The 144,179-nt window shown below is 28.5% G+C and overlaps 3 protein-coding genes and 1 long non-coding RNA gene across 5 annotated transcripts; 1 reads left to right on the forward strand and 3 right to left on the reverse strand.

Annotated features, from left to right (window-relative positions):
• Window positions 1-21,486: 21,486 nt before the first annotated feature.
• On the reverse strand, window positions 21,487-84,000 carry LOC136084480 (myoblast growth factor receptor egl-15-like). 2 transcript variants are annotated; one of them, XM_065804479.1, is made up of 16 exons: window positions 83,880-84,000; window positions 71,381-71,587; window positions 71,094-71,273; window positions 63,274-63,486; window positions 63,013-63,195; window positions 62,526-62,555; window positions 62,390-62,413; window positions 45,122-45,251; window positions 39,168-39,394; window positions 32,796-32,980; window positions 30,817-30,903; window positions 30,613-30,732; window positions 23,586-23,800; window positions 23,045-23,085; window positions 22,853-22,949; window positions 21,487-21,914 (listed from the first exon to the last, which is right to left on the reverse strand). In XM_065804479.1, exons 1-16 carry the CDS (start codon window positions 83,929-83,931, stop codon window positions 21,536-21,538), a joined length of 2,370 nt encoding a protein of 789 aa, XP_065660551.1. In that variant the 5' UTR covers window positions 83,932-84,000; the 3' UTR covers window positions 21,487-21,535. The 2 variants fall into 2 exon arrangements, with proteins under 2 accessions (XP_065660551.1, XP_065660552.1); XM_065804480.1 differs by lacking the exon at window positions 83,880-84,000 and adding an exon at window positions 75,080-75,315.
• A 21,267-nt stretch (window positions 84,001-105,267) lies between these two features.
• LOC136084483 (uncharacterized) lies at window positions 105,268-109,614 on the forward strand. Its single transcript, XR_010640574.1, has 3 exons — window positions 105,268-108,926; window positions 108,997-109,065; window positions 109,433-109,614. It is a non-coding gene; the product is annotated as an uncharacterized LOC136084483 (long non-coding RNA).
• A 20,208-nt stretch (window positions 109,615-129,822) lies between these two features.
• On the reverse strand, window positions 129,823-130,710 carry LOC136085169 (uncharacterized). Its single transcript, XM_065806457.1, has one exon. The coding sequence runs from the start codon at window positions 130,708-130,710 to the stop codon at window positions 129,823-129,825; it is 888 nt and encodes a 295-aa protein (XP_065662529.1).
• Window positions 130,711-131,304: 594 nt separating this feature from the next.
• Window positions 131,305-133,827, reverse strand: LOC136085170 (zinc finger MYM-type protein 5-like). Its single transcript, XM_065806458.1, has 5 exons — window positions 133,795-133,827; window positions 132,656-132,814; window positions 132,504-132,572; window positions 131,876-132,395; window positions 131,305-131,588 (listed from the first exon to the last, which is right to left on the reverse strand). Exons 1-5 carry the CDS (start codon window positions 133,825-133,827, stop codon window positions 131,305-131,307), a joined length of 1,065 nt encoding a protein of 354 aa, XP_065662530.1.
• Window positions 133,828-144,179: the final 10,352 nt, after the last annotated feature.

Consider the following 144,179-nt stretch of genomic DNA (forward strand, 5'->3'; position numbering starts at 1 on the left):
TTTTTTATATAAAGGTTTTGAGGTTTTCAAGTTATTTCTTTCTTACTGCAGTAGTAAAGTTATTCTTGAAGGCCTACACTCTTCTTTATTTTAAGTAACTTTAAGGGTACCACAAGGTTCTACCTTTGCTTCTTTATTGTTTCTTATCTACAATAACAATCTTCATGAAATCTAAAGTGGCTCTATTTGCTGACAACTAGACTTCATACTCTTGTCTTGACAAAAAATCTTCACTTTTTGATTGCTTAGAATAAGCAGCCGATTTTAAATCTGATCTCTCTTCTGTAACAGCCTTATGCTTCCAATGACTTATGGATGTAAATTCTGGACTTAAAACCAACAATTTTGGTGAGACAACAAAACTCATTTATTTACTGCAAAAAAATATTCCAATATTGTTGACATTCCTATATCGACGATTAACAACCCTCTTACTCTCAGACAAAGTCTCAGACAAAAGCACATTGTAAATATAACTAGACCTGCTTTATCTGCCAACCTTGCGCCACTCTCCCTTGTTGTAAAATTGTATTTCTTTCCTTTTTCAACATATACAATCATGGTCAACATATACAATCATGGTCAATGCTCAAACAAGCTATCATCTCAATAACGATAAACCAAATCTCATTTTTGCTAGGCTTTTTATTTAAAAAGTTGCATCCTTTTACTGTATCTGTTCCTTCATTCTATAAAAACTTGTATTATCCCAGTCTTTTTCCTTCAACATCAAAAAATTCTTACAACTCTTACCCATCTTAATGTTTTTCTTTTTTATACAACTTATAACTTTTTAAGTTTCTTAGTATTTTAACTTAAGTAATAGAAAAAGGCGGGTCCTGGCTCATTTTTTTTTTCAACCATATCCTTAACCATAATCTCATATCATATTTAGCTATAAACATATCTATTTTCTCATAAGTCATTTAAACCAGTCGTAGTATGAAATGCTGTTTCTAGCTCATAAAAAAAAGGCATTTTCAAAAAAGTGTCTGAACTAAAATATAAAGATAAAATAATGGTAGTGTAACAACCATAATATATTAATATATTATGGTTACAAACTATAAACTCTGAGCTAAAAATTTTTTTGTAGTTTTGTAATTTTAAATGAATTTTTCAAGCTATAATTTCATAACTGAAATCTGAGCTCATTGATTTTACAAATGAAATTTAAGCATAATAATAAATTACTCCTATTAAATCAAAACTTCCAGATTTCCCAACTTGGTCATCACCTGAGTTTATTGTTACTACTAGTCTTCTACCATTAGTAACGCTAGGCATGGAGTCATTTTTACCAAAATTTCTGTAAAAAGAGATAGTAGTTGTAGAATCAATTTTTGGTTTTGATTGATACAATAGTCCAGATGATCTATTAGCAAATGAGGTAATAGGAGAGCTATTCTGCGAATAAAGATAAAGATCGACTAAACCAGATGAGCTGTATATACATCTGCTATTATTGTCATATCCAGGAAATATTGCATAGTTACTATAGTTATAGGGTGTCGAAGGTTGAATAACTGAGTTATCGTTTACAGGAGAATTGATTGCGTCATACACGCGTACTCTTGATTCCTACCAACTTCCAGATTTACCGATAACATGCATTCTAATATATTTTAAATAAACAACATTTCTATTATCTGCAGTGTTCAATAATATATATTCATTACCATAAGTTGTGTTCAAATATCTAAATGTTAATGAGTATAGTTTGAGATCTGAAATAAATGGGGGTACTAATAAAATAATATTTGCTTGTTGTGTTGAACTTATTGTAATAAAAGGTTGCAACCAATATGTAAGTGGATTTCCAGTTTTATTGTATAATTCAATTTTTAGATTAGTTCTAAATGGTAAATCAAGTGAAAAGTATCCTTCTAATTCAATATTAAAATGTATATTACAAATTTGTAAAGAGTTAGTATAAAATGGTCCATTAATTGGAGCGAATAATAAATCACAAGCTAAACCTATAGTATTTATTCCAATACTTCCTATGCAAAGTGTATTATCTGCATATATCCTAATAAATACGTTACTTGATACACTTCCATTAGGATTTGTTTCTTTAAATGCTAACCATAGTTTTCTGAGAATACCAGGACCACTATTTTGAATAAAAATCGCTGTTCTATCAGTACCTGTATTTGGTTCAAAAGTCTGGGGTTTTACTCCCATACATGTTAAACTTGAATTTGGTACTATTTCTAAACTGCTAGGGTTAGGTACTATTGTGTCAACATAATACTTTGTAGCAGCATCATTTGGATTTGTAGGTTCTGCTACATTCATTAATTTGTTTGTATTCATGTCAATATCACTAGTTGCATTATTTTGCCCATATCTTCTAATAAACAAACTATTAGCTTGAGATGCTGTTAATCCATTTGAAACGACTCGACTTTTAGTTGAATTAATTGTTGAATTTATCAACAGGCATTTTATATATTGATAAAAAAAAATTACCACAGATTATTAATAATATTCTGAAAATCATATCCTTCATCTAGTTTTTTTAAAACATAGAGGCACAAATGTCCACATAATGAAGTATTTCCAAACTGAACTCTATCACTATTATAATAAACAGAGTCTTTTCAATAATTAACAACTTCGACAGATAGGGGTTGTGCATAAGAGTCAAAACTTAATTTTTTTTCACCGTCTTTGTACCAGCAAATCCAATGAAAACCCTGTGTACTTGAATCTCCTGTATTTAATACTCCACATTCTTTTTATTTGTGTATTTTTAGGTAATTGATCTCTTACAAATACAACTTTTAAACTTTTTATTTTTAGTTTTTTTGCTGCTTCTAACAATTAAAAATTTGTTAAAGGTTCATTAGGTAAAATTATCCCTTCAACATTGATAAGTTTATAATTATTATTTCTCATTTTTACTTAAAAACTATTTTGTTTTCTCAAAAAAATAATTTTACTTTTTTGGCTCCCCTTCCCCCGACCTCTTGGGCTCCCCTACCCCCTACCCTATGGGCTCTTTGACCTAATTGTCCTATTGTCTTATTTATCCTAAAAATTATTTACTTTTAGTTTGTAGTGTCCATATGCTAATGTGTGAATTCCGTCTTCTAAAATGACTCTTTTATCATCGTCTGCACTTAATGCTATTTTATTGACCTCTTCTGTGTAAATTTCATGTAAATGTGATCTTATTACATTCATTTTCCTAATATGATCTCTTTTATTTAAAAAACAATCTTTGTAATCTTCATGTGTTACATACTTTTTAACAACATTTTCCTTTATTCCTTTACATTTTTTATTTTCTTTACCGTGTACTTTGTAGGAATACAATTTAGATCTTAATCCTACAAATTCTTCAATTTGCGCTCCTGCAGTCTCATCTTTAAACATTCCAATTACTTTTTTATTTCTTTCAACTTTGAATCCTACAAGTTCTATTGCTGGATGCTTTGGATCAAATTCACTTGTATCAAATTTGCTTTCAACATCTTCAGAAATATCAGCATAAAAATCTTCTATTTTTATTTCGTATGCTAAAAAATCAGTATCTGTAAATAATAGTTTTGCTCGATCAGAATATTTATTCTTTACATAATCGTAATGAAATTCGTACTTTAGAGTTTTACTTAAATCTAAACTACACATGCCTAAGTAAATTGATTTGTTATACATTAATTTGGTTCTCTTCATGTGAATCGCTATTAAATTTTCATCAAATATTGTTCGACTCTCGAAGTTTGGTCTTGAAGCTAATTTAACAGCTTCATTTCTATTCGTCACTAATCTAACATCAACTCTATTCTCAATGTTCTCTATTGTTTATCCAAATACTGAGTTGTTCATCAGTTTGAAAAAGTCTTTTTCAAAATCATTCATTGCCTTGGTTCTTAGATTAGTATTTAGCTCAATATATTCGCTTAACCAAGAGCTTTGTTCAAAACTTAAACCTATATGAATGTTTGTGATCTTTAGACCTAATCTTTCATACAATTTAAGTTTTTCATAATGGGTATCATAATTTTTCTTATTTTTCGAGTTAGGGACTAGTTTTTCAACTTTATCAATAATTAATCTTTCAGGAGCAAGTGGGTAGTGATTATGATCATCATGCAGATGTTCAGGGTAATCTAAATCAACTTCTAGTATACATGGAATTGATTTCCAGTTTTTCAACTCATCTTCATCCATCCATTTAAACCCATGTGTTGGAAGTGGCTTACTCATTGCTCATCCATATAGATTATTAGCGTCTAGAGTTTGGATGAATGTTAATTCTTTGTTTTTGTCATATGCGTCATCCATGTACTTATTATTAGATGTTCCTAATCTATTCAATATCATACTGACTCCACCTCTAATTCCTTTCTTTATCATTAGTATCATATCGTAATTGCTCAACAGTTCTAATTTTACTTTTGTTTTCTTTAATGCTGCATCCCAAGCTAATCCTGGTGATGTGTAATACCAAGCCGGATCTAATTTATAATTTTTCATGCAAACAAGTTTTCAAAAAAATCTGCTAGTAAAAGCACATCTTTTGTTGTACAAGTCATGATAATCTCAAAATGTTTTGCAATTAAACTCCTTCCATACATTCTGTGCATGTGAGTAATCATCATCAATTATATCTTCATCGTTCAATTTAGAAAAGAACGATTCTTTTGTGGGTAATTGAGTTTCATTAAATTTATCAACAGAGTCTACCCAATCATAGGGATATACGCCTTTTTTTAGTAATAAATCTAATTGTTTCCCTGAATACAATTTTCTGATATTTTTACATTGCTCTTTTGATAAATTTGATAAAGAATCTAAACTAGAATGCATAAATCTATAACTGTCAAAGAAACGAATCTGACCCTTTATTTCAACACTCTTCGATCTTTAACAAACTCTCCAACTTTAATCTCTCTAAAAAAGCTAATATACTTTTCTTCGTTGTTTGGGATACAGCTCAATTTACCTCCTGATAATTTCTTGATAAATAAGTGAGTATCATAACCAGATAAATTATGAAATAGTACTGGGAAGAAATCTGGAATTTTATATTTTAAATTACAACTATTATGAGTAGCACCTCTATATTTTCCAGTAATGTGACAGTAATCACGTACTTTATCATTATCCAATTCTTTTCCGCAAATGTGACATTCAGTTGCTGCATCGAAATCCTTCTTATTTTCATGTGTATATACAATACTCTTTTTAAGTTTAATCCTGTTACAAATTTTTATGATATCTTCTTGTAATCTGTCAACAAATATTTGTGCAACATCATCCGTTTCATTACTTGTAGTAAATGAAACTGGATTGCTTTGGTAAAAACTTTCATCGAAACATATAATGTAGTAGCAGAACGAACTTGGTATATGCTTTTGATACTGTTTAGTATAGAATTCATTAAGATTAGGTTCACAAGTACTGATAGGTTTGATGAAACTATCAAAGTCAGCATATACTACAAATGGTACTCTTATCGATCTATTGTCATCTTTTTAACAGAAACAAATCTCCAAATTGACCCTATCTGTTGAAATGATGATAAATTTTCTAAAATTCTCAACTTTGCTGTTTCATAAAACTCATCTAAATCTGTTGATTCTAATACAACAGTACTCTCATTTGGAAATGGAACAGTTGTGGTTATAGTTTCTCCTGTTTTGATTTTCTATTTTCTTTAATTTTAATTGCACTTTTTTAGTAGCATTCATGAAAGATATAGCATCATATCCTTTTATTCCTTTAACTGAAAACTGATTTGTTACATTCTTAACAGCTGATTGTGATAATTTAAATTCTATCGGATTTTTAATTCCAAATTTTTGATACAAATTTAAAACTGTAGATTTTAATTCATCAACTTTTTTATTCACAACCTTTTTAATTGGTTCTGGAACATATGATACAATCCAATCTGAAAGAGAATTAATTTTTTTATTTATTTCTTTTCTAATTTGTGTAATAGGCTGAAAAGGTGACGGAGCTAAAGTTGTTGATGATATATCTGGAACAGGCTCATCAAGTAGATACTCTGTATTCATCTGTTCGACTGATGTAGATTGCGTTTGTGTGCGCTCAACAAATGTGTGAGCTAACGCTCTTATGAGATCATCTTTTCTCATTCTAGAATAACATTTAATATGTCGCTCTTTAGCGATTTGTTTTAATTCTTTTACCGTTTTATTTTCCATTTTTATGTGTGTAAGATTTTTTTTATAGAAAAAATTACTTTATATCATTTTTCAAAATATTTTTTCTTGTCAATATTTCATATGTAAAGTTTCATATGAAATTTAAATGCATTCCTATCCTCCATAAGAAGTAATAAGTAATATTTCGATATCTCCTACGCTTTTGTAATTGTCAATTGTCAATGGGGTTAAAATTTCTAAAGATGTTATATCTGGAATAGGTTCATCTAGTAGATCCTTCGGATGCGTGTAAATTCTTTGAATTTTTTATATGACAAGATTTTATTTTTTTAATTTTTCAGAATTTTTATATATGTAAGATAATAATTCAATCGCCTTTGGATTTTTAGATAACCATTCCCATTTTACTTTATCTAAATTGTTTTTTTAATATTTCAATTGCATTAGGATGTGCAGATAACATAAACCAGTTTACTTTATCTAAATTATCCTTTAATATTTCAATCGCATTTGGATTTTGAAATAACTTATACCAATCTACTTTAACTAAATTGTTTTTTAATATTTCAATTGCATTTGGATTTCTGGAAATCGAAACTCAATCTATTTTATCTAGATTATTTTTTAATATTTCAATTGCATTTGGATTTTCAGATAATCGCCACCAATTAACTTTATCTAAATTATCTTTTAATATTTCAATCGCATTTGGATTTCTAGATAACTGATACCAATTTATTTTATCTAAATTGTTTTTTAATATTTCAGTTGCATTTAGATTTTCAGATAAATTATTAGATCCCATTTTTTATATATCAAGATTTTTTTTCTTAGTTTTTCAGGATTTGATATTTCAATCGTATAACCATTATCAATCTTACCATCACGCATTTCAAGATATCTATATCCATGACCAGTTCCACGCATAGCACTATATAAGAATTTATATACTGTTTCTTCTCCTGTTTCCATGTTTGTTAATTTAATAGTGACTGGTTTTTTCTTAATTGTTTTTAATCTTTCATATTTTGGATCTATTTCTTTTTTCTCTTCTTTTACTAGATGTATTCTAGGTCTTCCAACTGATCTTTTCTCATCAACATCTTTTACTGTATGTATTCTAGGTCTTCCAACTGATCTTTTAATAGTTACTTCTTTCACTTGAGAAATAATAGATTCTTTATCTACTAACCCATTTTCCATTGCAATCATTAGCAATGTAGCGATATTGTCAGATGTTTTTGAAATGTTATTTTCTTCTAATAAACTTTTTAAACTTTTCTTTGTATAATACATTTTTATTATATAAAGAAAAAAAATTTAAATAATTTTCAAAAAATTTAATTTTCAAAAAATTTGATTTAACATCAAATTTATTACCATCTGATTCAAGCTTCATCATCTTATCAGATATTACAAGAGCATATGCTTGAGTATTTGCTGGTACAGTTGTATTAAAATATGCTTTAATTTGTAGTTGTACTGTAGCTGATTTTAATTTTTCTGATTGTTTGCTAACATCAAAAACAAAGATTGGGTATAAATCTTTATAGTCAGAAGGAGTTATATTGCTGTTTGCAATAATTTTATTCATTCTATAAAATCTTTCTTTAAACATTGATGCATCTCTATAAATTCTTGAAAATTGCTGATTTGGAAATGAGAAATAATAATTAAGGGCGGGATATTGGCAAGTACTATGATTATAAATAATGTAAATATTTTTCAAGTCACAATGATCAAATAATGCCGAATTGACAGTTTGGTCTCCGTTAGCTCTATTTGTTTGAAATGCGACAGTAACATATCTTGGAATTTCAGTACAACTTAATTGCCAACCAAATGAAGTAGCTTGTTGAACAGTTGTAGTATCACACTGACGCATTCTAAAACTTAATGGAGCTTTCACTTTTCTTTTAATGTCATAATCAATTTTTTTCTCTTCTTCAAGTGATGGTGTCACACTTGGAATAAACAATGATATTTTAGTAAAATTAACTTTTCCTGCAGCTGTAGCAGCAAGTCTAAAAATTGCATTACTATCACTTTGTCTTGTAAGAATTATTGTATGTTTAAGTCCATAAATAACTTTGTCGTAATCATCACAGAATCCAAAAATGTGTCTTAAAGGTACGCAAAATGAAAATGTTCCGTTTGTAGTTGGTATTTGAATTATGTATTGTTGCCTTGCTGCAAACCCTGTGTTATCAGCAAGTACTGCTGTTGATGCAGTATCTTTATACCACAATTGATTTAATCCTTGCGCTGATTGAAAGTCATTTGAATAATTAAGCAATCCTAGCATTGTAGTTGCTTGACCTGGAAAATAAATAGTTTTTATATCTTGGTTTGCTAATTGTTATGATATTTTAGCAAATAATTGCATGAAAACAAATTTTGTTCTGGAACGATAATTTTTAAGTCTCCACTATTTAGGTTTGTTCCAACAATGGGTTCATATTCACAATCTTCACATCTTTCAATTCCATTATCTATTACTGGAATTTCTGTAAAATTAAATACTTCAGAAGTCGTCATTTTATTTTTTTATATACAATATAAAAAAAAATTTTTTAATTGACAATTCTTAAAAAATGATATAAAAAATTTTACGAAAGATAAATTTACGCAATTCGAAGTCCGCGTCCCATTTTAACTAGATCTTCTATTCTTACAACATTTTTATTTGATACTTTGCATGAGCGACCTTTGCACGGTACTTTTTTTACTTCATCTTCATTATTTTTTAGATCATTAGACCCAGATGCTATCAAATTTGAAAGTATTTCTTTACTTTTTTCACTAATAACAGGTTGTGAAGCTTTTTTTGAAGATGCTTTATCAATTAATTGTTTTCCTTTTTTAACTGCAGCATTTGTAGCAGCTTCTATCGCCAATCTTGAAAGTTCTTTTCCTGCTGATTTAGCAGCATTTATTTCAGTTTTTCCTAAATCAGTAGCAGCCATCTTTTTCAACATAGCTGATGACACTCTTGTAACATTTGATGGTGCTGCTCGTTTAAATAAATTTTTTATGTCAAATATACCACTTCCTCCAACAACATATATTTTTTTATATCTCTTATTATTATTAATTAGCATTTTTTTATGTACTATAATTTTTTTTATATACAATGGGATATAGTTATAAAAGATTTTGTACTGCTTTATACTGTTCAATATCTATTTCATTTTGCCGTAATAATTCATCACAAATTGCAACACCTTCATTTCTTGCTCCACTGTTACCTGCTTTCCATGCAGCTATACACAAATAAAGACGATCAACTAATGCATCAGGGTCACTAGGAAGAATTATAGTTTGTACTCTACCTCCAATTCATTTTCCTCTTGATTCACGCTTCCTATTTTCTTTTATGTCCTTCCAAATAGGTGATATTATTTCTCTGTATTTTACACTACGAGAAGACTTTGATTTGTATGGGTTTTCAGAAGTAATTGCATCTGTTTGTATTAATATATCTTGATATTTTTTAAGATCATCTTCATTGTATACTCCTTTATTAGGATTAAACTTTGCTATCAAGTCCCAAAGACCAGGAGTACCTATGTATTTTATTCCATTTATATCTATATCATCGTTATTAATTAATATTGGAGCTTTTCCTATAAAAAATTTACCCTCTTTAGAATGTATTTCAAATGTAGTGTCTGTAGACTTTTTACTATAAGTATACATCCTAAGAAAGTCTGTTGCAATTTTTCCCAACTTTAAAAATTCATCAGAAGGCATCAGATCCTTCGGATCCATAAGAAGTATTTCTTTAGATCCATAAGTAAGTATTTCAGGATATGCATTTGAAAAGGTAAGAGCAAATTGATTAGCTTGATCTTGCAATTTAGATATATCCTCCTTTATTTGACTATCAATTAATGGCTTGTACAATTTTGACAAGTCTATCTGCAAATTAGAATCTCCAATTTTTTCACTAAGATCATTCTGCTGTATTCTTTTTTTACTCTCTGATAATTCTTTTACAATTTTATCTCTCTTTTCAGTGTCTGTAATTTTTAAAAATGACATTTTGTTTTTATATAAAAAAGATTAAAAACATAGCATAAAAGTTTATGTTGTGTTTTATGATTTACGTTTTACGTTTTACGTTACGTTTTAGGTTTTACGTTTTAGCAAACTATTTAAATAATCAATATTAAACGTTCCACAATTCTTTTTAATCTCAAAGTCTTTATAAATGATATCATTTGTTTCTAATAGTCATAATATAAGTGCCATTGATAAAATACTTTTTATGAATTTTTTTTTCTTTGAAATCACACTCTCATTGAAGTACATATTTATCTATAATTCTTAATTTATCCTGTTTTTTAACATTATTCCATTGTTTAAGTGATTCTTTAATGTCTCTTTCTACACAATAAAAATCACTATCTTCATTCCAGATAAGTTTATAAACTTTATTTCTCTCATCATCACTATAAGTTGATTGACTTCCTGAATCAACAATAAAACCTCCTTTTCCAAATCCAAGAAGTTTCAAATATTTTTTTTATTTAAATCTCTTTCACGTTTACTACATTCTAAATAGAACGGATATAAATGTTGCATATCTTATTATTTGTCAATAAAATGTTAAGTGACTATTTTTTTATTAAACCTACTTTGAATTACTTTAATAGCTTCTTCTCTCCCTTGGTCGATTAGTGACAATTTTGTTGGTTCATCAATTTCATTTTTAACTTTAGTTCTAATTTGCTCCATCATTGTCTGAATATTTTCAAGTTCACCAAGTATTAACTCAAATTCCTTGTCATCTATATGCCCATTTACTAAAGCTTTGGAAATATAAATGCTTATTGTATTAGTTTTGAATCAGCAAGCACTTTAATCTTTTCATGCTTTTCTGCTTTTAAATTCATTTTTTTATTAACTTGTCCGCCTATTATTGATAATACACCTGCTCCTAATGCTGCACCTTCACATGAAATAACTACTTGTGCTGCAATTATTGTTGATAAAAAACCAATTCCAATAGTTCCAAGTGCCATAGTGCTTGCTAGTAATGAATTATCAATTGCAGAAATTATTTTTACAGCTCTATGATATTTTTTACTTAGCGTTATTCTCTTTTCTCTCTCACGCTCTATTTCTTTTTGAATCTCGCCAATTTTTTGTAATCGATATGATTTTTCTTCAGGTGCATTAGGAAGAACAGGGTAAATATTGTTATTCTCAGTAGGTATAGCTGAATAAATGTTATTGTACATTTTATTATTGTATTCCATTTTTAATAAAAAAATAAAAAAACTAACACAATAGATTAACAGAACAAAAACAATCTCCTTTTTTAATTATTACATCATCAACTGTACTATTATTAATAATTACTACAATGTCATCAACAAACTCTGCTATTACAGAATTTTGAAAACTTAACATTTTTAATTTAAGTTCACTTTTTAATGAAACTAACGCAACACCTTTTCTTATAGATATACCAAACTTTAAAGAAACACTTTTTTGTGACTTAAAACCTATTTTAATATCTTGTTGTGCAAATACATCATATCTTCCATTTATTAATATTGCAGGATGCTGTAAATTTTTATGTGGTTTAAAAACTATAGGAAATGGTTCCGGTTGTTTATATTTGTTTATAAATTTATGCACTGGCATGCTATTTGACATTTTATTATATATAAATTTTATTATATATAATTTGAAAATCAAAGAATCATATTTAAAAATGGAATATTAGCAAATGGAGAATTTGGTCCTAATAATAAACCTGATCCTGTTGATGTATAACCATTTTCCTTACGTAAGTACAATCCATCACCTACAGAACTTCCTTTACTCCATGGTCTCAAATATAAACCAGATCCTGCACATGTTAATTTAACTCCTTGTCCCTTCTTTTTTATGTACACAATACCATTTCCAGCAATTTTATCAACCATAGCTGATTCAGCTGCTGAACCTACTCCTGAAAGCAGTCCTTTTGCAAATGGTGGTATAATTCTTGATGCTAAAGAACCAAGAAACGGTAAAAGTGCACCAATAAATCCACCTTCTATTTTAGAATTGTGAACTAGTTGTGTTTTACTTAAAATAATTGATACAACAGTACCTTTTTCATATGCTTTTCTAATTCTATTCAATTGTGTTGTTGTTACAGCTAATACATGCTCACCATTTAGATCTGAATGTGATAACTTAATACTAGCTCCATAACCATCTTCAATTGCATTTTTAATTTTTTTATTTGGTTTTGTGAAAGATTTACTTTAATATTAGTATATTTACTCATTTTGTTAAAGTTAGATTATTATTTTTCTCTTATATGAAATCGAATAGCTAATTTTTCTCCTCGTAAATTTATCAGATTTCCATCTTGATCAACCAGTTTAGTCTCTATCTTTGAAATTGTTTTCAGTGTTATTGGTAAGTAAATTAAGTTGAATAGCTCTTGAATAACTTTATATCCAGGACCAACACTTGGAAAAAATGAATATATAACGTTTTCTGTCGTTCCATTTACATATGATGATGCTATTATATCATTTGTTATACTTATGCTATTAATACTTAAAATGTTTACTATATTATCTGATTCATGAGATCCTGTTGAATATACTTGACTGTTAAAACCAAGAATAGATCTAATTGAATTTATAGATCTAAAATCAACTTTATAACCAGCTTCAATATTTAAAGTTGTTTTCAATGTGTTATTATCTGCTGAAAATATAATACTAGTTTCAACTCCATTAATAATTTTACTATTTTCAGTAATTTTTTCCACAATATACTTATTTATATCATCAATCTCATAACTACTTCTAGAATGTTTATATCTATCTAAGTTGCTCCATTATCTGAACTATATCTAAAATTGTTATTTGAAGAATCAACATTTGGAAAACTGTAGAATGTATCAAGACCAACTAATGCCATTTCGTAATCTTTATCTCCACTTAGTTGTATAATAGGAGCAAACTTCTCTTTTATATGACTACTTTTATCATTCAATATTATATTCATTTTTTATATACAAAAAAGTTTAAACTTTAGATGGAAAATAAAAATTATCTAATCCATTTCTATATTTTCCATTATCTATTTTAGAAGATAAATCTATGACTAAAAATCCATGAGGTTCTGACCAAGCATGATTACAAAATCTTTTAAACTCATCTTTGTTCATATCACTACAAACATGATCTCTATAAATATGACTTAAATTCTTTGCATCTTGAGGAAATAAGCAAATAAAATTGGCATTTTCTTTAATAGTTTGTCTAGGTAACATAAAGTAATTTTGTGCAAGATAGAAACAATCTACATTACTATGTCTTCCTTTTATATAATATTTTTTTCACTTATTTTGTTTTGTTAATTGCAAATCATCAAATATCATCAAATTATTCTTGTTAATATCAAGATCCTCAGGATTTGGTACATCTTCATCTGTTTCAATAAACTTACACTCCATATCTGCTTTATCTTTCAAATTTTTGAAACTTCTTCAATTACAAAATCTGGATTTGCATTAAATTTTTCTATTTGGTCTTGTAGCTTAAATAGTTAATTAATAATTTTTTTTGTCAATTTTTTTTCAAAAGAGCTTTTTAATATTTAATATTCTGGTTGAAAATGAGACTTTCCAAAAACTTGTAAATTATTATAATCTAACCAACCAGGTCTTAAAATTAGATTTAATAATAAAGTAGTTTTTCCACAACCCGACTTTCCAACAATAATTCCTCTTATACTTTTTAGTAACAACTTGTTATTACTTTGCTTATTTTTTTTACTTTTCATGAATAATCTATAATATCCATTTTTATATATAAGATTTTTTTTTATATATAAAAATGTACTGTGTCAAATGTAGAAACAAAACAAATACACTAAACTTGCAAAATGTTGTGAGTAAAAACAATAGAAATATGCAACGTGGAACTTTGCATATTTGTGGTTATTTGTGGAACAACAAAAACTCAATTTGTATCATCAAAAAAAGGAGGAAATTTAGTGAGTTCAATTAATTCAATAACTAAAAAAATAAAATTACCATGGGCAAAGTTCCCTGGTGAAATGCATTTACCTGGAATGAACTTTGCTGGTCCTGGTACTAATTTAGATGAACGATTAACTTCAACTGACGCATATAAAAAATGGAGTAAACCTATAGGTAGAGTTGATAATGCAGCTTACTACACGATCTTGCTTATAAATACTTCAATTATACTGCAAAAAGAAATTTAGTTGACAAAATTATGATCGAAGAAATGGATTCTATAAAAAATCCAACAATACGTGAAAGAATTGAACGAGGTATTATAAAACCTATTATAGCATCTAAAGAAAAATTTGGGTTAGGTCTTTCAGACCCATATGAATTAGGTGCTAAAAAAAAAAAAAAAAAAATACAAACGATCAAAGAAAAAAACTTAATTCTTATGGATCCGAAGGATCTGAAATGGACTGACAAACTTGCAAACGAACTTCATAGACCAGTTATAAAACATTTCAGAAAAAGAAAAGTGATTGTAAATGGAATCGATGAAATATGGGCTGCTGATTTAGTTGACATGCAATCTTTCTCCAAATTCAATGACGGTATAAAATACTTATTAATGATGATAGATATTTTTTCAAAGTATGGATGGATTGTTCCATTGAAAAGTAAAACTGGAGTTGATGTTGCTAATGCTTTAAATAAAATCTTCCACGAAAGAAAATGTCAAAAAATATGGGTAGATAAAGGCTTAAAATTTTATAATAAGCATGTTAAAGCTCTAGGTGTTGAGTTATACTCAACTGAAAATGAAGAAAAAAGTTGCGTAGTTGAACGATGGAATAGAAAAATGAAAGATAAAATGTTTAAGTACTTTTTAGCGCTAAAAAGAATGAAAATATTGTTTGGTTCAATCTAAATAGAATTGTACGATCAAAGTCTGTAAGACCAAAGTGTTCAATTGGTGATAGAGTTAGGATAACTAAAAAGAAAGGAACGTTTGAAAAAGGATACACACCGAGATGGACTGAAGAAGTTTTTACAGTGTCACAAGTTCAGTTCACAGATTCACCAACGTATAAAATAACTGACGATAATAGTGAAGAAATACAAGGTACTTTTTATGAACAAGAAATGCAAAAAACAGATCAAAACTTATTTAGGATTAAAAAAGTTATTCGTAAACTTAAAAAAAGATTCATTAGTAAAGTGGTATGGGTATCCTGATTCGTTTAAATCATTTGTTGATAATAAAGAATTGATAAGTCTGATGTAATAGGAAATGCTTTTTGAATTAAAAGGAGTAATTTACTATTATGCGTAGCTAAGTTCGAAGAACTACTTCTTATGGGTCTGAAAGACCTAATGCAAAGTAGATTACATTTACGCTTGAGCTAAATTTCATTTATGAAACTGATGTAACCATAATATATTAATATATTATGGTTGTTATACTCCCATTACCTTATATATTATTTTATTTTTGAATATAGTTGAAATGATACCATACTTTCTAGCTCACACACTTATTTTGAAAATGCACTTTTTTTATGAGCCAGAACGCCCTTTTTATACTACCTATATTATATATAAATAGCTAATATTAAATTAACTAACAAGTAAATCAAATTACAAAGATTAAATCTTACATTAGCAATAAATAAAATTTTAAAACCCATTTTTCAAGACTTGAGATAGATGTAATCTAAATGTTTGTATGGACAGACACTAAATAATAATAGAGCAATTAAAAATTTCATTTGGAAAAAATGTCCTTAAGATGTTTATGTAAGTCGAAATATTTTTAAAATTGCAGTATCATCTGTCTTTGAGTTTAATGATGGAGCAAGTGTGATATATGAAGTTTTACAAAAAATGAAGATAAAAACCAGTCGATTTATGGACAAACAGACCATAAAAAAAAATTGACTCGAATAGGTTGTATGACATAAAAGACTTCAACATTTTCAGGATTTGTTAGGATTTAGTAATCCTAACACATCCTGAAAATTTGAAGTCAATAACATTTGTATAATCACGTTTTCTTAAAATGGCTGTTTAAATGTCTAATTACTTAATTACTTTTTTTTCGAAATTTTTAATTTAATTAAAAAAGTTTAATTGATATCAAATAAAATTTAATTGCAATTGATGTATAATAGCAACATTTTAAGATGGTCAACCCCGATTTTAATGAATTTCTTTAATTATTAAATTTCATTTTTCAAATTAGTCTACTTAAATTTAAAAAAAAATGAATAAACCTGGAGATATCCTTTTTTAACATTATCAGATTTGCTATAGAACTATCATGGAGATAATATGGAGATAAATCTAATATGGAGATAATCGAAAAACAATAATAAAATTACAAATAAAATGTTTCAGATTCATAAAAAAGAATTGCTTTTATTTCTGCTTATTTATCCAAGAATCATTTTTAATTCCTCTCAGCTTCTGGCTTTACTTTGCTTTTGTTGTTAGATATAAAAGGATACTTTGCTTTTGATATATGCAACACATCGTTTAACTTAGTAGCTTTATTAAAACCTTCCATTATCTACGCTTCAAGCTTTTAAAACATTAATTACTCCTTGAAAACCATTATTATCTTATTTCATTTGAATTTTCATGCTATATTTTTCTATACAATGTTTTTATCCGAAGATATTGTTAGCTTAGCATAGGAACAGCCACAATTAGTCATTAAGACTAATCCAAAGTAACGTCCGTTATTGACCAACATTTTTGCGTACAGAAGCACTACTCAAGTGCTGAGTTGGCGATGGCAGGATTTGAACCCGTATTGTACAACAGCCCAGGTTTTAACTTTCCGTTTGACGCTCTAACCAACTGAGCTATCCAGCCACAATGAATTATTGAATGGATTAATAGTAGAATTCAATGATAATTTTAAAAACCTTTTACCAATATATATATATATATATATATATATATATATATATATATATTCATATATATATATATATATATATTCATATATATATATATATTTTTATTTATATATATATATATATTTTTATTTATATATATATATATTTTTATTTATATATATATATATATTTCTTTTTATCTATATATATATATATATATATATATATATATATATATATATATATATATATATATATATATACATATAGATATATATATATATATATATATATATATATATATATATATATATATATATATATATATATATATATATATATATATATATATATATATCCTTAAGACATTTTTTCTAAATAACATCATTGAAGTTTTCATTACTGTTCTGTATTTTATTGCAAAGACACTTTTTAGTAAATCTTGATTAGATAAATCTCAGAAAATTGGTTTTAAAATTTTGTGAAAGGCTAATTAAAGGCCTAATATTGTTTTGTATTTAAATAAGTTTTTTAGTTTATCAAACTGTTACAGGCAGTATATGACTTATGAAAAAACTTGGTGGCATATTCATAAATGATGCAAAAGTACACAAAGATTGATGACATTTTCCAAATTCTCTAAAAGCCACAGTAGCATTTGACTTTACAGCAGCAACATATTTTCCAGGAAAAGTTAAAATTGGTTTAAAGGCTTGCAAGTGATTTATCAAAGTTTGCAGAGAACTTGCGAATATCAAATGAAAACTGCAAGTGAGAACCCATTTTTATTTTATAAATTGTCTTTTAGTAATAACTTTCCATTTAATGAACAATATTCACTACATTAACAATCATTAAAAATTGTCTTTAAAACAATAAAGTTTATAATTATATTATAATTATCTTCTGTAATTTATCCTTCAAGTTTTTTTTCTACATTATGAAACTCAGCATTATCTTGCTTTTTATTTTTGACTTCCACTTTCTTTTTAGTTGAAAACAGAGGTTTGATTAAAAATGTCTATACTTTAATTGGTAACATGTTGGTTTCCTCTAAAAAATTTTTTTTAAATATATTTGGTAAATCTTGAAACTTTTTCTAAACACTATTTTACTTTTATATTAATTTATCATTGAATAACTTCTATATATAACTTGAAAAGTTTACACTGCTGTTCTTACTTTACACATCACTCTACAGTCTTATATATATCAAACTTTTGCGACAAAGATTTTAAAATATAGTAAAAGGTTACCAAAAAGCATTATTTTTATACTATGATTAAATGTATATTGGTTTTTGATGTGATCATTATTAAATTATCTTGAAAAAAAAGGTTGCTATGGGCGTTGTTAGGTTAACAAAGTCTCTAAAATGTTAGGTAAAATGTAAGCACTAATTATGTTCTTCAATGATTGAAATAAAAAAAAATTACTTTTTATAAAATATAAAAAAAAAAAAAAATTAAAATACGTTTTGAATTGGGGTTGACCACCTTAAGCAACTTTATTTTAAGGGGATCTGCTACTTTTTGAATTAGTTCTAATGCGACAATTATTTGCATTCAGGATGTTTAGGTATAAAATTGCTGGATGTACCAGCGCTGTCATATAAATTTACTGAGAAGATGCGACCGTCGAATTTGGTGGCCCCATCTTCTGGACTATCTTCGAGTAGTTCATACGTTGCAAATGCAACTTATGAATTACTGGAAGAGTGGAATTGTGAAGTTTGTGTGGCAGGCATGATTATCGACACAACAGCATCAAACATTGGGGCTGTGTTTCGATGCAAAATAACTGCAGGCTGTGTTTCGATGCAAAATGTATTGAACAGACTTTTTCTATGGCCGATGACTTGCTACTTTTAACGTGGCTAAAAGTTTCGGAAAATTATCGGCTTGCCATTTATAGCGGCTGCCACAACTCTGCTGAATGTAAACTAAATCTTTGTATTGACTTTGTGGGAATTGCTAAAAAAGTAAATACATTCCAGAACATTATGCAAGTTGTGGAAAAAAACAAATATGTTACCAAACCAAAAAAAAAAAGGCACCTTTTTTTTTTTTTTTTAATTTTTTTATTATTTCAGTTTACAAAGTCAGTCGTTATACAATAAAATAAACTGTTAAAATACTTTTACAAATATAGCAGATTACAAATATAGCAGACTAACAATATAAACTAGGTTTCCCAAAGAAGATCACAAGGATCTTGTCATCGGGACCTTATAAAATATAATAAAATAAATAGTTTTTTACATCTTTTTTAATATTTTTTTATTTACAATAATTGTGAAGTGCAAGGTATTATGAAGAATACATATATATAAATCTTTTACACGAGTTAAACTGTAAATAATATAAACTTGCAAAATATTGTAAACAATATAAAATACAAAACATGAGAAAGAAATAAGAAAAAAAAAGTTCACAAGTTAAAATAAAAACAAATTAAATTTTTTCAAGTGATTAGTAATATTGTAAAATGTTATCTTGAGAAAAAATAAAATTTTTTGCTTTGTTTTTAAAAAAGATGAAGAGAATTAGATAGATCAAAATCAAAATTTGGCAAAACAAGTTTATTCCACAGGTGTGGCGCACGATAGGCAAGACAGAATTGATTAAAATTTGTGTGACAAAAAAGTTTTTCTAAAAAATTTATGTTTCTAAGTTCGTATTTGTTGGTTGGTTTTAAATTGAAGAGATCTTCAAAGACTGGAGGAGATAGATTGTTTTTCCACATATAAACAAAACATAAAATTTTTATAAGGTTGAGTTCATATATATAATTCTCATTTCAATAAAGTAAGGTTTACATGAGAAAAACGATCAGCAAAGTTAATTATGCAAATTGCCCGTTTCTGACAGCGATAAACACGTTGTAGTTTACTTTTTTCAGTACTTCCCCAGGCAATATTTGCATAGTTTAAGTAACAATGAATAAATGAGAAATAGAGTTCTCTTAAATTTATCTTATTGAGATAATTTCGAGCTTTGTATAAAACTCCAATGTTTTTAGAGACTTTAGAGCATATATAATTAATGTGTTGATTCCAAGTAATGTTCTCATCGAGATAAACACCCAGAAATTTGGTGACGGGATCTCTTTTAATTTCAATATTGTCAATAAAGATTTGAGGCAAGTTTGAGGGTAAGGAATTTTTTTATTAAGCGAATGAAAAAGTGTCCATTTAGTTTTTTCGGTGTCTAGTGTTAGTTTATTAGATTTGAGTGGGATAATTTTTCAGTTCTTTATTTGCTGTAGCAAAAAGTTCGTAAATATTACTCTTTGTGACAAATAAATTAGTATCATCTGCGAACATGATGCTCATCAGATTAATTGCTTTATTTAGATCGTTTATATAGATTAAAAAAAGGAGTAGTCCAAGGATTGAACCTTGTAAAACCCCGCATGTTATATTTAGACAATTGTTTTGATAGCTGTCATTACCTATAACAAATTGTTTTCTATTCGATAAGTAACTTTTGAACCACCTTAACACTTGTTTATTTATTCCATAGTATTTCAGCTTTTCAAGTGATGGTTGACCGTATCGAAGGCTTTCGATTAGTCAATAAAAATATCTAAAGTATATTTTGATTGTTCAAAAGACTTTGAGATTTCATTTACAAATGGCATGCTCCGTTGAGTTATCCTTTTTAAAACCAAACTGATTAGCGTATAGAAAGTTGTTTTTGTCAAGATGTTTGTATACTCTGTTACACATAATTCTTTCTAAAACTTTCGAAAATATAGAAAGCACAGAGATGGGGCGATAGTTTGTTATTTTAGATTGATCGCCCTCTTTATAAATAGGAGTCACTTCAGCAATCAGATGGTATATTAAATTCTGACCGGATTGTTTAATTTTGATTTATAGAGTTAATTTTATATATTGTAAACACATTTGATTTTCTTATACTGGACAAATTTTAAATGTTAATATCAGCTTTTTTGTTCAAATTTGAATTTTTTTTATTTTCAAAATTTAATATTAAAAATTTCGACCTAATGTGTTCATTACAAAATATATATTCGAATTTCAATTTATCATAATTAGTGTTTACAATGGGTTACAACATATTTCAAATCAGTCCAAAAATATGCTGACTCAGACTGATTCCTTGGTGAACTTCAGACCAAATGAGTTTTATTCAAGTAATTCTTACCAGGGAAAATTGTCTAACTGAAAAAAAAATTCTTAGTGTGTAAAAAAAAAAAAAAAAAAAAAATTTAATTTAATTGGAAACAAAAAATTATTAAATAATTTTAGTTTATCTATTTTATATATCTAGTGCTTTTTTTTTTATAATTCACTTGGCCAAAGCCAAGAAAGCCACTAAAGTCGAAGAGGCTACTTTATTGTGATTACAACCCTCTCTCAACTCCGAAGCACCAACCTAGGCAAACAAGGTCGCTGCGGGGAGAAACAAGATGAATATTTCATAACTATTACTTGAACAATCATTATGTAACATTAAATTTCATCATTAAATTTCCGTTATTTCTTCATGAAATGCATAATTAAATAATCCTGCAGACGGGGAAGTTTTTATTTCAGATTTAGAAAATTCTGGACTTGCAAAGTTTTCATTCGAAAAATAAATTTGTTTTTCGTTAGTTATTTCAACATCTTTATTTGATTCAGAATGTAGGGACACTTGTAAGGTTTTTTCTTGAAGTGCCATACCTGTTTCAGATGAAAGACTTTTAAACGAAGCGACGTTATAAAACATATTCTTTTCATCAATTTCAAAGTTGAAATAGGATTCATTTTGAGAAATTATTTCATCAAAACGCTCACGAATCTCAGTAAATGTTGGTCTCTTTAACGGATCTTCGTTCCAACAGTGTAACATGATGTCATATCTAAAATTGTTTATAAAATGTATAAAAAAGTATTTCTAGAACGTAAGCACATGTGCAATTACAATTAAAAACCTAAAAATTATTTACAATATTTTTATTTGTGTCTATTTTAACGATAATTTAAGCAAGTAGGGCAAATGAGGTAAGGCACATTAGCCAAGTTACAAAAAACATTGTTGTTTGTCTGAGACGACAGTAAGGTTTTGTCCTTCGCCTTAGGCTGCTAACTGAATAGCAATTAATATTGACTCAATATTGTTTAAATAGTTTATATACTGTGAATAATATTGCGTCAATATTGTTTGCTACTTAGGTAATCACTCCGATTAAAACTCATAAAACAAGCAGTGCCATTCATTCAAAGCAGGGTCTTTAGCCCCTTCCTTTTTTTGCAATACGCAGAAGTTGCAGTGGAGAAATTTTATTTGACCTGATTGGCCGTTTCACACTATATATATAATCATGGAAACTTTTAAAACTTGTTCGAAGTTTTTTAGAGAAACTTCATTAAAACTCATTGCGATATAGCCGAACCAATATAAGGCCATGAAATATGCCCTAAAACTTTTAAAACCAGGTGTATTGCTATGGAATTTAAAACAATGGGTTCATATTTTAGCTTTGTTTTTATACTGAAAGAGATCAGTAATAAATCAGTGATTGTGAAGTTTTTGTCTAAAAACTTTTAAAAGATATGTAGAACAGCGGTAATATAAATCAATCTAGTTTGTTACTTGTTCAAATTGGATATCCAAGGTTTTGAAAAAGTCTCATTTCATTTTAAAAAATTAAGCCTCTTTAGAAATGCAAAAAAAGAAATAATTAAATTGAGGTCAAAAGATAACAAAACATTGAGGTTTCCATATTTTGTTATCTTTTGACGCACTTTTAACTAGATAATTAAAATACTTTGTTTTAAAGGCTTAAAAATAATTTACAAGAGTTCTGAACAGTTTTCTGGTCGATCCATTCTGTACCCAGACTTTAAAAGAGCAAGAAGTTCACAGTTATTGATTGATGGATATGGTGTACCTCCTAGATAGAAAATAAAAAATCAGTAATACAAAAACGAAAAAAAAAAAAAGAAAAAGAAATTAAAAATACAAAATTTATTTATTGTTTACACATACCTAACGTAACAATTTCATATAAAACAACGCCATACGCCCATCTGAAACATTTTCAAAATCTTTTATTAGTTAATAGTTATATAAGTTAATACAAGTTTTTTAAATTTTACAATATAAAAAAAAGATCACTATTACCAGGGATGCGGAGTCCCAAAAAGGACTCCGGATTTGAAAGTCACAAAAAGATTACTTTATCCTAGTTTTTGGTATCCAGGAGCTCTAAAATATAAATATGTTTATGGACTACTAATAGGAAAAAAATTAAGACTTTTAAGTTAGAGGAACAATCATTTTTCGAGCCCGGAGTCCTTAGGTATAATGGCGGCAAGGACTCCGGGACTCCAGGACTCCGGGGTTAAAAACAATAAGTTTCAAGTCATTAAATCTCATGAATGTTTTTATTATAGCAGATAATAAGTCAACAAACATGTTTAGAGCTTCTGGACACTACAGACTTGGAAAAAGTAGAGATATAAAGCAGGAGTCCTTTTGGGACTCCGCATCCCTGACTATTACAAAGAAATAAAAAGTCAAATATTACACATCACTGTATGATGTAAATGTTTGGTCAAATATGGCTTCAACAGACATCCACTTAACCGGTAAACGACGATTTTTGCTACCTAAGTAATTTAATTCATCGTTGACTTTACGTGTTAGGCCAAAATCAGAAATTTTGATGTTTTTCTCAGCACCAACCAATATATTTCTTGCGGCAAGGTCTCGATGTACAAGTTTTATACATGAAAGATATTCCTTAAATATAAAATAATGAAAGACTAACTACATAATTAAATAAACTAAACAAATGCAAGAGTAACTGTATAAACAAAAGAAACACTACTTAAATACGGCCCATTATACTGACAGAGCAAGTAATATCAAACCATTAAAGTTTTCGTGAGTTTGGTTTTAGTGGTTCTTGGTGACAAGACCTTGTGGTCTTCTCTGGTTTCTGCGATTTTTATTCTTTATTTTTTTAACTTTTTAAACTATAATATTATCTTTATTTGCAATTTTTCTTTTGTATATTTGCATACAGATTTTAATATATAATAGAAAAAAAATGTAACCATAGGGGTTTTTAAAACAAAACTTTTTTTCTTATTGATGACGCATTAAAGAAAAAGGTGGCAACTTAATCATTACTTATTACTTGAAATTCATCACTTATTAATAAGTTAATAAGTGGCAAATTAATCTAATAAGTGATGAACTTCAATTATATCAAAAATATATTTAATATGCTTATTTCTTAGAACCTAATATTAAGATTAATTTAATTTGATTTTCAAATGTTGTGCCACTGGATGCAGAGGTAACTAGAATATTATAAAATCTTTTTTTTTATTTGGAAGGTGAAACTTTTTACACCTTCCAAATGAATATCAAGTCACCGCCTACTCAGTGCTTGAGAAGTACTTCGGTACACAAAAATGTTGAACTTTTGAACTACTTTGGATTAATCTTTATATTAATATATACTGTTTGAGGTTGTTCCAATGCCAACAATATCTTCGGATATAAGAGCATTGTTTAGCAAAATACAGCTGAAATATATGAATATGAAAATGAAAATATATGAATATGAAAATATATAAAATAAGATGAAACTTTTTTAAAAGCTAACAATATTTTATCCTTTGAAGTTCTGCGTGAAAAAATCTAAAACGATAAATTTTTCTTTTGTGAAATGTCTACGAAATATCTATCAAACATCTACGAAAACTGTTTACAGCTTCATTCCGATGTTGAAAAACTAGAATGTTTATTTTAAAAACATGGATGTTCTAAAGTTTATTTCAAAAAGTAAAAAAAGATTTTTCTTTTGACAGCTATCACTGTGAGTAGGGTGGTTAGGGTGTATTGAAAAACAACAAAGTTTAAAACTTGCTTTGTCTGAGCTCTAAATGTGTTCTGCATAATAACACTGAATTTAAAACTTTCGAAACAAAAAATATGTTTAGTGGTGACAAAGACCTTTTAACACCACTAACTCTACCTTAAAGGGTCCCTAGTAATAATAATACATATAAAAAACTCCAAAAGTAGGTCAACCTCAAGAAAAGAAAATATATAAAAATTTTAAAAATCATAATTGTTTTGTTAAACATATTAAGAATAAAAAAATCATCAAAAATTTGTAAAAAAGCACATTTAATTTTTGTTTTGAAATTCATAACTTTTATGAAATAAATTTTAAAATAATAATTTTTACACAAAACAATTTTATTTAATGATAATTCACCTCCCCAAGGCCAAGAAAGACATTACAGTCGAGGAGGCTACTTTAGTTGTGGTGACAACTCTTTCTCAACTCTATAACTCTGAAAAACAAACCTTGTTGAACAAGACAGCTGCACTGAGAAACAAGTTAGGCGTGCTACTACCAGGGACGTGGGAATCGAATTATTGCTTTTGAAATATTTATACAGTTTTGCTGTTTTGAGTACCAGGTTGACCTACTATTGAAGAACTTTACATATAAATGAGGGTCTAATACATATGTAAAAAGAGGCTTGGGACCTAAAAAAATGTTTAAATTCAGTGTTATTTCATTACATAGAACATATTTAGAGCTCAGACAAAGGAATTTTATAAAAACATTTTTTTTCGATACACTCGTACTGTTGTGGGGTTAACTGGATTATAAGACCTTTTTCTTACAATGAATATATATATATATATATATATATATATTTATTATTTATATTTACTATATAGATAAACGCTTGCTGGCTACAAGATCTGATAAAGATAGCAAGGATCCCTGACAAGCGATGTTAGCTATTTTTTATCAGGTTCTTTGAAACATCGTTAGTGAATATAATGTGGCCCTGAAAATAGAGTTTCACTTACATTTGCTCTCTACTTAATTTTAAGCCCACTACGTAATTTAACTTAAACCCACTACTTAATTTTGAATCAGGTCAGGTAATACTGCTACTGGAAACATGTACCCAGTACAACCTGCTCCATGTCCTGCTGCCTTGTAGGATACACTTTTTTAGGCATAGGTTTATTAAAGCCAACTCTGAATTAAAACACCCAATGCCTTGAGGCTCTTGGTTGAGTGAAGGCTAGAGATGGTGTCTCAATAAAACTACTCATCTTGGGCAGATGTCAAATGCATCCGGCTACTGTCTTGTAGAAGACATCCTAGGCAAAGACTTAAGGGGTAAACAGACTCTATCTGTTAACCAGCCCTGCACCCCTTCTTCCTCTATTAGGCTGGCGCAGATGTATTTATAATATATTGTTTCCAGTTTAGAATGCTGGATCTTCTTGACTCAATGCATGGGTTTTGCTTGTGTCTCTGTTTTATGACTAGGCAACTCACTCTATTATCTCCTAATGAAGGTACAGTCTAAAACTCACTTTTATGATTCTGAGGCCGACTGGAAGTCAGGTTTCCCGAACTCTGTGGTAGCTCTCAGAGAGTTAACTCCATTAACAGCTATAAAATATCAGAGCACTAACAGTGCCAAGCTGCGCATGAATGGTATTCCTCTTCGTACTTTTGGTGTGAATTGTTGAGGCCACATTTGTAGCCTTTGTTACAGCTTAAGGTTTAATAATAGTAATGAACCAAGTGCTTGGGCTATTAAATAGTGTACAGAGTACTATCTATGCTTTGAGTCAATTTCTTAAACAAATTTAAAAATTATATAACACAAAAATTATCGTCATCACCAAGTTCTCTAAATCTATCATTCACTAATATTTGTGGTCTTCGAAGTAACTTTTCTTCTGTTAAGGCTTATCTCTTGCAAAGTTCACCAGACAAACTAGGTCTTTGTGAGACTAATTTGAGTTCAGCTGTCTTGTTTTGTGGTTTTAGTGTTGATGGTTATATTCCTTTAATTCGTAAAGCTCCAATAGTCACATGCTTGGCCTAGGGATTTACATTTCTAATAATTCCCCCATTTGTCAGGAATCTAAGTTTGAATCCACCAACTTTCTTTAATGTGCTTTCGTGTAGCACCACTTCACTCTATCACCTTTCTTTTTGTTCTATATCACTCTCCTTTATCTCAAAATTGGACTCTTTTCGATGTTATTTTCAATCAAATTGACCAAGCCCTTTCTCTTTATCCATCAGCCAATATGAGCATTGTTGGTGACTTTAATGCTCATCACACTAAATGGCTTGCTTCTAATGTCAGCGACTCTCCAGGCATTAAGACCCACATTTTTTGCCTTTCTCAACCTCTATCTCAAATAGTCAACTTTCCCACTCATTTTCCAGACAACCAGAATCATTTACTTTCTCTACTCGACTTTTGTTTTGTTTCTAATCCTAGTCAGTGCTCAGTTTCTCCACTCTCACCCTTAGGTGCTTCTGATCACGGTTTGATCTCTCTAAAATTATTTTATCATTCTTCTTCATCATCAGAATCCCCCTATCATTGTACCTTTTACAACTACCTTAACGCAGACTGGGACCCTTTCTGTGATTTTCTTTGTGACAGCCCTTGTGTAGAAATAATTTGTCTTCCTACTGATAAATGTGCCTCTTACAAACTTCTTGGATTCAGGCTGGCATGGAACCTTTGATTCCCTCTTGACAATTCCAAGTCAAGCATCAGTCTTCTCCATGGTTTACCTCACATTGTGCTGATGCAATTTCCAATCGAAACCATTACTTCCATATCTTATAGCAAAATAATTCTCCAGAAAACAGACGTCTGTTTACTATTGCTAGAAACCATTAAAAAAAGGTTTTGTCTAACGCCAAAGCCTGCTACTCTCAGGTCATGAAACCTTGTAATTCTGGAATATCTTTAACAGTATCAATAATAAGGGCAAATCTTTTATTCCACCTCTCTTGCACGGTTCAGATTTTGTCACCTAACCAAAAGACAAAGCTGAATTGTTTGCTAAGAACTTTTCATAAATACCATCTCTTGATTCCAGTAGTTGCGCTCTACCTGATATTGCCAACAAACAGGTTAATCAACTGCTTGACATTACTTCAGCTTCTGTATCTAAAGTGATTTCCTGCTAAGACTCTTCTACAGCTTGTGGTCTGGACAACATACCTGTTGTAGTCTTGCAGAAGTGTTCTCCGGAGCTGTCATCTATACTTTCAAAACTATTTAACAAGTGTTTATTAGAGTCTTGTTTTCCAACATGCTGGAAAGCGGCATCTGGTATTTCTATTTTCAAAAACTCTGGTGAGCAATCTGACTCATCTAACTATTGTCCCATTAGCCTTCTTCCTATCGTAAGCAAGGTTTTTGATTCTTTAATTAACAAATACTTAATCTCTTATCATAAATCTAATAACTTACTTTTTGATCATCAATACGGATTTCAATCTTCTCATTCTACAGCCGATTTGCTAACAGTAATAATCAATAGGTTTTATTGTACATTAGATAGAGGTGGAGAGGTTAAGGCTATCGCTCCTGACATTTTTAAAGCTTTTACTAAAGTTTGGTATTCTGGTCTTCTCCATAAACTTTTGTCTTACGGTGTATCAGGAAACTTCTTTAAGATTGTTGAATCCTTTCTTTCTAATTGTAGTATTAAAGTGTTCTTTCCAATTGTAGTATTAAAGTGTCCTCGATGGGCAGAACTATTCTTCATATTCTGTAACATCAGGGGTTCGTCAAGGTTCTATTCTTGGCCCTATACTCTTTTTAATTTACATTAATGATCTTCCAGATATTCTCACATCTAACGTGGTGTTGTTTGCTGATGATACTAACATTTGTTCTTATCATGATCAGAAGCCAACACTCTCTGATCACTTGGAGGGGGCATTTGAGCTTGAAAAGGATCTCACTTCTTCTATAGCAAGGGGCTCACAGTGACTGGTGAACTTTAATTCAGATAAACCCAATTCTTAAGTCAATCTTTACCACAATAATTCAGATCTTCCTATATTTATGAATGGTGATGTACTCGATGAGTCATCTACTTTTCATCTTCCATGATTAACTCTTACTTCTGATCTTTCTTTGAAACCGTATATCAAATCCATTTCAAAACTAGCATCTGCTAAGGTTGCATCTCATTATCGTGCTTGCCACTTTCTTACTTCCGATTCTATTCCGTCTTTGTATAGAATACTGTTGCCATACCTGGGGCAGATCTTCTAATGATGCCCTTTCTCTTTTAGATATGGTGCAAAAACGCATTGTAAACATAGTTGGGCCTGAATTTGCAGCCAACCTCCAACTATGACCACATTGTTGTAACGTTGCTTCTCTTTCTTTTTTCTACCAATACTCTTATTCATCTTGTTTTTTCCCTCAAACATCAATGTGTGTGATAATACATATATATATATATATATATATATATATATATATATATATATATATATATATATATATATATATATATAGACATCTACTATAGCATATTTATGTGAGCACTTGCTCACTTTTTTTGCTCATCTGAATCGATACGGGTTTTTTAGAAAAAGAAGAAAACAAAGAATAATAAATGAAAAGATTGCTTCCCCATCCTAAACCCTCAGCCGATGTAGCAGCACTCCACTGTGAGTCAGGCTATTTGTCAGTCAACGTATGTACTGAAGCCCTGCCAGCAGGCTATTTCAGTATGATATCACACTGCTCACCTAAATCAGCAGTATAAGATATATATATATATATATATATATATATATATATATATATATATATATATATATATATATATATAACATATATATATATATATTTATATATATATATATATATATATATATATAACATATATATATATATATGCATATATATATGTATATAATATATATATATATATAATATATATAATATATATATATAAAATATATATATATATATATATATATATATATATATATATATATATATATATATATATATATATATATATATATATATATATACACACACATACTTGGGTACTTTGTTTTTGTTTTGTTTGATCATATTTTAATTTCATTTCCGTAAATTTTGTTGTTGATTTTATTACACATTTATATTTATTATTTTGTATCAACGTCAACGTCTATAGCTTGATCGGTTAGAGCGTCGGTCTGATAAACTGAAAGCATGTGGTTCATTTCAGGTATGAGCATCATATTACTTGAAATTTCATATTTAAACTCTATTTCTTTTAGACCTTGCAGCATGCTATTTCAGCATGACAGAAGACATGTACACACACTTATACATATGATAGGAAATCTAAACATGCATTTACACATATATATGTGTGTTGTGTGTGTGTATGTATGTATATATGTATATATATATATATATATATATATATATATATATATATATATATATATATATATATATATATATATATATATATATATATATATACATATTTGAAGTTTTTGTTAAACTTTTTCTAATAATTTATATATATCATTTTATTTATTACTTAATTGTAAGTTTTAAAATCTTTAATTTTATATAAATTAATATTTAATGAACTCATTTCTAGTTAAAAAAAAAAAAAAAAAAAAAAAAAGAAAATGCTTCCTAGAAAAAAATTCGTCTTCAGTTTTTTAAAAACCATAATTTCTTGGCCTGTCAGTATAATAGGACATTTACACATACCATTCCCGAAGCCACTTGCCATGCAAAACAAAGCAAATCCTCTGGAGTTATATTTCCAATTTCATCCACGGCAATCTCATTTGGCATAACTTCTGAAGAATAATTTTCACTTATAATTGTCTATAAAATATTTTAATACTAAATCTATAAAAAAATCAGCTTTAAATGTCAAAAAAGAACAAAATTTTATAAAAAAAAACAAACCTCTAAAGTGTTTTGATAACTTTGTGTGTAGATAAAGCTTGCAGCTCCATCAACTTTGCACTCTGCATCAACTTTTGATGCAAAAAGCTAAAAAAATATTATAGTTATTACATCATTTTGTTTTTATTGCAAAAAATGAAGCAAATTATGATGCCTGTCATTAAACAGTTTTTCCTATTTAAAAATACATTAGATTGAATGATTTTGTGTTTAGTTTTACTATCATTGTTTTTTATTTTTAACAAGGCACATAAAAGATATTTTTTTAGAAATTTGTTTAAAATTTGTAAAAAACTAATTTCATTCCAAATGTTTAAAAATGTTTAAAAGTTAAATTTTTGATGAAAGAAAGAAGTAAAAAGTATTCAAGAACGTGACACTGACACACATTTGTTCTGACTAAAATTTCATTTTTAGTCAGAGCAACCTAAATTTGGGTATCCTGGTCGTGACAAAAATTGCATGATAAGAACTCAGATTTCTTCAATGTACATTTACAACATGTTTTTAATAATATAAATGAATATAAAAATAAAAAATAAATATAAAAAATATAAAAATATAATTAACTATAAAAATAAAAGTAAACTTAAGAAACTCTAATAGTTATAAAAAAACATTGAAATACGATATTAAAATATAACACAAAGAAACTCTAATAGTTTTTTTAACGCTAAAATACAACATTAAGTAACTTTCAAAGTTTATAACCAGATATTCTAAAATATTACAAAAAGAATTCAAAACCAAAATGGTGGCAAACCCAAGATCTATACTGAAACTATGAAAAATCCAATATCAATATTAAAAGTTTGAAAAAAATATTAAATAAACTGCAATTAAATAAAATTTATTAAAAATAAATTGGGGCTTCAGTACATACATTGACTATCTTATACCCTGCTGCTACAAAGGAGTGCTGCTTCATCGAATGATGGTTTGGGGTGGGGCAGCAATCTTTTCTTTTTCTTTTGCTTTTTTCTCCGTCAAAACAAAACTACCGCAATTATTTGATGTAATTACTTTCTTATTTATAAAAATACATATTTTATGAATAAATTTAAAAAATGCAAAACTACTAAAACTAAATAAATTTAAATAAAAATTTCTTTTTCCTATTTGCATAAAAAAATGTCTTCAGAAAAAAAAGTGAAAAGACTCAAATACACCATTGAAAAACAAATACATTATTGAAAAATAAATGTCAAAAAAAAACAAAAAAAAAAACAAAATAAAAAAACAACAAAAAAAACCAGAAAATTTGTTAACTTGCTCTATGAAAATTCCTTCTAGCCACTGAAAATAAAAAGTTTTGTTTTGCAGGTGATATGAAAATTCTAGATACTACACAAACAACAAAAAAACATGCCTTGAAAATGTTTTTTTTGGAAAAGAAAAATTTACCCGATATTTTTAATACGAAAAACTGCAACTATGGTGAGCCATTGTTTCCTACATTTTAAATATCATAACCATTAAATGTGCTTGAAGCACAACTAATTGAGAACTTTTAAGGACTAAGAAAGGCTTCAACAGCTAAGTCTTGATTTATTGCATTGAACTAAAACTAAAAGAAATTGATTTGAAATTTTACGATTGAGGTTTCAAAACAAATCTAGGATCTTGTGCAGACAATGGAGCTTTTAAATAAAAGAAATAACTGATTTCTATTTTTAAAAAAAACAAACGCTTTATTTAAAAAAAAAAAAGAATAGTTTTTATTTATTTGTAAATACGGCTTTAAAGTTATTTTGCCCAATAACCTATTTTTATTTTTCCCAATAACCTATTGGATGATTTTCTAATAGCTCTTAAATTACAGCACTTTTCAAAAATTTTATTGATTGAATTATTGCCAACCAAAAATTGCTCAAACAACAACAGTGCTAAAAATTATTATTTTTCTAGAAAAATAAACATTAAATTAAAAATAACATTTTCATAGAATTTTTGAATTTCATAGAATTAAAAGAACTTACTTTTGTACGCCTTTTTCTCAAAAAACTAAGTAAATCTCCATTCTCCATGTATTCAACAATTAAACACAAAGGTTTTTTAATTGTTGAACAACCAATCATATTCAAAATATTTTTATGATATCCAATTCCTTTCATTAGATTTATTTCTTCACAAAAATCATTATATTCTGATGGATCTGCAGAATCTGTATTAATAAAACAATACTATCTAATAATCATATAATATATGACAAGCATAAAAATAATGCCAAAAAAATTAAATGTTTTTGTTTGTTGAAACTGTTTTACATTCATTTTTAATTTGCTGGCTGTTCTAAGCAATCAAAAGGTCACTTTTTGTCAACACCGGAGCACATAAATGTGTTGACAGCAAAAAGAGCCATTGTAATATAGTCCGGAAGATCATAATATAGATGAGAAACAATACAGAACTAAGGTTGGAACCTTGTAGCACCAAAGAAGCTACTGAAAACGAAGAATTTTGGTAATGAAAGATTCAAAGACCTAAATATATTTAGGATAATATTGGGTAAATAGTCAGAGAGGTCAGAGTAATCCCCAGAGTTAAAAAAAACAACTAAAAGCAGTAAATTTTTGGCAGATGCCATTTTTCAACAAGACCACAAATTGGACCACAATTATTAGTTTAAAGGAAAAATAACTACAGCAACAGAAGTCATTTGGATGTCAACATGTCAACATTGGATGAAACAATTGATTAAACTGCTTCCTTGGGATAATAGCAGGAGAGTTATTATAGCACATAAAAGAAGTTATAGAGATGAAGTTATAGAGAGTTATAGCACATAAAAGAATGGTCAGAGGACTACAATAATGAAAGACTTGGTCTAGGAAAAGTTAAGTATATAGATTGTAGATATGTAGATTACAGTTGTTAATGATACATATATGTAGATTACAGTTGTTAATGATACATATATGTAGATTACAGTTGTTAATGATACATATATGTAGATTACAGTTGTTAATGATACATATATGTAGATTACAGTTGTTAATGATACATATATGTAGATTACAGTTGTTAATGATACATATATGTATAAGTAACTACTATGATGATATATTAATAAATGTTAAAATACTTAACACACAATGCTAGACCTTAGCTTTACAACAATTGTTTACAACAAAAATAGTTTTTTTACTAACTTATTTTTTCAGTTATGGTGATTAAAACTACGGTTAAAAATATGTGCCTCCTTTAACCATCCTATTGGACTATCTAAGGGGTTCCATCAATCATTAAAAGAAAGATACGATTAGTTGCACCTACCCTGATCTGGTCTTTATACTGGATATGGGCACAAATAAATTGGTAGTAACTATTTAGAGCCCTGCAATTTGATAAATTTTTTAAATTTCTTACACTATAACATTTCATTGCTATAGCCTAATAATAAATTCTAATCATTTAAAGATAAAAATGGTCAAAATTATTTATAACAAAATTGTTATAAATTTTAACGAAAAAAAAAATTATAATAAAATTATGTATAACAAATTAAAGACAAAAGTGTAAATAAAAGAGAAAATACTGTTCTTTAAGTTGTAAACAACTTTATGAAACAGAACAAAGCTGGTAATATTTATAATTGAAAATGCAATTAGTAATATTTATAATTAAAAATGCATTACCAAATAAAGTAACATAGAAAAGATTTATGATTCAAAACAAGGCTAGGGCAACTGAGTATACTTCACAAGTATTTACTATAGTTGTTGAGAAGGACAATAAAATAATTATAAAAAGTTTTAAAATAAACTATAGCTTGACATGTAAATAAGAAAGGGAATTAGCATTTCATTATACTAGAAACTTGGCAAATGTACAGTTTAATGAATAGAAAATGAAAAAACTTTAGTAATTTAAGTGTATTAGATTAATAAAACATAATTAAATATAATTATTAAGACGTACTTCTAAAGCTGTTCTGCAAGTGACGGTTTTGTCTTTATTTTGAAATTTTTTTTTTATACAATAAAATATCACATTGAATGATATTTCTTTTACGTATTTCTTTTATATATATATATATATATATATATATATATATATATATATATATATATATATATATATATATATATATATATATATATATATATGTATGTATATATATATATATATATATATATATATATATATATATATATATATATATATATATATATATATATATATATATATATATAAGTATGTAAAATAAAAAAAATTTTATTTTTATTTTTTTTATTGACTTTTAAATTGTCAAGAGCAATATACTTGGCTTTACCGTTTTTATCTAATATTCAGTAGAATTTTTTTTTATATAACGGTTAACAAATTAGCAGAAGAACAAGAGAATCAAAATTGTTGAAACAAAATTTATTAAGAACAAAGTGAGCTGTTAGAACTTTATTAATTAAAGATTCAAAGACTTTGCTAATACTAGTAAAAAGACTTATTACCGCTTTTTTTTAGGAGAAATGACCATATAAACACTAGATAATAAATATATAATAGATACTTATAGACTATACTATACTATAGATACTTATATTGAAGCTACTCATCTCAGTGTCAGTACTCATCTCAATCTCAGAGACCTAAACAAAAAATTCTGACATGACTTAACTGGTACTTAAAACCAAGGAAGTATGACCATTAGAACATTTTAAAAAAAAATGAGAACAAGGATGTTACAAAAGTGGTATTATCTTAACAATAATTTTATTGGAAACAACGTATGCACTTAGAAACAACATTTGGCTTTAACAATAAACCACAAGATTTTTAACAAGGATTTTATTCAAGTAATGTAAACTATATAATATAAATAATTAACTTTAAAAAAACAATAAGACCAGTTATTATCATTATAAGTCAGAACAGTAGAACGAGAAGATTGAAATCTATTTTGATGATCAGAAAGTAAGTTGTTGGATTCAAGATGAGAAATTAAGTGTTTGTTAATTAAAGATTCAAAAACATTGCTTATGATAAGAAAAAGACTAGTGGGAAGGTAGATGAAGTGGGAAGGTAGATGAAGTGGTAAGGTAGTTAGACGAGTCAGAACGCTCTAGGAATAACAGATGCCTCAGTAGACTCCAGTAGACTCAACATCAAGACTCTGATAAGCAGGTGTTTAATAGTTTTGATAGTATAGAAAACAACTCCACACTGCTCCTAGATAGAGAATTTAGGTTGAAGGTGAAGGTATTTGGGATTTTTTTTGGCAGAAATATCAGAAAGACATACTCAAATAACCGTAACCAAAAATTAAAATTAAACCCACTCCTAAATTGAAATTTCATGTTTATTTGTTTGCTTTTTTATTGGTACCAAAAGTTTGTTGTCTTTGGTACTACAGATTGCCTAATAAATTTCAAAATATAACGAGAATACATTTGTTTTTTAGAATTATATCTGTTATATATACTTACATATATGTATACATATATATTTAAAACTCAAAATGTGTGCAAAGTACTTCATGTATTTTAGGAGAAAAAAATTAAATTTGAAAAAAGTAAATGAATTAGAAAAGAAATCATCAGGAGTACAAAGGTATAGTCTGTTTTGGATATTGCAACAAGAACAAACAATGTATATCCCTACAAAATCCAGTTTAAATTGCTTTAAAAAATCTAGTAAAGAAGCATACAGATAAAGGCTTTGATATTAAAGTGAACTCCTTTCCTACTGGAATGTGTCTGAAGCGCAAGACTGTGATATATAAGGAAGAGGTATTTATCTTTTATTATCATTTTAAATCTGTCACTTTTTGTAAAAATAGTTTTAGCTTCTTAAATGCAAGATATAAAAATTTTTTTACAGAAAGGGAAAAATGTTAAAAATGCAGAAATCTTCCGGCCAAGTGGAAGAGTTACTATTTCAATGCTTGGCAGAATACAAGTGGTGTCTGAACTATGTAAATGTCCAATCTACAGTCTTGCAAGGGATACTAGAAATAACATAGAGATGAACTTAAGGTAGTACATTGACCCAATCTTACCCCAGCAAAAAAAAAAAGAAGTCCAAATTCAAGTTCTTATGCTAATGCCTCAATGTGTTTTTAATATATAGGAAGAGGTATTAGACACCCCTGCAATAGAAATCAACTGCTAAAAATTTAGAAAAAATTATTATGTCAAAAGATTTTAAATTGTATGAACAGGTAGCATCAAAAGTTCTCAAAACAATTAGTGGGGATGAAAAACAGGGTAAGGTCAAGATGGGGATGAAAAACAGGGTTAAACTATCAACATGTAGAATATCATTACATGCACACCTTGGAGAGAGTATCTCTCCAAAAAAGATTAGTCTAGACACAGTATTTAATATCAAAAAAATACATGATTTACCTGAATGTGTTATTAAAAGTATGTTGACTGAAATAAGAAAAGATGTTGGTTGATCAGGATTTGAAACCAATGAGGAGATTGGTTTGAATTGAAAGTGCAATTCAATAAATCAGTTTTATTACATTCAGCAGTTGACATTTCAGCAAGGTGCTAACCATACAGAGGTTTAAAAAGATGTAGTATATGTGGAAGATATACCTATGCTTGTTGATGAAGTATGCAAACAAAGAGATATTGTTCTCCAAGAATCTATTGTGAGGATTGTTATCAACAGCAGCCAATGGTCAATTAAAGTTGTTAAAAGCCTTTTTCAAGAGTCAATTAAAGTTGTTATTTTTTCAATCAGAAAAACTTGAGGATCAATTAAGAAACCAAAAAGACTCGAGTGTAAACAAAGTTATTTTGTTGTCCAACATATTGAAGAAAGCAGCTACAATTTAGCCCAAATTGTCCACCTTCTCAAACTGCATGAATGGAAGTACTTCCTTGCATCAGATCTTAAACTTATTAATATCATGCTAGGATTATCTGATCATGGTGAGAAATATATATGTGCTTATTGTATTGGTGCAAAGGAAAAGTTAGGAAAATTTAGAACTTTTGGTAGTTTATCCCATCAGTATCAGCAATTTGATGATACAGGAAAACCACACAAGTTGATGCAGAACTTTTTAAATGTCATCAACCCATGTCGTTTTGATGAGAGCCCGGACAGCCTGGTATTGGATGTTATGCCCCCACCAAAGCTGTATCTCTATGAGCATATTATCACACAAGTGTCAAGAGTACTATTTTCAAATAAGACCTAAACTAAGTTCTTAGAAAAAAAAAACTGTTCTCAGCATAGCTACAATGGTGGAGGACTAGACGGACCTAATATAATAATATTAATAAATAAACTATTATTAACATACTTAAAGATCTTAATAAGATGCATCATTTTATTTGTAGTGACTTAGAGTTGTTTTGGAATGACATTAGACATGTCTTATGGTTACAAGATTTGAGCTTTCATTGACTCCATGGACTACATGAACAATTATGTTGAAGAAAGTTTTAACATCAGCATGTCACTTGGATGGAAATACCATACCATTAAATATCACTTGAATGATTATTCGGACCGCCATCACATTTCTCCTGGTCTGACATTAGAACAAACTTTAGAAGGTGTTCACAAGAACATTAATAAGACTATCAAGAGGTTTAGTGTCTCGGAAAGTAATCCTTCTCATGAAATAAAACTGAGAATAATAGCTGAAACATACAGCTCAATGAGAGTATAAAGGTTATGAATTGGATAACAGTTGGTTAAGATGAAGAACTTCTATATATATAAACTACTATAATTTCCTCATAAATGTCCTTTTAATCTATTGTTCCTTTTTTTTTAAATTTATGTTGGAGATCCAAGAAATTTTGATGAGACATTTTTTGGAAATGTTGTTATAGGCAGGCGCAGTTTTTAGGATTGACCAGTTTAATTTAAAATTAAACTGTTATGCTAAAAACGTTATGCCAAAAACAAAAAAATATTTGGCAACTAAAAGAAAAAATAATAAATTTAAATTAAACTGGCCACCTACTGATGGTGTTTCACCATCAGTAGGTTTCAACACAGTGTTTCACCACAGTATTTAAATTAGTAAAAACACTTATCATATTTGAATATTTAAAAGTATTTTAATATTTATCAGTATTTAAATTAGTAAAATATTTATCAGTATTTAGATTAGTAAATTAGTAAAATATTTATCAGTTAAATTAGTAAAATATTTATCAGTATTTAAATTAGTAAAAACACCATCAGTAGGTTTTCAACACAGTGTTTCACCATCAGTATTTAAGTTAGTAAAAACACTTATCAAAAATTAGATAAGTGTTTTTACTAATTTAATTTATTATTGCTCTGCTGTTTTAGAACATTGAGCACTCTGTTTGTAGAATACACTAACATAATTTATATAATATATTTATATTTATAATCCAATATTCTTTTAATACCTTTTAAAAGTTTTACTGCAACATTAACAACATTAACCTCTTTAATATCAGGCAAAACATCACCATACTTATGGTATGTCTTAAATCTTTTAGAAAGAACCTTATGATTTATTTTTGCAATAAATACTGTGCCAAATGCACCTTCACCAACTTTTTTATCAAAAACAAAGTTTTCAGGAAAAATCTCCCAATCATCAACTGATAGTTTTTCACAATCCATGTCGGAACTAAAAAAAATAACTTAAAATAATTTATAGCAGTAATTATAAATTAATACTAATAATGACAATAATAATAACAATAATAATAACAATAACAATAATAATAATAAATTTACATATACTATTTATATTAAATATAAATATACTGTTCATATACACTGATTAAATGAGTGGTGTATGTTTATCTAGATTGATTGTGGATTTTCAATCAAATAAAATAACAAAGTTTATATTCATCAATATATTTTACATTCAAGTTTTTAGTGGAATTTCGTAATAGATTTTTGACTACTTTCCAGACAAACTGGAGCTCCGAAATTTTCAGCACTTGTGGGGTCCTAAAGTACGTGTGTTAAAATTGTTTCCAGGGCAGATGACCAGAAAGTCCATAAGGCTGTAGCACTGGGGGTCATGCCCCACTTTTAATAAAATAAAGATAACTTTGTAAATATTGTCTACAAAATTATTTTTTTGGTTTATATTTGTTCCATTCAGTTTTTGATCATTCTGTATTTAATGATATTTCTTAAAATGTTTTATGAAAGTACATATGTTAATAAGATTTTTGATTTACAACGAATTAAAAGCAGTCATCCATCTAAAATAATGCTTTCAACAGAATTTTACATTGTATAGTTTAAAATTTTTTGAATTAAAAAGAAAACAGACAGAACAACACCGGGGTAATTCCATGTCAAATCAGCAAAAAAAAACAGAAAATGTCACCCCATATTTTAGATATCGCTAATTTTATTATGTTGTAGGGTTCATGTTAATAAGGAAAATCTGAAATTTGGAAGCTCCAACTTCTTACGGTTCTTGAGATATTTAGGATTCAATTTTCATATTTATGCTTATTTGGTATCTGCACATGATTATAAATAACCTGCTGCTCAACCAGCTTATTTGGTATCTGCACATGGTCGAAACCAAAAAAATAAGTGAAGCGTACATTTTAAATTGGTTTTGGTCCAGTGGTAACTTTGCACCTCATCCTGAGCAATAAATTGAAAGTTCTCTGCAAAGTCACCTAATATTATACACTCATTGTAATTTAACAACTTTTTACAGTCTAAGGTACTTTTAATTAAGGTACTTTTAGCTATAAATTGATGAGATGTTAGTTTATTTATTTTATTGCGCTTAAGGTCAATAACATATTGATTTTTTGGTTGATCAGTGTAGTTCTATCTGTACTTTGCCATTGGTTAATTGTTATTTCTTTATCACTGTTGTCAAATTTTACTATTAAGAATTCTTTTAAAGCAGTAATACCAGGATGTAGTAGACATCGATGAAACACTCTGGATTATCCTGATTGCAAACAATCATTCCCATTAAATCTCTATAGTCTTTATCAATTTTAAGAGCATCAGTTAACAACTTAACTTAAGATGATAGATACAGACACAGACGCTGTGAGTGCCAGACGAGTTTGTGGTTACACACCATCATGGGCAAAGGCTGCAAAAATTTGAAAATCCAACATTTAAATTAGAGTGTTCAGATTGAAATACTGCATGAAGTTCTTTTAAATTAATCAATATTAGTCTTTTTTGCATGTGTTACCTGTACCCTATACTGACAAAATCTTTTTTTTCCAGCCATCATTCATGTGTACTTGTCTCATATAAGGTAAATAGATATATTAAAAAATTCTGCAGATTTTGGGAGTGACCACGAATCTGTAGTTAATGTTAGTATCTGTATTTTTTGCAGAGTATGATGTCACATTTTTAAGTTTATCTTTGAATTTATTTAAAAGTGAGTTTAGTCAATTTTATAGTTATCAACTGAAGAAGTTAGTGGTGTACAAGATGGTGTCAATCTAATCACAGGATCAATATTATAAACTTCATTTATTTTGTTGTTGTTGTTGCTTCAGTCATTTGATCAATTTTTCTTTTAGCAGCTGGAAATAGTTGGTGTTTTGACATTGATTTAAGCTTATTAGGTGACACACCTATAGATTCAAGACTTAAAGACTAATGAATAACATTACAGGAAACTAATATTTTCAACATGAAATCAGAAGCAATAATATAATAATGAAGAAGTAAAAGGTTTTATTTATAAAAAAAAAAATCTCTTTAATAAATATAGCTTTTTACAAAAAATGTATTTTATAAATGCATTTGAATTACAGCCTAGTAAAGTTTTTATACTTAAAAAAAATGTTGGTCTTTTATAAAAAAGTTAGCTTCAATAAATAAAAATATTATTTCTAATTATTGCTCCATAAGACCTCCAAAAAACTTAAAAGAAAAGCAAAATGTTCAATTTTAGAAAAATGTTCAATTTTAGAAAAATGTTTAATTTGGAAAATATATATATTTTTTTGGATAAACAGGGGGAGGGGAAAGCCTGATAGCCTTCCCCCTGCCCAAACTTTGAGCCTACCCAAGGCATAAAATAAATATAAATAAAGTATAAATTTATTATTGCCCTCAAAAAGACTTAAACAATATCTTTTTACAACATAAAATTAGAATATAGCTAATTTTATCATAAATAAGTTAACAATAAATTTTAAGCTGACTCAGCATATATATAAGCTTTTATTAAAAGGCTGCATTTAGAAAAGTTGAAAAATGCAGAAATATATTTTTTATTAATACTGATGTTTGATACCTATATTGTAAGTAATAACAATGCCTCAAAAAAATTATTAAGATGACATCACCATTTTTACAGTTGAAACCTCAAAATATATGCCTTTTATATCTAATTTACATGTAATTAAGGCGGTCAAAAAAATTTTCAATTTGAAATATATATCCACCATGTGGAGGATGTACAAAATTTCATATGTACAAAATTTCTATGTACAAAATTTCAGGATGATACCTCATTTGGTTCATAAAATAATGCTATTTAACAACCAAAAAAGTATTTTGCAAAAAATGCCGAGTCAGTATAAATACAAAAATTGAATCCTGAATATCTCAAGAACCATTAAGAGTTGGAGGTTCCGAAGTTCAAATTTTCATGAACCAAATATTTAAAAAAAAATAAAGAACAAATATTTTCATGAACCAAATAACATACTAAATAAATTAGCAAAATCTAAAACATGGGGTGACATGACCCTGCTTGTATGACATGGAATTACCCATTGATCTGTTAGACAACAACAATTAAAGAATAAAAATTGATGTTACCAGAGGCAATAAACATGTTAACAGTTCATTCCTATATTGCAAAATGTCAAGCAAGATACTTAAAGCAACAAAAAGAAATGTTGGCAAAAGACTGCTGTATCGTCTCAGGTGATTTTGCAGAAAACTGCACGTTTATGATTCAAGAAGAAATCCAAAGTTACCATTGATGCCAAAGTCAATGCATATTACACCCTGTTGCCCTCTATTTATTAAATGAAAATGATCAGCTTAAAGAAAAATTGCTTTGCTTCATGTCAGAAGATAATGAGCATGACATTGGTTTTGTGTATGAAGTTCCGACACAAATAGTTCATTATTTAAAAGAAATTCATCATAATATTTCAAAGATTCTATTTTTCAGATGGCTGTGCTGCACAGTATCAAAATCACAAAAACCTTCACAATGTCTGTCTCCATAAATCTGATTTTGACATTGATGCAAAGTGGATATTTTTTGGTACATGCCATGGTAAGTCACCAATGATGGTATTGGTGGCACTATAAAACGATTAACTGCAAATGCAAGTCTACAAAGGCCCATAAATGATCAGATATTGAATTGTAATAAAATGTTTGACTACTGTACAAATAATATTAAAAGGATTATTTTTTTCAAGATTAAAAAAAAAGAAAGACTGACAGAAATGTGCACCACTTTGAAAAAATGATTTCAGCTAAGTAGAACAATTCCTAGAACCAGGAGTTATCTTCAGTTTAATCCAGAATTTATAGATATTATTAGCTTTAAACTAACAAGTGAAGATTTTAATATAACAGGCACGCTTTCTTTTTCTGATATTCAAAGTATTTAAGTTGATCAGCAAATTGACATTAATAAATCAAAATTTGGTGAATTTGTTGTGTGTAAATATGATACATTTTATTGGACTGGTATGATAAATGAAATTGACAATATTGAGCAAGATGCAATGGTAGCATTTATGGTCCTTTTAACAAACCTTTCTGTCCATCTAGAGCAGATGAGTGTTTGGTTCCAATTACCAACATAATTTGTATCATTGATTTACCTGTAACAACAACTAGACATAGGTATACTTTGACCGTTGACAGATCTTAGCAAATCTTAACACAATCTTGAGACTTTATATTTTTGTGTTTTATTTTGTAAATAATTAAATAAAACCGAACAAGTACAAACCAAAAAAATTTTTAAAGACAATTTTTTCAAGTTGTCTTTACTTTATTGAAAATGAAAAATAAAATAAAAATTTTCTTTAGAAAAGAAGTGGGACATGGCTCCAGTGTGTCAGGCCATGGACCCTCTGGTTATCTGCCCTGGAAACAATTTTAAGATGCATTCATGAGGACTACATAAAAGCTGAAAGTTTCAGAGCTCCGGTTTGTCTGAAAGGTAGTGAAAAATCTAGCACAAGATTCCTTTATAAAAATGGGCACTTGACCCAGTCCCCTCTAATGTCTTGGGGCCCTGAAAACAATTTTAACATGCACAAATTACCATGTATAGTGAAATGATCTGGGTCGACTGACATGGAATTACCCAATAATAACAACAACAAACAACAGTAACAACAAAACCAAAACAAACTATTTATTATCCTTTAATCCAGTTGCAATAACTTGAAATTATAGCAACCATTATAAATAAATAATAATAATAATAATAGTGATAACTATTATTATAGTAATAATAATAACAATATAATAATAAAAAATAATAAAACAAGAATAATAACAGTTACTATTGTCTTAACAATAACAAATTATAATTAATTCTAAAATAATGATGATATTTATTATAAACATGATAACATTTTATAACAATACGTTCATGAATCATAAGGATTTAAGATATAGGAGTCACATAATTCAATGAAAAGAATTAGAAAAATGAAACATATGGAGCATATGTAAAAAAGTAAACATTTAAAAATAATAATTTATAGGTATTGAGAAATATTAACACACAAAGAACTTATTTTTATTTATGAATAATTTTAATAATAATAACAGCAAAAATAAGAAAATATATCTAATAATAAAAGATAATAATGTAAAAGAACTTAAAAAAAATTAAAAACTTTTTTAGAACAGATGTTTTAAATAAAGCAAAAATAAAAATGTTTGAAATTTTAGTTTTTAAACTCATACAAAAAACATGATTGATTACAGATAAACTGATAAACAATGGTTACCATAGTACTGAGTTTTAAGATGCTACACTAGACCACAATTAATATTCCAACATTCAATTCATTGTTAATTAAATTAGATTTGAAATTCAAATTTCGTTTTGACTGTTTCTTTAAAAGTTTTTATGTTTTTTTTTTGTTTTTTTTTTTTTTTTTTTCTCAGACAATTTCATTTTTTTTAACTTTTTTTTTTTCAATATTTTTTTTTTTTCTTAACTTGATATTCAAATTTTAGGTTATAATGATTCAGTCTAAAATACTTTTATTTATAAAAAAAACTCTTAAATTTTATAAATATCTTATTATTGCAGTCAGTCTTCTTGATTGTATTGACCCCTCTGCCTTTAGAAGATATCTAAAAGAAAAGAAAAAAAAATGACGTCTATATAATCATCACTTACTCAAAGGAATGCATTTGCTTTGATTTTTTACATTTTACTTTTTTCTTGTAAACTCTTAACGCAATAATAACAAAGAGTATGGAGAGAAGAACAAATAAAGTTACTAATACTGGAACAACCACTTTATTTCCTAAAATAACATAAAGATTTCATTAAAAATATATAGCTTTATGGTATAAAGACTATAAGAAACATATATGGAAAATATTGTAAACATATATATATATATATATATATATATATATATATATATATATATATATATATATATATATATATATATATATATATATATATATATATATATGTATAAGTATACATATCTATATATATCTATCTATATCTATATATATATCTATATCTATATCTATCTATCTATCTATCTATCTATCTATCTATATATATATATATATATATATATATATATATATATATATATATATATATATATATATATATATATATATATATTTACATAAACACACATATGTAACTAAAAATTGCTTGAGAAAATTTACTTTTTTTTGTTTCCTTAATAGCATTTATTTTAATGGCGCTAAATTGTTTGTTTGTTTGGATATCAATTGCACAAGGGGTTGTCCATAAATTACGCCTAGCTATAGGCGGATGGAGGAGGAGGCAGAGTGCGATTAATGGTTTTGTGACAACTCATACTGAACTTGTTACTAAAGAGTTACAATGTTGTGGCAAGGATAGTGGAGAGAAGGGGAGGGGGGCTGAGGGGTCAAAAATGGGCAAAACTATTATTAATTCAATAGAGTTTTTAAAGTTTTATTGTTTCTGTGCAATATTTTTCCAAATATCAATCTCATAATGTCTACGTAAAAAAAATATACTTTTAGAACTCAAAATTTGCGACAGTAATTTTCATTAAATTGGTAATGGATATCCTGTTAACAATGTTTTAAATTGAAAGTTATAAATTTATTGATTTATTTTAAAAGTGATATAAAAATACCAAAAAAGTTAGTTACATAAGAAAATATTTGATTACAAAAAATCTGCTGGACATCAAGCTGCATTAAAGATGGTAAAAGAAGTGTTTATCTACGCAACAAGAATATTTTTTATGCAACAAGAACAGCAAAAGCTCCTAATAAGAAGTGTTGAGTTTTATACTGTTGGATTGTTGTTAGGCCTGTGTGGCCAAGTGATTAGCTCCTAGAATTTCTGAAGCAAAGCTCCATGGTTCGAATTCTACCACTAAAACCTTTGAGCAGCCGTAACGCAGTGGTTAGCACACTTGCCTCAGAAGTTAGTAATCTGTGGTTCAATGCCACTTCTTTTACAACTTTTATAACATCGTTAAGTAAGGAGATTGGAACTTCTCTTCCACGATTCTCTGTGATAAGACCATAAGGAATTCTTAGAGCACCTAAAATAAAAAAAAAGCTAAAAAGGAGACTCTTTCAAACAATATTTAAGAGTCTTTAACATGCAAGAAAACTGTAACAACAAACGTTTTTGAACTGCATATAAAGTTGCAAAGAGAAACCAGTCTTTTAATAACTTTGAAATAGAAAAATTGATCTTCAAGAATTAAACAGAGATGAAACGGGTTGTTTTCTTCATTCTACAAATGTATGCATTAACATGGTCAATCATATAGGTAACAAAAAGAGGAAAAAAATTATAGCACAACTCATAAAACCAAAGAGTAAAATTTTTTTAATGGTTGATGGCTACTTCAAGTTAAAAATTAACATTGGTAGTACTGTGTAAAAGGACGTGTAATGAATTTACCAATAATTTATTTTTGGATTTAATGGAATTTAAAAGTGTTACGGCTAAACGATTACTTGATGCTTTACTCGAGTGTCTTTATTCTTTTGGGATGGTAGAAGAGTTATTTAACTTAAAAAAGTAGTGTTTTTAAGTTAATCACTGAAAAGTTTCCTTCTGCTATAGTTTAACATTGTGCTAATTATAGATTTGAATTATCAGTAGGCAATTACTATTAGAGAGATTTTAAGTATAAAAGTTTTGAATCCTTTTTCGATAAACTTTGCGTTTCATGCGTGTATCATGCTTCCTCCAAAAATAGCAGACAGTTACATTCATGCGCATAATTACTTAATATTAAGCTGTTAAAAATTGGTTGAACTTTAAATACCTGATGAGTGTCATCTAGTTTCTGTTCAGTTTTTGCGGTATGAAAAAATTATGAAGCGCTGATGGATCATTTTGAAGAATCAATGGTTGATCCTACAAGGTACAAAAAGGAAAAATCCACTTATTAAGGTTTATAAAAGAAAATTACATCTACTGAGTTTTTAATGGATCTAGGATTGATGTTTGATGCTCTCCAAGAATTTTCAGAATTTAGTTTTGACCTCCAAGACAACAACATTGAACCGTACAAAGCAAATCAATAAGTTAAAACGCTTGTACAAGTATTCAAACTAAGTAGAGAAAATGGTGGTCTCTATTATAAATTTGCATCAGTGTCTGCACAGAATTTCCATTTTCATGGAGTTTTACAAAAAAATAAAAATTCAAAAAATGATCCAACTATCGATCTGAACGCCTTTTACATAAAACTAAATGAGTCAATTGAGAAAAGGTTGCTTGCTGACAAAGATGCTGAATAAGCTCAATGGACTCGCATCTTTAACCAAAAACAATGGCCAGAAAAAATTAACACTCTAATGAAATTTGGAGAAACTGAAATAAGAAATCTGTCAATAAGGCTACAATTAAATAAAAGAAAATATTTTTTTCAAGTGATTCATGAATTCCATTAATAACTTGTAAAGAAAACATATCTAAAAAATTTAGTTCATTTGGTACACCTTTTTCATACCATCCCCATTTCCTAAAATGAATGTGAATGTGGATTTTCAGAGATAAATCTGATCTTCACACCAACCAGGACTTCATTAATGACCAAAGAAATTTCAACACCTTTATTCATCAAATTAGTAGGACCACTGCTAACAAGCTTTGATATTTCAAAATACATTGGTTTGTGGTTGTTTAGTAGAAGGATTTCAGTTGTAGACATAAGAAGCCAGGATGATTTATCCAATAAAAATGAGAAAAAACTCTTGGATTTGTTATGGAAGTTTATAATTTTGTATAGTTTGTATCTTATATACAGTGCCGTGCCCCTCACCCCACTTAACTTTCTTTCCCACCCGAAAGAAAAAAAAAATCGTTTTCCAAAGTAAGAAGCTATTTTTTTGCATGTCCGATAAGTTCTTGCCGTTTTTCTAAATTTGATATAACTTTATTTTTTAACATAAAATAACAACAATTTAATCAGTAATGTTTTCTCCGTTGTTTGTTACGACTTGCTCCCAACGTTCAACAAGTTTTTTGATTCCTCTTTGATAGAAATCGCCCGGCCTCGATTCGAAAAATTCTTCTAACCACGCCCATAACTCGACGTCATTATTGAACGAAACGCCTCGCAAAGCGTTTGAAAGAGATCAGAAGAGGTGGAAATCCGATGGCACTAAGTCTGGAGAGTATGGAGGATGTAGCAGCACTTCCCAACCAAGCGTTTGAATCGCCTCCTTTGTCATAATGGCAATGTGGGGACGGGCATTGTCGTGTTGTAGAAGAACGCCATATTGTCTATCAGGTCGTTTTTGCTGGATGGCGTTGTTTAATCGTTGCATCTGTAGAACATAAAGTTCTGCATTGACTGTTTGGTTGCGATCAAGCAATTCCCAGTAAATAACGCTTTCCCAGTCCCACCATACACACAACATTGTCTTCCGTGGATGAAGAGCTTGCTTCGCTCACGGGGTCGCTTGTTGTTTCGGGCTTAACCATTCTTTGCGCTACTTCATGTTGATGTAGAGACACCATTTTTCGTCACCAGTGACAATGTGATAAAGAAATCTTTGCTTATGTCCATGAGTTGAGAGATGACGAGCAAGCAAACTGGCAGCAATGGTGGCTTGTTGATTTTTATTGTTTTCACTCAATAAGTGCGGCACTCAAGCTCCGAGTTTTTGAATATATATATTTTACAGATTTACAAAACTATAAAAACTTCTTTATATTGAACTTCCTATAAAAAAATTTTAAAAATGAAAGTAATTAAGACTTTTTTAAAAAAACTATAATTAACAATAATAAATCATAACTCGATTCTTATTGGTAAGGAAACTTTAAAAGTAATGTGAAAATTACTTTTCTGTTTATATGTTGATTGTGTCATGTCCCTGTTTATGTAGGTGAGCTTCATAAATAAGAAGTAAATTATCATTTGACAGTTTTAACATTGTGTTATGCTAATGTGATATATTTATGTATAAATATACATTTTGTATTATGCTATATATAATTCATGTATTTTGTTATTTTGTTATAGACTAGTATAATTATAGCTCTTTTGAACCAACATAAACCATTTTGTTATTCTTTACAATCAAAAGAGCTATCAGATATATATTGTAACCTAAAAAATCTATAGTTTCAGTTGAAAATACACACTTTTCTTCATTAAAGGTAATTTCAGCACCAATGGCAGCTTATCTGAACTTAACTAGATTCTCATCATGATCTTTCTGATTATTACCACATATTGTAATGTTATCAATGAATTAGTATATATGTTTTAACAAAGTCATCTATTTTGCATTGAAAACATGCAGATCCATTGGTAACTCCAAAAGGCATTCTATTATATTGCCCCAACTTATTATCACCTTCAAAAGCAGTATATGGTCAATCTTTTTTAGATAAAGGTATTTGGCAGTATGCTGAGCCAAGGTCGAGAGTACTATAAGTTTTGTATTTGGAAACTATGCTTACAATCATTTCAATTTTAGGTAGAGGATGCGTCCGATTGAGTATACTTATTAATAGTTTCAGAATAATCAACAACCATATGACATTTAGTGTTTTTATTTACTACAAAGACCTAGACATGCCAAGGTGAATTACTAGGCTCTATTATTCCTGCTTGGACCAGCCAGTGGATTTCAGATTTAATAAATTCGCTATCTCTTTGAGAATAATTTCTAGATCTAGTGGCATTATGTTAACAATCTTTCGTGAGATTAGCAAACAATTAAGGAGGTTCAGTTTTCATTCTTGTTAAAGCTGCGAATGTTATGGGTGGTCTTTTCCCACCATACTTAATGGTAATACTCTCATGCAGTTCTTGAAAATCTGTGCCAGGAATAATATCTATACATAAGCTATCTAGCACATGCAACTTGACTTTGTCACAGATTTTGTTTTGAAGAGTTATTAAAACATAACAATATCCATCTGAAATTGCTAATAAAGAAGCTGATGCCATTCCGATTACACTCTGTTCATAAATAATATCTAAATTGAGTAGAACCACTAGTTTATTGTTAATGAAACTTTTGTTTGTACTCCCACTATCAATTAAAGCTTTTGCTTTATACTTATCATTAATAATGATGTTATGACTGACTCTGAAGAGAGAGTTTGCTGAAGCTGATAAGGTGGTACAGAAGTAATCATCATCAAATATAGGAATAGCAGCAGAAACATTAGATGATCTGCAAAGTTTTTCAAAACGACCCATCTTTTTAAATTTGTAACAAATGGCTTCACAAGTAGGACATTTAGTACGTGGATGTCTTACATTTCCACAAAACCAGCACAACTGTTTTGATTTTACTGTAGCAGCTAAGTGATTATCAGTCATGGATTATTTTTGTACAGAGGATTGAATTTCCTGAATAGAGGCAGAGATAGCTAAAGTCGATTGCGAGTATAAGTTTGAATTTTGTTGGGCCACGCCTAAAGATCTAGCTTGGTCAAAGGCTGATGAAAGGTTTTGTTTTCTAATGTTTTGTTTTCTAGTAAACATTGGCATATAATGTTGGAGAGTAAGCCATTAATAAATAAATCACAAATCATTTCAGATTTTTATTGCTCAGCACTTACAGCAGTAAACTTACAGTCCTTAGATAAGTTTTCAGTCAAGTTACAGTCCTTAGATAAGTTCATTTAGGAATTGATCTATTGATTCACTCGGCTTTTGCTTCCGTGTTGACAAAATGTGTATGGCAAACACTTCATTCTTTGGTTTTATGTAGATAGACTCAAGAATACTTGTTGCTTGTTCAAAATCATCACACTCTGATATGAATCCATAGACATTAGGTTCAATATGGTTTATTAGGAGATTAAGCTTGATGGAGTTATCATCAACTGTACTTACAAAATGTTCTTAACCAATGGTTGTATGTATTTGCTGCATCTGTTGAGTTCGGATCTATACAAATCTATCAGGTTTCATGAATGGTCCCATCTTTCTTTTATTTCATAATAATATTTTAGCTCTTTTGATTGTAAAGAATGACCAAATTAATTTTGTGGGCTCAAAAAAGCTATAACTAGTCTATAACAAAATAACAAATATAACATAAAGTATATATAGTATAATACAAAACATATATTTATACATAAATATATCACATTAACATAACACATTTAAAATAATTTAAAAAAAGGTTTATTTTTATGGCATTTCAAAACATGCTGTTCAAATTTATCTGAACCAATACCTGTTCTGCATGTGTAGATGTGTAGATTAGCTCTTAATCTTAGGCTATCAGTTTTACCAATGTATATTGTTTTTCCATCACATCCATTACATGATAGAAAATAAATAATATTTTTGGAATTACATGACACTGAAGTTTTAAAGTTTCATACTTTACCAGATGATGTGGTAAAATAGTTAACAAACTGAAGATACATAGCAACTGAAGCACATAACTTACAACGTTTTGATATGCATTTTAAAATCTTGCATTCATTGTTAATAAAAACTGGTTTCCTATTAAAACTTGATGTACTTATGTGACTTAAAATATTTTTTGGTTTATGTTATGATAGTACAATAGAAGTGTTTTCAAAAACTGAAATGTGTTTGATGCAATTGCCCAGTAAAAATCATTAATAATGGAATTTTTAAAGCTCAACTACAGGGACCAGCACCTCAAAAAAAAGAAAACAACAAAATTATACCTTTTATAATTACAAATTTTGCAAATATTAATTTTGAAAATTTGTTAACTACTCTACATGGTATTATGAAACAGTCTGTTTTAGACAAAAAATTAAAATCAGTTTTTGAAAACACTTCTACTGTACTATCACAACGTCAACAAAAAATATTTTTGGACACAAAAGTACATCAAGTTTTATTAGGAAACCAGTTTTTATTTTTACCACAATAATTTTTTACCAAAAATCCATATAAAAACATTTTAATTATATATATATATATATATATATATATATATATATATATATATATATATATACAGCGGTGGCCAAAAATTAAAGACCACTCATTTTTTTTCAAAATTTATTTTTAACCTTAGTATAATTTTATTTTGGAAAAAGGTATCAAAAAAAGAAAAACATTTTTAGAAAGAATTTTTATTGCATTTTATATTTATTATAAAAGAATTTATAATTTTTTTACAAAATAATGTTAAAAAATTAAAAAATTGACTAGTAAAAAATATAAATGGGAAAAAAAATTGGACAAAATTTTAAGACCAGTTTCAAAAATATTTCAAAAAGCAATAAAAAAATAATTTAGAAACGTGTTGTTCCTCCGTTTGTTTTCAAGCACTCTTGTACTCGTTCTGGCATTGAATTCATTAAAGTTTTGATTACTTCATCAGGCAAATTTTTCAAATGATGAGAGATTTCAAATCTTCCAAATTGTAAAGTTGTTCTTTACCAAGCTTGTGATCAAGCCACGACCATAAATTCTCTATTGGATTCAAGTCTGGACTATTGGCAGGCCATGGAATTTTATTAGAATTGAACCAATCACTAACAACATGTGCTTTATGACACGGTGCATTGTCTTGCTGGAAAATAAATCCATCTTGCAACTGCCATAAATCAATGCTAGGAATAAGCGAGTTTTACAAAATTTCGATGTACCTTTCTTTGTTGAGTCTACCATCGAATAAATGAAAAACGCCAACTCCACAGGCACTCATACAGGCCCAAATGCCTATTGAACCACTGCCTTGTTTTGTTCATTTCAAAATGCATGATTCATCGAACCGTTCACTTGGAAGTCTGCGCAACATTACGTGACCTTTTCTGTTGTCTACCTCAACGTTCATTTCATCACTAAAGACCACACGGCTCCACTGATCTGTTGACCAATTTTTATGTAGTTTGCACCACTCTTTCCTGGCAAATTTTTGTTTTTTATTTAAGCGTGGTTTTTTTGCAGCAACACGCCATAAATAATTTAAATTGTGGAGGACCCTTCGCACAGTTCTAGGGCTTGCTTTCAGACCATTTGACAGTGTCCATTTCGTACACAAGTCTGTAGATGATGCTTGTCTGTTTTCTTTCATTAATCTCACTAACGAGCGAACATCACGGTCATTTGAAATTTTATTGCGTCCAGTCCTATGACGATCATTAATTGACCGGGTCTCTTTGTACCGTTGAATTATGTTAATAATGCAAGAGTGAGACCTTCCGAGCTTTTCTGCTATTTGTCTGATGCTATAGCCTTCTTCTTTTAATACAAGAGCCGCGTATCTGTTTTTTTCTTCGATCTTTGCATGCATTTTTGCAATATTTCTATATCCTTATTGCAATTCAAAAAATAAATGTTTATTTGATATCGAAACTCAGGTTTCGACATTTTATTTTATAGCCAACATAATAAGCAATTAAGACAGTTAAAAAAAATAATGGATTATTATTTTTAAAAAGTGCAAATTAAAGATTTGAAAGTGTTCGTTAAATATTTGTCCAATTTATTTAAAGAAGATTTATAAATACTCATCAGTTTTTTAATAAGTTAAACGCTATTTAATTAGAATTAGATTAAAAAAATTATACCACTTTAATCCGTATGTTTTAATTAACAAGATATTAAGAAAAAAAATTTAATATGCCTATTAGAATCTTCTTAATTTTAATTTAAAGATTAAGAAACCAATTATAAAATGAGTGGTCTTTAATTTTTGGCCACCGCTGTATATATATATATATATATATATATATATATATATATATATATATATATATATATATATATATATATATATATATATATATATATATATATATATATATATATATATATATATATATTACACTGTGTTTCATCAACAAAGATTCATCAGAAATCTGATGAATCTTTGTTGATAAAACAGGGTGTAAAAAGAAAAAAATTTTTGTTAAGTGATTTTCTACTAATATATAATTGCTCTGTTCTTTTAAGAACATTGAGCACTCTATTGTGTAGAATACATTTTAAAGTTTTTTAAATTTTTATTTTCTCATTGTTTTTTAGTTTTTAGATCAACACCGTGATTTAGCTAATATAGATGAACTAAATTATTAACTTGGCATTAAACAAAAAGTTTAAACATTACTCTTACAAGTTTTATAGCTAAATTACATTTTTTTTAATTAAATTTTAAACAGGCGCACCTTTAATTAACTAGTGGTAAACGTCACAGCGTGACGTCACAGTGTGACCAGACACATTTGGGTTATAAACCAGGTAAATGGGCTGTTTTTAATAAATTTAAAACTTAGTAGAGAGGTATTAGACAAATATATAATTACATCTTCATAAAAATAGTTCTTACATAGTAATCTTCAGAACACGCCTATACTATATCAGTGTCTAATCGCGTCCATATTATATTGCTGTCATATAAACAACGTTTTGAAGTTTTTTAGTGATTTTATCTGTAGACATAAGTTGTTTGACTAAATACTTGGCACTTGAATAGGATGGCATTTGTTTTTTCCCATTATTGTTGTTAATTAGGTTCGCTGCAAATATTCCTGGTTTTTCTGGTGCTTATGTAAATAACTCATCAATTTTAAATTTTTTAATTGTATTTATAATATCTTCCAAAGAAACAAAATAGACATTGAAATTAGTCTCATTTTTAACAGCTTCATGAAAAGTTATGGCATCACTAATTATATGTTTTCTCTGGATTATTTTTTGCGTTGCTATTCTTTTAACGGTCCCACCAATAGCATGTACCAATCCTTTCCCATGTGAAGCAGCAAAAAAGTTCCAGAATAATTTTAAATCATGCTGCTCTTCCAACCAAGGTAATGCTGATGCAATAAAACAATATTTAAATTGATTACTTGGCTTGTCTGTCTAAATCTGTAGTATTTTAACACTTGATTCAATATGGTTAGATAATAAATTATGAACAAATACAAGAATAAATTTTTTTGAATGGCTTAAATCATCTGAAGCTATGACAGATAACGAGAATGAATTTTGGTACTAAAATACAGCAGTAAACACAGTAACTTGCTTCTTGTACCAATGTGCTGACTGCACTTCATCTTGCCACAAAGTTGAAAAACTTTCAGCAAAATTCACTTGAAGGACGGCTGTGTCTGGTTTACTTTGAGGTTGGATCTTATGATCACGATGTCTTTGATTGTTTCTGTTTAATAAAATAATGCCAAAGAAATGAAGGTAAAGATTTTGAAAAGGTGCTGTAAAGATCATCAACTCTTCCCTTTTTTTAAATCTTTTTAATATATTCTTTTCCATTACCATCTGCAACTTTTTCCCATTGGTACCATGTAATGTATTTATTCTTGTCAATTTCATTCAAAACATATAGATTATGAAACTTTGCAGCATTTTTGCATGTAGTACACATATTATTATAACAAATGTCTTTTTCACTATCATATACAATGCTAAGAGGAAATTCATGTGAATACAATAGAAAATTTGAATCAAACTTGTGCAGGGCTTCAAGGATAAGAATTATATTTTGATGTCATTGACAACAACAAACGTTTCTTGACATTGAACTAGACAAAAGCACATGTGGTGGGCGTAAACTAGCAAATTTTGATTTTTCAACTGATTCTTCAGGATAATCACCTTTAAAAACAGCATAAGCTTTAATAACATTCACATACAAATGATGTTTTTGCAGTTTTTTCTTGTTCTTTAATCTCACCACAATGGTGTCTCTTTTACCGGGTGCTTGACGGGATATATCATCACGCTTGTAAAACTCAAGAACCAATTTTACAGTTAAAGCATCTAATGCATTTTCACTATTTTTTTTTTCTGGACTAGGGGTTTCATTCATTTTTGTAAAAAATTTTTGTACAACTTTTGCTGTCTTTCTGGGTGATTTTGGTAGTGCTGTCTCGGCTCTATTAACAGCTTTTCCAAGAGTGCTTGCAGATTTGTAAGAGAGTAATGTAACAGCTACAGATTTTGATGCTGCTATTATTTGTCTGCCCTTTCTCTTTCAATGCCTTTCTTTTTCTCATTGAGCCTCCAATTTAGCAAGTTGTCTTTCTTTTCTCTTTCTTGAATCTTTTTCTTTAAATACTTTTTCGCCAAATTTTTCTAACTGCCTTTCACGATATTTCCTTTGACGTTCAGCATGAGTAAGAGACATATTAAACCCTTGAACGATTAAAAAAAAGCAACACAATAGTTATGGAGATGGGCGTATTACATCCAAGGCTCAATGGAGTTACAACTATCCTTTACAGAGAGGCCCTATGTATCCCAAAACAGAGCCTCAAGGATAACTGAGCAAATGTTGCCTATCCAAAACATACCTATATTTCTTAGTTTTTGTAGAAAACGCAAAGAAAGTTAACTGCACAATAATCTGCCCGATTAAAGTTGATAAAAACTAAATTGTGGTTTCAGTTAGGCAGTTTTGAATATTGTTTTAAATTTTGTTAAAAAATTGTCACACCGTGACGTCACGGTGTGACATAAAAAGATTCTGAAAATAACTTGAGCTAAATATTTTTTTAAACATGTTAGTATTTATTTAGATGTACTAGATAGAGTTCTCATTGCACTGGAGTTATGAAATCCTAAATTTTATTGGTTGTCTTAGAAATAAAACTACTGGTACCCTAATTGTCACAGCGTGACAATAGTGGTAATAACATTTGATTAAAATAAATGGTTTTCTAAATTCTTTTGGCAATAAGTATGTTTTTATCATAATTAGCAATGATTAGTGCAGCTAAAAACCTGATTGCAATGAGCAAGACAGTTTTTGAACTTTTTATAGGTTCAATTGAACTTCGGCGATTAAAAACGATTTAAATTATCGCAAAAACGCCTATTTTTACCTTCTGTTTCAACCCATATAATTTTTTATGATAGCGGCATACTATAACAAACTATATATTTTCTGAAAGAGGAAAAATAGAGCTTTCTACTGATATATAGTATTATGTATATTGGCTTTGTTTAAATTTTTCATTTTTTGTGAGACGGTTGTGGAACTGCTCTCTCTCTATATATATATATACACACACATATATATATATATGTATATACATATGTATAAATGTACATATATATATACATATATGTATATATTATATAAAAATATATATATATATATATATATACATATATATACATCATAACATATATATATATATATATATATATATATATATACATTATATATATATATTTTTTTTGTTATTCATCTCCTCAAGGTCGATAAAGCCACTACAGATGAGGAGGCTACTTAATAGTGGTTATAACCCTCTCTCAACTCTATAACTCCGGAACACGAACCTTGACAAACAAGGCTGCTGCACGAAGAAACAAGTTGAGCGTGGTACTACCAGGGACGTGGTGGAGATCGAACTCGAACCTCCCGCTTATGAAGCAAGCGCTTTACCACTACACCACTACCGCATATATATACTAATTTAAAACATCAGATAATACGAATTCTTTCAATACTAAATAATTTATTTGAAATTTTCGCCGGATTATAGGCACCGGCATCATCAGCATATAATATAATATATATATTCAAATATATATAATATATATTCAAATAAAGTATTTAGTATTAAGAGAATTCGATGTTTGATGTTTCAAATTAGTTTATATATATATACTCTCGTACAAGATGTCAACATTTAAATCATATATATATATATATATATATATATATATATATATATATATATATATATATATATATATATATATATATATATAAATATATATATATATATATATATATATATAAATATATATATATATATATATATATATATATATAAATATAAATATAAATATAAATATATATATATATATATATATATATATATATATGTTTATGTATATATAAGTATATATATATATATTTACATATATATATATTTAAATATATATATATATTTGGGATTTTCAAAAAAAGTGACTTTTTAAGCTTAAAAAACCATACCCCCAAATTTAGAGCAAATATATAAAAAATGAGCCTCGCAAAGTTTGACTACTTTCTGTTCACTTTTGACTTTCTCAAGCTAATAATTTTGGAGAAAATTGACTGAAAAGTGGTTGTTTTCGGGCGTTTTGAGGAAGGGGCCAATTTTTTTTAATTTTTTTTTCTGCTTTATATATATAGGCCTATATTTTTGTTTAAAAATATATGGTTTTTTCCTTACTTCTTAAAAATCTATGTTTGGTGATATTGAAAATCATGAAAACTGGTATTTTTTAAAATATATTTTCTGTTATGCCTAATGTTATATACATATATTTTCGTGTAAATTCTGATAGTTTAAAACTTTGAATTTTTCTAATAAATACAGATTAGTACATACAATAAACATTAAAAATGAGTGAAGCACAACTTAGGTCAATAAAAAAAGAACTTTTTATTATAAAAGAGGCAAAACCAGCTATATCAGGTATAAACATTTTTATTAATATTGGAATTATAATGAGTCATTAGTTGCTAAAAAATTTATTTTATTTATAAAATATAAACTTTTCTATTTAGATATACAACTTCCAACAGGCTTGGATATACTTCAACATTTAATATATAACCAACAATGTGGATCTGTATCAATATCAAGTATTATTGCTTGTCCCCCTAAAAAATATTTTTCTAGATGTTCGGAGAGTTGTTGTGAATGTATTTTGTCTAAAATCAAGAGACCCTGGATTAAAGCTGGATTTGATGTGTTAACTGATTTAAGTTTAGTTAAAAAACTTTTTAAATTGCATAAGTCCTATTCCAACTTGAAAAAAAATGCAAAAAGGGGAAATAGTGGTGATTTGGCTAAACAAAACGAGTTTGAGATTGAAATAAAAAAACTTTTTTGGGCTGGTAATTCTAATCTCAAAGACACAAACAGTAAAGATAAAAAAAGATCACTAAAAGACAAGATTGAAGATCTAAAATTTTTTGAAGATCAGGAAAATGAAAGAAAGTTTGTTATTGGTTCAGAGGATATTAAATATAGAAAAAAGGTATTCAATACTTTTAATTAATTACTTTAGCTCTTTCTCAAGCTCTGTTAATTCTTTTTTCCACTAATTTTAAAATTAAAAACTAAAACTAAATTTTTTCTGTTAATTAGGCAAAAGAAAGCATCAGGAAGAAAAATCGTTTACAGCCTAAGATTTTGAGAGATGATGTACCCAACGTTGAACTTATAGACACAATTCTAAGCGATGATTCTTCAATTGAATCTGATTTTGAGCCAGGTGATTGGTATCATATAGAAGTCTCTGAAAACCCAGACACAGTAATTGCAAAAATTCCAAAAGATGTTTTTGCTGGTGATGTTTCACTTACTGCTACAGCCTGTGATATATCACCAAATGTTTTACAGAAGGTAACAAATGCAATTCTATATCAATCAGGTGTTGATCTTAAAGAAGTTAAAAGCAGTCAGTCTACCGCATATAGAAAAATAATAAAAAGAAAATGAAAACATGGCAAAAATTTCAAAAAAAGATGTTAAAGCAGCCATAGACGCATCTCCATATCCATGTATAATTCATTTTGATGGGAAGACCTTGTTTGAGCTAAACAAGGGAAAAATGTTAAAAAGGGATAGAATGGCTGTTTTAGTTAACATTAATGGACAGACTTACCTACTTGGAGTACCTCCACTAGCGCCGTCCACTGGTGAAGATCAGTTCTTAGGTGTAATGAACTTAATTAAGGAGTATCAACTTACGTCAAAAACTAGAGGAATATGCTTTGATACAACATCATCCAACACTGGGACAAATAAAGGATCAGTTTCCAGAATATCTCAAGAACTGGATAAGTATCTCCTCCAAATAGCATTTAGGCATCATGTGACTGAATTAAGAATGCTTCACTTTTGGAAATTAATGACCAATGAAGAAACTAGTGGACCTGATAATCTTCTTTTCAAAAAGCTTAAAAATATTTTTTAAGAACCTAATTTTAACTTTAATTCAGTTCTACTGTTACGGTTTGATTGAAATAAGGTTAAAAGCAGTTTTTTAGAAAAGGCAGCTATGAAGTCATTAACATTTTGCAAAGCATACGTTAGTAAACCAGGTATTATAAGAGATGATAGAAGTGAGCTTGCAGAATTAGTTGTCACGTACTTATCCCCTATAACATATAAAGTAAGAAAAACTGGTGCTGCTATTCATCATGCAAGATTTTTAGGAAAAGCAATTTATTATCTAAAGCTTCGGTTTTTATCCAATCAACTTACGTTTGTTCAGGAAAATGATAAACTGAAAATTTAAATTAAGCTTATTACAGAATTTATTGTTTGCTTTTATGCAAAATGGTATCTATCTGAGGATGTCATCAAAGCTCCTTTTCTTGACATTACAGCCATACATTAAATGCATCTGTACAAGAAGGTATGTACAAACCCAATAGCTGTCGATGCTGTATTAGAGTCTCAGTATAAACACTGTTGGTATTTGGATTCAACAATGATACCTTTAGCTTTGCTAGATGATGAGTTAGCATCAGAGGAGAAGGCAAAAATTGCATCAGCAATTCTGTCATTTGATATGCCTAGCTCTGACTATTATAAGCCTGAGAATAAAGTAAAGCAAGATATCAAGGAAATTTATAAAATGAATACAAAAATTGGGAAAAAACCACCACCCTTGTCTGCCTTGGTTGATGTCTTTTCTTACGTGATTTTTAACATGATTGGGTTTGATAAGCAACGAGTTCAAGACTGGCTCTCACTTCCACCAAACTATTGGCATACTCAGTCATGCTTCAAAAGTTTTCAAAAATATGCTGAAACTTTGATTTTTGTAAATGACCATTCAGAACGGTCAATAGGTATGATGGGGCAGTATATTCATAGATATTCTGATGAAACTGAAAAGCACAACAGATTGCTAACTGTGGACAAAGTTCAATCTGTATTCAGATCACAAAAACAAAAATCCGGTACAATTTCAAAGATTAAGTTTAATGATGGACTTGGTGTGATGCGTAAAAAAGATAAAGAGTTAAACTTGATTATTATTAGATTTGTAAATTTGTTATAAAACTTGAATATAAATTTATAATTTTATTTATTCTTGCTCATTTTGATTTTTCAATATAGATAAATAGTGTTTTTTTCAATATAGATAAACAACATTGCTGAGGTCACAACCATCAACTGTTCATTCTTTCTGGCAAAATGAAGTTGGTTTCTCCCTCTGGTATGTCTTGGGAATAGTTAGAGAGACCTTGTGTGTATATGTTAATACACACAAGGCTTACAAATAAATAAATATATATATATATATATATATATATATATATATATATATATATATATACATATATATATATATATATATATATATATATATATATATATATATATATATTTATATATATATATATATATATATATATATATATATATATATATATATATATATATATATATATATATATATATATATATATATATATAAATCTAACTTTAACTACAAAAATTCTGATTTTCATGATTTTCAATACCACCAAACATAGATTTTTGAGAAGTAGGAAAAAAACCATATATTTTTAAACAAAAATATAGGCCTATATACATATAGCAGAAAAAAAAAAATTTGAAAAAAAAAAAATTACCCCTCCCTCCCCTAAATTTTTAACTTGAGGGGGGAAAAAAGTGATTGGACAGCGCTCAAACTTTGCGAGGCTCATTTTTTATACATTTGCCCCAAATTTAGGAGGTATGGTTTTTTAGATTTGAAAATTCACTTTTTTTGAATACCCCTAATATATATATATATATGTATATATATATATATATATATATATATATATATATATATATATATATATATATATATATATATATATATATATATTATGTGTGTGGATTTTAGCACCCAAAAATACATAAGATTAACGTGAAATGGTTTAAATTATTTTCACAAATATTTTGTGTTATTAAACATAATATAATGCGCTAACAATAGTTTTAAAATTATTGTAAACTTACTATTATCAGAAGCTTGGGGCGAGACTAAAATAAATAAATATACATACAAATATAAACATATACATACAAATTTAACATACTTAATAGTTATCATGAAAATTGTTGCAACCTTTAAAAAATCATTAAATAAACTTACTTTGATTAGAGGCAAGTTTAAGTAGAGAAACTAAAAATAATATTCAAATATAACATTTTAATTAAGTATAAACAATACTAATAATTTTAGAAATAATGTAGATATGTAATAATTTTAGAAATCATTCAGTTTTACAAAAAAGACATTCTAAGGTGATGTTTTAATATCTGAAAAATCAGCCATGTTATTTCTCTTTGGAAACAACTATTCTACCGGCTATGTGTGTCTAGACATTAAACATTGTAAATTTAATCTTAATTAGTTTTAAAAAATAAAATTAAAAATTTAAGATACTTAAGTTATTAGTTATCGTACTTAGTAAAAATTAAACTATATCGTTATTAATAAATTGTTAAATGCAAACATCATCTTATCTTTTTAAAAAATCTCTTGCATGTGATGCTGGTGAAGTTGATTGCATGGTGATGGACAAAATGTAAAATGTTTTTAGCAAATGGAATGCAAAAAATATATACCTACAATTTACCTTTTTTAACTTTACAAATAAATCCATAATTAAGTGCGCAAGTTCTATCATTCCAACCATTTCGAGATATTACTACGCAATCCTGTGTTCCGTTACTATTATCTGGTTGACCATCTGACCAACTTGAAAACTCAGAAGATGTATTATCCGACCAAACAAATGTTCTCTGAAGAGCATAAAGACCTTTATAAATAATAAAGTATAATCAAATTTGCAGAATTTTTACAACCAAAATATATTAAAAACATAAAACTATCTTACCAATCCAAAAATGCTTTTCCTTGAAGCTGTCATTCTTAATAAAATTTAAAATAAATGAATTTTCTGCTTCATCTGATATACTTAACAGATTCCCTCCATATTTTTGACATGATGAAAGAGAATCATTCCAGTTTTGTTCAACAAATGTTGCATCCGTACTGCTGAAAATGTAGCAATAATCTCTGAAACCATTACTACAGTTAACATGACTCCCTAAATATGTAAAAAATACAGCAATTTTTAATATATAATTAGACCAGAAACTTTTAAACAAGAAATTAACAAACTATGATATAAGGACAAAACATTATGATTTTTGCCTTGGAAAAAAAACTGAGCGGAAGAAAAAAGTTTGTCTAAAACACACTTGGAAGGTTAGGCAAGCTGTTCACGTTAATTGTTTATTGTACTGGGAATCTTCATTTGTATAGAGTTTTTTGAGATTTTCAAAAATCATAGAAAAACAGAAATGTAAAAAATAAAAAACTAAAATAATTTTTGTAACAGAGTTTTTTGATTTTTTTTTTCGTTCATTTTGCTCAATTTGCATTTTTAATTGTTTATGTGACACAATGGTCGCAAAAATTGACCAACGGAGCCATCCAGTTACGTAGACCTGGGAGATGTGAAAATAGAAATAGATTGTAGATGGTGCCATTGAATAAAAAATAAAAATCATAAGAAAATATAAAATGTGTGGCAAGACTTTTGTGAAGTAGAAAAACGAAGAATGGACTTTAAGGGGGCATGAGAAAAAACAGCTGATGCTCTAGTCACTCTGAATGTAGAACATATGCAACAAAGAACAAATATTTGATATTCTCGAAGAATGTTGGAGCTGTATTAAAAACTAGGATAGGGATTGGGATTTTTGGCTTATGTAGTGTAGTCCTATTATATTGCAATATAATAGGACTACACTACATAAGCCAAAAATCCCAATCCCTATCCTAGTTTTTAATACAGCTCCAACATTCTTCGAGATCTCGTTCGGGTGGTGAGGGATGCGTGTGGTGTGAATATAAACAAATATGTAAATACATATAAACATAATGTACACTTACGCTAGAAGAGACAAGCGTGTACACATGCATGTATGCGCATGTATTAAAATAAACAACTTTAATGTATAGAAATAACACAAAGCAAATAGAAAATAGTAACTAATAATTATGAGTAACTAATGAGTCACACCCCCTGCCTTGGGGCTCTTGGTTGAGTAAAGGCTAGAGATGGTGTCTCTAAAATACTCATCTTGGGCAGATGTTAAATGCATCCGGCTACTGTCTTGTAGAAGGCCTCCAAGGCAAAGACTTAAAGGGTAAACAGATTCTATCTGTTGACCAGCCTCACACCCCTTCTTCATCTATTAGGCTGGCCCAGATGTATTTTTAATACATTGTTTCCAGTTTAGGATGTTGAATGCTGGATCTTCTTGACTCAATGCATGGGTTTTGCTTGTGTCTCTGTTTTTAGGACAAGGCAACTCATTCTATTATCTCGTAATGAGGGTACAGCTCTAAAACTCAGTTTTATGTTTCTGAGGCCGGCTAGTAGTCAGGTTTCCCGAACACTGTGGTAGCTCTCAAAGAGGCTGATTCCATCAACAGCTGAAAAATATCAAAGTATTAACAGTGCTATGTTGCGCATGAATGGTGTCCCTGTTTGTACTTTTGGTGTGCATTGCAGAGGCCACATTTGGAGCCCTTTGTTACGGCTTAGGGTTTATTAGTAGTAATGAGGCAATTGCATGGACAATTAAACAGTGCTCTAAGTACTATGTTTTGAGTTAAGTTCTCTAATTTTAAAATGAATAAAGTACCAAAAACTATAAAACACAAAAACCCATCATCATCACCAAGTTCTCTAAACCTATCATTCACTAATATTCATGGTCTTCGAAGTAACTTATCTTCTGTTGAGTCTTATCTCTTGCAGAGTTCACCAGACCTACTTGCTCTTTGTGAGACTAATTTGAGTTCAGCTGTCTCATCTTGCGATCTTAGTGTTGATGGTTATCTTCCTTTAATTCGTAATGACTCCAATAGTCACATACTTGGCCTGGGCATTTACATTCGTAAGAATTCACCCATTTGTCGTCAAACTAGGTTTGAATTCACAGACTATTCTTTCATGTGCTTTCGTTTAGCACCACTTCACTCTATTGCCTTTCTATTTGTTTTATATCGCTCTCCTTCATCTCAAGACTGCACTCTTTTTGATGTTATTTCTGATCACATTGACCAAGCCCTCTCTCTTTATCCATCAGCCAATATAGTCTGTGATTTTAATGCTCACCACTCTGAATGGCTTGGCTCTAGTGTCAGTGATTCTGCAGGCATTAAAGCCCACAACTTTTGCCTTTCACAATCCCTAACTCAAATAGTCAACTTTCCAACTCGCTTTCCTGACAACCTGAATCATTTACCTTCTCTACTCAACTTATGTCTTGTTTCTGATCCTAGTCAGTGCTCAGTTTCTCAACATTCACCCTTAGGTGCTTCTGATCACAGTTTGATCTCTCTAAAACGAATATCTCATTCTTTTTCATCACCTAAATCCCCCTATTATCGTACCTCTTACAACTACAGTAAAGCTGACTGGGGTTCTTTCCGTGATTTTCTTCATGATGGCCCTTGGGTAGAAATCTTTTGTCTTCCTGTCGACAAATGCGCATCTTACATAACTTCATGGATTCAGGCTGGCATGGAATCTTTTGTTCCCTCTCAACAATTCCAGGTCAAGCCTCACTCTTCTCCATGGTTTTCCTCACACTGTGCTGCTGCGATTGCCAATCGAAACCGTTACTTCCATATCTATCAGCAAAATAATTCTCCAGAAAACAGACGTCTGTTTATTACTGCAAGAAACCATTGTAAAAAGATTTTGTCTAATGCCAAAGCCCGCTATTCTCAGGTCATGAAATCTCGTATCTCATCTCAAAAATTAGGCTCTCGTGACTTCTCGAGAATCTTTAATAGTATTAATAATAAGGGCAAATCTTTAATTCTAACTCTCTTGTATGGTTCAGACTTTTTCAACTCACCTAAAGACAAAGCTAAATTGTTTGCAAAAACTTTTCATCAATATCATCTCTTGATTTCACTAGTTGCGTTCTACCTGATATTGCCAACAAACAGGCTGATCCATTGCTTGACATTTGTACCACTCCAGCTTCTGTATCTAAAGTGATTTTCTGCCTAGACTCTTCTTGTGGCTTGGACAACATACCTGTTATTGTCTTGCAGAAGTGTTCTCCGGAGCTGTTGTCTATACTCTCAAAATTATTCAACAAGTGCTTATCAGAGTCTTGTTTTCCAGCCTGCTGGAAAGCTGCATCTGTTATCCCTATTTTCAAAAATTCTGGAGAGCGATCTGATTTGTCTAACTTCTGTCCCATCAGTCTTCTTTCTATCATAAGCAAATTTTTTGAATCTTTAATTAACAAACACTTAATTTCTCATCTTGAATCTTATAACTTACTTTCTGACCATCAATATGGATTTCGATCTTCTTGTTCTACAGCTGATTTGCTAACAGTAATAACAGATAGGTTTTATCGTGCATTAGACAAAGGTAGAGAGGTTCTTCTTATTCTGTAACGTCAGGGGTTCCTCAAGGTTCTATCCTTGGCCCTAAACTCTTTTAAATTTACATTAACAATCTTCCAGATATTGTCACATCTAAGGTGGCATTGTTTGCTGATGATACTACCATTTATTCTTGTCGTGATAAGAAACCAACACTCTCTGATTGCTTGGAGAGGGTATTTGAGCTTGAAAAGGATCTCACTTTTGCTACAGCAATTTTTTCAGCCAATCTTTATCGCAATAGTTGAGATTTTTTTTTTTTTTTATTCACCTCCTAAAGGCCAAGAAGGCCACTACAGATGAGTAGGCTACTTAATAGTGGTTATAACCCTCTCTCAATTCTATAACTCTTAAACACGAACCTTGACGAACAAGGCCGCTGCGCGAAGAAACAAATTGAGTGCGGTAATACCAGGGACGTGGTGGGGATTGAACTCGGAACCTCTCGCCTAAGAAGTGAGCGCTTTACCACTACACCACTACCGCATATCTTCCTTTACCACTACACCACTACTGCAGATCTTCCTATATTTATGAACGGTAATGTACTCGATTAGTCATCTACTCTTCATCTTCTAGGATTAACTCTTACTTCCAATCTTTCTTGGAAACCATATATCAAATCAGTTGCAAAATTAGCATCTGCTAAGGTTGCATCTCTTTATCGAGCTCGACACTTTCTTACTTCGGATTCTATTCTCTATCTCTATAAATCTCAAATCTAGCCTTGTATAGAATACTGTTGCCATATCTGGGGCGGATCTTCTAATGATGCCCTTTCTCTTTTAGACAAGGTGCAAAAAGGCATTGTAAACATAGTTGGACCTGCTCTTGCAGCCAACCTCCAACCATTATCACATCGTCGTAATGTTGCTTCTCTTTCTCTTTTCTAAAAATACTATAATGGGCACTGCTCTAAAGAGCTAGCATCTCTTGTGCCATAAACTAAAATTCATTCTCGTGTTAATCGTCATTCAATTAAGTCTCGTCCTTTTTCTGTGATTGTTCCTAAGTGCTCCAAAAATGCTTATTCCTCTAGTTTTTTTCCTCGAACACCAACTCTTTGGAATTCGGTTCCTTCATCATGCTTTCCTGATTCATATAATTTGCAATCCTTTAAGTCATCTATCAATCTTTATCTTGCTCTACAATCTTCATCTTTTCTCTTTCAGTAACTTCCAACTTTAATTAGTGGCTGCTTGCAGCCTTGTTGGAAGCAATGATGTATAAAAAAAAAAAAAAAAAAAAACTTTAAAATGTTTTATAAATATAATAAGTAAATACCACTCATAAACATTGAAACTAAGTTAAGATGGTTTGTGGTTAGTACAAAAGTAGTTAGTAGAAAGCGGTATCAAACATCATTTTTAATGAAAATCATATTATTGCATTTTGAAACTTTTTTAAACACAGCCTTTTAAGAAAAGCTTATATAAGTGCTGAGTCAGCATAAAATTAAAACTTATTTATGACAAAACTAGCTATACCTTAATTTTATGTTGTAAAAAGTTATATTTTATTAGGGCAATAATAAATTTATACATTATTTCTGATTTTTTTTGTACCTGAGGAAGAGTTCAAGGTCAGGGAGGGGGGGGGGCAACTAGGGATTTTACCAACTCCCACATCCTTTTTTTTTTTGGTAAACACATAAAGACAAGTGACTAATATAACTTTTTTGTTCAATTTCTAACTCAATTTTTGAAATATTGTAAACACAATATTTTCTCTCTATGGACATTGTATTCTTACTAAAACATGGTTTAAAAAATATAATTTCTGATTATAGCATAATTTTGATAAAGCCATTTGCTTTATCAAAATAATGCTATAAGAAAGGTTACCAAGGTTACCAAGAAACTAAACAGAGTTTTTAATACTTACGATTAGATTATGTCATGTGATTACATCATCAAATTTAATTTTTCTTAATCTTATAAAAAATGGACAATCATAAACTATGAGCTTAATTCATATTTTAAATATCAAAATTAAAAAAAAAAAACATCAACATTAGATCCCAATTGACATTACTTAAGTTTTTGCACTAAAGATGCTCATCAAGGTTCTGTTTTGGGACCTACTCTATCTACTATGTATATTAATAAAATAAATGATGTTTGCTAAATGTACAGTCATGGACAAAAGTTTGCAACCACTGCGATTTTCACATATTTTTTAATGTATTCTACTCTGAATTGCTTTTGGGCTACTTTAGTGCTACAATTTTGTACCAATTTGTGTTAATTGTCAATTAGAGTCTAAAATTGTTATTTACATGTTTATTTTCAAAAATATTTTGGAACATTTTATATTACGGAGACCTTATTTGAAGCAGTACTAGTTAAAATGGTATGCGGTAAAGAACTGACATCTGAAAAGCGAGCTCAGGTCGTTATTTTGTACAAAGAGAACATTTCTATAAGACAGATAGCCAAAAAGCTCGGTATTTCACATTCCACTGTTGTAGTAACTGTAAAGAGAAATCAAGAGTTGAAAAGTTTTAAACCCCGTTCACGCGCCCGAAGGTAACAAGCAACCTATGGATAATGCTATAATAAAGGCAGCAAAAAAATCACCAAGAGCATCCTCAAGTGCCATTAGAGGCAAACTGTCTGAATCACCATCCAAGAAACCAAACAGTCGGACAATACACAGATGATTATTTGATGCAGGCTTGAAATCTTACCGACCAGCACGGGAGCCGAAGCTTTCACCAAAGAATATTTGCGATCGCATAGCGTTTTGTCAGAAGTACAGGCAGTGGACACCAGCCCAGTGGAAACAAGTGATGTTTTCAGATGAGACAACATTCACGCAATTCAACTCATTTTATAGACATGTCAGACGCCCACCAAATCAGAGGCATAATCCAAAGTACGTTATACCAACAGTCAAACAGGCTCCAAAAGTTATGGTTTGGGGAGCAGTCTCTGGTAGTGGTCGTGCTGGCATTTGGATTATGCCTAAAAATACAACAATCAATGGTGCTGTTTACTTGAGTATACTGATGGATAAGCTGCTACCATTTGTACCAATACATGGCATCACTTATTTGCAGCATGATGGCGCACTTTGTCATGGTACCAAGGCTGTTAAGGACTGGCTGCGTTCTAAAAACATCCCGCTACTGGAACCTTGGCCAGGCAACAGTCCAGATCTCAATATATTTGGGAATGTTTGGACTGTAATGAAGCAGAAGATTGCTGCACATAGCCCAAGTTCTGAAGATGACCTCATCAACTAGATTAAACGCGTGTGGGTGCAGGAGAATACGCCGGACTATTGCAAGAAACTGTGTGAATCGATGCCAGGACGTATTGAAAATATTCTCAAAAATAAAGGATTTCATTGTAAATACTAAAATATGAATAGACATGCTGTTTAACCTGTATAGTGTGAATAAACATTCAAAATATATGTACTGATTTATAATTTACTACTTGTTTTTTTAAACTTTGCGTGTTTTTTGTAAAAAATTGCAGTGGTCGCAAACTTTTGTCCATGACTGTATGTCAATGACAAAAAGATATAAAGCCATAGTTGAAAGTAAAATAGGTTGTGAATGACTCCAGAGAAACATCGATTAGAACACAACATGGAAAAAAATATGACAATTGCAATTTGAAAGCAAATGAAAAGTAATGAACCTTCTAGGGAAATCTAATTTACCAAAATTGGATTACTATATGAATGACCTCAACATGCAACCAACAGAGAAGTAAGCTTGGGGTAACATTAACTAAACAAGATTTAGGTATAATATTATCTAATCTTAAATTTCATGATTAAGTCAAAAAATTATTACATGAAGCTGCTTCTGTAGTACTCAAAAATACACTTTAAAAAATACACCTAGAAAATTTATACATTTATACCTGGAAAATGATATGGAATAAAATTTATTAAATTTATAAGCACCCACATTTAAGATACACAGCTCAAAATAGGTATTCAAATGATAGAACAATTATTTTTAAAACCTTAAAGACACTACATTCCTAAAGTTACTATAGCATATGTAAAATATATGTATTTCTCATTATTTAGCATTTACAATTATTGCTTGCAATAGTTTATTATTACACATGCAAATCTTTGTAATAGATTGAGTTCTGATTATTCTGTATATTATTACACAGAATAATCTGTGTAATAATATACAGCCACCACATGGAAGAGGTTAAAAACATTTTTCTTAAATTTAAATAAGTTAAAATTGTCACTTACTTTTAGCTTTACAAATAAACCCAAAACTATTATTGCAATAATTGTCAATCCAACCATCAGTTGATATTTTCACACAGTTCTCTATTCCTCCATTATTATCTGGTTCAGTATTACTCCAATTAAAAAATAACAAAGACGTATTATCTGACCACACATATTTTCTTGGAAGGGCTTTAAGACCTTCAATAAAGTTCTAACTAATATTAAACTTCAAAAAATGGAATAAACGTATTTAAGTATTTTTAATTACAGTAATACTTATAAAAATAATTTTTAAAGCATATTACCAATCCAAAAATGATTCACATTGCCATTTTCAAGGAAATTTAAAATAAATGCATTTTCGTTTTCATCTTCTATACTTAATAAGTTTCCTTCATATTTTTGACATGAAAAAAGAGCATCCTTCCAATTTTTCTTAGGTGAACTGCTGAAAAAGTAGCAATCATTTTTATAATCAAACCAACCAATAGGACAGTCCCAAGTAGAACTTACTAAAAAATGAAAATAAAATAATTCATTATTTTATTTAGGGTTAAAATTTAATGTTAAAATTTAGGGTTAAATGGATTTTACTTATTAGATAATTTTTTTATTAGATAAAAAGGAAAATGAAATAAAAAAATAACTTTAAATGAGATTTATAAGAATTTTTGTGGTGCGTTATTCAATTTGCATACTTTTATGTAAAAAATTAGACAATGACTACCTTATTTTTACTTCAAATAGAGGCTATACTATACACTATAGAAATTGTGTCAAATTAAAACAAGATATTTTTGTGTTATATTAAAATATATAAGAATTTTATAAGACTTCTGTTAACATATTATACATTCCTTAATTTTCATATAGTCAGCCATCTTTCCAATATAACTTTTCAAATTTAAATAATAAATTTATAAACCTATTTGTTTTGCATTTATATGTATGAAATAAGCAACACAATTGCCAAATCAAATATTGGTTGACATATTGCTGGTTGGGCATACTGGTTTGTCACCTGTTAACATCTTACTGTATGAAAATGATATAGTATTGCCATCTTGGCCTATACAAAAGTGCTTATTGGATCTGTGTTCAATTGTTGTTACTGAATTACACATGAAATTCAATGTAAAAAAAATCATATAGTATGATATTTGTGCCATAAAACTGCTTGAGATAAGTTATAAACTCTTTTCCTAGTTTTGTATTGAATGCTAGTAACTTAAAAAACGGAAATTAAATGGAAAAATTGAAAAACTAAGGACATTTCTTATCAACTGCTGTAGATGACAGTGATGATATTCTAAATCAAATGGGTTTGTTCTATGCCAGAGCAAATGTCTTACTATCTATATTTGGAAAATGAAACATATATGTCAAATTATGTTTGTTTAAAACGTACTTAACTCAGTTTTATGGCATGGCTCTGTGTCAAAGGAATAACGCTTTTCTTGATATAACATACCCTTCAAAACAGCATCACTACAAACAAATGCATTTTTTTTACTTTTTTTGACAACGTTCTATGGAGACCCTCTGTTTTTTTTGTGTGAGCTTCTATGAAGGAAAATATATACACCACATATATGTTATGCACCACATTTATGTGATGCATCTATAACATCCAGTTTATAGGGATGTTAAGATTTACTCTCAGCAACTAAATTGCTTCAACATATGTATAGCATATCAGCATTCAAGAATTCAACATTTTACCAGTGTGACTACAGTTCGCATCACTACTGCAAGAAAACATTTGATTAATCAAACAAATTTATTACCATTATTGCCTTACATGCTCCAGTATATCAATAATTTGCTTTCTAAAAGGACCCTTGCAAGAATGTCTTACAAAACTGCAATCTGATCTTTCAAAAAATTTCAAATTAAAAATAATTTTTCAACTACAACTACCATTTTAGTTGCTTTTATTTTTTTATTTTTTTTATTTAAAACTCATTTTACAAATATTAAAAAAATATTTTTCAGTTTAAACTTAAATTGCTCAACTAGGATATTATGCTTTGTATTATAGTTCAAACTGGTCAATAGTCTAGGTCAAATAGTTCAAAATGGTTTCATTTTTATCATTTTAGTTTAATTTTTAATAAACTTCAATTTGTTCACAAGTAAATAATATAAATAATTATTTTATTGATAATAAACAATAAGTTAACAAAAAAAAAGTACAAACCAAAAACAAATATATAAATATACTAAGTTAACAAAATACATAAATATACTAAGTTAACAAAATAAATTTCTAAATAAAAAAATATATAAATATATTAAGTTAACAAAATAAATTTCTAAATATAATCTTGCTTGCTTTAGTCCTTAAAGAAACAGCTTTAGGCTCTTCATAACTCAAAATTGACAAAAATAAAAAATCTTCAAAAGATTGCATTGGGGAAAATGCATGCATGGCAATTAATGATTTAAAGCAGAATTTTCTTTTTTTTTTGCTTCTTTTTTTTTCAAAGAACCATAATTCTTTATTTTTGTACATATTTTTTTCATCAAGAGTAACTTTAAATTTAAAAACTATTGTATAAAACATTTTGAATAGTTTTTAATTCTACTAACTTTTTATCAAGTAATGTGTTGTTCAATATTTAGGTAAATTTTCAGAAGAATGGGCCTAAATATTATTCCTAATTTAATTTCTTTACAAAAAAATCATATCTCATTTGTAAAATTGTAAATAACTCATATATAAACAAATTCTTCCTAAACTTAGTTAAAAATTCCGATTCAAAAAAATGGCTTGAAACTTGAACTTTTAATTACAGAGCTATATATGCATTATCTAATATATTTGTATTATCTAATATATATGTATTATCTAATATATATGTATTATCTAATATATATGTATTATCTAATATATATATATATATATATATATATATATATATATATATATATATATATATATATATATATATATATATATATATACATACATATATATATATATATATATATTTATTTAAATATATATATATATATATATATATATATATATATATATATATATATATATATATATATATATATATATATATATATGTTATCTAATATATATGTATTATCTAATATATATGTATTATCTAATATATATATGTATTATCTAATATATATGTATTATCTAATATATATATGTATTATCTAATATATATGTATTATCTAATATATATGTATTATCTAATATAAATGTATTATCTAATATATATGTATTATCTCATATATATGTATTATCTAATATAGGCAAACATTCGAGATAAATATGCATGTAAGAGTTTACATGTAAGTCTTACAGTAAAACTGTTTTTACAGTAAGACTGTACAATTTTTTAGATACTTTTAATTATTTTATAAAGTACAATATAGATTTAGGCATGAGCATTTAACTAATTATAATCTTGTTGAATTTACAGAGATTATTGGAAAAAGACTAAAATAAAATAAACTCACTTGTAGTTCCTTTATTCACTTACAAAAATCTGAGACAGATATAATGGTTTATTGACACAGTAAAAAATGATATCTTTCTCATTAAAGTAGCATAATATAAAGTTATTGAAGTCTCAAATCATCTGCTATTCATTTAGAGACACACCACTATTCACATATTTTGACTCATACACCATTCACTCACTAAAACACCACTCATACATATGCTTTATACTCTATTCACCACTCACTCACCAACACACCACTCATCTATATGCCTTAATTCATCTACCACTCACTCACCAACAGACCACTGTAAAACTGATAACGGATGTAAAACTGCTGGCAAAAAAAGGTACAACATTGTATACCTACTTTTTAAGTAACACTAGATAAACAGTTATTAACAAATTTTGATGAAATTAAAATTAAATAAGTAATTATTAAGAGCTACTCATAAAACTTGATCATTATTATATTCAATACTATACTTAATATATTACTACTATTAATACTGTTTTTCTTATATCCAATAAACTTACAATAATCGATAATTTTTTTCCTATATTCAAACATAGCAGACACTATCAATTTATAGACCTCGTGTGCTTATGAAAATATATTTGTTGTCCTAATAAACTTAGATCAATTTAATAATTACTTTTTTTGTAGTTGTTAATTATCATTTTTAATGAGTTTAATTTTTTTATGTCATTATTGGTATTCATTTTATTACGTTTTTAAGTTGAGCTTTAGTTGTTTTTGCTTGTTGTTTTGTGTTGATTTATGTTTTGTTTTTGTTTTTTTGACTATGGCCCTGGGATGCCAGAATTTTTTATGTTAAATGGCTAAAAATTTGGCTCAGTGACGGTTTAAAATGTGTGTGTAATGTCATTCCCTAATAAGCCTAATGAGTGCGCGCGGTCCCATCCCCTAATAAGTTAGCCTGCTTTATCCAATGATATATTAAAAATAACTAGATGTCTAACTGCCGTAAATCGGCATAAGAAAAAGTGAAGCAAAAATCGGCCATTATGGGGGGCAAAATCTTTACGCTATTTATCAAAACAAAACAAATACGAAGCTTAAGATTGTTTAATTTAATGTAATCAATAAAAAATCGATACACAGATATCTGAAAAATTTGATGTTATTTTGATTTAAAATTTAATAATTAAGTAAAATATGCTCTTTTTTTTTGTTAAACATTTCAAAATCATACTTATTTCATGTTTTTTTGATTTTAAAATTTAACTCAAATCTTAGATTTAGTTGGATTTTAATCTATAATCTATTAACATTTTATGCACCTGTTAGTCATTAATTACCCTCTGCAGTAATGCTAGGAGGTATTATAACATAACTGCAAGGTAAACAGAGTCAAAAATTGTAATGAAACATTTTATAAAACTGTTTTGACTATTAACTAAGCTCTGTGTGACACAACTTAGAGGTTCCTACTAGAAATGTTAGAATTTTATTTATGGTTAAAACTTCTTGTTATCATAAAAATCATTATTACTTTTTTCTATAATTGATTTACCTTCGATAATTAAATAAATTTAGTTCAATGTTATGTTATAACCTAGTAAGGTTTTCAATACAAAAAAAGCTCCATAGGTATTCAGGTATATAAAGAATATCTTTCCTTTGAAATAAGAGTCTTTCAATATAAATAACAAATCAAGAAAAGTAATAGTTAATAAAATTTAATTTAATATTTTTATTTATAACACACACACACACACACACACACACACACACACACACACACACACACACACACACACACACACACACACACACACACACACACACACACACACACACATATATATATATATATATATATATATATATATATATATATATATATATATATAAACTGAATTTTTAAGTAATTTATTATCCTTTTATATTGTTTATTTTATATTTATGTTATAAGCCTTTGAATGTAATTAATTTATTAGATTGTTGACGTAGACCAATTATTGATTTTTTAAAAACTTTTTCTGTATATAATTGGCCATATCTTTGCAGTCTGATTTTAAAAAAGTCATTTGCTAACATTTTTATCAGTTGTGTGGAATGCATGTCTTCAGTGACAGCTTCATGCTCAGCATCGTGTTCATTTAGGTCTTTAAACAAATGTTTTTCACTAATAATTTTATTAACTTCATAAATCATTTTCAGTTTAAGGTTTCGTTCCACATTCATTTTTGGTATTTTAAAATTGTCACCGCAGACATAAATTTTGAAAACACTCTCGCATACTATTATAGTTTGTATAACATCATTTCTTGGAGCAATCAGCCCACCCCTATTTTTATGTTAATCAATGAAAAAACTGATGTTCCATAAGAATGTTCCACAAAATTGTTTTGGGAAATAAGTGAGTTTGCACACACAGAACATGTTATCTTTGATAATAATCTTCTTACAATAAATCCAGATATATATCCTAGTATTGCTTCCTTATAGATAGAGGTATTATCAAGATAATTTTGAATTGTAACAATATCAATATCAAAGTTTAAAAAATCTGTTTCAGGATTTGAATAAATTGCATATTTTTTACTCCACTTTAATGCAAAAATAGAGCCATTTGCAATATCCTTAAATGTTAAACAATTTGCATGCTTTGAGCCTACAATAGAATTGCGCAAAAGAATTCTTTTTAAAGATGACTTAAGTTGGAGGGCATCTGGATTATTATTAAATCCATTCATTCCACAAATACAAGAGAACAGTAACTCAAGATAATCTTGTGAAAATTTGTATGTTAGGCAAAATTTAAAAGGATAAACGTTTAAAGTCAAAAGCTCATAGGCTAAGTGTTGAAGACTTTTTGCAGCCACAATTAACCCTAATACAAAGGTTTTTCTCCTATGTTTTAATAATTGAGTACGATTAGCATCTGTCAACTTTGATAAGTAGTTTATTATTTGATCAAAAGTTGCATTCCAATAAGGATAATCATTCAAAAAAAGAGCTTTCTTATACGATTTTGAAAAAGGATTTTTAGAGTTCAGCATATCAAATAATTTGTCGATGACCCTTATAAAATTTATAGTTCCTTCAGCATGCTTGAAATTTGGATGTTTGGAAAACGTCAGAAATTCAATTGCATCTGCAACTGAACTACTAAGTGTTTGTGCAGCAAACTTAACATTCATTTTGTGACGCTGGAAATAAATATGTTTTATTGAGATTTTATTTGCAAATTTTAATCCTTCTTCTTCCTGTATTTCATATAAAGTTTTTATATAACTCCATTTAATGTATTTTCCATCACAATCCTTAAGTACCTCTAAATCACATATTGCATTTCTAGCTAATTTTAGCATATGACTTGGGTCATGGATTACATACAAGTAGTGATTATAGCCTTCAAAAGTAAATCTTCCATTAATTTTTTCTTGTCATCAGAGGAAACTGTTAATGCTTTTTTAATAAGACATGAAAGGTTTTCAGCTGTTATTTTACTACACAGTATATAGCCAATAGGTGTTTTCCAATGACCTCGTAATCCTACCAGCATAAATACCAATGCTTCTGTAGCTGGTGTATCTGGTTCAATTGCAACAATATCTTTTCCATAATCTGTAAATCCAATGAATCGACCTGTCTTTTTATTGTATAGAATTGATGTTTTGATTGCCATTGCATCTATAATTAATGCACAATCTTTATAATTAATGTCAGTATCTGCTTTTATACTAATATAACTTAAAACATCTTCAAAAAAACCAGGTTCACAATCTACAGAGGAAGTCCAGTTGGCTAGAGAGCTTGAAGTAGGTAAATGGAGTATAGGCCGTAGAAAATTGTATGCTTTAGGTGAGTAAAAATGCAGAGTTATTGCAAATTTTTTAATTTCATCAGTATACCTATGCCCTTTTGGAAGTGAGGTATTGTTTTTAAACTGATTTTTTATAATATCAAAAGTCAATCCACTAAAGTTTTCACTAAGTATATTAGCAGCATCGTCAGAAACAATTTTTTTTTGCTTAGATTTTTTAGCATAACCTTTAATGAATTTATTTTTTTTCTTTTCGTCGCAACTTTTGTTTAAGAATTTTAATTTTTGCCTTTAATTTTGCTTTAGTTGGACTTGCATTTGTCAATAATGTACTTTTAGAAATAATAGTATCATCATTAATAATTTTGTTACTACTTTCGATAATATTAAAGTTATTAAAATCAGGTATACTGTAATTTGAAGGTAAAAAGTGATCACTACATATGCGGCTGTGCTCAGTAGGAATAAATGTTTTTGACGTTTTATAGCAACAATCCACCTTTTACAGAGTTCCCTATTATTAATTGGAAATTTATGAAATGCTCTGTTGTCGTTTTTCATTGCTCTATTTGTGCAACCAGCTGCAGCACAAGAATTAACCATGATTTATAAATTTTGAATATTAAATATTGAATATTATTTGATCCAAACAACCTTGATTTACTATTTTTTAAATTTGCCCCCCATAATGGCCAATTTTTGCTTCAAAAAATACGCGGAAGTTAGACATCTAGTTATTTTTAATATATCATTGGCTTTATCAGGAATATAGCCGGTGACGCGAAATAGATTAACTCCCCAAAATGTTTACTCCCGGTTAAAACATTTTAACTTTCCGGTTAATCTATTTCGAAATAAACTAACCCCGGGAGTTAAATTATTTTAAAATATAGCGAAATGGTTAACTGGGGGCTTAAGTATTTCAAACTCCCACTGAAATAAATTAACTCCCTTTAATACGCGCTTTAAATAATTTAACTTATAATTATATCTACAAAATTGTGTAAGTATTCTATTCTAAAATTTTTTTTAAATATATCCAGTATTATATATATTTAAATATATAATATATAAATATTTAGTGAGCGTTGAATAAAATTATTTAATAAAAGTTTATTTTTGACAAGCCTTTATCCTATATATAAAAAGGAGATCAAAACAATAGCACGAACTTCAGTTCGTGCAATACTTTTACTATTGTTTTGATCTACTATTACTATACTATTGTTTTGATACTAATACTTCAGAACCATTCTCTTTTGCTAATAATAATGTCTAAGGTTATAGAGTTTATATCTATCTATCTATATATATATATATATATATATATATATATATATATATATATATATATATATATATATATATATATATATATATATATATATATATATATATATATATATATATATATATATATATATATATATATATATATATATATATATATATATATTTTTTTATTTGTTCCTTTTATTACATTATAAATAAGCATTTCGTTACAATATTTCAGAAGATCAAAAAATGCTGGATCCGCCCCTGTATATATATATATATATATATATATATATATATATATATATATATATATATATATATATATATATATATATATATATATATATATATATATATATATATATGTATATATATATATATATATATATATATATATATATATATATATATATATATATATATATATATATATATATATATATATATATATATATATATATATACAGGGGCGGATCCAGCATTTTTTGATCTTTGAGATAGCTAACTTCCAGACATGACCATATAAAGTTTAAACCCCCCTCAATTTGATTTTTGATGACTCAAAAAATTTGGGGCTTTTTTGTTCCCAGCCTCCAATCATCGCAATTTTTTGCAAAGCATCCTTATTTGACATATGTATAAACATATAAATGTTTGGAGTTTGCTCCATGTCTGGAAGTTAGCTATCTCAAAGATCAAAAAATGCTGGATCCGCCCCTGATATATGTATATAATAATCGTTACTAAATAATAAAAGAACGCGGAAACTCGTAGAAGACCATACGGTCTTGTCGTCGAGTACCGCTAAGAAATGATCGTGTTAAAATTTATAAAATATTTACAAGATAAGAAATAAGTTAACGAAGTAAGAAACTTAAAATATTCCGTTACAAATACAAGATACATTATTATATATTACAATTGTTAATGATGCATATATAATTTTTATATATCAATAGTTAAATAGGGGGTAAAAAGGAAGATCACTAAAAAAAAATATATATATATCAAAAGTATATTGTTACATCTTCAATTGTAAAAATGAGTTCTTTAAGCTTTCGTTTAAAAGAAAAGTAGTTACTTTGATGAATGAAATCCTTAGTAAAATTTTTTTAAACTATTTTATTCCATAAGAATGGTCCGCGATAATCAATACAAAATTTAAAAAGATTTGTTTGAAAAATGGGCTGCTTAATAAAATTATCATTCCGCAAAATGTATTTATTTTTATCTTTCGATGAATACAAATTATGGAAAGAAATAGGGGATAAATTGGTTTTACATTTAAACATAAAACAAAGAATATTAAAAATGTTAAGCTCATATATATTAAAAACTTTCATTTCAAATAATAGAGGCTTGGCATGAGTATAACGGTCTTTAAAATATATGAGACGTGCTACATGCTTCTGCTGACAATAAAGAGGTTTAAGTTTAATTTTCTTTGCACTACCCCAAGCAATGTTTACATAGTTTATGTGACAATGAATAAATGAGTGATAATGAGAATAAATGATATATATTCCTCAGGACTCTTCCTGATCCAGCAATGGTGAAACTTAAAGTAGAAGATAAAAGTTAGATAAGTGTTTTTTACTAATTTATTATTGCTCTGTTCTTTAAGAATATTGAGCACTCTATTTGTAAAATACACTAACATAATTTACATATATATATATATATATATATATATATATATATATATATATATATATATATATATATATATATATATATATATATATATATATATATATATATATATATATATATATATATATTATATATATATATATATATATATATATATATATATATATATATATATATATATATATATATATCAGTGGTGTACACTAGGATTATGGTCGGTCGTCCGGCGGGCGACTGAGAGTAATAATTTAGTTAGTCTTGGTCGCCCGCCATTATTTTTAGTCGTCCGTTATCATTAAAAAAAAAAGGTTATATTTATGTTTTAAATATGTCTCAAATGAGTTTTTTAAGTGTGTGTTTTCACTATGAATACAATTATATTTTCATATTTGATGAATATAAAGTTATATCAAAGATTATTTATCTTTTTTCGATTTTAGCGGTTACGATACGATATTTATTATAAGAAAACTATTGTTGACGTTACGATATTTATTATAAGAAAACTATTGTTGCATTTTTAAAGTAGCATTTAAAATGATGGGTATTATTATTTGCGCCACCTTTTACGTAATCTTTAAACGAATGAGAAATGTGAAAAAACTATTGGCACATTTATATAGTTGCGTTTAAAATGTTTTGGTATTTTTATTTGCGTCCGTTTTATGTTAATAACCTTTGATTGAATGAAAAATGCGACTTGAAAGACTTTTTTAATAAAAAAATTTTAAAAACATTAAAACTAGCGTTTTAAACAGCTTGGTATATTTATTGCCTCTCACTCTTTTTTAAAGAGAGAAAAAAAAGTTTTTTTGTTATCAAACTATTAATGAACAATAATTGAAAGTAAACAGCTTTCAAACAAAGTTTTTTTGAAGTTATTCTTTAAAATAAAAATGTATCATTATATTTAAATTATTTTTAATAATATAACAATGGAATTTTTGCTAGTATGTTTTAAGTATTATAGAGCTTATAATAAAACTTTATTGTATATTAAAATTTTATTATGTTATTTAAAGAAGGTGCTTTCAACAAGCGTTTTAACAAAATTAAATAAATAAAAGTTTATTATTTAATTAAAAGTGTTTGATAAATAAACTTTTAACATAAGAAATTTTTATAACTTAATTTTGTAAAAATGTTTGCTTAACTTTTAATTTTTTTTTAATTTTATTTTTTATTAATTAACTTTTTTTTAATTAAATTAAAAATTAATTAAATTTTTATTAATTAACTTTTAATTTTTAATTTTAATGTTTGTTTAATTAACAGCAGTTATGACTTCAAAACTTTCATTCATTCTTTATAAAAAACGAAAACTGGCGTTCTAATTTAAACTGAATGACGTAAGTTAATGGAAAAGAAGGAAAATAAACTTCCACAATAAGACTTTAAAAATATTGCTTTATTGTTACGTTAGATTAAAAAGTAACTATCAAAAGCTGTTTCGTTGATAAAAATTAATATTTCGTTGATAAAAAGTAATAGTCTTTCGAAAACAAAAGAACAAATTTACCTTTAGTGGCAAAAATGTTACTAAATGTAGAAATGCAAACTGCGGCAAAAAAATAAATTTGAATAATGAGTAACATAAATTTAAGTTATAAGTTAAAAATGAACCAGTTTTAATAGTCGCCCGGCCGGGCGATTCATTTGCATCCAAACATTAGTTCCAGTAGCCCTTCAAATGATTTGAGTGGCATTTGCCATCGGGCGACCGCAAGTGTACACCACTGTGTATATATATATATATATATATATATATATATATATATATATATATATATATATATATATATATATATATATATATATATATATATATATATATATATATATATAAAATATTATTATTAGATTATTATTGTTACACATGTTAGAATTAATTTAAACATTTGTTTGGCTGATAAAAAAAAGTTCAGCTGATTTTATAATTCGCTCTGCAGTTTGTACCATACAAATGATCTGCTCTACCGATTGCACCTACCCCATTAAACGCCTTTCGGTCGGTAGACTTTTAGGTTGCGGACCTTTATTTTTTTAAAGACGGTGATTCGGCATTTTTTAGGAAAGCACCCTCCCCCTTTTTTATTTCATTCCTAAAACTGCCCCCGTTTTTTCCCCGATAACGGCCAATTGAAAGCTATATTTTAATGTTTTGTTTCAAATTTCTATGAATTTGTATAAGATTTAAAAGACTTCTAAACAAAATGAAATCTACTAAAGTTAGTAAAAATAACATTAGAAATTGAGATAATAAGAAGGATTAGGAGGTTATCTTATTATTATATTATTAAAGGATTATCAAATTTTTAAAATGAAATGTAAAAATAAATTTAAAAATTTTTTTGGCCCGGCAGGAAATATCGGGCGGAAAGGGCCCGGCAGGAAATATCCGGAAAGTGGTCTAGATAATATGAGCACTTTCGCTGATTTTTTAAAGCCTTCGATTTTCACTTTTTATTTACTTTATATATAAAAAAAAAAAATTAAACAGAATTGCAGACCAGAAAAATCTTTTAATATAATATAAAAAGTATTTTAAAATACTCATAATTAAAACAAAAATTAGAAAAAATATATATAATTTAAAAAAATGTTCATACTGTTTAAAATTGAATACATGGAGATGAATGCAATAAAAACTGAAATCTTCATCCTGAAAAGAATATCATAAATGTTACATTTAGAATGTTAAGTAATTTTTTTTTTTTTTTTTTTTTACAACGATCATTTTTATATTATTTCAAAAAAGTAGCATTTACACGTCTCCATTTTGTATAATATATACAATGTACACATATATACAATGTACACCAATAATTAGCGGTATTGAGAAAATTTAGACTACCTCTCACATTATTATCAATATATATATATATATATATATATATATATATACATATATATATATATATATATATATATATATATATATATATATATATATATATATATATATATATATATATCAATATATAACTTTATTAACATTATATAACTTCATCAATATTTTTTCCCTTAACTGATTGATTGTTTATCTCTAGAATTTCATCTCCTTCTTGTAACAGTTCTAAAATTAATATACTACAAATAAATCACTTTAGCTATATTTATATATTACCAGTTACATTAAATATATATACATACATATATATATATATATATATATATATATATATATATATATATATATATATATATATATATATATATATATATATATATATATATATATATATATGTATATATATATAAACAATATAAAAGCATAAAATTGACTTGACAAATAACAAAAAAGACAAAAAGAATAAAAACATTTATCCTTAAGAAACAAATTAGGTTTTTTCTAAAGATTTTTTCTTTTTAGCTTTGCATTTAAATAATTAAAACTCATTTTATATTTAAAATAAAGTTAAAAATAAGAAAGAGTAAAAGATTCAGAAGCATGTATTATTAACATTGAATCAGTATAAAATAGCCAATACTGACATTTCAAAAGTTTTGAAAAATTTGTATACTGCAAATAGTTTGTATTCTGCAAGTACATACGACTGTGGGAGATAAGGAGAGGGGTAACAAGAGTATTTGTCAAAAATATTACTAATAATTATAAATACCAAAAATGTTAAAAAACTGCATTTCTAACTAACGCTGAAAACGCTTTCTTTAAAGAAAGTTGTCAGTTTGTTTTAGGAAAATTAAAATGACTTTAATAAACAATCTAATCAGCATAATTATTCAGTTCATATTTATTTTTTTTAGTAAAAAGTGAATGGAATTTTAACTAATACACTTTTGTTACAAAAGTGTATAGATACACTAAACTAAAGTTATAAATTATTTATTGCACTTGCAATTCGTTCTAACGTTATTATATATTGGAAACATTGATTTATACAGAAGTTTTGTATAAATAAATATGTTTTCAATATATACTAGTGTTACGTTATTCACTATTCACTTTAAGTTTTACAGCACTTCCTATGTCTTCTTTTCGTATATGTTTTCTTTTAAATCCATTTTTTCTTGTAGACATTTTACTAACTTTTTATTTTTTTGTTTTTTCGAAAATTAATGAAAAACATTAAAAACTATCGAATATCTTTTCAATTAATTTTTTATAAAACGGAAGAAAATCATAGGTTTTAAAGCAATACTAATGCTTTTATTAGTATTTAATTATTTTTAATTACCAAGCTATTTATTAATAAGCTTATTACAAAAAACATTACAAGTTATCAAAGAAATACACACATCTTAATATACTAAAGAAGTTCTTATTAAACAAAAAAAAATCATTATAAACTATAACGGCATTTTACATTAAAGAAACACTTTCATAACAAACTTACTCATAATAAAATTTACAAAATCATGCAATGTGTACCTTGGCGGTACCACCAAGATACACAACATTAGCTACCTCCAAGGTACACCGCTACCATAGTTTTTACAAAACCGCTACCATATATTTTTAGGTTAGGAGTTAAGCAGTTTCAAATATGCATAAATGTAGCTAATGACATGCTTTACAAATTCTGTTAATCAGTTTTACTATAAAGTTTATATCTACAGTTGCAGAAAAAAAAGAATACACCCTAAAAAGTTACCTTATGGTAAAAAAGTAATTTTTTAGGTAAAACATCTTAATATTAGCCTTTAGGGACCAATAAATGCAAATAAAATTGCAATTTAAGTTTTAATCTTAAGATGGCAGCACAACTGACGTGCCTCCAAGTTATACACCCTTCCAAGGTACACCACTCTCCCATATAATATTTTTTTATATGGGGGATATGATACTCTACTAGAGTATCATATCCCCCCTAGAGTTTCTAGGCAAAAAATTGATTTTATATGTTATCTTTTACCACATAATTTTAAGCCAGATACAATTGTTATGGGGAATATGATATTTTAAGTAATAAATTAATTTTATCTTACTAAGTTTTTTATTGGATACAATTGATATATATGGGCCTCATGTTTATGCATATTAATATATTATATCTCTCATGTGGTGCAAATAATATATGCAATAATTGAAAGGTCTTGCTCAATAAAATAATGAGTGCAACTCATTTGGCATAGTTGCTTTCGATGTTGAGTATACTCTTCAAAACGTTTAAATCTTTATTATGTAGGAATAAATTTAAACATGTAGAAGAATCTTATCTGAAATAAAATATAGTAAAGTTACAATACAATACAATAACAATATATTTACCAGTAAATATTATACAAAGGTGTTATATAACATTATACCGACTGGAAGGTTCACCCTAATATAACCTGGCTAAAACGAGGAGAGTGACCTTGTAAACAATACAAATTTATATAAAACAAGGAAAATAAAATAAACAAGCTTCAAAAAAACAATACAAATAGAATGAAAAAGAATAAATAAAAACAAACCCAAAGAAAAGGAAAAAATATAATAGAACATATATATATATATATATATATATATATATATATATATATACATATATATATATATATATATATATATATATATATATATATATATATACGCAATTATATATATATATATATATATATATATATATATACGGATATATATAAATATATCACTATAACACTAATGGAAAACTATTGTCTCTAAGTGAATTTAAGAAAAATAATTTAAGTTTATCTTTTAGACTTTTTTATTTAGATTACAGAAAACAAGTGTATTTAATTTACTTTGTACGAAATTCCAGTCACTAATTGCAGAGTTTTTAAAGGAATGTCTATCATAAAATTTTGTATTAAAAGCTTGAACACACAATCCACCTCTTTGAGACATCTAAGTAGTTTGAATATGAGCATGTATTAATGGAGTAATCATTCTTGTAAATATAGAGGGCATCTTATCATTAATGCAACTGTAAATAAAAAGTTTTCAATTATTATGTAGTTAGAAAAATTTATTAATTGAAGTTCCTTGAATTAATTTATTGTGTGAGAGTTATTTGGTAAAAAACTTATTACTTGTATAGCTTTTTTCTGAATAACAGAGACACAATATTGATTGAAGAGCTTTGTCCCCAAGATAAACAACTATAGGTGAGGTGTGAACTGTATACGCAAAATATATAGATTTTTTTTTTTTTTGTCAACAAGTTGTCTAAGTTTAGACAGAATTACATTGGATCTATTTAATTTTGTAGTCAAATGATTAATATGATCATTCCTTTCTCTTTATTTTAAAATTAGAATAATTTTCTATTGGTTATCGAGAAATAAAAGTACGAGAGTCGTTTATAAATGTTAGTGGAAACAAATAAATGAGTAAAATAGCTGTTATATACCTGTTTTGTATTTAATACCTGTTTTGTATTTAATATAGATTTTGGTTACCCAGATAATGGTTACGTATATAGTCAACCCTAACCATAACCCTGACCCAGACAAAAATCATATCCTATATATGGGTTAGGACCCATATATAGGATATGATTGAAATAATTGAGTTTTGGTTTAATGGGCTATTAAAATCAAAATTGTTTAAAATGTTTAAGTTTTGAGTTGATTTTAAATCAGTCACGGTTGATTTGACTTCTAGCTTATCGATTAAAACGGCAATAATTTTCCTGAACTCCGATAACTCCTTTTTTAGAAATAAATTTTCATCTTTTAAAATTGAAAGACTAATTTCACTGCTTTTTAAGTTTTTTAATTCGTAATTCAAAATTTTAATTTCAGGTTCTAAGGTTTTAACTTTTTTGTGATTAATTATACAAAGATCAGGTTCTAATTTTGTTTCAGGAACTATAAGTACTTTATACGACTCCTTACCATTTTTTATTGAGCAACTTAAAAGGTTTTTTGATACAAGTAAATTAAGAAACTCACTTACATGTAATTTTTCAAGCCGATTTTCAAAATGTTTCAATACTTCTTCGTAAATACTTTCCGTATCTGCTCTTTTTTTTCATTTATGGATGTTGTTTATGGCATTCATAAAGATTTTTGAGTGTTCCATTCTCAAGTTTATTTGTGGTTCGGCGAAATCTAGTAAAAAGCTTTCAAAATCATTTAGGTAACTAATAGTCTCTGTTTGATTTGCATTATTGTTGTTCTTAGTTTTACTTTCTTGTAATAATAGATCCTCCATAAATTTAGCTGCCATCTTTTTTTTTACCATAATAATCTAAGACATACATTGATTTTATGGAACAAAAATCATGTGAATACAAGAACCTGGGAAGGAGTAACCTGCCAAAATCACTTTTTGTGTTCAACGCGTTTTGATAGATTACCAATAACAACCATGGCCTTAGGTCTGCTATGAACAGTATTAGTTATTTAGTTTCCTTAAACATGCATCTTCCAATATCTGAAATAATCCATGTGATCGGATGATAAAAAGCCTAAAGAAGTCCAAGATGTAGCCTTATTTTGCCATTTTTTTGACTGAAAAATACCCTAGCAACGGTATAGATATGCTTAGCAACGGCTACTTTACAGCCTTAATAATTAGTACTGCAATTAAAAATTTTAATACAATAATTTTTTATAACGGAACTGTGCAAGAGTACTTGATAAAAACTAGTTTTTTAACTTTATCAATGAAATAACTATTAAACTTCAAGATCAACGTTTTCTCCGTTTAAAATTGATGGGAAATACAGTTTTTTAAGAATTACAATAAAAATATAACAAGTTTATTAATGGCCAATCTTTCCACGTTGTTAATATCGTCTTTTGAAAGTGAATAATCTCTTCTTTGATTAGTTGGTGTTGGTGCATCAATCTTACAAACAACATCAAGAGACGAATATTGGAGAATATTTTCTTTGGTTGGCCACTTAAAGCAGTTCTCTCCAGATGCAGCAGAATATTCCATACAAGAAACATAAATATCATCATCATTGACCTAATAGTTGAGGTAAAGATAAAGTAACGTCTAATAATTGCTGCTTCCTAAATATTCCTTGAAATTAGTTAATATGGTTAATAAACCAAAATATTGTAGTATCTCAAAACACAATGATACAATATTATAGTGTTATAACTTCTTAAATTTTGAATTATTGAAGGATACCATTGCATAAAGTATGGAACAACAATTGAATCATCGAATTGAATATTAGCTTCTAATTCTTTTGCAATTAATTGAATATCGTTGTTTAAATCACCTTCTTCGTTTTCAGGTGCAAATTTCACATCAACAGTTTCATTCCTGATATATAAAAATCACTCCTGATATATAAAAATTTCATCATAAAAAATTTTATTTTTTTGTTTTCACTATATCTTAAACAACTATATTTAAATCTCTAACTACAAAACTTTTTTTGTTTTCTTTGTTAGCTTTATAAAAATTTTGTACTTAAAAAGTACACAATTTTTATAAAGCTAACAAAATAAAATTTAAAAGTAAAATTTTCAGACGCACCTCAGGTGGTCCATAACAACTTAATACAATATTTTTGCTTTTTAATTTGTCTTATTTTTAAAAAATGTCTAAAAAATCTTGTGTGACGAACTGTAATGGTAATTACAATAAGGTAAATAACAAAAAGTTTTCCGGTTTCCTCATGAAAAAGAAGAATATACTCGTTGGGTGAATGTTATACCACGAGACAATATACCTGACAGTCCAGATTCAGTTGTTTGCGAAAGGCACATTCCATCTGGATATCCAACAGTTAACAAATTTGACCATAAAAGGCCTTGTGATCCTCCATCAGTTTTTACATGTATAAAGTCTAGTTTAATACTTACTCTTTCACCTCCATTAAGAACAACTTTTAAAGCATCTGTCCGTAACATTATGCCCGACGAACTTGATATATTTTTAGCTGCTGATAAAAATATATCCTTTAGCTTATTACATCAGATGTTACAACATAAAGAAATTGATTTTGGTACAGTTAGTGTAACTTGGTATTTCGCTGGTGAACAATTGCTGATTTTGAAGAAAACTCTTTAATTGTCAAATTTATGCTTAAAATCAAGAATGATCTTACTTTTGAGGGATACTTTTGAAACATAAAGTTGAATCTCTATCTAAAATTTTTATATTCGATTCTTGCTCAAAATTACAAGAAGCTATTAATTTTTTAAATAACTTAACAAAATCCAATAAAATAGTAAATCTTTTGTAACACACCCGTGATATGAGTTCTATTACAGTTGGAAAAAAAAAATACACCACAGAAACTATTGTACAAGCATTTGAATACTTTGCAATATCAAGATTATTATATGGAAGATTAAGGGAAGTTTATGAACTTCCAAGTATTACTCTCCTAACAAAGCTAACTTCAAAACTGGATTCTGGAATGGACGGTACAGAGTTTTTAAACTCAAAAAAAGTGTTTGCTATTGATTGACGAAGTATACATCAATTTGTTTTAGAGGGAATAAACATTGCTAGAGTAATACTGGTTGCCATAACATGCAATAATAATTGTGTAAATCAAGCACTATTTAAAATGCTTGAATGTGTTAATCTATGGTTGACCAGAGACAATATATTTATGTTATATAACTTTGTGCATCTACTTAAATCTGTTTGTAATAACTGGATTACAGAAAAAAGCCATAAGTTAGGTTATGAATATAATGGGGAAACTAAATATGCATGTTGGTCTAATATTTTAAGTTTGTTCAGACTTGAAGAAAATAATAGTTTGTAAAATTGTCTGAACTTACAAGTGTGTCTGTTGCACCGAAACCTATTGAAAGACAAAATGTGTACTTGTCTATAATTCTTTTGTGATGAAACTGTAACTACTTAAAAATCTAAAATTAACATAAAAGAAGCAAATGACACCATATCTTTTATTGAAATATTTGTTAAGTTCAGGAAAATTATCAATACAAAAGGACAATATGCTAATATTCGAGGAGTTATATCAACTTCAGAAGATGCTAGACTATCACTTTTACTCAGCCTTGCAACAATAGCAGAACAAATGAGTAGCAATCAAGGCAGCAGACAATATCAGTTCATCAGAGGTATAGATGGCTCCTACATTTCGTGGTTTAGTATCCCTTACAAAGATTTTGTTGCAGAAATCTTTTAATTATGTAATACTGGGAAAATTTACAACTGACCCACTAGAAAAAATGTTTGGAAAACTCCGACACGGATCTGAAGCCAAATATTTTATCAATGTGCAACAAGTCATCGAAAAAATAAGAATTTAATGAGCAAAACTAAATCTCAATATCGGTATAGACATTGATTTTTTATCTGCAGAAAGTGGACATAACTGCCACTGCCAGAAATGTGGATATTTTCTTAGCAGTAATGCTATTGATATATTTAACAATTTTCCTGAGCTTTTTTTTTTTTCTTTCTGTTAATTTACCTCCTTAAAACCCAGAAGGCCACTACAGATAAGGAGACTACTAAATTGTGGTTATAACCCTCTCTCAACTCTATAACTCCGAAACATGAACCATGATAATAAGTTGAATTAGAAAAGAGTGTGCAAATAGATACAAAAACAAGATTAGTATGTATAGCTAGATATATTGTGCGAAATGAAGTTGAAGAGCAAGAAGAAGCTAAATTTTGTTATGAAGAATCTGGCGATTATAATGCTAAAATTAATGGTGGAGGTTTAAAAATACCAAATGACAATGTTTGTCAGTGAACCATTTTTTCTTATATTTTGTTTCATGAAATTATTCATAATGTCTGTCGAAAGACACTGTCTGCAATATTTAAATGTTAATACCAGCGTCTTTTAACTTTAATATGGAAAATAAACATGCTATTTCACTTTCAAACAATTTTTTTAAAAAATATGCTAATTTATATGCACCAATGTCATCTAAAGAGTCACAACAAAAGATCTTAAAGCTTTCAAAGTAAACTTATTGTGTGTGTGTTTTTTACTTATGAAAACTCTACAACTCTAAGTTACTTATATTTTCTGTTTGTTTAGTGATTTTGGTAAAAAATTTAGTATTTTAATCTATATCTGAAATATTTTTAAAACTCTGTTACAAATTTTGTTGTTACTAAATATGTTCAATTTATATATAAATTGAACATATTTAGTAAAATATATTTTAATATATGTTACTAAATATGTTCAATTTATAAGTGTTACTAAATATCTATTAAATATATTTTTTTGTATCCTCTGATTGTATGATTTTGTGAAAGTTTTTGCATCTTAGCTGAGGAAATTTTTGTTTTTATAGACAAAGTTTTATAGCCGAGGAATGTTTTTTTATTTTTGTAGGAAGCTTGATATGAATAAATAGGTTTTAATTGTTAAGTAAAATAAATAGATTAGGTATAGTTCACTCACACTAAATCGAAACGCTTTTTTACAAGAAAATGTTCATGCTACACTTTTTCTTAGTAGTTGTTTTTTGTTGGCTCCCACCCCAGGTTTCGATTTACGAGATTACAAGGCCTGTTAGTATAGACGGCCTTGATTCGTAGTCATCCATTTTATGTTTTTCGAATTCGATAAAAAAAAAGTTTTTTATCCTAATCCTCAATGTACACGTAATAAATTTGTTATATATTACTTTAGCATACTTATCTGTAGCTCTAAGTTCTTTTGCTTGAGAAATAAGGAGTTTTCTTTTTTTTTAAATATATTTGTAAAAATAATAGATCAATACATGTGTATATCATGCAACTCTTAAACAGACTTTACAAAAGCTTTCGTAAAAATTGGTTTACGCACTTTCTCTCTTGCACTATCTCTCTCTAATTCTTTCTCTGTTTATCTCTTTATATAAAGAGATAAACAGAGAGAAGGAGAGAGACAGAGATAGTGTGCGAGAGAGAATGCGTAAATGAGTTTATATGTATATATATATTTATATAGTTTTATTAAGTACAATCAAGAACTTTGTCTCACAATACATCGAAATGGCTGAAGTGGTTAGCTTGCAGAGTTTCTGATTCAAAGTGCCATGGTCAAACCTCACCATTTGCACCTTTTTTTTTTTTTTTTTAAAAAATAAAAATTATTTTAGTTATTTTAAAATACAAAATAAAACACTTTTAAAGGCACATGAAGTATAATTTTGACAAAAAAAAATCATATTGTAGTTTTTAAACGTTTTTAGCGGATATCCGACCTTATAGCGGATTATCCGACCTTATATTAAAAATACTTAAAAATAATTTTTGGACATCCGACTTCTTAATTCAGAAATGAGGCTCATTAAATAATAAATAAAATAAAAACAAAAATAAGAAATTATTTATTATTTTCCATTTAAGTAGAGGGGATGAACAAAAAATTTAAATATTTAAAAATAAAAAAGATAATATTATTGCTTGGAGAAATTCGACATCACTAATTATCATTATTCAATGCTTGCATCATTGTTATTGTTTGTAGTAGAAATACTTTTGTGAAATAAATGCATCGTACTAGAAACCCATTGTAAGGCTTGGAAGAACATTATTGAACATTACCAATAATTTTCTCGTATTACGGCGCAAATCAACGGATTTGAACTCCCCATTAAAATCGGTCTTGAAAAACACAATGCCGGGATGGAATTTTCTGAGTTGCAACCAAACACAAGATGATATGGTAAAACTTTCCCCATTAGTTATCTTTTTTATACTGACAAGGCAACCTTTTTCCTCAAGTAAGTAGAAAAAATTTTTGAAGTCTTTTATCTTCAAGTCAAACGCTACAAATGGCTTTATTGGGTTACAGTTTCCCACAAATTGAACCCAATCATATGGAGGCATTATGCTAAAACTCTTCAATTGTTTCTTTATTCTCTCTATAATAGAGTGTGAAGCATCTACTTACATGTGTGCATGCCCACGTATAAGAAATTTATGGTTATTTATTTCTATATTCTCAAAATGGCCTATAATAGCCCAAGAGTAAAATGTAAGCATTGATGAATTGCGGTTTTGCCCCGGACAGTTATCCGACCAGAGTATTAGTTTCTTGACATTTTCCAAAGAAGTACTTAAAGCCCACTTCAGTAAACAAGAGTTTAATTCATTTCCTTCTCGGCCTGCTTTTGTCTCATCCCACATACAGCAACATGTTTTGTTGGATGTATCATCGAAAATAGTGTAGTTGAAGGTCCAGAGTTTCCTCAAATAAAAACTTTGAGAATTATTAAGTAAGGGAGTTGGTAGACATTTTTGAATATCAACCATTAAAACCTTCTGAAAATTGCTATCTTTAGCCAATATTTTGTCAGATTTCTTGAGCTCACATTGCAGTTGAGCTTCTTTTTAGTGATTGTCCTTGTTTGTTTGTGTTTCTTCTTTTTCTGCCTTTGTTTTGGCATTAACCAAGGCTAAACGATAAAAATCACACACATCGCATATGTCGTTGCTTGGGTCTCTGAAGGAGTAGTTAAAATCTTCGTTAAAAGTTCTATAATAAATGTAATGAGATGCGACTTGACTTTCACAAATATTTTTCCCCCTACACTGCACTTTGTACAAATTGAACATGGTATTTAAATTTAAAAAACTTCTCAAGTAGACCTTTTTGTACGTTCTCTACTGTATTGACTTTCTTTGACGGGGAACATTTTAATGTGATTTTTAATACCAATTAAAATTAGCTTTGTAGTTTTATTTAGAGGCACCTTTTTTCATTGTTGATTGGTTAATACAGGTCCTCCTTTAGCCTTCATTTTTTTTATCTAATGCCACAGATACAAATTTATCTCTAATGGATAGAGTGCAGTGACATTTAAGTTCTAAATATAATTTCTATTTCCATTTTTACTTAGTTCTTGTAGCATTGATTTAGTTTCTAATTTTAATTTTACTTGTTTTAAATCAGTTCTTATGAAATTAATTTCAGTTCAGTTTTTCTGATTTCAATCTTTTTAATTCTTATTTCAGTTACTAATTCAGTTCATATTTTACTTCTATCAAATTTTACAGCAATAAGTTGTCCTAACTGCACATTAAAAAAAAAAAAATTAAAGTGTAGTCTTGAAGTATATGAACTTGGAAACTTGCACTAGTTGTATTCATTTAAAAAAAAAAAATTTTAAGCACCTTCCGGGGCCTTAAAAAAAAAACTTACCCCACCCCAGGGTAAGTTGGCGCAAGCTATAAAAAAAATTATTAACGTATTTAGTGAGTAAAAGTTCATAAAAATTATTTAATATTTTTATGAGCTGGTAGCAATTAGTAATTTAAATATGAAGCCAAAACAATACCCCACCTTTGTTCCTGGTAACAAAATCCTCTAAAAAATATTAATAAAAATAAATTCAAAAATACTTTTTTTTGTAAAAAATAAGTTTTTTCAATATTGTTACAAATTAAAATTAAGTTATTTTTTCATAGAACCCAAGATTAAATGGTCAATTAGGAAAGTTCCCTGAGATTTCTGAGACTTTATGATAAAAGACTCTGCAGATAAACGCAATTCGTCAAGTTACCCCTGCTGCCAACTAGACCCGATCTACCCTATCATTATTTCAAGAAATAATGTATTACATAAGTTTCAAGAAAAATATTTAAACAATTTTTTTATTTAGTATTAAACAATCTAAATAAGCACACAAATAGTCATAAAATAGTCATTTAATGATTCAATTGAGTAATAATAAGATTTTTTTTCGAAATTGAAAGAAAATATCTGGTTGAATTATAATTACAAGTTTTTGTTCAGTTTCATAAAAATTCTTATCTCGAATGATTTTTTATTCGATTGCGGCGACCAACAGTTAGAATTCAACAAAGTGAAAAAATCGTTTCTACAAACGCCTGTGATGCTGGGACGGACAGTAAACGCCTGTGATGCTGTGGCGGAAATCTTCAGCCAAAATTGTAATCTTGCTATACTTGCTTTTGTTTTGTTTCCAAAAGAACAGACTGTTACTTGGCAGTGCTTCATCACCGCTTATGTCTACCAATTACCTTGATAGCTGACTTGCAACAGTGAGATTGTCTTAGTTATAAATTTTTCCTCCTTTTGAAAAGATTTTATTTGACATGAACTTAAAGCGTTTTATGGCAGCAGATTCACATTCAGATCCATTTGACTCAGCAGCAGCTTGTAATTCTGGCTCTACTCCACAAACACTTATTATATACATTTTTGCTGCATGGAACAAGGCGCCCATTTCCGATGTAAGGATAAAGATAGCAACTGTTGGATCTAACAAACATGTAGCAGACGGAAGAGGGTTAAACGTATCCGAGTCCGGCTGCAGAACTGATTGAAACCGTTGACGTAGATCTCCAAGAAGATTCGCTGTCAAAGACTTGTTGGTACGATATTCTTGTAGATGGCATTCCAAATTGAGTATAGACGGTAGAACCTGTGAAAGAGACTGGGCATCGGCCTGAAGTATATCTGTTTGTACTGCAAAGGGTTCCAAAAGTGAAATAATGTTTTGAAGTCGATTCCTAAATTTAAGTAAACCATCTGAAATTAAAGTTTACTAATAACAGTTGCCATAACTAATAATTGTCATTGATGTACGTCTCTTTTTTCCATGCTGTTGTGATGTGATTTAAAAGGCAGGATATAGTCTTTCCGTGTTATTAGTAAACCTAATTTAAAGACTATATACCCTGTCTTGTTTTTTAATAGTAATGACTAATGAACTTTTTACAACTTATTAACACTTTCGTTTTTTTTAGTTTAAATAAGGTCAGACGCAATTTTGTTGATTTAATAAATTTCCGAAAATAATTCATGTATACTAATAATATAAATAATAAAACAATATGTACCAATTTCTGTAAGAACTTCATTCACCGATGTCTTTATTTTCAACAGCCGGTCAATAATCTGATATGGACCGTTCCATCTTAAGGTGCAGTCAGCAATCACAGACTTCCCACACTTGTCAATAAGTTTTTCAATTGCCACACTTGATTTCCTAATTTTTAATACAACTTGTCTCGTTTCTAAGATGGTTGCACTATAATGTTCATAAACTGGTTTTATGAGAAGCTGGAGTATGTGAACCATAGAGAGCAGTCGAAGATATGGAATATGATCTGGCACGGATAAATCAGTTTATTCTGACTGAGACTGGATCTCTTCCTCATCAGATTCGTGTTCAAAGTTGTCAGGTTCAAACTCATAAGATTCAGATTCGTCATATTTCTTAGCTGCATACACTTCCTGTAACAGCGAGATGGCTTTAACCATATTAGAATCGTTGCTGAAAAAATCAATATAACTTGGTTTTCTCTAATACCCCACTGGTCAAGACATTTCTTTAAACATTCGGCAAGCATCTCATCCGTGTGGGGATGTTAGAGTTCCATCAAATTTAGGAAAGCATGTGGTGTTTTATCAATGGTGGTGTCATAGAAACAAGCAGATATTCCAAGGAACGATGCTGTGAAATCCTTCTTCGTCCAACCATCAAGACAAATTGTTACTTTGCGTGTACGATTCATCAAGTCTTTCAGTTGTGCAGATTGTAGAAGAAAACGTTCGTTTATCCGTTTGTTTAGTGTTGCAAACCCTGCAATATAAGATCTAAATCAGTTGAAATTTAATGCACATTAGTTAGTGTTGTTTGTTACTATATATTACATTAATGATACTATAAATACAGGTAAACATTTAAAAATTGTTTAGCATTGAATGAATTTAAAACAATAATTTAAAAATTTAGTTTTGTTAATTATTACCTCGCGATTTAAATTTTGGGTCAAGCGTTTTTATCATCTTTCGAAACGACGGCTGATCAAGCAATACCATTGGATAGCTGGTATGAACAATCACTTCAATCACGTGATATTCATTTAATTCCGTTGGCCATGCGGTGATTCGGTTTTCAAAGCACTTTCTTATTGTCTGGGTTTTTGTCTTTCCGCTATTTTGGGAAGATGTAGAATTGGCTTCATCAATTTTACGTTTCAAAAATATTTTTTCTGCATTTCATTTTTTCTTTTCATCCGTGTAAAATTTGTGTGTGTCTTTATGTATTCTCTGAATATGCGCTACCAAGTTACTGGAATTTTCTCCGGCAAGAGTTGCACCATACGCGCTTTCTTTATTTATGTCCTGTACTAGACACGTGGATTTGTCAGTTTTTTCATCGTAAACGAAGAATTTCCATACGGGACTGTCACGTTTCCTACCAGCCAACAACCTTGATAAACTCATTATTCTGTTAGTGATTGATTTGCAACTCTTAAGAATCATTAGATGTTTATTTTATTTTATAACAAAAGATTGAACGCATTGAATTTATACTTAACGTAATGACAAGCACGTGACCAGTTTTGTGGTCCAATGATACATTCTACAACTATTCCAAATATCATCGCTATGGTCAAACATGTGCATCAACTTTAAAGCAAGTATGTAAAATTTGTAAATTAATTGTCAAAAATAAAAAATTATCGTATCAAAATTTTTATATAAATTCAATAATTTTCGTTCGGTAATAACTCCTAATTCTATTCCTATTTTCGTTTTTTGATACTTATATTCAATTCTATTACAGCTTTTGTTCTTCACGTTAACGAAATCAATTATTTTTACTTCTAGTTTTACTTCACGTTAATGAAAATATCACTGATAGAGTGTTAATGAAAAATACTTTGCATACAGTTATTACGGTGTCGCGCACTTCAAATGAATAGCATTTTGTATTTTGACGGCGTTGGTTCTGAGCATTACTCTTAGGCCTGGGTTGTGTAATAAGTTTTTCTTTCACAAGTGAAGCAATTATTGTGCCTTCTGAGTTCAAGCATGGTAAGGGACTCAGAAGCTAGCAAATATGACTGCTCTGTCGACATCATTAATTTTTTCACTACACTTAAGACGGCAACGACGCAGCTCATTCATATCCCTAGATTCTTTTATTCTCCCACCCTTTGTTACATACTGCTCTCCAGATGTCCGTTTCTTTTTTCGAATTACATTTTTCCATTGTTCTGGTTACCTGACACACTTTTCACCCTTTACCTGGAGTTTTTCATTTAGATCCGAAACACATTACCGATCACACAGCGCACCGATACATCTTTTAGACGATCCAAAACCTCTTCTCGGAGATCTGCACACTCTTTATCACAACTTTCAAATCCTATCTTGTCTTCATGAATGTTCAGCAATAAATTCAAAAAGTTATTTCTTCGGCCTTCCTACATGTCTGAATCGCTAGAGCTGTAATTGTTTTCATCGGGTTCATAATTTTTATCATCATCAGTATCATCTTCAGATGACAAAGGATTGAATAAAGCAAATCCATATATTTTCTGAGTACCACTTGTACTCGGTTGAAACATTGTAATATTTTCCATTCGGTTACCTAAATGGTAAAAAAAACAAGGTTAAAATTCAATTTTATAATAAACTAATTATAAAAGTTGTGATTTTTTTTTACTGGTATATATCCCAACGTCCTTTTATATTCAGCTCTGTAGAAAAAGCGGGCAGCATATTAGTTAATTCATTATTATTTACACCATCTGAAATATAAAGATAAAATCTTTCAACGTTAGGGATATACCAAATGTTAAAAGCGAAAAAATTAGATGTTTACACAAAAACATGTAGCACCCCTATCCACAGGAAATATATCTTCACATTTATCTTTATTCAGTTCTGTAGAATAATTTTTTTTACCTCTGTTAGTCATTTTAAAGACTGGATGTTCGAAATTATTAAATATTATTGTCACTTCTATAAAAAATCACTTAATTAGAGTAAAATAAACATCAATAATACTACACAGAGTTGTTTGCTCTTTGGTGCACTTTGACAGATGATGCAGTGTGAACTTAATAACAAGGTAGTAGAATAACGTCCGATGTCCACAGAGAACTTAGAACCTAAAAGTTTTTTTGCGGAGGATAGGGAGAAAACCCCAAGCCTACTATTCTCCCTCCCCTCCTATCCCTCCTCTTAGCAACAACCACTGTTATAATAAAAAAAATGAAGTAAAAAAGAAAATATATATTTATGAAACAAGGACATAATATTATACAATAAATTTTATATTCAGTTATCAAAAAACTCGTCGTTTGTATCTACCGAACACTTATCCCCAGTGAAAAATAAAACCGCGTCCCACATGGGTTCCGCGTGGGTTCCGTGTGGGATTGATGGGATTTACGTGGGACGGATTTTCCCATGTGGTATCCATATGGAAATTTGTCACCTTAAACCCATGTGGGTAATCCCACATGGGTTACATGTGGGAACCATATGGTATTTACACACATGGGAAATCCCACGTGGGTTTCATGTGGGAAAGCAAGTATGTAAAAACCACGAATAATGTTTATCTTTCATTAAAGAAATAAGATTAAGATTTGTGCAAATAGACGTATTATTAGGATAATATAATAGTTATTTGAATATAGATCTTGAGTATATTATCTGCAAACAATTAACTGATGAATGTTCAAATGTTGTCAAAAACCAAGCATGCATGCATGGGACACTACAGTGTCCCACAAAGAAATGCAGGTTTGAAAGTCAAAGAATTCCCAATTTTCTTTGTTAAAAAAGAAAAAAATAGGGTGGTGGTGGTGGGGGAGATAAGTTTCTGTAACTTTTTTTATGCTCCAAAACTTTTAACTTTAGATATAATAAGGTCCTTATGGCTTAAGGAACTTACAAACTACATTGAGAAACAAAAACAGGATATTAACAGAAACTTTTTAATCTTTAATCTGGAGTACCACAGTGTTATTGGGAATAAAGCCTCTGGGTCCAGTTTTCAAAGTAATATAATCTAAAGTAATGTTTAAATAAAATAGTATACTTTAAAATGCATATAGTTATACATATAACTCCTGATTTAGTTATACATATAACTCCTGATATAGTTATACACATAACTCCTGATAGTTAACTATATGTATAACTAGTTATACATATAATTTGTTATAGAAACTTATTTTTTAAGGTTATGCTTAAACAAATTAATACCAATTAATTCAAATTTAAGATTTAGTTAAAGTTCAAGTTAAAGTTCTTATTTATTCATTGTTTTTGTTAATTTTATATTTATTTGTTCAAATTTGTTAATTAGTACTATTTCTTACTACAGTAAGAATGTTTATCATTGTTGAATGTGATTTTATTTGTTAATTTTATTTTCAACATATTTTGACAACACCCTTTACATTTTAAATGATGACAGCTTTACTTTTCTATTGATGTTAAGGTGGTAGTATAGTAATTAAAATTGAAAAATTCATTTTTTCAAAAATACATTTTTTAGCTAATATAACTATTGTAGAGTCGAAATCTTATCTTGCTTTATAATAAAAAAATCAGTTTATACCTCTGAAATTGCTTTTAAATTGTTCAATATCAATTTTTATCCGTAGCAACGCTTTATTTACCAGGTTGCTACGGGTTTTTGCAATCAAAGTTATATATAAACAATAAAAACAGTTTCATGCTAAACTTTTATAATGAAAATTGTTAATCAGCAGTTACTTCTTGTTTATTGACTCGATTTATACGCGAATGAGCACGCTTTATTGCTATTTTATGCTCTTTATAAGTTCACCAATAGTCTATAGTGTAGTATACATCAGTCAATTTTTTAAATATCTTATTTTAATAAAAGTGTAATGGGTCGAACGAAAAGAAAACAATCTTCTAAAAGAGTATACCAAAATAAGAAAAGAAAGTTTTATGGAAACAGACATACAAATGTCTGCAAAAATAATGAAACCGTAGCCATACCTTCAGTTGAAAACATACCATGTTCCTCATCCTACAAGAAGTTGTTCAACAAAGAAGTTGTAAATGAACCTCAACAGATAAATGAAGACTTTAACTTTATTATGAACTTTGGTTTACTTAAAAAATCAATAATGGTCCTTAAATGCCCAGAATGTAACAAGTTAGTAAAATTGCAGTTTGATTCTTCAAAAAGATATGGCCTAAGTATTGGACTAAAAATTTGTTGCAGTGATTGTGAATGGGAAACGATTTTTTTTTCATCTGCTAAAATGGATAAAAAAATTAATTGTGTTGGACGAAAACGCTTTGACATAAACACTCGTACAGTAATTGCATTTCGTGAAATGGGTAAGGGATTTTCAGCAACAGAAACATTTTGTGGAATTATGAACATGAACCCTCCAATGAATAAAAACTGCTATAATGACACATTGCACATAATGTTGGATGTCTATCAAAGTTTGGTTGACAAAAGCATGTCAAATGCAGCAAATGAGTTACTATCAATCAATGAAACATCTAAAGATATTATTTGTGGGTTTGATGGATCATGGCAGAAACGTGGATACACCTCAAACAATGGATTAGTAACAGCTGTTGCTGTAGAAAATGGTAAGTGTGTTGATTACGAAATAGAAACAAAAACTTGTAAGTTGTGTTCTATATGGGAGTTAAAAAAGTACACGCATCATGAAGAATATAATGATTTTCACTCCTTACATTATAAAAAGTGCAAAATCAGTCATACCGGTTCAGCCTCCTCTATGGAATCAAGTGGTACAATAAAAATATTTTTGCGTTCTGAAAAAAAAAAAAATTTGAGATATACAACGTTTCTAGGAGATGGAGATAGCAGTTCATATGTTAATGTCGTTTCTGCAAAACCTTATGGAGATTTTGAAATAAAAAAAGCAGAGTGCATTGGGCATATTCAAAAACGTGTTGGTACTAGATTAAGAAACTTAAAAAAACAAAATAAAGAAACTTTATGTGATGGCAAAAAGTTAGGAGGAGCAGGTCGCTTAACAGAACATGTTATAAATACATTGCAAAATTATTATGGTAAGGCAATAAGGCAAAACGTTGGAAATTTATATGGAATGAAAAAGAGTGTTGCAGCTGTACTTTTTCACTGTTCTGAAAGTTGTGATGGCGAAACGCGTCATCAGTTTTGTTTGCGTACCAAAGATTCTTGGTGCAAATTCCAGTCTGACAAACTGACTGGCAAAATTTCATATAAAGAAAATATTTGTATTCCCGCTGCTGTCTGCAACACCATCAAACCAATATTTATAGACCTTGGTTCCGATAAACTTCTTGAAAAATGTTTGCATGGAAAAACGCAGAATCCCAATGAGTCTTTAAACCAGTTGATATGGAAGCGATGCCCAAAAGATATATTTATTGAAAGAACTGCTCTAAGTATAGGAGTAGCCTCAGCTGTACTAAATTTTAATGAAGGGCAGCAGTTCTTAAATAAATTGTTTAATGAGCTTGGAATGGAATTCGGTGTAAATGCGCAAAATTACTGTTTACGTAAAGACAATAAACGAATCATTAAAGCAGAAAAACAATGTAGTACTAAAGTAAAATCAAGAAGAAAAAAGTTAAGAGCAATAAAAAAAGGTTTTTGTGACCAAAATGAAGAACTGGAAGGTGTAACTTATAAAAGTGGTGAATTTTGAACTATTTTATTCTTCTTTTTTTTTTTAATTGTGTTTTTCTCAAAATCATGTATTTGGGGTTTGCGACGTGGATTTTTTAAAAAACCAATTATCAGATTTACTTGAAATTTGGCACACATACTCACTACATTAGTATCTACAACATACACTAGGATAATTTTTATTGCTTCTCTCGTTCAGTAATTTTTAATCATTTTTTTTCATAAATTACCCCCAAAATGCAAATATTTTTTGATTTTTTTGACCATATCAAAATCTTCTAGTCTATGTTGCAATGCCACATGTAATATATCACCAGCCAAATTTTCAATAAAAAATATATAAGGGTTCTTGAAAAATCTCTGTCACAGTTTACCCCATTTATGGGCCTTCAGCGATAATTATGCTGAAGAAGATTTGTCATAATTTTTTTTTTTTTTTTTTTTTGCTTATTGATGTTATATTACACATTGTAGAATTTTTTTTTATTTGAAAAAGGTGATTTTTTTTTTTTTTCCTAATTACTATACTACCACCTTAAATTTATTACGTTTCAATAACTCAGATTGTATCATAACTGAATTATTGTAAGCTTTGTAGGGGTTTGTTGTATATCAAATGGTGTTTTAAATAAAGTAAAAATAATATATATATATATATATATATATATATATATATATATATATATATATATATATATATATATATATATATATATATATATACACACAACATTAAAAAAATAAAATTGATACAAAATTTAACTTTAAAAATAATAAAAGTAACATTGTGATGATAATAGCATTAGGAAACTAGTATTTATGTATTAATATTATACTATAAATAAATAGTTTTTTAATTCATTTTATAAAATAGAGACTGACAACTGATAATTAAATACAAATATACAAATAAAATACAAGAAATAAATACAAATTATAAAAATCATGTAAACTTCATTTATTATTTCTAAATACTATATTAATGTTAATCTACAAAGTTAAAATCAATTAAGAGCATTGTTATTAGTTCTTTTGCGATTCGCACTTCCACTTCTGTCTCTCAAATTTATAAAATAGGTGGTCAAAGCTTGCTCAATAGGTAGGTTCTCAGCATAACAATGCTTTTTTCTTACACTTTCTAAAGAGAAATATGGCAAATTGATTACTTATTTTACCTAAATCTTAGGATCATCTATGCATAATGATGTCAGATGATGACAGATAAGCAAGCTAATTTCTGAATTAAAATTGTTTTTCCTATGATCCTCTACAGTTTAAAGCAACAAAAGCAAGAAGTTTTTAGACCATATTGATGGTGTAAATACCTCTAAAACCTGCTCATAGCTAGCATAAATTGTTTTACTTTTTTTTTTAATTCAATTTTTTAATTGACATTATTTTGGTCTCAATATTCCCTCCCATTGTTAATTATTGTTAAACTCACACTGCCCCTCTGTCTACTGGCATCATTATCCCATAGCCTAAATACTATATATATATATATATATATATATATATATATATATATATATATATATATATATATATATATATATATATATATATATATATATATATATATATATATATATATATATATATATATATATATATATATAGATATATATATAATTTTTACTTTATTTACAACACCATTTGATATACAACAAATTCTTACAAAGCTTACAATAATTCAGTAAAATCCAATCTGAGTTATTGAAACGTAATAAATTTAACATCAATAGAAAAGTAAAACTGTCATCATTTAAAATGTAAAGGGTGTTGTCAAAATATGTTGAAAGTAAAATTAAGTTACTAATAAAATCACGTTCAACAATGATAAATATTCTTACTGTAGTAAGAATTAGTACTAGTTAACAAATTTGAACAAATAAATATAAAATAGTGAAAAAACAATGAACAAATAAGAACTTGAACTTGAACTAAATCTTGAATTTGAATTAATTGGTACTAATTTGTTCAAGCATAACCTTAAAAAATAAGTTTATATAATAAATTTTATGTATAACTAGTTATACATATAGTTAACTATCAGGAGTTATATGTATAACTGCATGCATTTTAAAGCATTTTATTTAATTTATATATTACTTTAGATCATATTACTTTGAATACTGGACCCAGCGACTTTATTCCCAATTACACTGTGGCACTCCAGATTAAAAATTGAAAAGTTTCTGTTAATATCCTGTTTTTGTTCCTTGATGTAGTTTGTAAGTCCCTTAAGTCATAAGGACCTTATTATATCTAAAGTTAAAAGTTTTGGAGCATAAAAAAAGTTACAGAAACTTATCTCCCCCCTATTTTAATTTTTTTTTTTTTTTAAAGAAAATTTGACTTTCAAACCAGCATTTCTTTGTGGGACACTGCAGTGTCCCATGCATGCATGCTTGGTTTTTGACAACATTTGAACTTGCATCAGTCAATTGTTTGCAGATAATATACTCAAGAACTATATTCAAATATCATATGAACATGTTAGTGAATGTTCATATGATATTTGAACATCACAAATTTAATAATATTGTTGTGATATGTTATATAAATAATACCATAATAAATTATGATATGAAAATAAGATAGGATATAAAGGCAATGATCAAAGAATAAATTTACTTATAGAAATTTAGATTTTTGTTTATTAGTTTCAGAATATTATATTATGTGTGACCGCGGATGTCAAGGCCTGTTATTATTCTATAATAACAGGCCTTGACATCGTGCAACAAATTTGTTAATCTGAAGGCCAATTCCTAATACTGTGTTTACATTTTCATCTTTTAACATTAGACAAAAGTTTGTGTTCGCGCTTTTTTAATAAATCTTTAAAATTTGATTGGTTTATAAATTAGATAGCGCAACTTCAAGTCGATAACGTTGTAAGTTTCAAGGCGTTAACATTGTAAGGTAATAATATTGTCAAACTAACTATTAGTTTTTTTAAATGCCTTAAAAATGCCTTTGAAATGCTGTGTATCTCTTTGCAAGTCGAACTATCTCAACTACAACAAAAATATCAATTTATACAACTACAACTACAATATCAATTACAACTACAACGAAGTTTATATGATTGTTTGTGTATTGACTACAAGTTGCCAAGTATAAGGACTTTAACACGATTGACTTCAAAAATAAGCTCAATGGAGGACCTAAGTTTCATAAATAGTATTTTTATGAATTTAAATCCATTAAAAAGAATTTCCATACTACTAATTGATGAGGTCTATGTCAAAGCTTTATTACTTTACCCAAGAGGTGCTTTGTTTGGTCAAGCAGTAAACTACCCTGAAAAGTTAGCTAAAACAATTTTATCATTTATGATTAAATGTCTTTTTGGAGGTCCAGAATTTATATGTAGAGCTCAACCTGTTGCAAATCTTTCCTCTGAATTTCAGTTTGCTCAATGTCAACAAATTGTCTATACAATAAATAATATTGAAAATAGTAAGACACTGGTAATAATTACTGATGGTAACCGTGTAAATCAAAGATTTTTTGGAATGTTTAAAACAGTTGATAGTAAACCATGGTTAACAACATCAGGTATATATTTATTGTATGATTATGTGCATCTACTAAAATCTATATGAAACAATTGGTTGACAAAAAAGACTGGGGAACTTCAACTTTTGAACAATAAAGAACTGGCTTTGGCTAAGTGGAGTGATTTAGAAACTATATATAAAACCGAGTGCAATAGTCTTTTTAAACTCTCTTAACTTACAGCTAAATCAGTTTATCCAAAACCAATAGAGAGACAATCTGTAAAGTTTTGTTTGTCTGTTTTTTGCAAAGAAACAGTAGCTGCATTAAGAACGCATCAAGAGATCGAAAATAAAGCATTTGAAGGTACTGCTGTATTTATTGAAAAATAATTTTTTTTCGAATGTTGTTAATGTCAAAGCACCTGGTGCTGGCATTCGGTTTAGAAATGAATTATGCGAAGAAATCCACTCAGTTGGTGATCAACAGTTACAACTGCTACGAGATATTGCTGAACTGTCAAATTTTATGAAACCTACAGGTAAGCGTGTAAAACAGCTTACGCTAGATACTAGCAATGCAATAGCGTATTTATGTTATGGCTTTATTGATCTTGTAGAAACTTTGTTGAGTAATGGAGCAAAGTATGTCTTATTAGGTTGGTTTTCAACAAATCCACTTAAAAAAGCTTTTTCTAAGCTTTGACAGGGATCTGGAGGTACTTACTTTATAAACGCTAAATCTGTAATTGAAAAAATTAATATTCAACTTACTAAGTTGATATTACAACTTGACATTCCTGTTGATGGTATCGATGGTCATACTTGTGACATATGTTTTAGAGATATTTCTACTGATGAAAAAGAACTTCTGGATAATATACATGATCTTGAAAGCTCAGTTAATAAATCTACATTAGTGGCTATAGTTTACATAGCTGGCTATGTGCAAAAAAGCGAAATAAAAATTTATGATGATTCTACCAATTATTATTATAAATATGGAAGTTATCTGTATAGCCTAAACAGAGGCGGGCTTGAAATTCCTTCTGATGCTCTTTTCTAATGGTCAATATTTTGCTTTTTTTTTTCAAGGTGCTACTGACCCTTTATACAGAACATTTTGTGTTACTCAGTTTTAGTTCATTGCTGCTAAATATTAATTTAAAATCACAAAAAAACAATGCAGAGTATATTCTAATATTCTGCTAAAGAATTACTCACTAATTACCACTCCCAAAATACTAAAGCTATCATAATTTATGTGAAAATTAGTTTTGTAATTAATTATGCTATTTACTTGTTATGTTTTTTATTTTCTCATTAGCCTATATGTCTTTCAATATGTTTGGATTTGTAAATATTTACCCTGTTGAGATATATTGATAAAACTTTTTTTTTGCTTGAATCAACTTTTGTTGGTGTTTTTTATTGTTGGTGATTTTTATTGTTACCATTTTTAGCAAAAAAAAAATTAAAAATACAGTTATCTTTTTAATATATAGATATATACTTTGTTATGGTTCTGCTTGTTATTGATACTATTTAATATTACATAAATATTCTTAATGAAATTTGAAATACGAAAAATATGATTATCTTTTAACAACTTTTTGGTTTTCTTTTTATATTTCCGTCTTTACTTAAGATTATTATTAGAAAACATAGACTGCCATTACACCCTATCTAATATAAAAATATATCAATATAAGTAAAAGTGAAAGTTTAATCGGCCTTCAGTTTTTACGGCATTTCGCGATGTCAAGGCCTGTTATTATAGAAGGCCGTGTGTGTGACGAAAAAGTAAAGATACTTTTGCATCCAGTGGCTATTGCACCCAACGTCTACATCATTGAAAAAGTAGGTTTTTACATTTTTGTTTTTGTTTTTTTGTTTAACTACTTATCCTAATTGATCACTTTTTTTTCAGGATTCTCCTCATGGGTTCAAGCTCATTACGCATAATATGTGTTCAATTACCCATAATACGTTTGTCATTGTAAGTAATAAATTAGGAAATAATTATTTGTGAAATATTGTAGTCATTAATGACTTCAACCTGGCTAATAATTAAAATTGCTCGACTAATAAGGTTCCTTATTAAAATTGCTCTCTTTCTCTCTCTCTCTCTCTCTCTCTCTCTCTCTCTCTCTCTCTCTCTCTCTCTCTCTCTGTCTCTCTCTGTCTCTCTCTGTCTCTCTCTCTCTCTCTCTCTCTCTCTCTCCCTCTCTCTCTCTCTCTCTCTCTCTCTCTCTCTATATATATATATATATATATATATATATATATATATATATATATATATATATATATATATATATATATATATGTATTTATATATATTTGTATTTATATTTTTTTTTTAGAAAATGTTTGAAGAAAGTTAGAAGATACTAAAAACCTTGGTATTATGCAAGCCGAAGCGATTTAATTAATTCAATCACAAAAAACGGCGTGTAAATCGCAAAAGAAAAAATAATTTTTTTAATATTCATCTTGGATGTATTGATTAATGGCATTTATTTTAAAATAAATTCATTTTGCAACACGTTTTTTAATTTTATAAAATTTCGTCATAATAGTTTATGGTAAATCCCACATAGGTTATAGGTGAAAAACATCACATGTAAAAGATCAAAAATGCTACACATTTTGAATACCAAATGGGATAAAGTAGCAATTACCAGATTAAGTTAAGCCTCTCTGAAAGCTTCGATAATTAATTTTAAATTACTATTTAAGTAATTTTTAAATTAAAAGAATTTTAAAAATTATCATAGAAGCATTCGGACTTTCATTTGTCTAGTATTGACTACTTTTATACCATTTGGATTAAAATATGTGGCATTTAAGATCTATAACATGTAGTATTTTCCACCTATATCCCATGTAGGATTTACCACATAAAACCCATGTGGGATTTACCATATGAAACCCACATGGGACAAAATAATAATCCCCATATGGGTTACATATGGTAAAAACCTACGCGTATCCCATATGGGATTTACCATATGGAATCCATGTGGGATTTACCATATGAAACCCACATGGGACAAAATAATAATCCCCACATGGGTTACATATGGAAAAAATCCACGCGTATCCCATGTGCGCTTTTTCACTGGGTCACTTGGATCTTCAGATGACTCATTATTTGATTCATCGGACAAGTTACAATTTCTTATTGGAACTGGATCAATCAAATTCAAAACCTCTACTGGAAATTTTTTGCTTCTTTTTCTAGGCAGTTCTCTACGTGAATTGATAGCAGGGTCAGAGGTTATTGATGGCATATTCAGCAAATCCATATTTGTAGAAATATATGACTTTTTCCTATGAAGATGTTCTTGAAATCTCCTACAATCTTTATTTCGCGCTTCTTGAGGTTCTTCTGAGAGCTGGCCAATTGGAAGAATAGACGACTTTATAACTTCCGTGCTATGCATTAAAATTTTATGCACTGTAACAGGCATGTAATACCACGAATATAAATGTAAATATAAAGTCCTTGTTTCAGAACAAAGTTTTTCAAATTGACACAATCAATGTCATGGCCAGAAGATAGCGTTCTTAATAAAACACTAAATTTTATACACTATAAATCTTTGTTTATAGGTATTGCGGCCAGAACTTCCGCCACATCCCCATTTGCTTATTAATGTAACCGACAAATTAGAGGATGCATTTTTGGGAAATTGACTTAGTGTTTCAATTAAACGTTCAGTTGTTTTATTCAATGTGGCTTACACCTCGTGTTTCTGAGATGGTAACACAACCTTTTCGATTTACATAAACTATAGTAAGACAGAAACACTTCATGCCCTGCTTTCATCGACCACTTTCTTGTTTATAAGAGTGACTAGTACACTTGGAATCTACATATTAAGCAAGTGCCTCATCGCTACTCAACTGCCTGCTACCACAAAAAACATCAGCAGATTTTCTTCGCTCTAAGGTTTCTGTACTTTTTCTAATAGAAGTAGCTACGTTTCTTTGGCCCGACAAACAATGTGCTATTTCAGCAGCTGTTGTTAATTCATTGGCACTTCGCGATTGCAATAAGTCTTCAACTCTACGTCTTTTGGTTTTTAAAGATGAGTCTTCAAAGTTTTTCTTTGACCGACCTTGAGGCCGACTTCCTTAAGATGTTGTGGAAGCACAGGACCGATGAAAACTTATTTTAAATTCTAAATTATTGCCCTCTAACCAACTTTTATTTTAATTTTAAAAAATGATCCATATTTCTATTCGCTGCATTCCACTTTTGCGCATATTTAGCGTTTATGCTTGCCATTTTTAACTGCATTTTTTTTTAGAATCACTAGTAACATCTTCTTTAGTATAGTTTTTCAAAATAAAGTCACACAAAAGAGAATTTTATTCTTTCTTTTTATGCTTTTTTCATTCTTAAAATAACTCCAATTTTGTAATAGAATACACTCGGTCTGAAAAAAATTAATTTAAAAATGAAACGGGCAGACGCAGGCTGCCAAATTTTTATATTTAGACGTCTTATTGTTGTGGTTGTAGTATATAAAAAAAATCAGCCTGGATATATTTGGATAAAATTAGTTGCACGCTTTGAAAGTTAAAAAACGAAAAAGAAATTGCTATTTTAACATAGTTTTTTTAAATTTACAAAATATCATTCATTCCAATTATTTTAAATAAGTTTTCGATAAAATACAAAGTACATAACCTCTAATGTAAAATTCATCACAGCAGAGTTCATTGTTATTCACAATAAATTAGTTATACATTATTGCTATACAGCAAAATTGCAGCTATTTTTTTTACAAAATTATGTTTATCTTTAAGTGACACTTAAGCGCTAATGATTTAACACTTAAAAACGCGTGCACTAATTAATACTTTGAAATTTTCTCTAAGGAGTATTTAGTAATATCATGGGAATATCTACTAATTGATTCCTTGAATTGACTTCTGTCCAGCTAGATTGTATGAGTCGATTCACTGTGTAGCAGATCTATTTTATGTCAATCGGAAGGTTTCATCCCATTGATTCATTCATCGTCCAAAATTTTGTTGACACATATTGTCCCTCAACTAAATTGATACCATTTTGTTAAGGGGCACATTGGTGGTACTGTATTTCAAGTGCCTCACGAAATTTCCTATCAAAATTTTTAGCATCAACTTTTAGAGTTCTGCAACTGTCCCAGTTAATTTGTTGTGTACTCATGTGTGTGGCTAATGCAGATCGTTCTTTTTTACTTCCTATTGTACTGTTTTTGTGGATTGCATGCATGTTTTAGTTTGCATTTTTGTTTCACCTATATACTTTTTGCTGCAATGACATTTAATAAGGTAGACTCCTTGGTGGCTGTTCATTTGTAGTTTGGATTTATTTCTTGATGTTGATATTGCCTCTAGGTTCAGGTTTGATTTGAAGACCGTTTTATATCTTGCCTTCCTAAACACCTTACGTAATTTCGGAGACAATATTAGTACCCAAGTATTTAGTACAAGGTAATGAAATCTTCGGATACGTACTGCTGATGTTTTCAATGTTTTTAGTAGCCACTAGTTATTTTTTGTTCATTCGTTTTATTTCTTTTATAATTTTTATGAGATTGGACTGTTTGTCGCCATTTTCGACAAATACTTAAATAAGAAATTTTAGTTCATTTTCTATATTTTTCTGACTGCAAACGTAAATTGCTCCATCTACGAAACCTTTGAATATTCGTCTACACAGCATTTGTTGTCTAAGCACCGAAATCTTCAAGACATTACAGTCAGTCCTGAATTGTAACCTCACTAAGAGAGAACTTGAGTATCAATTTTGAATAGACTGCAACGCTCGTAATGACAAACTTTGTATTATTGACCCTAATGCACTTTTTCACTAGGGTATCCAAAATAAAGCAATCTTCAAGATCCATATATATATCAAGATCCATATGTATTAGCTTACCAACATTTTGCACCACTAATATATGTTCTTTATTTTTTATTTCAAATCACCTCCCCGAAGCTATAAAGGCCACTAGAGATGAGGAGGCTACTTTAGTTGTGGTTACAACCCCTATCTCAACTCTATAACTCCGAAACACGAATCTTGACGAACAAGCCAATTACGTTGAGAAACAAATTGAGCGCGGTATTGCTAGGGACGGTCGCATTAAAAAAAAACTCTTGGTAACAAAATCAAGATTCTTAATCAATTTCTCACAGTTGCCAACATTGATATAGTCAGTCTAAACAAAACATGGCTAAGGTCTAATGGTAAGCAAATTAATTTTTACTATATCAGTAGTAACAGTGACCAATAACCATTTTTTTAAATGTTAAGGTGCTCCGAAAAGACCCATCGGTCTTATCACAAAGCACCGCAAACCTCTTAGTACTTGGCCGAAGCTTTAAGGATTGCGCCATGGCTGTTAAAAATAACAGTCTAATTGAATTAAATGACATTTTTGGAATTTAAGATTAAAATAGGATGCTTTGTGTAACCTTAATTTAAATTAATGAAGCAAAGTAAAAATTTAAAAAAATTACATGTGTATTTTTTACCTCTTATTATTTGAAAATTATCATTTCGAAAGTAAAATTTCAAATTGTTTTCAAAAATGAAACACCCTATGTAGCACCGTACAATATGAAACTTTACCATTTATCCTATGGTTTGAAGAAGAATGTTTCTATATCATTGAGGTTTTGTTAAAAAAAACATGGCAACATCAAAGAGACATTACTAAGTTTAATATAAAATAAAAGCAAATTTTGAAACAAAAAAATTTTTTTAATAAATTGAAAATTTAATACATCAAAAAAAGTATTAACAATTTTTATCTTACATTTTTTACATATCTATAAATATACATATACGTATATAAATTTATATTAGCAAACAACTAAATAATAATTAAACCAAATATGAATTAATAAAATCATTTTTCACTTTTTTTTAATAAAAGAAAGAAACTTTTTTATAAAATTTAGATATCACTTTAAAAATTTATTTTAATATTTAATATAGAGTTATCATAGATATATAATAAAAAAGTGATTGATTGGGTTCAAGCAAGATGTTATATCTTCAAGCTACAGTGAGAATTTTGTGCTTTTCCAAAAAATGTGCATTTTGTTAAAACAGCAGAAATCCACTCAACGATGATTCAACCAACATTATATATTCAACAAAAATGTATTCAACGAAATTCGGAAACATCTTGAAACAGTAATTGATTCTTTCATATCAATTATTCCCACAAGGATCGCATAACTTTTCTTGAACGCAAACCTTTTACTTACAAATAAATAAGTAAATTCGTTTGCGATGAATGATGGTGGTTACCAAATGTGAAACCTGGATTTGTCGTAACTTATACTTTTGTTAAACCATTGCGTGTACGTTTACGGCGAACTGCTATGAATAAACACAAAGCAACAACAAACAAAAGAAACGTTCCACATACTGTTGGTAAGAGTATAACTAACATATTGTTTGAATTTGTTGGTTTTTCCTGGCATTGTCCATTGTATTGCATTATGTAGCGTATAGGACAATGACATATGTACCCACCTATATTGTTTGAGCATATTGCAGATGGATGACAGTAGCCAGGAGAGTTTTGACATTCGTCTAAATCTTCAATAAAAGTACTATTCAACACTAAACCAGTCGTAAGATTTTTATTCTGAAGAAGTTGGATTCCAATGTCAATAGCTTTTGATAAACGTTGGGTTGAAATTTTGTTACTAGTGGGGAAGTCCATTATATAGGTAACGTAGTAATAACTTGAAAACGTAAAACTTAAGCATCTCAGATTTAATAGTAAAATACTTGGATCAGATGCAGATATAGTGTTGTTTAGGTTGGTTTTAAATACGTCGCACGTTTCTTTAAACAAGTCAGTCGAGTTATCAAGTAGAAGATACACTATATTTATTGATGAAGTCGATGAAATAGTTAAATTCTCTACTTTGAAATATTGAACTCCAGTTTTTGCTTTAAAACCACTTGTAGAAAAATCACAGTTAACACCCGTCCAACCATTTGCACAGTCGCACTTATAATTTGTATCTCTTGGAATAAGATTTGTACACGTTGCACCATTAAAACATGGGTTTGTATCGCAGGCTAGTTTTTCTGTTGGTTGATACGTTACAACCACAGGAGTAGGAGTTTCTAATGGTGTTATAGTTCCAGCGATTGCAACTGTCGGTTGGATTGTTATTGAAGATTTTGAAGGCCTAATCGATGAACTTTGAGAAGTTGAAAATCCAAAGGCATTTATCACAAGAAGACAATATAATATAACCATTCTAAAATAATAAATTATATTTGTTATAAAAAATTAAATTATATTTATTATATAAATATATCATGGAAAACACTATATTGAAAAACTAAAATGAAAACTCTTATATTTAAATTGTTATATTATTTTGTTATATTATATTATCTTATATTTAAATTGTTATATTATATGTATGTATTATAATATTATTTATTTGTATATAGTTGTTGTATAATTTTTGCATAAAAATATTTTAAATTTTTTTTATAAATTTATTGCATATAACTATTATATTTAAAACTATTGGTTTTTTAATGATTCAATTGAAATAATCGATTCCTGTAATCGATACCTGTAATCGATACCTGTAATCTATACCTGGTACTTTGAATTGATGTTGAATATTTCGCTTCTCTACCAACAACAATCGATTTTATATTCAGTTTTGATTTTTAAACTATTTATTTTAAATCTTTTCAATAAATATTAGAATTGTTCCGGAATAATCATTTTTATGATAAACAGTTGATGTAAACTCCGGTAGTACTTTGGTAATTAGCATTAAAATAAATTTCCGAAACAATAATTTAATTAATAATTAAATATATTTAATTAGTAAAATCTAATTAAAAACTTTTTAAAAAATTTGAAGTTATTAGGGCAATTAATTGAATTATAATAGTTGTGAATGAATGCAACTAGAGATACTTTTATAATTAAGAATTTATCAGTAGAGATTTTTCAAAATTATGATAATCATTATAAAAATAACAACTCTGGTTTAATGTTCGTAATCTTAAATCGTTATCCGCCCCTTTATCTAAATTAAAAAAATTTAAAAGCATGAAATTATAAACTTTTAGGAAAAAGAGAATAAAAGGTATGGGTAATAGTGCAGGGTGGCACTAACTATTACCCATGGTTAGTGCAGGGTGGCAGGTAAGATAAGACTAGAAATAGAAATCGAATAGAAAAGAAAAAAAGTCGATAGAAAAGGATTGCAATAGAATAAAAAGTCAATTTTTTTTTTAAATAGCCAAATAGCAGTAAATCGACTTTCGTATTTCAATTAGGAATTGTTTCGGCATTTATGAGTTCAAAAATTTATGTTATTTATTAAATCAAAAATCATAGAAAAAGTTATTTGTTTACAATTTAAACCTATTAATTGGTTTTCCAGTCATACGTGATATTATATTTGTTTAGATTGTAAATATTTAAAGCAGTGTTCTTGTATTGAGCTATAATAAATTTGCACGTGTAAAATACGATTATTATATGTATACTTTTGATAAGTATTTACAATATCAACAGTTCTACAAGACTAGACACCACTAGACAGGACCTAAATATAATATGGAAACCTAAATAAAGCTGGGAACCTAAATATAGGGAAATACAGGATTTTAAGTACAAATAAAAACTGTACAATACGATATAGCTCAAAGTAGCACTAACATGCTCCTATTAAATTAGGATGTTCTTATTTTGATTATCTGCAATCTATGAGATAAATACTTTAAAACATAATGAATTTTACCACATTTGTAGTGTTGGATGCTATTAATAACATCCACCATTACTAATACTACAACACCTTATACAACAACAACAATAACTAAAATTTTTTAACCTCTCGACATAATACCGTATGTGCATTAAATTAAGAGGTTTTCATGTGTTTTTTCACCGATCACATCAATTTTTTTTTTAATTCGTTCTAGATCATATTTAGAATTGATATGCAAATAAGAGTAGAATCTTTAAAGATACCCGATAAAGTAAATAAATTAATTCTAAAACTACATAACAAAGCCCTAGTTTCTAACCCATCTTCTTAACCTATTCAATTTTTTAAATATTTTAGAATTATGAAAATTCTATAGATTAACGGCTTTTCTGTTCGATTTTTTGATAGCTTCTAGTGCGGAATTTTTTTTGAGTATGTAAAACATATTCTTTTTTTTTTGATTTATGATTCTAAAGCGTTTTTAATTTTATCTTCTTAAATTTTGTAAAATTTGGTTCAATCTTAAAATAATTAAAAGTATTTTCTTCAAAATAATCAAAATAATTTCCTCAAAATCACGTTAAGCCTGTTCAACAGGCTTAACGTTACCCATTTTATGATTCCGGACACTTAATTTTTTATTTATTTTCAAAGTCGTATCGGCAATTGCTGTTTTTATAGATATAAAATGCGTATCAGATATTATGCATACCAGATATACTTTTTTATCTTCGGCAAAAGCTTTCCTTTTATTTATCGTGAAAAATCTTCAATATTAGCTCTAAAATAGTTTAAAAGTTCGGGTTTTTCTTGAAAGGTCGTATTAAAATTTTTAGGTGTTTCATGGTGAATAATTCATCGCAGAGTAAATGAACTTGGTTTAAACAAAACAGGTTGTTTTAGCATCATTGACCCGGAAATAAGCAGAATTATACGTAAATACATTTCTCGCCACGTTGCGCAACTAGGAGGCCTTTATAATCTGGTTATTTTAGATTGAAAGGGTATAATAAACAAAGAAGAAGAACCCGTAATAATTGTAACCATAATTTAGTTGCTAATGAAAAAACCCTTTTCCAGCTAATTTTTTATCAGTAGCATAAAAGTAGTCTATAACTAAGCATTTATCTAACATTGATATTTTTGGTGATCCGAACCCAATAAAGGAGGTTTTTCATGCAATACCTCCTTAATTTTTTCCCTCATTACTTATCAGGTTCGTTAATAATTAAAATTCCATTTGCAATAACAGAATCTTTTTTTGGAAGTGTTCTTCATCTTTTTCTTTAGGTGAAATAATGCAAGTTGTAAAGTTGCAAAATAATGCAAGTTCTAAAGTTTTTTACATTTTCTTTGCTTTATTTTGATTGCCCATTTTACTATTATTTTTTTGGCTGCTGTATGATGCTAATGATCTTAATCTATAATTTTGATTAAGCCGCCTAAATAAACCCAATTAATCACTTTCATTGGGCATTTCTCTACCTCTTTGTTATGTGGAGGTTATTGTGAGTTCTGATTGTGGTCAAACATCTCAAAACACAAATGCCCGCTTGCATTTGTGTTTTGAGATGTGCGAAGAAGAATGACAAAGTAGCAACTTTCCTATAAAAATCCTTTTACAATTAGAAAGTATAAATAAACAAAAAGTATACAAGTATTTGATTTAATAAATAAAAAGAAAGCGGACACTCGCAGAAGACCATCAAGTCTTTTTTTTAAAATCTCATAAAAATCCATACACACATGGTCAAGTGTATGAAACACAAAAAAAATTTAAGTGCATTTATTACATATTCAGTTACATCACTGCATAAAAAATGTAAATTATTCAATGTTTAAAAATACAAAAATATATCATTAATAGACAAAATGAGTTCCTGAAGCCTATTTTTTGAATGAGAGATAACTCCATTCCAAAGAAAAATCAAAATGTTTTAAAACTATTTTATACCAAAGAGAAGCTCCACGAAATGAAATGCCTAATTTTCCAAAATTAGTTTGAAAAGATGGTTGACGACTTAAATTATCATTTCTTAAGTTTATAAATTATGATTTCCTAAGGTATATAAATTATGGAAAGAAACTGGGTTGGATTTGTATTTAAAGCAAAGAATATTAACAACATTTAGCTGATATATAACAGGAACTTTCATTTCAAATAAGAGAGGCTTGGCATAAGTAAATCTATCTTTAAAACTAATAAGACGAGCAACATGCTTTTGTTGACGATAAAAAGGCCTAAGTTTAGATTTATTATCACTACACCAAGCAATACTTGCATAGTTTAAATTACAATGAAGAAAGGAGTAATATAATTGAGTAAAATTACGTTTATTTAAAGTACTTCTAGCTTTATACAATATTCCTATACTTTTAGCAACTTTATTACACAAGAATTCTTTGTGATATTTCCAAATAAGGTTTTCATTGATATAGATACCCAAAAAGTTTGTATTCATTACTCTTTTTATTAGAGTTTTGTCAATAAAAAGTAATGGTAAATTGGAAGGCAGAAGTTTTTTTTAGAAGCTGGATGAAAAAGTATTCAATTAGTTTTTTCAACATTAAGTGAAAGCTTGTTTATTTTAAACTATTCAGTAATTTTTGTTAATTCGATATTCATATTTTGAAATATTTTTATAATATTGCTATCAGATAAAAAGAGGTAAGTGTCATCTGTAAACATGACAGCAATCAAGTTTGAAGCTTTATGTAAATCATTGATGTAATTGAGAAAGTGTAGAATCCTGGGGAACACCACAGGGTATATTTAATAGATTGGATGGGTCAGTTAAGTTACTATAAACAAACTGTTTACAATTGCTTAAATAACTTTAAGTAACAATAAAACGTTTCTTTTAATTCCATAATACTTATGTTTTTTTAGGAGAATTTTATGATCAATTGTATCAAAAGCTTTTGATAAATCTATAAAAACTCCCCACGTGAATTGAGAGTTTTCAAAAGATTCAGAAATATTGCAAATAATTTGAACTATTGCATGTTCTGTTGAGTTATTTTTTTTAAATGCGTATTTATTAACATAAAGTATATTATTAGAAGAAAGGTAATTATAAATTATGTTATATAAAACTCTCTCTAAAACTTTAGATAAAACAGACAAAACAGAAATTGGGCGATAATTAGAAACATTGATTGCGTCACCGGCTTTGAAAAATGGAGTCACTTAAAATTTTTCAGAAAATCAGAAAAAACGCCCTGTTTTATTAAACAATGTAAGACTTTAAATAGTGCATCTTTTAGGGGTTCGTAAGACTCGATGACAACATAATTATTTATATTATCATGGCCAGCTGGTTTATTACACTTAAACATCTTAAAAAGTTGCTCAAAATCTTCGTAAGATAATTCATAAAATGTTAAGACCGAAGTAATCGAAAAACCATACTCATCTATTTTATTAGTATTTTGAAGAGTTTTATTGGCTAGATTAGGGCCAACAGAAGCAAAAAATTTATTTAATTTTCTACTTATTACAGTTGGATCAGAGGAAAATTCATCATTAACTTTTATAGTTTTGGGCAGTGAATACGTTTTTATTTTTTGGATGCCAGTAAGTTCTCAAAGAATTTTCCATTTGGGTTTACATTTATGCTTGTTAATCTCAAGTAAATTTGATTAGTACAACTTTTTTAAATTTTTAAACTAATAGTAAATGACTAAATACTAAATTAATTCATATAATAGGGATATAACTGACTAATCCTCTTTAAAGCAAGTTTATATAAACAAATTAAATTAACTTTATTTTTACAAAGTAATATAAAAATTTGCATATAGTAAGTCATTTGTATATATATATATATATATATATATATATATATATATATATATATATATATATATATATATATATATATATATATATATATATATACATATATATATATATATATATATATATATATATATATATATATATACATATATATATATATATATATATATATATATATATATATATATATATATATATATATATATATATATATATATACATATATATATATATATGTATATATATATATATATATATTTATATATATATATATATATATATATATATATATATATATATATATATTAATGGAAGGAGACTTGTATTATGCCATTTAGTTCATATTTAGTGACACTGTCGTCAATTCCTGCTGGTAAGGTTTATATATTCTAACTTTTCAATATGATTATAATTGTTAATCGTTATAATTAATAATCGTGAGGTTATGTTGTGTATTGTTTTTTTATTTTTTAGTATCATCATCATCCATTACTGTTGTTTATATATTACTGTTGGTAAGTTTTATATATTATTATTTTTCAGTATAGTTTTAATTATAAAATAATTGTAAGGTTGTTTTGTGTATGGTCTTTTTATTTTTTAATATCATCTCATTCGTTAATGTTGGTAAGGTTTATATATATATATATATATATATATATATATATATATATATATATATATATATATATATATATATATATATATATATATATATATATATATATATATATATATATATATATATATTCATATATATATATATATATATATATATATATATATATATATATATATATATATATATATATATATATATATATATATATATATATATATGTATGTATGTATATATATTGTTAATTGCAAATAATTTTAAGTATGGTTTCAATTATCAAATAATTACACAGTTATGTTGTGTATTGCATTTTTATTTTTTAGTATCAATGTATTTTAGTATGATGAAACTGATAATGAAGCTGTTGACTATAGCATGAAAAAGATCCAGCTTGCTGCTGATGTTGTTTCCGGTGAGTTACAATTTAATTAATTTAATAACACTGCAAGTGTTGTGACTTGCAAAAAATGTATTGCAAATGTTGTGACTTGCATAAATAATACAGCAAGTGTTGTGACTTGCCTAAGTTACATAGCAAGTGTTGTGACTTGCCTAAATAATTCAGCAAGTGTTGTGACTTGCCTAAATAATACAGCAAGTGTTGTGACTTGCCTAAATAATACAGCAAGTGTTGTGACTTGCCTAAATAATACAGCAAGTGTTGTGACTTGCCTAAATAATACAGCAAGTGTGTGACTTGTTAAATTTTTTGATAGACGGCTCTGGCTTACCTTCACGTGGTGTCTATCGTTAAAAATGATTAAAACATTTTTAACGATAGACACCAGTTTCATTTTTAGAATTAATTATTTAAATCATTCACTAAAAGCCAAGACAAAAATATATTGTATTATCTTTAAAATAGTTATATATTATTAATATTATTTTTTAATATTTCATTTATTATTTATTTTGAAACAGGAAATCTGTTTGTTAACCAAACAAAATGGCTAGCTCGTTAACTATACTGTATGGTCCTTACTTCTGTTAATGTAATAATCACATGAAAGACTTTATTATAGGTTTTTGCTATACTTGGTTAGAAAGATGACATGTTTTTTTCAGCCAATTGACTTATAGCCCCACATTAGTAGTTATATAATTTTTTTTGTAATATATATCCAATTAAATAATAATTTTTGGTTAGAAGTGGAAGGGGCATTAGAATGCCCCTTTCTTATGACATATTTGGATACGCCCTTCCTTATACTCCACTCTCTTATGACCATGGATGCACCACTAATGTATCTTTTAATCTAGTGGAATATATTTTTTACTTCTTTGTTGTTGTACTTTAAATAATCAACCAGATATTTCAAGAATTGAAACATTTTTTAATATTATAGTACTAAAACATCATCAAAATATCTACTGTGAGTTTTACATTCACCCCCTATATTTGGTGGTTGTCTAATATGAACTTATTTTTTAATTTATTTCCAATTTTATAACTTATTTTTTAAATTTATTGTTCAAATTTTGAAGATAATTATTATTTTTTTTTAGGTTGGGTGGAGAGATGGTGGTGGTGGTGGTGGGGAGGCAGGTGGTGGGCATGCGCCCTTTTGTAATAGAAACACCACTTTTATACGTAAGATTGTATAACATAATTTTATATTGTGTACTAATTTTACTCATTTTAATAAAGATATTAGTATTTATAAAATCAAGTCGTTTTTGATCCTAGGGTGTGATACACCCATCGCCACCACACCCACCTCTATTGCTAACATTCGCCTCTCGTATATTTCGGTGGTTTACTATAAATTTAAAACAACTTTTTTGTGTATTTATATTGCTTATGTTTTTGAAAAAAAAAATTTTTCTGAAAAAAGTGTTCAGTATCCTGGTTTAAAAATGGCTTGGGGATTTACATTTCAAGTCTTAATTTTGGACTAGTTTTGTTTAATTGTCAATTTTAAATGTTGAAATATTTTATTTTAAGTATAATAATCTCGTTTTAAAATATCTCGTTTCGAATTTATAAAGTAACCAATAAACGATTTCTTAAAAAGCGCAATTGTTTTAAGAAGCCAATAAATTTTCGCTAAATCGTTTACATGCATTTAAATTTAAATTTTGCAAATCTTTTTTGTATTTAAAAGTTCTTGTTTGTATTTAAAAGTATTATATCTTGTTTGTATTTAAAAGTTGGTTTTAAAATTAAATATTAAGTATTAAAAAGTAGGTTCAAAAAAAAAATCGCAAATTAAAGAAATCTGTTAATACCAATGATAAACTTATGATTACTATATTTAGAGTAATGTTTTTACCTGTTTATACTAAATAATTTTTGTTTTGCAACTTTTCGAAGGAACTAATGGATTTACTTAATTTAGTCGGAGGAACTTATGGTTTTACTCAATTCCTGAATGAAAATGAGGGGACCATTTTGAAAACGAGGGGACCATTGGCCCCCAAATTTTTTCAAAAAGGTTTTATTTCTTTATTTTTTAGCAAAGCCGATTTTTAAAAGTAAGTTTTGATATTTTAGGTTTTTTTAGAGCTTTCACCCCCACTAAAAAGTCACGCTGTTACCCATGACTCTAAGTGTTATACTTTAATACAGTTTACATTTATAATTAGTCCACGAGAAATGCCAAAAGTAATGACTACAATTACACGGATGAAAAGTGAAAAAAAATATTGTGGTGGCCCATGTGAATTATTAATAACAGATCCAAGCACTTTTAGACAGGTTATTCAGTACTATTACTACCTTGTTCATTTAGATCCAAATGCAGATATCGTATTAGTGACTCAGCAAATAAGCAATAACATAAAATCAATTTGGGCTACAGTAAACCCAAGTTTACCTCTTACAACGGACAAATCTATTAATAAGAAAGTTAAAAATCTTCTCGTAGTTGTTAAGGATATTAATCGCAAGCACGGAAAAGCAAGCGTTAAAAGAAATCTTGATGCAAACTTAGACAAACTTTTTGATATTTCTGCATGTTTCTGTTCATTAGATGTGTTTCCCTGTAGTGACAAAAAAGTTTCATGTAATAAAGAAAATTGCATAGAAGAACATATTGTATGCCTTTGCTTTCAAAGTAATAAAGTACCTCTTGAAGACAGAGCTTATCTTTGTAATCAGAGTAAAAAAATTGGTTCAAAAGGTGCATATCAACTTTCTTCCGTTGATAGATTTTTTGTCAAAAGGATTCAAACACTTGATAAAGAACGAAAAAAACTATCTCATTAGCTAGTTGATGAAGATGAATCCCTCATACGACACTTAAACTTAATTGAAGAAACAAGTGATTTAACCATTACGGAGGTAAATATTTTATAAATACATGAAAAATTTGCAGTAGATGAAAAAAAAAGTATTTTGTTGTATTAACTTTTTTGAGGATGAAGGTGAATGGAAACCATCCTATTGGAAACCATATGGAAACCATAATCATGGTGAATGGAAATGGAAGGTGAATGGAAATGGAAGGTGAATGGAAACCATAAATCATCCTATTGGAAAATACAACTTGGTTAAACTTCCAAGATTTGCAATGGAACTAGTCAGAAACGAGTGTTCGTCAAACGTAAGTGCAGCCCTTGCAAATGCTTTACTATACGACAAAAAATATCTCCTGAAAAATGATGTTGATACGAAAGATATTTTGATTGATAAATGCAAATTAGATAGGGCCAAGTCAAAAGTAAAAATTGCTAGCGAAGACGCGGACTCAGAACAAAAAAAACAGTTAACTTGTCTTGGGGTTGATCGCAAGCTCGATCAGATAACTAAAACAAGTAAAGTAATAAACTCACCTCAAGGTGAAGTACTAAAAAAATGCATTAAACCTGAACATCACCTCACATTTACCTATAAAGATGGAGAATCGAGTGGAAATTATTTGACTCATAGGACGATTCCTGTCACTGGTGCTACAGGCTTAGTTCTTGCTACCAAAACGTTCAGTGTTTTACAAGAACACAACAGTTTGGAAAGTATACGAGCTGTTCTTCTTGATAATACTACCAATACTGGACCAGTAAGTGGCTTAGTTGTAAAACTAGAAAAGTTTTTAAAAAGAAAACTACATCTAATTGGATGCGCCTTACATCAAAATGAACTTCCGTTACGATCTCTTTTTGTGAAACTTGATGGTGACACAACCGGACCAAGAAGCTTCAGTGATCTACTTGGCAAAAGATGTGCTGAAAATATTCAGGATAGAAATTAAGTTTTGTTTGAATGTATTGAAAACCCAATTGTAGATAAATATATTCCAGAAGAAATACTAACAGACCTTAGTTGCGATTTTGCAAAACCTTAGTTGCAAAGACTTTTATTTGAATATTGCAAAGGAATAAGTATTAATAAAGTTTCTAATAAATGGGCTGCCTATAAAATTGGACCGCTTAACCATGCAAGATGGTTAACACTAGCTATTCGCCTTCTTTGTTTGTATACTATAGACAATCAACCAACCGTTTCAAGGTTTACGCTCCAGCGTGGTTCGAAATGAAAAAATCTTCAAAATTTCACGAATCCCCACGCTTTATTTTTTCTACTATTACTAGAATAAATAATCTCCCCTTTGATGATGTTAAACATATTGTTAAAAAAAACCCTTAAAAACAACGCATTGTGTCTTAAACTTGAAAATATTCTTTATGCCATGCTAAAAGGTAATGACAGCAATATACGAAACTTTGGTTTTCAAATCTTACTGGCTCTAAGGCAAAGGTATTTTTTTTATAATTAACTAAAATAAATTAAAAAAAAAAGACACATAAAATGTGGTAATTGCCTTTGATTTATATTTATAGAGTAAACAACAAAAGTTTGGAAGTAAATTTGAAGAAAATTCCGGAAATTAATTTTAATGCTAATCATTGGTATGAGTTGGTTGACATCATCAATACTAAATTTACGGAGCCCCCAACAACACAAAATTTTTCAATTGAGCAAATCCAATATATGATTGACAATAATGTTGAACCTGAAATCCCCAACTTTCCATCTCACTCCCAGAGAGTTGAGTCTATGAATCGACACAACTGCATTTTAACTAAACTACTTAGTAGGAAGATGCGTAAACCATATGTTTCAAAAGGTCATTATTTCCATTCTTATGATGATATTTTTTAATTAAAAATGTTTTCCTAAATATATATATAACCATGTTCAAAATGTTTTAAATTGTAAAAAAAATGTTTATTTTGATATTCTTATGTACATATAAGAATAAAAGTTTCACTTTTTAAATCTTCAAATAGTTAACAAGTTGTTATAAAATTAGCTTAGTTGTTATAAATTATTATAAACTTAAATCATCCAGAAATGCAGCTAATTAAAAAAAGAAAATTAAATATGAACATATTTAAAACGTCAATTTTTGCATATAACGCCTTTTAAGGTGTTTTTTCGCATAATCCTACAAGTCTTAGAATTTAAATCTGCAAGCGATTCTTCATCCAAAATCTCTCAAATTTTGAGAGTAATCATATTTTAACTGTCTCCAACTACTGCAATATTACGCATATATATATATATATATATATATATATATATATATATATACTGCAATATTACGCATATATATATATATATATATATATATATATATATATATATATATATATATATATATATATATATATATATATATAGAGAGAGAGAGAGAGAGAGAGAGAGAGAGAGAGAGAGAGAGAGAGAGAGAGAGAGAATCTCCAAGACTTAAAGAACCTCGTTAAATGATCTATTATATAACCAGAGCGACAAGAAGTGGGGTCGGGCCTCAGAAAATTAAATTTCCGGCTTTGTGTGAAGTAACTTGTGATTCGATTACTTATCAAAATAAAACTTCAAGTAACATCTCTTAATATAAAACACTCTAAAACTTAGAAATACGTCCAAAATATGTCAATTATATATATTAGAGCCCTGCAAATCGGCATTTTTAGTTTCAAATCAAATCTCGAGTTGAAGCGGGTCTTGATATACGAATCGAATCAAATCAAACCAGCAATATGAGGAAATCCAAATTTAAGCACCATTTTTCTCTACTAAAATAATCTTTTTTGCCTGGATTAATTTTTTTAACGGTTGTTTGGAAGTAGTATTACAATTACTTTCGATTACAATTACTTTACTCTGGAAAAACAACAGGACTCGCAAAATAAATAGTAATTAGAAGGACTCGAATCATTGTTTTTGTGAAAAATCTTCTCTTGAGCAAACTTTGTTTTATTTCAAATTTTATTTTATTCTTATATTCATAATTTTACATTTTGACTTTTCATAAAATTTTAAAACTTTTAGTTACACCTTTTTTTTCATTTAATTTTTTTTTCTCATTTTTATATTCACCAAGTTTGACATGAGTAGCAATGTGAGGTCTCATGGCAATTTTGTTCTCTTATATAGAGTTTTTTTATAATTTTGTTGCTATATTCCTTATTTTTCATAATAATAATAATAATCAATTTTTGGTAGTTACAAGTTTTTTGTGTGTGCTAAATATAATGTAATATAATAAGATATAACTTTTTATAAAAGTGATTTTTTATATTTGGTTGATTCAAAGTTGTGTTTATTACATACAGGATTTATTTTGTTCTATGTGTATTTTTTTAAATAGATCATTAAGATAAAATCAATTAAAAACTATAAAACATAGTAAATATTCTAATTTATCTTGTTGTGTAAAAAAAACTATTAATTAACGACGATATTCTACGGTAATCGATATTAATAATCACATTTCTCCCACTTTTTTTTTTTTGTTTTATATAATTTATCTATTAACACAATGTAACAAAGGTCTTGTTCATTTAAATTTTTCAATGTTTATTTGTGTATTTTTTTCCCCACTGAGTTAAAAAACCACATTCGCTTTGACGCGATATCTATAGTTATGCATAATTTCAAATTTTATTGATAAAACTTTATCAAAGACAGTATTTTGTATGAATCAATTCTAATAATGTAAGGATAATCACACAGCACTTTTTTATATATTGAAAGGTATTAAATTAATGCGGTATTTAGGCCAGTACCGTAAAAATTTTTAAGAAGGAGGTGGGGAGAAGGTAGTTTTTGAAAAAAAATGCAGTTTAGAATAGCAAATAAAAATCTTGCTCAATTTTTTTAATAAAACTTGCGTAAAATAAAGAGAGTTTCGCAACAAAAAGGTGTCAATAGACTGTCGTCATTAAGCAGGATCCTGCTCGAATCTAAGGTAAGTAAACAAACCGATCACATTTTTACAATAACAATCTTCATTACCCAAATCATTATAAATTTCAGGTTCTTTATACTCTTTCTGGTACACACTGGTACTGTCCAGCAGTTCTTCGCAGAGTAGATTCTGTTTCTGGTCAGATCAGTCTTAAAGAAGAAGTGTAGCTACTGACTCAATTAGATCTAAATCTCTTATAACTTATGTAGCTCACTCTGATTTGGAAAGTGAGATTGAAAAGTTGCTATTTGTAAAAATGCTTTCTTCATGTCTTTGCTACTGTTATTTTCTCACTATTGAAATGAAATATTTAATTCATCTTCTTTCGGAAAAGAATAAACAAAAAATATATACCAACTTAGATATAAATAACAGTAGCATTCAAAACTTCATTAAAAAATGAATGCGTTGTAAATAATTCATTTTTAATTAGATTAATTGTTAAGACTTCCTTGAGTATGTCCTCGCAATAATTCTGCGATAGTTGCTCCGTAGGCTTCAGATATCATATAAGGGTCCCATAGTTTGTTCTGATCGCACATGAAGTTTAATTTTTGCGCACGCTATCCACGATATTGTTTTACGATCTCATGCATAACCTATTTTTTGCCAATATACATTATATAAAATCTAAAAACATAACAAGACATATCAGGAGAATTTTGACTTTCTCTAGTAGTCATTATGAGAAGATCAAAACTTATCGTCGCCAACTTATCCAATCGGCAACTTATCGTTGGCAACTTATCGGCAGTCAGCACAAATATGTACATAATAAGTTCGTTTGTTTTTTTCTTTTGACTGTAAACACAATTTTCTTAAATATACATATGCAATAAAAGAAGTGGCTGGAACAAGAAGATGACAGCACTTTGTCTTATTAAAGAGCTGCATTTTTATAAAATCGTAATTTACAAAAAACGTATTATATAGACGTAAATATATATACTATAATGCGTATTAGATACGCATTTAGAATGAGATGTTTTAAATCAAATTACATTGGTCTTCAGTCAGGCCCGCCGTGAGCCTTTGCGGCTCCCAGGGTCAAAATTTCCCAAGCGCCCTACTGAAAGTGAAAGCTGATCTAATGATCCATAATTCAATACATATAATAAGCCATTTGATAACAAATCAAAGAGGATAAAAGAATATAGAATTTTTAATTTTAATTAATGAACATTTGAACAGTTTATTTCTAGATAATTGCAATGGTCTTTTGACTTGGCTATACACTCATACATAAAATGATAAAGTCGACACTAGGACATGGTAGAAACAGACCAAAGACAATCATTAAACACTATTGGATGTTAAGAGCAAAAATTTGTCTAGAATACAACAGCTATTGTTGTTTCAACTTCAGAGGAAATTGATCTTTCGAGCTTTACTCATGGCGAATTTGGAAATCACTTCACCGTAGCACAACTTTTTGGCAAGGTCATGCTCAATGGAAATAACCAGAAGATTCGTGAGTCGTTCTTGGCTCATTGTAGACCTTAAAGCTGTCTTAACTAGAGCAAGCTTACTAAAAGATCTCTTGCCTTCCGCAACAGAAACAGGGATGGTGTTGAAGATGCGCAGCAAAATGCAGACTGATTCGAAGAGCGGCTGAAGACCTTTCTGGTATATTCCATTCAATAACGTCATGGAAGTAAGAGATTCTTTTGGACCAAAAAGATTGGATCGCTTCAGAGCATCGAGGTGGCGGACCTCTTCAATAAGTTTCTCTTCCACAACATCGGTCGCGTAGATTTGTGCCAAGACCTTGCATTTCTCCTCCAATTGGATAGGTGCTTCAACACTTTCTTCTGATTCTTCTTCATTTAACATAATAAGAGATTTCAATGACCACAAGAACGAAAACATATTCGTCGTCTTCTCAGCAGCTTGGAATCTATCGCTGACCTGCTGAATAAGAGTATCAAGAGCGGTATTGAATACGCTCACCTCAAACTCTTTTGCTTCGTCTTCATGGAAATGAGTGGTGTTCCTCACCTCTTCGTGAAAGGTCTTCCTTTTTTTCGTCCTCTTCTTCACAAATTCTGATTGAAAACCAAAAGAAGCAAGACCAGATGCTATCAAACGTGCCTCATTAAGGATGCTGGTCCAAGATGATCTCAGTCGATTTAGATCTTCAATAAGAGTCTTAATGAGTTTCATCTCGTCGTCCAAGGAGATATTTTCTGATTGGAGTGCAAGGCGCACGTAGTTGATTGATTGAAGAGTTTTATACCAAAAGGTTGTCATTACGATGAACTCGAATGAATGAACCCACTTCTCCAGAGATTTTACTTCATTCAATTGATCAGCTGTTAAATCAAAATCGCGGAGCTTTTTCAAAGACTCGAGGATTTCCCTGGATTGCTTGACTAACGGCTTCACGGCCTCGATTTGCGCACTCTATCTGGTTTGCGACGTTTGATGAAGGGACAAACCAGTGGTTTCAATCAAGACTTTCCACCGACTAGGGCTTCCACTGAAAAGATTGTAAAGTGACTGGACTCGGCCAAAGTAGTTCTTGACTTCAACCGAAGATTCAGCAGAATGAACACCAGCAAGATTGAGACTATGAGCACTGCATGGCATATAGAGAGCTTGAGGATTTTTTTGCAGTATAATCGCCTGTACTCCTTTGTATATACCGGACATGTTCGCTCCATTGTCATATCCTTGACCTCTGCAACTTTTGAGATCGATTCCATTTTGTTCTAAGACGTCCATAATAAGCTTGGCAATGTCAGCACCTATCTTTTTTTCAAGATTCTCGACCCTCAGAAAGCGCTCCTTCACGGTCCATCTTTTGTCAGTACCAAAGTATACAAAGCGGAGAACAAAGGTGATTTACTCGGTGTGAGAGACGTCTGGAGTCCCGTCCACAAGAATGGAATAGTAGATGGCCATATGAGCTTCGTTGATGATGGCACCGTGAACGATTCCTCCGCACTCTTTGATGAATTCATTTTGAGTGCTCCAGCCCAAGTAATGAGCATTCATTTTGTTACCTTCTTGTTGGCAGCGGGAAACTTCTTTTAAGTGTAGTTGGAGAGTCTTGTTGTGCTTGGCCAAGAGCTCTAGGGTAGCTAGAAAGTTGCCATTGTCGTCTTCTCCAATCATTTTTGATGAACCTAAAAATTATAATAATAAGACAGATTTATTTAAAACAATAAAGAAGCATTTGCTTTATTTTATGATGATTCTATGATGATTTTATATTATGATTTATGAATATTATGACATATTTATTTAAAAGAATAAAGAAGGATTTGTTTTATTTAATGATTTCCAAAATATCTAGTTAATCTTATAAATATAAGCTAAATAGATTTAAAGATAGTCGGTATCACAATAGAATAATTGTAAATAGATTTGCCTCTGAAACTAAGGTTTTGTGACGCTAAAAAAAGAGTAACACCTAAGATGCATCGTAGAATTTCACGCCACCTGGCTGCTTCATTTCTTATCGAGTTTTCAAGAGCTGCATCTATTCCGCTTTGATTTTCTAAGCTTTCTAGCGCCGTTTTCCATTCTATGTAAAAGTTTCGATGCTGGGCGTTATTCTGGTGACTTTTGACTTTCTCAGGTAGCTTGTGCCAGTTGCAGCTTATTCCATCATTCCATCTTAGAAGGTGCGACTGGTGTCCGATCCCAAAAGATTGTTTGCTTCCAAACAGAGAATACGGAAAGCAAATAAATGATTTCTTAGATACACTCCAGACCAGCCAATCTCGACATGTCTTCTCCCCGTTGAGAGAAGTTTCGTAGAAAATTGATTCAGGAACCTTCTTCTTATTAGAATCTTTCGGGAAAGCTGAAGGATTTCGAGGAAGCCCCTGTAGAAGCACAGAATCTCTTTCCACTTTGGAAAGATGTGCTGCCCACAAAGCAGGATCATTGGAAGGAATGGTAGCGATGGGTTCTTCTGTTGGCAACAGCTGAAAATAAATTTTAAAAAATCTTGTTTTATTAGCTTAAAAGTTTATTAACATCATTTCTTTTAAAGAGGTAGAACTTATCAAAATATTCTCTTCATTCACAGCTACCATTCCGATTTTTGATAGGGGCTCTCCCGAGCTTTCAGAAATGTCAGTGACATCGTTTTCAGTTCCAACCTTTAAAAATAAGTTAAAAATTTATATAACATTGAATTAATCAAATGGGAAAATATCCTTTCACGGGGAAAACTATTTACTACTTGAATCGATTGACTTGGCAGGAAAGAGTTTGAAGCAGTAGGACTTTCATCTTCTCCTTTTTTTGTAACTGTAATACCACAGTCTTGAGTGCGTTTGTTCTTTTCCTCATTCGCAGTTCTTTGAGCAGCATTCTTTCTTACTTGACAACCAGAATCTTTCTTTTTAAAACCAGACACGTTTTAATTCTTTTTGAAACAGCATCCGCTCATAAGCAAAGAACTGTTTGAATTTCTTCTTGATTGGGTCTATCAGACTATCACATCGATATCACGTGTTTCAAAATTGTTTCAAATTTGAAAGATATTAAAAATAAGAAAAATAAATTTAATAAAATTGTTTTAATATTTTATATCAATATCAAACTACTTGGATTTAATCTAATCTCTTTTTTTAATAAAGTAAAAAATCTCCGTTTTTAATTGAATGAAAATCTCCGTGCACTAAAGTTATTTTAAACATTTAATTCAGCGGGTTGTTAAATTAATCATTAGTATTCACTTTATTTGCGAGTTTCCGCTATATAAAAAGAATCGCTTTATTTAAAACTAATGTTTTGAAAGTAATGATAATTTCTTAGTTTTAAAGCATTAATTACTTTTTTTATTTAAAAAGTCCAATTATGAAGCACTTCATTACAAAGTTGAAAATTTAAACTAAAAAAAATTGACCGGCCAAAAAAAGCAATTGACCGTCTATTATATGTTTTAGCTGGTCAAATTGACCGGCTGCTTTTGATTTCTTATTTTCCACGCTGCTTCCCAGTACTTCATCTTTTTTTTAAATAAACATGAAAAAAAAAATTATTTATATTCGGCTTCGTGCGCCCCTGTCGACCTGGCGCCCGGGACAAAACAACCCAGTAGACCCCCCCTCACGGCGGCCCTGTCTTCAGTTGAGTTTCAGCACTAAAAACAGTATAACTTTAAAATGATCAATGTTACAGAAAAAGTTTTGGAATTAGCAGAGTAAATTAATTAGTTAGCGATTAAAAAGATACTGCGGGAAAATATTTTGTAAAAGTTTGCAACATTGTTCTTATTTTATTATAAATATTTTTATAAACATCTATTTAATTTTCAGTTTATACAACACAATTTTAAAAAAATTTTGGAAAAAATATAAATTGTAATATACATACCGGATAACCCGCATCATGTAAACATTGTATCATATCATTTCGACATTGTATCATTCAATGTCAAGATTGTATCAGTAGATTTCATCCGGCTTGAAAACTTTGTAAAGTATGTGGATTCAATTCAGGGTTTGGCATGTGTGCTTAGGATGTCTATGTAGATGTCAGAATTAAGTTTTCGTCCGGATTTGATAAAAACCAGAGACATTTATTTATCATATAATAAAACAAGGCCAAAAAGCATCACCGAAGCTGGAAGTTTTGTTCCAAATTTTTACCTGACCTATTCTAGAAATTGTCTTGGTGTCTTGGTTGATATGTTGTTGCCTGTTCAGCTGCCTTGAGGTCCTGCTTCACCACCATTTAAATCGTTTTCTGCAATTAAGGGAAAAAATATTTTGCAAAATATTTTTTCCCTTAATTGCAACAATGCAATTATAGTTCAAGGTAACGATTTCAATATCTCTTTCAATATATATAATCAACTATGTTGAATCAAGCAATCAGCAAAAGAATCCGTTTAATGAAAGTTTAATCTTATTTAAATTGAAATGCACCATAAGAAAATGCAAATACCCTTGAATTAAAACGAACTACTATTTATTCAATTATTGAAAAATATAAAAGTGGTTTGCCGATAGAATGTTATTAAAAGCCTCGTAAGTTAACTAAATATAAAGAATACAACATGTCGAGAATACATCACAACATGTCGACAACATGTCGACATGTTGTCGATGTACATATCGAGTACATCATAACATGTCGAGTACATCACAACATGTCGAGTACATCACAGCATGTCGAGTACATCACAACATATCGAGTACATCACAACATGTCGAGTACATCACAACATGTCGAGTACATCACAACATGTCGAGAATACATCACAACATGTCGAGTACATCATAACATGTTGAGTACATCACAACATGTCGAGTACATCACAACATGTCAAGAATACATCACAACATGTCGACAACATGTCGAGTAAGATATGGAACAGCTATAAAAATAGATAAATTGTAAATTCATTTAATTTTCATATTAAAAGAGAAACTTTGAAATCAAATGAAAACTTTGAAACTTGATACTTAGCACTGTTTTTTAAACTTAATTTCTGATATTATATTGCATTTTTTATATAATTTAATTTATATTTTTAGGAGTTTATTCTACTTTCTTTTACTAATAACTTTATTTAAAATTTTATTTACTTTTACATATGTAATGGAGATCGTTATTTTTTACAGTTAATGTAACTTGGTATTTAGCTGGTGAACAGTTGCTGATCATTCAGTCAACAGACTTTGAAAAAAACTCTTTAATTGTCAAATTTATGCTTAAAATCATGAATGATCTTACTTTTGAGGGATACTTTTGTGCGATTAACATTGGTGGATCTAGGGGACATCTGGTACGTCTGTGGATGTACCCAAAAATATCAGAAATATAATTTTGGTCTGAGAAAAAAAAAGGGTAATGCTCAAATAATAAGTTACTAATAAAGTATACTGCATTTCAAATTATATATTTTTTTATATTATAAATAATATTGCAGTTTTGTTGAATCGGGTTAAAATTATAGTCAGTTATATTTATAGCGTAATGGGTTCTTGTTTAAAGCGAGTTGTTTAAGCGAGATTTAAAGTTTACATAAAAATAGTTATGAACCAGAAGTCAAAACAATTTTTGATAAATAATATTTGTTGAAAAACATTAATTGACGCTCCCAATTTTATTTCACTATAAAATGAAAATTGTTGTTAATTTTAGATTTAATTTGTTAAAAAAATTATTAATAGAACTCTTTACTTAAAATAAATTTTGGGCGTCCCTTTTGACATACACCTTAAATATTTATTAAAATCTTAAGTTAAATATTTATTAAAATCTTTTATTATACGGTTATCAGGAGGTGAAAAAAATTATAATAACAAATACACAATACAATACACCAATGGACGTCCCCAATTTTATATGATTATATATCTTTTTTTAAATTTTAGTCTTTGCAATTTATTTTTTATATATATGATTTATTTGATAAAAAAAAATTATCGGACGTCCCCTTTGACATACGCCCAAAATATATAAAATTTACAAAATTAATAAATGGAATCATAAACTTATAAAATTATCAAATTATCAAATATTCAAAATGTCGCTCGATATTGAAATCACGAAGCTTAATAACGAAGTCAAAACAGCTATGTTGCAAAATGACAAAATAAAATTAATCTCCTGGAAAAAAATGTTGGAAACAAATGTCAGTTCTTTTAAAAATGCCAATATTGTTGACTCTTTTAAATTTTCTTGTTTTAAGGTACTGATATTTTTATTATATTGTTTTGTTATTGATACAATGTATTGATTTTTATAAGTAATAAATATAAAACTAATAAATATAAAACTTAAAAATACACATAAAAAATTTAATGAAAATTATTTAATTGTTATATTTTACGTATATCTTAGGTCTCAAACAACTGGAAACTGTCTATATAGTTCTATCTCCTTATGTCTATCTAAGAATAACTGTAGTTAATGATTTAAGATTATTGACCTCGATTGAACTTTTCCTAAACGCTGATTTTTATCATAACCACCCAACTTTTCAATATGTTTTTAACAATAATCCAAGCTCTTTTTTATGTTTTGATAACATTCTTCCTTTTTCAGTCTCCCTAAGTTCTTTGGATACAGGAAAAAAATGTGAAGAATTGGTAAGAGGAAGCTGTTAATAATTGTAATGATAAAAACTGGTCTTCGTTCCTTTTTATTCTTGCATTGTCAAGTGTTTGCAGCATAAAAATAGAATGTTTATACCCAGATTTTGGTCTACCAAAGTATAAAAGTTTATTTAGCCATACTATTTTACCTCGTATAAATTCATTAAACAATATTAAATCTCCTTTTTTGTTACGAAGGTATTTTAAATTTTTTTTCTCTTTTTCAACACAACCATTATACTCCTTTATTAATGAGAGAGAATTTAAACGCAAAATTTGCGATGGAATTGGCAAAAAGTTACAGACTAAAATAAATTTCTATGTTGAATCTAAACATCAAGATTGTAATCTTTTGCAAGAAAAAAAAAAATAAATCTATGCTAGTTTCTAGTCAATCATCTACATCTTTATCCAATTTTAATAAAATTACTTTTTGTGAACTATTTTCTTTACCCTCCAATAATTACGATATTGGTTATTTGGTTTCAACTATACTAGTTATTCAAATGTTGCAAAAACCTTAAATAATTCTGAACTTAAAAATTTACTTCAATCTGTTTTTGTTCCTAGTAAGAAATTTATTTTTCCTAAAAATAAAAATGGACGAAGTTTTCAATTTGTATGGATAGAAAAATTTCCATGGCTTACATACTCAAATATATTTGATGGAGCTTTCTGTTTACCATGTGTACTTTTTGTGCACAATTTTCTATCTGAATGTAGTTTAGCTGAAAGATTATTTAGTAAGCCTTATAATCGCTGGAATGATGCTTCTCGTTACTTTCAGAAACATGTGTTTGGCAAAAACAATAAGTCTGTCTGCAGAAATAAAGATTTTTTATGTAAAAACTGCTCAAGTTTTATTTTCATTATCATCGATTTGGTCTTGTAAAACAGAATCAATAGACATTATATCTCAAAAAATAGTTCAATCACAGATTTCCAAAAATCAACAGTTATTGCAACCTATTATTGAAACAATTATTCTTTGAGGGCGTCTTGGGCTTTCTTTACGTGGGCATAGAGACGACTCTAAGTTTCATCCTGAAAATGGTGAATTTTCTAATCACACTGCAAGAAATTTTATTGAATTGCTACATTTTCGTGTTTAAGCTGGTGATAAAATTCTTGAAGATCATCTCAAGTATCATCAACAAAATGCTTCCTACATATCTAAGACATCACAAAATCAACTAATAAAGTGTTGTGGAGAAGTTGTTACTGACGCAATAATTGAAGAAATTAAAAGCTCTAATTATTTTTCTATTATAGCTGATAAAGCCTCAGACAGTAATAATAAAGAACAACTATCATTAGTAATACGATTTGTTGATTCCAAGTTCAATATAAGAGAAGAATTTATTAGTTTCTTACATTGAACTAACGTTGTTACTGGTCAAGGATTATTTAGTGTTTTGTTAAAAAGTATTTCAGATTTTTTGTTGGATATCATGAATTGTAGAGGACAGTCATATGATGGTGCTGGGGCAATGTCTGGACACACCAAAGGGTTATCATCTCGTGTTTTAAATATTAATAAAAAAGCTATATATGTTCATTGTTACAGTCATAGACTTAATTTAGCCATTTGTGCATCATGCAATGTTCAATATGTCAAAAATCTTCTGGTGCATGTTAAAGATGTATCATACTTTTTTAATCTTTCACCTACAAGGCAACAAAATTTAGAGGAGCACATTGAAAGAACTGCTTCAGTTGCTGGTAAAAAAAATTGAAAGATGTTTGCAGAACACGTAGGGTAGAAAAAGTTAATGGTTTGGATACTTTTCAAGAACTTTTTTTTCCTTTGGTTTCTTGTCTTGAAGAAATGTCTTTAAATGTTAATAAGAGTTTTAATCACTCAACGTCATCCAGTGCATCCTTGCTTCTGAAGTTAATAACAGGTTTTGACTTTATTGTTGCTTTATGTATAACAAGAAATGTCTTTGACATTACACTTCCAGTAACAAGAATGTTGCAGTCAAAGAGTAATGACATTTATGATTAAATCTTATTCGGAGTAATGATATTTAGTTTAAATCTTATTCGGGCATTAAAAGATGTTATATCTTCGCTTAGAAGTATAGCTGATCAACACCATCAAATGTGCTATGAACAAGCTTTAAAAATAGCCCATGAGCTAAATGTTACTGAAGCTAAGCCAAGAACTTCATTTATTTAGAAAAACAGAAATAGTGCTCCTTCGGAATGTGTTTCTGATTATTTTAAAATAGCAATCACAATTCCTTTGTTAGACCATCTGAGTACTGAACTAGGCACAAGGTTTGACTACACTACCATAAAATTTTATAAAGCGCTTGTCCTAGTTCCTACTAAAATGATTTCAGAAGTTCGAAGTTCTCGTGACAATAGTTGGAAAGAATGTATAGTACCTTTTAGTGAATTTTACCAAATCCACTAGCTTTACCTGGTTAGCTTGACCTATTGGAAGCTTATTGGTTAAATTTTGAAGGTAATGTCCCTTCTAGTATTACTGAGACTTTAAAAGCAATAAATTTTCCTGGCTTTGAGAAAATAAAAATTATTCTACAGTTACTTGCTACCTTTCCTTTAACTTCATGTGAATGTGAGCGCATATTTTCTTCGCTTCGGCGCCTGAAAAATTATACGCGAAGCACAATGGTAGAGGAACGCTTAAATGGTTTAGCTTTGATAAATATTCATACAGAGCCAGTAATAGATATCGAAAAAGTTATTGATAAATTTGCAATTAATAATCGTTGATTAAGTTTTAAATAAATATTAAAAAATAAAAATAGAAAATTAATATATAAAAAATAAAAAATAAAAAAAGTAAAGAAATTAAAAAAAAAAAAATTCATTACCGCTATGTAAAAGGGATATTTTCATAGCCACACATTTTTATAAAACATAATTTGGCATGAACTAATTATTGTCATACAATGTTTTTTTTGCTGTTACCTTCAGGTGTATCGATTTTGTTGCGGTTCATTCTTTTAAAGTTTTGTGTTATGATTACAAATGTTATGATTTTATTTTTTTTAGATTTGTTTATCAGCAAGATTGAAAAGAATAAAGATGGGTTTACAATTTTTTTTTTAGCTAACTGGAATACTAGAATGTGACACTAAATATATTTTTATATAACTCCATATTGATTGTTTTATTGTTTTGTTTTTAGGTGCCCTTAGTTGTAACAGTCTTATAACAGAGCGTAGCTGAATAGGATTTAACAAGTAATTCGTGTCCCCTACTTTACCGAAGCTTTCTTTGAACCAGGGATATCTTGCTTCTGAAAAATGCAGCTATTACATCACGGCTGTTCATTATAATATTATAATACCTAATGTAAAGAATTTTTTAAATAACAAATATATAAATTTGAAACAGTAATGTGTAATCGTATAACTTTAAAATGGGGTATCAGCCAGGATCCAGGGGGGATGGGCCCACTACACCATAATCTTAAAGTCCTAAATGTTCTTAGAATTCAGAACATTTAGAATAAGAGGACCTTTTTTTTTTGGACGTACCCAAATAATTTTCTGCATCCGCCCCTGATTAAACATAAAATTAAATTTCTATCTAAAAACAGGATTTTCATATTTGATTCAAAATTACAAGAAGCTACTTATTTTTTAAATAACAAAATAAAATAAAATAAAATAAAATAAAATAGTAACTCTTTTGCAATACATCCGTTATACGAGTTCCATCACAGTTGGAAAAAAAAATACACCACAGAAACTATTATACGAGCATTTGAATACTTTGTAATATCAAGTTCATTAAAGGGAAGATTATGAACTTCCAAGTATTTCTCTCCTAACAAAGCTAACTTCAAAACTGGATTCTGCAATGGACAATACAGAGTTTTAAAACTTAGTTTTTTCTAAACTTGAAAATGAAATGCAAAAAAAGTGTTTGCTATTGGTTGAGGAAGTATACATCAACTAGAGATGCAAAAAAACGTGTTTTTTTGCTGTCATTTTTTTTTCACCCAAAAAAACGTGTTTTTTTGGAGTTTTTTTGGCTTTTACAGCTCTTTTTAGTGTTTTTGTTTACTTACTTTTAATTTTTTTAAATTGTTAACTTATCTAAAATGTTTCCATTTAGTTTTGTTTGAGTATTTTAGATTCTATATTAAATTATATTAAAATTAATCTATTTTTATTAAAGCGTGAACAGAGTTCACAATTGAGTTAAATGATTTTTTTATTGCTAAAATAGTTAACAAACTATTTGTTCTTTTCAAAATTTAAATTCAAAAATTGATAAAAAAACAATTTTATTCTAAGTTTTTTTTTTTAATCCAAAACTCATCTACATAACAGTCTTGACTAGAAAACTCTGATTGTTGGTCAAATGACTCAAATTCTTGTTCAGGTGACTCTTCATCTGAAATATTTATTGATTCGTGAGATTTATCTGAAATATTTATTGGTTCTTTAGGCAGAATTGGTTGTTGTGTTGCACGCATATGCATTGCTTCCAGTTTTAAATTTTGCGATACAAACACTAATTTTGCTGCTCTTTCATTTGTTAGTCTGTTCCTTTTGGCACTGTGAATATTTGCATAACTGCTAAAACTTCTTTCGCAAGCAGCACTTGCAGCAGGAAGCTGAAGAATTTTTGCTGCTACTTTTGATAATTCAGTAGATGAACACAATCCCTTCCATCAGTATGGACCGAACGTTAAGTCAACAGCTGTCCATATAAAAGGTTTTGAAAAAACTCCTCCTTTACATTGATAATTTGCTAAATCAGCCATCAAAATATCTATTTTGACATTAGGTGAGTTTACAGCAATTGAATATATCACTTCACATGCATTAATCTGTTAAAAAAAATTTGATTTGCATTAATGGTTTTACTTGGTTTAATAAAAATAAACAAAAGTTACTAATAATTTAACCTTTTGTTCCCCATTTAAATATCTTCCTTGATATTTGGGGTCAAGTAGATTAGCAGCCATATGAACTTTTGTTAAGCAAAATTTTTTTCTTTTAGCAAATAGTTCTTTCATTTCTACTTCCTCTTTTTTTATTAAAGGACTGCTTACTATGTTTTGATTAATATTATCTTCTAAATTATAAAAGATTTCAACTATAGATGACAGCATTGGGCTGTCGGCTTCTGTTATCTTGATTGCATCAGCTATTGGTGCTAGCGGCTTTAAAAATCCCTGAACGTTATCCCAAAAAAAATCTGATAACAAGCTATTTTTTGTTGTAGAATTCATTTCACATCGCTCAGAGATGGCCAAAGATTTTAAAGACTGTTTATTTTTCTGTATACTCTCAAGACACGCCACAGTGGAACCCCATCTATTAATAAATAGATTTTAATCACATATCCTAATTTAATAATATAAAATTAGAAATAAATTATATTACTATATAAAACTACGTTTTAATTAATTATATAAAAATAATAATTACCTGGTCTTTACCGGTAGTTTTAATGAAATGTTTGAATCAACAGTTGATTTTTGAATTTCTTTAAATATTGCACCTATTATGTGAGAGTTTTTGATTTCCTTTACAATATCTGTTGCTTGTGACATTAACACACAAAGAGTAGTTATTTTTATAAAATCATTAAAAACAAATTGAGACCATGAGATATACATCCATAGCAATTAAGAAGAGGATAGCTGATTTTTAATAGTTTCCATGCTTTTTTCATGTTTGCTCCATTGTCTGTTACTATTCCCATAAATTTTTTTAGGATTAATTTCTTCTAATACCCTCCGTATTTCATCTGCTATGTATTCCCCAGAATGACTTGATGAACCTGAAAATTATTACTTTCATGTAAATACGTTACAAACTGTTCAGTTATAAGATTAAAAGTTTTGAGTATGAAGAACTAAGTTACTATTTTTGGAGAGAGTTAAAAACAATTTTTTTTAAAAATGTATTTATTATTTGTTCTTAAAAATAAATATAAATCAATGTAAATTTTACCTGAAGCTAGTGATTTCCATAAAATAGGCAATGATGAAGGCAATGTCAACACAAAGTTAATAAGTGCTTCATTTCTGCATAATGTAAATAGTCATTAAGTTTTAATTTTTAAATTATTTGCATAAATAATACATTAGTATTTTTGTTTAAATTTATTAAAATAGTACCAACCTAATATTACTCCATCCATCACACATAAGTCCTACAGAATCTGCTATTGCAATTGATTCTTTAACATTGCTTGATATTCTATTGAATTCTTTATCCAAAAGTGTGTTTGACACTTTATACCTTGATGGGAGCTGATAAGCTGGGCGTAACTTTTTGAAAAAGATTTTCCAGTATTTATTATCAATTAAACTCATGGGTGACCCACTTGCGTAAATAGCTCTAGATAGATGTGCATCAATTGATTTACTTAGATAAACAATTAAAAAGAAATATTCTATACAAAAAAAAAAAATGTTGATACCTTTTCACATTGCTTCATGCTATCAAACATTGAACAGGATTTACCACTTTTAGAAATTGGTTCTGAATTTTTTAAAGGGTCTGAAATAATGTTTGTGACATTTGTACTATTACTTAAAATAAGGTTTTTAAATTTACATGTTGCTTTTCTTTGTATTGTATACATTTCTTAATATGCATGGCCATTCGTGTTCCACTTTTCGACATAACATCATTGCAAAAAGAACATCGAACTCTTTTCATTTTGCTCACCTGGCTTGCTGGCTTAAACAAAATGCTCATAGACGTTTTCTTTCTACCCCATGTGTGGCCACAGACTACTCTATTATTACTACTCATTACTATGTTTTAATCAAAATGATGTGATTATTTTGATTAGAAAACTGCTTAATGCTTATACTACCTTATAAAGGCTATATTCTAAAATATTTTCATAATTTAGTTATACTATTAAAAAAACTAATAACAATAATTGTATTACTAAAAATTTACTTTACTACAAATTATTATAGGTTTATTAAGATTTTCAAAACAACATAATATCATCATTAAGAATCTTATGTTTCAAAACAGTTACCATAAAGGGAAAATTAAAAAATAAAAATACTACAACACACTTATGCAACATTATTTATAACATGATTTAAAATACTATTTCCACTTTCTGAAATTAAATGTTGACAAATTTAACTTATATGCAATTGCAGAAATAAAATTAAAAAACAAAAAGTATAAAATAAGATAGCAAAATTAAAAAAAATTAAAACTATGCAAAACTTATACATTACATATACATTTTGCAATGCAGTGTTATTTTATTTATAAATTAAAAAACATAAATTAAAAAAGGTCTCATTCATTCTACAAATTACAAAAATTCGTTCATTCTGTTGAAAAGTTTGTTTTTAATGTTGAAGAAAAATTGTTTCAAACTCAAAAATCATATCTGCATAAAAAAACAAACAAAAAAAGACAAATTTCCTTTACTTATGTCTCTGTATTTTACAAGAAAAATGTTTCTTCAAATAATTTTTTCAATTTTATTTTAGCTTATCATAAGTAAGTCATTGGAAAACAATAATAATTAATCTCCTGATATTAATTAATGTTATTTGATGAACATTTGAAGAGCATGTAAAACAAGACATATAAATGGTATGTTAAATAAGAGAATGACAAAGTCTTTTAATAAATATCACCCAAAAACACACTTTTGTGCTGATATTTATTT

This window comes from Hydra vulgaris, chromosome 09, assembly GCF_038396675.1.
Source record: "Hydra vulgaris chromosome 09, alternate assembly HydraT2T_AEP".
Classification (NCBI taxonomy): domain Eukaryota; kingdom Metazoa; phylum Cnidaria; class Hydrozoa; order Anthoathecata; family Hydridae; genus Hydra; species Hydra vulgaris.

What these genes read in the sequence shown, in the direction of transcription:
- LOC136084480 (XM_065804479.1), bottom strand. Translation starts at nt 83,931, where the DNA reads ATGAAGATTTCAGTTTTTATTGCATTCATCTCCATGTATTCAATTTTA. An exon ending in GCCCCAAGCTTCTGATAATA is followed by an intron (nt 45,252 to 62,389) that starts GTAAGTTTACAA and finishes ATGTTATTTTAG; the next exon opens with GAAATAAAGTGGTTGTTCCA. An exon ending in GGCAAGTGGCTTCGGGAATG is followed by an intron (nt 23,801 to 30,612) that starts GTATGTGTAAAT and finishes TTTATATTTAAG; the next exon opens with GAATATCTTTCATGTATAAA.
- LOC136085169 (XM_065806457.1), bottom strand. Translation starts at nt 130,710, where the DNA reads ATGACAACCTTTTGGTATAAAACTCTTCAATCAATCAACTACGTGCGC.
- LOC136085170 (XM_065806458.1), bottom strand. Translation starts at nt 133,827, where the DNA reads ATGATACAATGTTTACATGATGCGGGTTATCCG. An exon ending in TACATGATGCGGGTTATCCG is followed by an intron (nt 132,815 to 133,794) that starts GTATGTATATTA and finishes GGTTTTAAAAAG; the next exon opens with AAAGATTCTGGTTGTCAAGT. An exon ending in TGCCAAGTCAATCGATTCAA is followed by an intron (nt 132,573 to 132,655) that starts GTAGTAAATAGT and finishes TTATTTTTAAAG; the next exon opens with GTTGGAACTGAAAACGATGT.